This window comes from Anomaloglossus baeobatrachus, chromosome 2 (assembly GCF_048569485.1).
Source record: "Anomaloglossus baeobatrachus isolate aAnoBae1 chromosome 2, aAnoBae1.hap1, whole genome shotgun sequence".
NCBI lineage: Eukaryota > Metazoa > Chordata > Amphibia > Anura > Aromobatidae > Anomaloglossus > Anomaloglossus baeobatrachus.
The window spans coordinates 390,286,415-390,430,593 of NC_134354.1; positions in this window are offsets into that span (position 1 = coordinate 390,286,415).

Sequence of the window (144,179 nt, forward strand, 5' to 3'; positions counted from 1 at the left end):
ATGAGAGAGGAGATTTTGGGTGGTGCAGATGTGTAGAGAGCTTTGTGGGTGAGAGTGATAAGTAAGTTTATATTGGACTCTATAGCAGATGGGCATATAGTGCAATGATTGGCACAGGTACAGGCATTGGTGTAGCGGTTAGAGAGAAATTTGATCCTTGCTGCTGCATTCAGAAGGGGTTGGAGAGGGGTGGGTATAGTAAGAGGGAGGCCAATTAGTTAGTAGAGAGTTGAAATAATCCAGACGGGAATGAATAAGAACGACAGTAAAAGTTTGTGGAGTCAAAGGTAATAAAAGGTCGAATTTTAGAAATGTTTTTCAGGTAAACGTGACATGAGCAATTGATTGAATATAGGGACTGAAGGCTCCAGGCTTATTACTATTCATAAGTCGACAACAGTCTGGATGCTGCGCTCATTGCAGGACACGGAAGGAGATACTGCACAAGGAAGACAGCGCATGAGGGGAGACAACACACGGGAGGGGGGGAGACAGCGCATTGGGGGTGGGGATTGAGGCACTGCACTAAAAAGACACTCAGGGACACAGCAGTGACACCACCGGCTACTGATGACGGTTCGTTTCAGACAAAGGCAGAGACTGTGACAGTGACTGCAGCCTCTGCCCCTGATGATGCTTTGAATATCCCAGCATGCACTGGGATACTCAAACAAATCGTCATCAGATAATGTAGATACGGGAATGGTAGGGATTTTTTTTAATTCAAATTCTTAATTTAGAATGTTTCTTAATATTACAAGAATGAGATATCAATCAACAAACAAGCATAACCATGTGTTTTACAACTAAGGAAAAAAGAGGGGGGCACGGAAAGACATTATTAGGGAAAGTAAAGATAAGGGGGTAGGGGTGTAGGAAGGAGTTAGGAGTATGAAAAAGGGGAGGTTTCTACCTAGTACTTAAAGGAGTATCTGGTTACAAGGTTTTACAAAAACAGAAAATGTGGAATGGTCTCTTAAATGTGCATGAACAACATTGTTATTTTGCTTAATTATCTGTTCAGATTCGGAGCTAAGGTGATATCTTTGGATGGGGAAGGGTGTCATGAGACTTTTGCTGACTTTTGGTATTTGGCCCATTTGTCCCAAGATTCTAAAAGTTTTGCATTTTTTTCCAGAGTGATGCAATCAGGTTTTTTCTTGTATGTCTATAAGATTCGTTGCATTAAACCACTTGATCATACTTGGTGCGTCTCCATCTTTCCAGTGTCTGTCTATTAAGAGTTTCGCTGGATTTATAAGATAAGGCATTTTCAAGAGTTTGTTAAAATTTTTCTTATGTGAGTCTAGGTTGAGAATAATAAAGTTTGGGTTGAAATTGAGTTTGGTTTTGAGGGCGTTTTCTATGTGTATTTTAATAGATGCCTAATATTTTGCTATTTTTGGAAAGTGATACCAAATGTGCGAAGGGGTGCCAATCGATTGATTGCATCTCCAGCAATGTGGTGACAGGGAACTGTCAATTTTGTGAAGAATATCTGGGGTTTTATACCATTGTGAGATAATTTTATAGTTGAGTTCTTGGTACCTGGATGAAATTGAAAGGTTATGGGCATTGTTGAAGACCATTGGAATTTCACTAGGGTTTAAAGTGGTATTTAGTTCAATTTGCCATTTGTTGATGTAGGATGGTTTCTCTGTGGTGTTGTATAGATGCTTGTATATTTTTTAAATTAGTTTGCTCTTCCCCTGAGCATTTAGTAGAAATTCTTGTTGGGGGGGTGGGTTTGAAGAAGAGACATTAGGGATAATAATAATAATAATAATAATAATAATAATAATAATAATAATAATGATGAAGCTAAGTCTAGAATGATAACTAGGTCTTTATCTATTAAATCTATTGAGTTAAATCTGGATTTTAGCTCTTCTGTAGTTAATGGTTTATGATTATGTATTATATCTCCTAGTGTTATGTCGCAGAGATTTTTTGATGTCCTAATTTTATTTTTTAGGATCCTGAATTTGTGTGGGATTAAGTGTAAGATGGGAGTTGCTTTACAAATGTTTGGCATTAGATCAATTTTCTTGTTAAACTTATGCAAAAGCCTAAGTGTTAGTTTAGTAAAAGGGTTCAGTATGTTTTTGTATTTAAACTTGTTGTGTGGGGTCAGCCATAGAAAATGTGATAAGTTTCCTTTCAACTTACTAAGTTCTAGGGTAGTCCACAGCTTTCTGGGAGGATTTGTCTGCATCTCCATCAGTCTACAGTCATGGACAAAAGTTTTGAGAATTACACCAAAATTATATTTTCACATGATCTGTTGTCTTCTGGTTTTTAATTGTGTTTGTCTGATGTTTACATCACATACAGAAATATAATTGCAATCATATTATGAGTACCAAAAGGTTATATTGACATTTAGAATGAGTTAATGCAGCAAGTCACTATTTGCTGTGCTGACCCTTCTTCTTCAGGACCTCTGCAATTCTCCCTGGCATGCTCTCAATCAACTTCTGGATCAAATTCTGACTGATAGCTGTCCATTCTTGCATAAGCAATGCTTGCATTTTGCCAGAATTTGTTGGTTTTTTTTTGTCCACCCGTCTCTTCATGATTGCCCACAAGTTCTCAATGGGATTAAGATCTGGGGAGTTTCCAGGCCATGGACCCAAAATCTCTATGTTTTGTTCCATGAGCCATTTAGTGATCACCTTTGCTTTATGGCAAGGTGCTTCATCATGCTGGAAAAGGCATTGTTGGGCGCCAAACTGCTCTTGGACAGTTGGGAGAAGTTGCTCTTGGAGGACATTCTGGTACCATTCTTTATTCATGGCTGTGTTTTTAGGCAAGACTGTGAGTGAGCCGATTCCCTTGGCTGAGAAGAAACCCCACACATGAATCGTTTCAGGATGCTTAACAGTTGGCATGAGACAAGACTGGTGGTAGAGCTCACCTCTTCTTCTCCTAATAAGCTGTTTTCCAGATGTCCCAAACAATTGAAAAGGGGATTCATCTGAGAAAATAACTTTACCCCAGTCCTCAGCAGTCCACTCCCTGTACCTTTTGCAGAATATCAGTCGGTTCCTGATGTTTTTTCTGGAGAGAAGTGGCTTCTTTACTGCCCTCCTTGAAACCAGACCTTGCTCAAAGAGTCTCCGCCTCACAGTGCGTGCAGAAGCACTCACACCAGCCTGCTGCCATTGCTGAGCTAGCTCGGCACTGCTGGTAGTCCGATCCCGCAGCTGAAACAGTTTTAAGATATGGTCCTGGCGTTTGCTGGTCCTTCTTGGGCGCCCAGGAGCCTTTTTGGCAACAATGGAAGCTCTCTCCTTGAAGTTCTTGATGATGCGATAGATTGTTGACTGAGGTGCAATCTTTGTAGCTGCGATACTCTTCCCTGTTAGGCCAATTTTGTGCAGAGCAATGATGGCTGCACGTGTTTCTTTAGAGATAACCATGGTTAACTGAAGAGAAACAATGATACCAAGCACCAGCCTCCTTTTAAAGTGTCCAGTGGTGTCATTCTTTCTTAATCATGACTGATTGATCGCCAGCCTGGTCCTCATCAACACCCACACCTGTGTTAATGGAACAATCACTAAAACAATGTTAGCTGCTCCTTTTAAGGCAGGAATGCAATGATGTTGAAATGTGTTTCGGGGGTTAAAGTTCATTTTCTTATCCAATATTGACTTAGCAAGTAATTGCTGTTAAGCTGATCGCTCTTTATGACATTCTGGAGTATATGCAAATTGCCATTAGAAAAACTTAAGCAGTAGACTTTGTAAAAATTAATATTTGTAGCATTCTCAGAACTTTTAGCCATGACTGTAGCTATGTGTTTGGCTAGCCAGTAGCATTGAAAATCTGGGAGTCCTGTATCTCCTTTATTTTTAGGACAGGTCAGTATAGCATACTTGCATACTTTATTCTATGGCTCTTTTTTAGGCACACAAATTTTGAAATCATATTTTTCAATTTGCTGAAGAATTGTTGTGGAATCTCTGTAGGGATTAATTGTAAAAGATACAATATTTTAAGCAGGATAATCATTTTAATTAAATTGGTTCTCCCAAACCACGAGATTGGTAGAGTACTCCAGGCGGAGATGTCTGTTTCTATTTTCTATGTACATTTACCCATAGTGAATCTACTTTGTTGCAGTTCCCCCCAATGTCATCATTCAACACAGGTTTTAGGTTAGATTTGATAAATATACACACCCCACCACCTTTTTTGTCTTTCCTGTCCTTCCTGAATGTAGTATAACCTTCTTTTTCACCCAGTCATGGCTTTCATCCAGCCAGGTTTCCGAAATGCCCATCACATCATAATCCATGGTTGACATAAGAGGTTCCAATTCATTAATTTTGTTTGCAAGACTTCTTGCATTTGCCAGTAGACATTTAATACTATTAACACATTTATTACTCCTAGCCTCCCTACGCTCCTTGCATGTCCCATCCCTCCTAATCCTTCATTGACCGCTACCGTTTCACTGTCTCTATCTGATCTATCTATCCCCTTATTTGCTCCACTACCCTCCCCCCCAGATCCTAGTTTAAAAGCTCCTCCATCCGTCTGACCATTTTCTCCCCCTGCACAGCTGCACCCTCCCCATTGAGGTGCAGCCCGTCCCTACCATAGAGCCTGTAGTCGACTGAAAAGTCGGCCCAGTTCTTCATGAACCCGAACCCTTCCTTCCTGCACCAATTTCTAAGCCACATATTATCTCCCTAAGCTCCCGCTGTCTTTCTAGTGACGCTCATGGCACCGGTAGTATTTCTGAAAACACCGCCTTGGAGGTCCTGGACTTCAGCTTCTCTCCTAGTTCCCTGTAATCATTTTTAAGGACCTTCCACCTGCCTCTAACTTTGTCATTAGTACCAATATGCACCATGACCGCTGGGTTTTCCCCAGCCCCACACAGCAGCAATCTGTCTATCCAATACACAATATGCCAAACCCGAGCACCCGGCAGACAACACACTGTTCGGCATTCACGGTCTCGACGACAGATGACCCTGTCTGTCCGCCTAATTATATTGTGGTTGAGTTTATGGATGATTCTACTTCTTGGGTGGATAATGGATTAATTAGGTTTTGTGCTTGTTGAATTGTGAGTTTAGGTAGGTTCAAGTCTTTTAGAAAGGTTTTTATGAGTTTTGTTTTTTCCTCTTGGGAATCATGCGTTGATGTGAGGTTGTAAAGGGTAGAGTAGTATGAAGAGAATTATTGGCAATGTCTTCGGTTTTATGATGCATTTTATCATTAGCATTTTTTGTTTTTGGAATGTATGCTATATTTATTTGTTTTTTAATCATGCTTGCCAAGCTACGTCCACATTTGTTGGAATAGAGATAAGATCTAAACCTTGTGTAGTTAAGAAATTTTTCACTTTTTTGATTTAGAAGTTCTGTGAGTTCAGATCGTAGTCTATATAAGTCCTTCTCTATTCAAGGGCTTTGGTTTGTTTTGTGATGTCCTTCTAAATTTTTTTATTTGGTTTAAAAGAGAAACTGCTGCTTATTCTTTTTTTTGTTCTAGAACCAAGTTCTATCAAGATGCCGCATAAAACTGCTTTGAGAGCGTCCCAAGAATTAGAGTCACGTGTTATTGGAGCAATTCTCTCTAAAATAATTTTGAATGGATGCTTTTATATAGTCTTGAGAAGTTTTGCTTTTTATTAATCTATTGTTAAGTTTCCAGTTAAGTGGACATTTTTTGCCTCGTGAGCTCTTTATGTTTAAAAGTAAAAGGGCATGATCCGAAAGTAGTATTGTATTGTAATATATTTTTTGAACATTGCATAGAAGTTGATGAGGTATGAATATTTAATCTATTCTGGAATATTTTTTATGAACCTGTGAATAATAAAAATAATCTTTGGTTGACGGCTATGAGAATCTCCAAGTATCGACCAGGAGTAATTCTGAGAGAGATTTTTTAACGAAACGTACTGTTTTAATTAGAATCGTAGTGTGTCCGTCTGATGTGTCTGAGGGGGGGATGCATAGGGATTTTGAAGTCACCTCTAAATATTATGGTCCCTGCTGAAAAATTCTGCAGTGTGTTGAATATTTTTTTAAAGAAGGGAAGTTGGTTGGTGTTTGGGGTATAAATATTTGTAATTGTGTATAGAGAATTGTATAGTTGACATTTAAAAAAACTGAACCTGCCGTCTGGGTCATAGATGACTTCTTTGAGATTAAAAGGTATCTTTTTATGAATAATAATTGAGACACCTTTATTTTTCTTGTTTGGGGAATTGGCATTGAACCATCTGGTGTAAAATGTATTTTTAATTATTGGTGTATATGTCTTTTTGAAGTGTGTCTCTTGAAGAAGAGCGATATCTATTCGGTGTTTGTTTAGGTAGCTCAATATTTGTGATCTTTTTTGGGGTATGTTCATGCCTTTAACATTGAATGTTATAATCTTAAGATTACCCATAATTACAATGTAAGTGTTGAGGGTTTTTCTTCAAAATTTGGGTAGATATCTGGGAAGGATGGAGGGGGTTTGGCATAGGATAAGGTGTGTAATATTTGAGTCTCTTAGCCATAGCTTTAAGACGTTGTAGATTTCTCAGGTTCAGAAAAAAAAAGAAAAGGTTGCAGCTGGATGGGATAAGGTAAGCCAAGCCAATCCCATCCAGAGAAATCTTCAAAAGTGGAGCTTCAGGTCCATGGGGGCATGGACCTCAGAAGTAGTTCTTTTTAGAAAGTGTGTGAATTTGAAAGTGAACTAGGGGACATAATCTCCCAACATAATCTTAGCTATAGGTAATGTAAGAGAATGAAATAACAAATCAGTTATAGATAATAAACATTAACCAGTTAAAGCAAACTTATTCTATGTTTATGTAAGTACAACCAATGGTCTGCGATTTTGTAGCACGAACGTCGAGGGTAAGGCTCATATGGGTCCATAAGAGTTCTTTGTAAAGTTGTGAATTGGTTGAGTGATATACACAATTCACAAGCAAATAGAAGAAGGTGACATGTCAATTGTTTTTGCCATTTGGGTTTTGCCCTGCAAAGCAGAGTTTTTGCCCAAATTTCTGCCACAAAAAGGCTGCAGTTTGAACTGCATAGTGGGCACAAGAAACCCAAATTCCCATAGACTTTGCTTGAAAAGCAGAACACATCCATTTTGGCATTAAATGCTGCAGTTTAAAAAGCAGCAAAAAAGCAGGTAAAAAGCAGGTAAAAAGCAACGTGGACACATAGCCTAAGTGACACTTCAGGGAGCTGCAAATTGGGTGGTATTTCTTACCGTTAAGTGGAGACACCCGGGTCAGGTCTCACGATGGGGGAGGGGGGAATCGGCGTGTCTCAGTCACCTCTCTTCTGTTGGCCCGAGACACCTGCCTTCTCGCCTCTCGTTGGTATCGTCGCTGGAGTCAAGGAGAGGAGGTCTGACTGACCGCTGCAGTCTGGGGCCGGTTTCTTTCTTTCCCTCCAGGAGCGAGCAGGGGGCCTCAGGCTCCTTCACTGTCAGGTGTCGCTTATAATCCGGAGCTTGGAGTTGCGATGTTTCTGGTGTCCTACCGGCTGGAAACAGATCTAGAGTCGGTCTTGATGGCTTAACTTCTCTCTTCAGGTACCTGGCTTCTGAACAGCAGTGTTCCTTATCGCCACAGCAAGAGGTAGGTGGTATGGGCTACGGCTGCACCTCTCAAGTCCACCGAGGGTCCTTGGGCTTATGACTGATATAGTCACCCTGGATCTCAAGGAGCCGGCCCCGTTCTTCACCACGAGGTGCAAGCTTAGTCAGGCCGCGGGCCTGCCGTCACGCTGCTCAGTACCGCTGCACCTCCAGAGTCTCAGCGCTATATCATCCTCCCGATTCTCGCTCTGTCAGAGATCCGATATCCCCCCTCTCTCACTACCCTTTCATTTGGGGTCCCTTTCCTTTTAAATAAGGTCAGTTGTCAGCTCTTAATTTCCATGGGAGCTGGGAGCTCTCAGCACACATGTCTAGCTCGCTCCATTGCCAGGCCACACCCCCATGGTAGGGAATTTTTAAAGCAAATATATTAGAGAGTAGATTAGATTACACTGTGTGCAGAATTATTAGGCAAATGAGTATTTTGATCACATGACACTTTTTATACATGTTGTCCTACTCCAAGCTGTAAAGGCTTGAGAGCTAGCTACCAATTAAGTAAATCAGATGATGTGTATCTCTGTAATGAGGAGGGGTGTGGTGTAATGACATCAACACCCTATATAAGGTATGCTTAATTATTAGGCAACTTCCTTTCCTTTGGCAAAATGGGTAAGATGAGAGATTTGACGGGCTCTGAAAAGTCCAAAATTGTGAGATGTCTTGCAGAGGGATGCAGCAGTCTTGAAATTGTCAAACCTTTGAAGCATGATCACCGAACAATCAAATGTTTCATGGCAAATAGCCAACAGGGTCGCAAGAAGCGTATTGGGCAAAAAAGGCGCAAAATCACTGCCCATGAATTGAGGAAAATCAAGCGTGACGCGGCCAAGATGCCATTTGCCACCAATATTTCAGAGCTGCAGCATTACTGGAGTATCAAAAAGCACAAGGTGTGCCATACTCATGGACATGGCCAAGGTAAGGAAGGCTGAAAAACGACCACCTTTGAACAAGAAACATGAGATAAAACGTCAAGACTGGGCCAAGAAATATCTTAAGACTGATTTTTCAAAGGTTTTATGGACTGATGAAATGAAAGTGACTCTTGATGGGCCAGATGAATGGGCCAGAGGCTGGATCAGTAAAGGACAGAGAGCTCCACTCCGACTCAGACGCCAGCAAGGTGGAGGTGGGGTACTGGTATGGGCTGGTATCATCAAAGATGAACTTGTGGGACCTTTTCGGGTTGAGGATGAAGTGAAGCTCAACTCCCAGACCTACTGCCAGTTTCTGGAAGACAACTTCTTCAAGCAGTGGTACAGGAAAAAGTCAGTATCGTTCAAGAAAAACCTGATTTTCATGCAGGACAATGCTCCATCACATGCATCCAACTACTCCACAGCGTGGCTGGCCAGTAAAGGTCTAAAAGATGAAAAAATAATGACATGGCCCCCTTGTTCACTTGATCTGAACCCCATAGAGAACCTGTGGCCCCTCATAAAATGTAAGATCTACAGGGACGGAAAACAGTGCACCTCACGGAACAGTGTCTGGGAGGCTGTGGTGGCTGCTGCACGCAATGTTGATCGTAAACAGATGAAGCCACTGACAGAATCTATGGATGATAGGCTGTTGAATGTCATCATAAAAAAAGATGGCTATATTGGTCACTAATTTTTTGGGGTTTTGTTTTTGCATGTCAGAAATGTTTATTTCTAAATTTTGTACAGTTATATTGGTTTATTTTGGTGAAAATAAAAAAAGTGAGATGGGAATATATTTGGTTTTTATTAAGTTGCCTAATAATTCTGCACAGTAATAGTTACCTGCACAAACAGATATCCTCCTAAGATAGTCAAATCTAAAAAAAAAAAAAAACACTTCATCGTCCAAAAATATTAAGCTTTGATATTTATGAGTCTTTTGGGTTGATTGAGAACATAGTTGTTGATCAATAATAAAAAAATCCTCTAAAATACAACTTGCCTAATAATTCGGCACACGGTGTATTATGGGACTAAAATAGATAGGCAAAAATATTGTGATTTGTGTGATTTTTCCTGTCTTTTCTTTTACATATTTACTACAAAAATAGCAAAAAGAGATAAATAAAATAAAAAGATACTTTTAGACTGAAGCATTCCTAATGGAAATATGGATTTGGGCCAAAAATGAAAAAAAAAATCTCATTCTCCAGAGACAGTTCAGGATGAGAGAACCCTGGAATTTTGCAGTAAAGTCTTTTGTAGATAATAACTGTGTAATTTCAAACATCAGGTGACAGCATGGACAAAGAATGGGTCATAATCTGTTACTTGTCAACCCAAATCCTGTTCAGCTCGTATGTACATATGCCTAACGCTTTTTTACATAGTATATAAACTTGCACAAAGATAAAAAATTGACTAAAACTTAAAGAGGACATGTCAGCTTTCTTGTATTAAAAAATACTTGTATGTCCCATGATATACAATGCTATAGTGTGTCTTTTTAAAGGAAATCTGTCACCAGGTTTTTGCTACATCATGTGAGAGCAGCATAATGTAGGAAAACAGACCCTGATTCCAACATTGTATTAGTTAGTGTACTTAGTGCAGCAGTTGTGACACAATCAGAGTTCATAGACATAGTGTGAAGCAAAGCTCAGAAAGCTAACCCTACCCACACCAGGCTCTCTATGTACAATGTCTATTGACAGTAAGCTGCTTATCACAGAAGGGGGCGTGGCCAGACTGGGTCTCACATTCTGGTGTAGCTGATGTAGTCCAAGCAATGGTAATCTCCTGGTGCTAAAACAATTATTGCAAGTATGCAAAAGCATGTAGCCTGATGAGAGACACATGGCTGAAACCTGAGCTTTAACACCTAGAGTATGCTGTCCTCAGATTACATAGAAAAAACCTGCTGACAGATTCCCTTTAAGGCCCCCTTCACACGTCCGTGATACACGTGCGTGTTTGGTCCGTTTCCGTATATACCGGAGACACGGCCAAACGTGCACCAATGTTAATCTATGATTGTGGTCACACGTGCGTTATTTCATTATGTCCGTGTGTGCGTGTCCGTGATCCGTATGTGTTTGCGTTTTGCACGGATGCATGTCCGTTATCTGCACGGAGCACGCACACGTGGACACAATGAAAGTCTATGGGTATGTGCACACACGTTAGTAAACACGTATGCATCTACCTATAGTCCGTGTCCGTTTGGTGTTTTTATTTCTAGTGATGTCGGCTATTCTTTCTATTTCTGTGTATATCGGTCAATCTCCCTGAGTCCGTCGGTCGGTCTCTCTGTCTCTCTGTCGGTCTCTCTGTCTGTCTGTCCCTCTCTCACAGTCTGTCGGTCAGTTTCCCCCCCTCTCTCATACTTACCGTTCCCCGATCACCGTCGCGGCGCTGCACGGCAGTCACACTGCTGCGGCGGCTTTTACTATTTTGAAAAAGCCGGCCGCTCATTAAACAATCTCCTATTCCCTGCTTTCCCCGCCCACCGGCGCCTATGATTGGTTACAGTGAGACACGCCCCCACACTGAGTGACAGGTGCCTCACTGCACCCAATCACAGCAGCCGGTGGGCGTGTCTATACTGTGCAGTAAAATAAATAAATAAATAATTAAAAAAAAACGGCGTGCGGTCCCCCCCAATTTTAATGCCAGCCAGATAAAGCCATACGGCTGAAGGCTGGTATTCTCAGGATGGGGAGCTCCACGTTATGGGGAGCCCCCCACCCTAACAATATCAGTCAGCAGCTGCCCAGAATTGCCGCATACATTATATGCGACAGTTCTGGGGCTGTACCTGTTTTTTATTTCTAATAAAGGATTTTTTTCTGGTGTGTGTGTTTATTTACTGTAATTTACAGATTAATCATGAAAGGTATCTCGGGGAGACGCCTGACATGATTAATCTAGGATTTAGTGGCAGCTATGGGCTGCCATTAACTCCTTATTACCCCGATTTGCCAAAGCACCAGGGCAAATCGGGAAGAGCCGGGTACAGCCCCAGAACTGTCGCATATAATGTATGCGGCAATTCTGGGCGGCTGCTGACTGATATTGTTAGGGTGGGGGGCTCCCCATAACGTGGAGCTCCCCATCCTGAGAATACCAGCCTTCAGCCGTATGGCTTTATCTGGCTGGCATTAAAATTGAGGGGGACCGCACACCGTTTTTTTTTAATTATTTATTTATTTATTTTACTGCACAGTGTAGACACGCCCACCGGCTGCTGTGATTGGGTGCAGTGAGGCACCTGTCACTCAGTGTGGGGGCGTGTCTCACTGCAACCAATCATAGGCGCCGGTGGGCGGGGGAAAGCAGGGAATAGGAGATTGTTTAATGAGCGGCCGGCTTTTTCAAAATAGTAAAAGCCGCCGCAGCAGTGTGAATGCCGTGCAGCGCCGGGGATCGAGGAACGGTGAGTATGAGAGAGGGGGGGAAACTTCAGTCACTCGGGGGATTAGCGGTCACCGGTGAATCCTTCACAGGTGACCGCTAATCAGTACTCGACACAGACAGAGCCGCGGTATGAGGATAAAGTCGGGTGAAGTTCACCCGAGTTCATTCTCATCGCGCAACTCTGTCTGCTGTCAGCCGACATTTATAAACGACATTGTGCATCACACACGGACATTCCACACGGACATTCCACGTACACATACACGTTAATTCCACACGCACACACGGACGTTCTGCACACAAACACGGCTAGCATACGCAATTCACACAGGTGCCACACGGACCATAAAAACGGACACAAAAACGGGACACGGACCCGAAAAAACGGCCCGTAACACACGTGCGTGTTTTTCACGGACGTGTGAAGGGGGCCTAAAACTGTGTTTTGTGCAGTTCCTTTGTCATTCGTCTTGGAAATGTTCAAATAAACTGACAACTGAATGTTATCATACAACTTATTCATATAAGCCTCTGATGGAATAGTCTTTCACTACACAATCTGCGCTAACAATCTCAGATGAGTGATCCTATTAAAGGGAATCAATTCTGTCAGTAGAATAAACCCTCCTAAGCTATCTAAATGGCATACAGGGAGGGCCGGCCTTAGCCAGAATGGTGCTCTGTGCAAAACTGCCCTTTGGTGCCCCCGCCCTACTGATTTTTTTACCCAGTTGCCCTGGAAACAAACAAGGACAGCAGGCAATTTTTTGTATCCTAAGAAAATTGATCTCTACAAATGTACAATAAACTCCTCTACATTTGTGCTGGCGAATCTGCTCCTCAAATCCACATTAATTCCACCATGTCTGAGCTCATCGTTATAGGGGTCTTCTGATCTTGTCCATTTATGCTGTATCCCTGGATATATTATGGATAGTAGATGCGGATCTCCCCAATGGGGTCACCATGTATCTAGAGAATGAGGCGCTGATGCTTTTTGAGGAGAGATTATATAATTCCAGTACACCACTGCGCACCCAGCTCTGTCCTCACCTATCGTACCATCACCCATTCCCTGTAGACTGTGAGCCCTCGTGGGCAGGGTCCTCTCTCCCCCTATACCAGTCTGTTTTGTACTGTTAATGATTGTTGTACGTACACCCTCTTTCACTTGTAAAGCTCCATGGAATAAATGGCGCTATAATAATAAATAATAATAATAATTCCTGTACACTTGAATGGGAGTTCTGCCATCTCTGAGCTGAGAGCGGCGCACGTCTTGGCCCCATTGGTGGGATCAGCATCTACTATACAAATCCTGTGGATATGATATAAATGTACAGGATGAGAATACAAAATATTGCACGATGTAACCAGTGGCCTGTAGTGCTTTTAGTCAGGACCAAAAAGGCCCAAATACGGATGTTAAAGGGGATTGTACAAAATTAGAAAAAAATCTCTGCTTTCTCCATAATAATGTGTTCTGTGGTTATATTTAGTGCTGCTTCTCAGCTCTACTGACCTGAGCAGACTGAGGTGTAGTTCCACATACACAGCTCCCCCCTTCCTCATGTTGTGTATGTGTTGCTGCCTCTCAGCTTCACTGCCCTGAGCAGACTGAGGTGCAGCATCATATACACACCATGAGAACGGGGGGCACTGTGTATGTGCCGCTGCCTCTGAGCTCCAATGACCTAAACACACTCAGGTGCAGTACCAGATACACACCATGAGTACAGAGGGGACGCTGTGTATGGAAGAACTACAGCATATATAACATAACCTTTATTAACCAGTCTGGGCTCACCCCATTTGGCAATGCTGCAAGTAAATTTGATGGAAAATTTGTAAGACGAATCCATGCCGAATCATATGATATTCTGCAACACTTCATCATACCTGCCTCAGCTGCTGCAGAACCTCTTTATTGACACCTTAGCTGCTGCAGAGCCTCATCAAACACACCTCAGCTGCTGGAGAACCTTATCATACACACCTCAGCTGCTGCAGAACCTCACTATCCATACCTCAGCTGCTGCAGAACCTCATTATACATAACTCAGCTGCTGCAGAACCTCATAATACAAATCTCAGCTGCTGCAGAACCTCATAATACACCTCAGCTACTGACGATGCATTACATTAATAGAATGGCTTTTATACCCACAATAAACCATTGCACGTGATGTGCAGATGGCAGTGATGCCATGTAAAGTATGAGACACCAATGTTATTTAAGTTAAGGAACCTGACAGATGATTTCTCCTGCACAACCCCCGAGTGGAAGGAATCAGACATCGGCTCCATTATTGCAGTTGTGTATATTTTACTCTGATGCTGCCGCATTTCAAATAAAACATACATGTTTTATGTGGCCGGGAACGATGCCACCAGGATGAGGATCACAGGAGGCTGGTGCCCAACAGCTTCTCCCTGCTCTGCTGTCCTAGGCTGACAGCTGTCTCCTCTGAGTGTTTGGCATTCTGCGCATTAACCGGCCGAATCCCCACAGTGTATATAATATACGCTGTTAGGATATCACTTGCAGATTTGAGTGGTCGTCATCTGATCGCTCACATGTGATTTGCAGACTCAGGGTCATCTGCAAAATGACGTCTTCTCCTGCTTCTCTCATTATTATAATTTTCAGTTGAGAGAAACAGGAGGAGACGTCATTCGGCAGATGAAGACCACTCAAATTGGCAAGTGAAATCCTAACAGAGTGCATATTACACACCTTTAGGATATAGGAGGTCAATATTCAGAATTACAAACATGTAAATTACACCAATATAATATACAAATGCACATTGCACACTATACGTGACAGGTACAGGGCATATATAGGGGTTAAAATAAATAAATATATGTGTGTGTGTATCTATATATATAATTGCCTTATTCTGTCTGTCTGTCTGTCTGTCTGTCTGTCATGCTCCGAAATTGTGTCCTTACGGTGACACAAAGCTGATTGGCCGCTGGGCTCGCCATGGCCCCGCCCCCCCACACGGATTGGCCTCTCGCCCCGGCTCTCTGCAGGCCCCGCCCCCCTCACGCAATCCACGCTCGCTCTGGCCCAACTGACACGGAGCCCCGATTCCCAGGTGAGTACACACACACATCACATCACACTCACTCTCACACTCACTCTCACACACACCTCACACATCACAACATGCTGGGATATCGCTTGCTTCTACACCGGCTCCGTCAGGATCCCGGCAGCGCCACACATAACCTTGCGATGCTGGGATCTTCACGGAGGCCGTGAAAGCTGGTAACCATTATACACATCGGGTAACTAAGGTCCCTTAGTTACCCGATGTGTATCATAGTTACCAGTGTACACCGGCTCACACACACCTCACACACACATCACACACACATCACATCGCATCCACACATCAAGGTCCTGCAGCTGCGGAAAATACAGACACATAACAGCACACACACACACACATACACACACACACACATACACACACAAATCAGATCACACTCACACACACACCTCACACATCACATCGCATCCACATACTCACAACATCCTGGGATATCGCTTGCTTCTCGGCCTCGATACTGTGCTGTTGTGATCTTCCAGGACCTGCCGGAGGATCACATGGCCAGAAGCATGTGATATCCCCGGATGTTGTGAGTATAAGCGCGTATGTGCGATATCGTCAGTGTCTGTGTGTGTGAGTGTATGCGATCGGGTGTGTGTGAGTGGATGCGATCGGGTGTGTGTGAGTGGATGCGATCGGGTGTGTGTGAGTGGATGCGATCGGGTGTGTGTGAGTGGATGCGATCAGGTGTGTGTGAGTGGATGCGATCGGGTGTGTGTGAGTGGATGCGATCGGGTGTGTGAGTGTCGGCAGAGGAGCACGGCGTGCTGGAGGAGGCTGGGAGCAGAGAGGCTGATCATGGGGAAGGCTGGGAGGAGAGAGGCTGATGCTGGGGGAGGCTGGGAGGGGGAGGCTGGGACGAGGGAGGCTGATGCTGGTGGAGGCTGATGCTTGGGGAGGCTGATGCTGGGGGAGGCTGGAAGAAGAGAGGCTAATGCTGGTGGAGGCTGATGCTTGGGGAGGCTGATGCTGGGGGAGACTGGGAGGGGAAGGCTGATGCTGAGGGAGGCTGGGAGGAAGGAGGCTGGGAGGAGAGAGGCTGATCCTGGGGAAGGCTGGAAACGGGAGGCTGATGCTGAGGGAGGCTGATGCTGAGGGAGGCTGGGAGGGGAAAGCTGATGCTGGGGAAGGCTGGGAGGACGGAGGCTGGGAGGAGAGAGGCTGATCCTGGGGAAGGCTGGGAACGGGAGGCTGATGCTGGGGAAGGCTGATGCTGAGGGAGGCTGGGAGGGGAAAGCTGATGCTGGGGAAGGCTGGGAGGACGGAGGCTGGGAGGAGAGAGGCTGATCCTGGGGAAGGCTGGGAGAGGGAGGCTGATGCTGGAGGAGGCTGGAAGGAGAGAGGCTAATGCTGGTGGAGGCTGATGCTGAGGGAGGCTGATGCTGAGGGAGGCTGGGAGGGGAAAGCTGATGCTGGGGAAGGCTGGGAGGAAGGAGGCTGGGAGGAGAGAGGCTGATCCTGGGGAAGGCTGGGAACGGGAGGCTGATGCTGGGGAAGGCTGATGCTGAGGGAGGCTGGGAGGGGAAAGCTGATGCTGGGGAAGGCTGGGAGGACGGAGGCTGGGAGGAGAGAGGCTGATCCTGGGGAAGGCTGGGAGAGGGAGGCTGATGCTGGAGGAGGCTGGAAGGAGAGAGGCTGATGCTGGCGGAGGCTGATGCTGGGGAGGCTGGGAGAGGGAGGCTGATGCTGAGGGAGGCTGGGAGGAGGGAGGCTGGGAGAGGTAGGCTGAGAGAAGAGAGGCTGATGCACACACACACACACACACACACACACACACGCGCGCGCGCGCACTGCACAACACACCGACCACACACACACACACACACTGGGAACCACAAACAACTGCCCTACACAGACACCCACACACACAGACAACGCTGCACACACACAACACCCAACACACAAACACCGCGGCACACACAAATATACGCACATACCGCACAACACACACATTGCACAAAACATACCTCCCCCCAAAACACACCACACACACACAAACCGCGCAACACACACACAACGCTACAGACACACAGCGCTCCACAAACAACGCAACACACGCAACACACATACAACACCGCTCTCACCCCCCGTCACACCCAGACAACACCCAGAACATGTACAGCGCCCTACACAAACACTTGGTAACTACAGACAACAACATCTCTCTCTATATATATATATATATATATATATAAAACAAAAATCATACATGAACTACACAATACGTAAATTCTAGAATACCCGATGCGTAGAATCGGGCCACCTTCTAGTATATATATATATATATATATATATATATATATATATATACTAGAAGGTGGCCCGATTCTACGCATCGGATATAGATATAAATCCTACATATGCTCTGCACCCACTCTGGCCGTAGCTGCAGGGCACACTGGCATCATGTCACAGCCCCCCTGATGTAATTACACCTATCAGGGGCCCACAGCTGCAGAACAAGTGCTGAACAGGGAGCCAGTGGTCATCTGCTCCTCAATGGTGTTCAACTATGCATCCGACGTAATAGCACAATGGGTCCCATCACTCACAGGCCCAGTTGTTGTGCCCCTGCATTACACATAGATAGACGGTTGGACTGTGCTGTCTGGGGTCCACAGGAGGAGTTAACTCTAGGGGCCACACTAGATCTATATGCAAACACCGGCAGGAGGCCCCCACACAGCCCTCCACACACAGCAGGAAGCCCCCACACAGCCTCTTATGCAATGCAAGGGGTCCCCACACAGCCTCCTCTGTACAGCAGGAAACCACCATGTAGCCTCCTACGCACAGCAGGAGACTCCTACACAGCCTCCTATGCATGACAGGAGACCCCCCACACAGCTTCCTACGCACGGCACAAGACTCCCACACAGCCTCCTATGCACAGCAGGGTCCCCTACACAGCCTCCAACACACAGCAGGGTCCCCCACACAGCCTTCTACACACAGTAGGTGCCTCCACATAGCCTCCAACACACAGCAGGGGCCTCCACATAGCCTCCTACACACATCAGGGTGTCCCCACACAGCCTCCTACACACAGCAGGGGCCTCCACATAGCCTCTTACACATAGCAGGGTGTCCCCACTCAGCCTCCTATACACAGCAGGGGCCCCCACATAGCCGACTATACACAGCAGGGGCCCCCACATAGCCTTCTATATACAGCAGGGGCCCCCACATCGTGGTGTGTCACAAGCCTAGGCACGGGACTGCTGGCTGATGCAAGTAAATAAGGAATAGCAGTACATTATTGGATAAACTACTTTATGATCCAAGTATATATACCAAGTATAGTTAGGTCCAGAAATATTTGGACAGTGACACAATTTTCGCGAGTTGGGCTCTGCATGCCACCACATTGGATTTGAAATGAAATCTCTACAACAGAATTCAAGTGCAGATTGTAACGTTTAATTTGAAGGTTTGAACAAAAATATCTGATAGAAATTGTAGGAATTGTACACATTTCTTTACAAACACTCCACATTTTAGGAGGTCAAAAGTAATTGGACAAATAAACCAAACCCAAACAAAATATTTTTATTTTCAATATTTTGTTGCGAATCCTTTGGAGGCAATCACTGCCTTAAGTCTGGAACCCATGGACATCACCAAACGCTGGGTTTCCTCCTTCTTAATGCTTTGCCCGGCCTTTACAGCCGCAGCCTTCAGGTCTTGCTTGTTTGTGCGTCTTTCCGTCTTAAGTCTGGATTTGAGCAAGTGAAATGCATGCTCAATTGGGTTAAGATCTGGTGATTGACTTGGCCATTGCAGAATGTTCCACTTTTTTGCACTCATGAACTCCTGGGTAGCTTTGGCTGTATGCTTGGGGTCATTGTCCATCTGTACTATGAAGCGCAGTCCGATCAACTTTGCGGCATTTGGCTGAAACTGGGCTGAAAGTATATCCCGGTACACTTCAGAATTCATCCGGCTACTCTTGTCTGCTGTTATGTCATCAATAAACACAAGTGACCCAGTGCCATTGAAAGCCATGCATGCCCATGCCATCACGTTGCCTCCACCATGTTTTACAGAGGATGTGGTGTGCCTTGGATCATGTGCCATTCCCTTTCTTCTCCAAACTTTTTTCTTCCCATCATTCTGGTACAGGTTGATCTTTGTCTCATCTGTCCATACAATACTTTTCCAGAACTGAGCTGGCTTCATGAGGTGTTTTTCAGCAAATTTAACTCTGGCCTGTCTATTTTTGGAATTGATGAATGGTTTGCATCTAGATGTGAACCCTTTGTATTTACTTTCATGGAGTCTTCTCTTTACTGTTGACTTAGAGACAGATACACCTACTTCACTGAGAGTGTTCTGGACTTCAGTTGATGTTGTGAACGGGTTCTTCTTCACCAAAGAAAGTATGCGGCGATCATCCACCACTGTTGTCATCCGTGGACGCCCAGGCCTTTTTGAGTTCCCAAGCTCACCAGTCAATTCCTTTTTTCTCAGAATGTACCCGACTGTTGATTTTGCTCCTCCAAGCATGTCTGCTATCTCTCTGATGGATTTTTTCTTTTTTTTCAGCCTCAGGATGTTCTGCTTCACCTCAATTGAGAGTTCCTTAGACCGCATGTTGTCTGGTCACAGCAACAGCTTCCAAATGCAAAACCACACACCTGTAATCAACCCCAGACCTTTTAACTACTTCATTGATTACAGGTTAACGAGGGAGACGCCTTCAGAGTTAATTGCAGCCCTTAGAGTCCCTTGTCCAATTACTTTTGGTCCCTTGAAAAAGAGGAGGCTATGCATTACAGAGCTATGATTCCTAAACCCTTTCTCCGATTTGGATGTGAAAACTCTCATATTGCAGCTGGGAGTGTGCACTTTCAGCCCATATTATATATATAATTGTATTTCTGAACATGTTTTTGTAAACAGCTAAAATAACAAAACTTGTGTCACTGTCCAAATATTTCTGGCCCTGACTGTATATTTTATATATCCACATATAAAAGTGACCATGCGATCAAGGCCACACTGTCCGAAACGTCAAAATAATTGGTCGTTATTTCACCTGGTCCTATGTTTTTCTATTTAATCTATTAAAATGTCATCACAGTTTGGCAAAATAGAGTGTGCAGTGTTTTCCCACAGATTCCATAGACATTAAAAAATAAATAAAAACAAGATTATATTCACCTAATCCTGATTCCCAACACTGCAGCCTCTGTCTCCTCTTCTATGTCAGTCTGCAGAGGCAGCGCGATGAATTAATGTCACCGTGCTGCCCTTGTGGGCACACCAACGACTGCTAAGACACAGGCCTGTAGAGATCTGCGGCTTAGGAGATGGGCAGTGATAGAGCATGAACCTCTTGCTCTGTGTTCTGTCACAGGAATGAAACATGATGCCTACACAGTTCAATGTGCTGGTCACAGAAGATTTGAGGTTCCGGGCAAGAAGCTAAGGGCCGGAGCCCCGGATCTTTAATGCCAGCGACATACCCGGCAGGCGGGTCCCCTCTATGTCCGCATCAGGGCAATTGGGATGAGCCGGATAAAGTGCCAGGACTGTTGCATCTATGGATGCGGCAATTTCGGGTGGCTGCTGGCTGATATTTTTAGGCTGGGGGGCTCGCAATAATGTGGATCTCCCCAGCCTGAGAATACCAGCCCCCAGCTGTGAGGCTTTATCTTGGCTGGGTATCAGAATTAAGGGGGACCACACATCATTTTTTTTTATTATTTATTTATTTTACTATACAATATAGACCCGCCCACCGGCGGCTGTGATTAGTTGCAGTCAGACAGATGTCACTCAGCATGGGGGTGGATCTCATTGCAACCAATCACAGACGGTGGTCGAGAGAAGCAGTGAATATGTATGATCCTAATGAGCAGGTAGGGAAAAAGAATGAGAGGCAGCGGGAGCAGTGTGACAGCCCCACCGGTGATAGGTAAGTATGAAGTGCTTGGAGAGAGACACTGATAACGTAATTTGTGCAAAATGGCAGCTGAAGGGCTTTTATAGACCTTTTAACGCTGTGCCAGCCAATCACAGTAATGCCGTAACCATGATGGCTGCGGCATTACTGTGATTGGCTAAGAAGCCCAGAATGTTTAGTGGCTGCAAATCAAATCCGAATATAGCGAGGAAAATACACCATTGATCGCTATGTAACGAATAATCCGAATACTGCACTATTCTGCGAATAGCGACGAATACATTCGCTTATCACTATAGATAGATATAGTAATAGATAGATAGCTAGATAGATAGATAGATAGATAGGTGATAGATAGATAGATAGGTGATAGATAGCTATTGCACACTATACAGTGCACACAAACATGTTATCCAAAACACAAACAGACAGCACATAATACATTACAGATATGACACACAGCACATTATACTCACATACGGTACATACAGTAGAAGTCTTCTTCCTTCCCAGCCTCTAGGAGAGCAGTGGATCTGTAGTAGCAGCTTCTCAGGTGGGAGTAGAGCAGGCACCCCTTCCCCTCTCTCTCTGGTGAAGATGGGAGAAGACAAGATGAAAAACACCACTCGCACATAGGTAAAGCCGAGCATGCATACAGATCACAGAAAGTTGGAAAAAAAATGATAACTTGATATCTGCAATCCAATGTCTTATTCCAAAGAAATCCACATTTCGTAATATGTAAGTGAGCTGTTAAGACTTTTGGGCCGGACACAGATCTCCCTGAGAATTTGCCTCTAGATCTTATTTTAGATTAAAAGGGACATTACCACTGTGAGACATGTAATGATTGATAGTCTTCTCTCTTGATCTACATGTCTCACACTGGTACTGTAAGGAAGTGGAAGTGCTGCCCACACCCCCTTGAAGAACATGTGATGTTATACAGTGAAATATGCTGTTTTATAAGTGCTTTTATATGTTTGATGGTTGACATGTATTTGGACAGGCACATGTAGGTTAAATTACCCTTGCTATCAATTACTATATTGATTTACCATCACATATTGCGCTCTGGGTTATCCCTGTTTTTTGTGTGATTTAGTACATCTATACCCACTTACCATCACATATTGCTACCAGGGTTGCCCCTGTTACCTTTTTGATTTTTTGCTGATTATTCAATCAGGACTACTCCTGCCTAGGGGATTTTTTCTGTACTCATTAGAGTTATTTGTATATACCTCTTACCCCAGGATGCCCCTTGATTATCAGCCACACAGATTAATTCTCCACAGGGTCATGTTTTTCATTGTCTTTATTCCAACCATTTAGGGATTATTACTTGCTTGACCCCATTTTTTCTAGCATTCAGCTTAGTGTTCACTTTATGTCAGGTGACTTGGGGATTCATATGTAGAACATTCTTGCTGTCAGTCCACACCCGGCAACTGGTTTTTCATGTATACCATCTGTTTCCCATCCTCTTTTTCTATGTATAATTATTTATGTCTTACTGCATGCATGGCACTTTGAATATAACGTATTAATAAAAAATCTTTTGATACTGATTCAGCTTTTTGCTCCAGTTCTCTTTTTTATCATGTCTCACACTGGTACTGTAAGGAAGTGGAAGTGCTGCCCACACCCCCTTGAAGAAAATGTGATGTTATACAGTGAAATATACTGTTTTATAAGTGCTTTTATATGGTTTGATGGTTGACATGTATTTGGACAGCAAATCGCTGCCCGTGTTGCACAAAGTCGTGAAACCCCCATCACACGTACTTACCTGCTGAGCGACCTCGCTATGGGCGGCGAGCATCCACTTCCTGAAGGGGGAGGGACGTTCGGTGTCACAGCAACGTCAAACAGCCGCCGGCCAATAGAAGTGGAGGGGCGGAGATGAGCGGGACGTAAACATCCCGCCCACCTCCTTCCTTTCGCATAGCCGCCGGGAGCCGCGGGACGCAGGTAAGCTGTGTTCATTGTTCCCGGGGTGTCACATGGAGCGATGTGTGCTGCCCCGGGTACGATGAACAACCGGCGCCATTTTAATTAAACAATTTTTTAAAACTGAGCGACGAGTACACGACTCACGATTTGTGAGCGATGCTGCGTCGCTCGGAGGTGTCACACGAGACGACGTCGTGAATGATGCCGGATGTGTGTCACGAAAACCGTGACCCCGACGATGCATCGCACGATAGCTCGTCTCGTGTAAAGCCCGCATTACAGTTGGCAGATTGCATGCTACAGGGTGTGTGTGTGTGTGTGTGTGTGTGTGGTGTGTGGTGTGTGAAGAGGGAAAACATCAGATAATACATAGTAAGTACCAAGGAAGCGTAATTATACATTCAATAGACTGGAACTATTACCAATTAAATGGTATGGAACAAAATCAAGGGTCAATGTAAAGTGGGATTGAACAAGAAGAGATTGTATGAGCAGGGCATTAGTAACAATAGTAGTCCATATTGAAAGGAAGCTGTGGTTGACATAGTGGGACATACGTTCTCCTATGGAGAGTAGTACACTTTCAGAATTGTGTTGAGGAGTCATATCGCCGAGCCCTAAGTTTTGAATTGAGAGTAGCTCTTAGTGCCCATAATGTTATACCTTGACCCGTGCAGCCCTCACAGGGGAAAATAAAGTACTTGTTGACTGATTGTCATGATATGCAAGTGTGACGCCCTGGCTGGGCCAGGTAGTCACAGATAGGCCCCTGCACTACACCTTTCCGTTACAGGTGACATCAGCCAACCTCAAAACCCTAGTCACCCATCTCAGGGCTAGATGGACACACCAGGGGGCGGAACCAGGCGGTTGGAAGACACCCAGCGAGGAGTCTAGACAACCCGGGGCGGGAACACAGAGAGTCTACAGACAGTTCAGTTTAGAGTTGAAGGAGAGTGGAGGTCAGGCCTGTGTGTCAGGCCTGAAGTAAACTAATAGATACCAGGGTAGGAGCCCTGGTGCCTTTGGCTAGGAGGCAGACGGCGGTCTTCGTCTGCAGGAGCCAGGAAGACGGCTCGGTGGAACTGAGGTGGACTGGGACAGGGTAGTGGCCCGCCGGTACCGACCCGGGGAACCGACTTGGAAACCGAAGCACACAGGGGGTACTCGGACCCTGAAGCCGGGACCAGAAGCAACTGGAACCAGCTAATTAACCGACTGAGGCCAGGACTAGAGGTCCTGTCCCACCCAAAGTCCCGATTGAAGGCAACAGCCCACCGAGGGGGATAAAAGGCCACCGCCAGGGCTCAGAGATCCCACGGGCCAGCTTCTGCGGGCAAGGGCTCCTTAGGCCACATCCAGCCGGGAGCGTACTCCTGAAGTTGCAAGCACAGGCAGTCCAAGATTACACAAAAGTGCAGGAGAAAGACAGAGACCACCAGCTGGGTGGGGGACCAGAACGCAGCCGGTTGTGGACACCGACCACCATCACTTTGGTTTACCAGAGACTCGTGTGTTTCCTTCAATAGTGAGTACACCAGCACCCTGCGGTCGCCCACCTCCCTGCACCAAAACCCCAACGGGTCCCGGGGCCACTATCCCTGCCCATGGAGGGGTTAACAACTTGCTGCATAACATCTCCCCCGGGTGCCCCGTAGCTGCATCGGTGGTGTCCAACCTCACCACATACCGTGGGTGGCGTCACAAACCTAGTATGGCCCAGCCCATACATATACGTCCTACATCCACCACCCCCAAACCCTATTCATTCGGAGTGTCTGCGGGATCCCCCGGGTCCGGAGACCCTTGAGCCACCCACGGAAGGCCCGGACCCGAGCAGCGGCAGGCTGCTGGCACGGGAGAGGCACACCCCAAAACTTGGCGTCACGAACAAGATACTTACCCATCCACTTACCTTGTGGAAGTGCGCCTTGTATTGAAGTCAGCGGTGATCCGTTGCAAAATTTCCAGAAACCTCCATCTTTTGGAGCGAAGATTCCTGCCCAGAGTCTCCTTCCCCGAGAAAAGCCGAAGCCCCGCCCCCTGGGAACACGGCCGGAAAGCAAGGCCGGAAGTCGCAAAATTAAGCTTATCGGCCTGAAACAGGAGTGCCAGGAAAAGACCAAGGGGGTGAAGCGGGAAGATGTCCGTGCCTAACCCCGACGGCGGAGTGGCGCCGGCCGCTGGAGCGGTGGCACCTGCAGATGCGCCTGACGACGAGAATGTGGTGGCTCTCGCTCTGGTTGCAGGAATGGGGGAAGCTGTGGCCCCGACGGTCACCCAGGTAATGCCAATCTCCTTGCCCTACGTGCCCGGTGCTGCCTGGCTACCCCAGTATGATGGGAAGCCTGATGCCTTGCAGGTGTTCCGGAAGAAAATATGCACGATACACGATTTGTACGCCATGACTGGCAAGCAGCGTGCAGCGGTAGTGCTTGGGCAGCTGACCGGCGCCGCCAAGCAGGAGGTGGAGACTTGGGTAGACGTGGACCGGGTCTCGGTAACCGCCATTTTTAATAAGCTTCAGATTGCTTTTGAGACCCGCACGGAAGCGGAGTTACGAATGCAGTTCTATAACTGCCGACAGCGGCCGCGGGACAGTATCCGAGACTACGCCTTGTGGCTACAGACGGCCTTGCGTACGCTGAGGCGGGTGTCCCCATCAATGAGGTTGATAATAACAAAATGCTGGTAGAACAGTTCCTGCAGGGGCTGGGGTCCGCTGAAGACCATAAGCAACTACGGCTGTGGTCTCTGGAACATACAGGCACTACAGACGGCGGATGCTGGTGCTCCCGATCCACCATCATGGCCAGCTGACACCGCTCCGTCTCAGTAGCAGCCCCCCTGTTGGCCTTGCCAGGCCCTACAGCAACCCCCGGGGCTCTGAAAGATCTGTCGTCGCAAGTCCAGCGCCTGAGTGATGACGTCGCCAGGATCCTCACTGCCCTGCAGCTACCGACGAAAGTCAAGCCGGCGGAGAAGATACAGCTCGCCGACAACCAGGAAGATGTCCTGTGGATGCAACGGAGGAGGAACAATGACAACCGGTATGGACCACCTGTCTGCTACAAGTGCAACAAGACCGGTCATTACTCCCGTCAGTGTCCTTTAAACGAGCAACCCCTGAGGCCAAGGGCCAATCCTCAGGAATAGACCCTCAAGGCCCAGCTGATTGGCGGGATCGGTATGTAGGAGATCGCGCCATCATCTCCCTGGCTGTGGACGGTATCCCGACCTTAGCCCTTCTTGACACCGGATCGCAGGTAATGACTATACCCTATGTATTATACTAACGTTACTGGCCTGATAGTGAACTTGCCCCTCCAGATGACAGTTTGACCATCATTGTGGCCAATGGACTCCCTATGACCCAAGTGGGGTTCAAGGAAGTGACTTTGACAGTGGGGAGAGTGGAGTTGAAACGTCAGGGGATGATTGTGGTACAGAATGACTCCAGTGACCGTAACCCAAAAGTGGTCCTTGGGACCAACGTGATTGAGAACTGCATGGGGGAGGTACTACAGCTGTTGCAACAATTGTCTGCCACAGCGGGAGGGGGCCGGCAGATGGCTCTGTAGCGTGAAATCCGGGCTCTCCTGCAGCGGCAACAAGTGAGCATGACAGGTGGGGAGATCGGTGGTGTGCGAGTGATGGATGCGGCGCCTCTAGTGGTGCCCCCGCGGAGCGAAATGATGATTTGGTGCAGGGCAGCAGTAGGTCCCCAGGGACAGGATTACCCAGCAGTGGTCAAGCTTTTGCCTTCAGAACACTGGCCCACAGTAATGGCAGCCTGGGGGATGATTGATGTCAAGAAGGGGAGAGTGTGATGAACTGCGGAGAGGAAGAGGTTAGGTTGCCCCACTACGCCACCATTGCTAAACTGTTCTCTGTAGATGCAGACGCCATCCATGTAGCGACCTCCACCATCACAGCATCACGGTCAGATAGTGACTAGAGTTGAGCGTGGTTCGTGGTTCTCCAGTTCGCGGTTCGAGTGATTTTGGGGGGTGTTCTAGATCGAACTAGAACTCGAGCTTTTTGTTAAAAGTTCGTTAGCTCGAGTTATGTTCGATAACGGTTCTATCAGCAAAAAGCCAAGCTAATTACTAGCTGGCTTTTCGATGTAATAGTGAAAGTCACTCTGGGATTCACACTATTATGAAATTTCAGCGTATAGTGTGCGGGGACTGCGCGTTCAGATCACTGCTGCTGGGATAATGGCGATAGCCATTGTTTTTTTTTTCTTTTCTTCCTTCCCTAAGCGCGCGTGTAGTGGGGCGGGCCAGCATGTCAGCCAATCCCAGACACACACACAGCTAAGTGGACTTTTTGCCAGAGAAGCAAGGGCATGTGTCATAGGCTGTCCATGTCACATGTTCTTGCATTATAAAAACGGACATTTTGTTCCAGCACGGCATTATCTGCCTTCTGTGTCTGGGTGTCAGTCACCGCTGACGCAGCTCCTGCCGCCGATCCTGCTGTGTACGCTATACACACAGCGTTCTACAGATTAGGGATAGAAGTTTCTTTCAGCCCTTGTAAGGGCTAATTACAGCTGGCTCAGTGCCGTAGATGACAGTCAGGTCCGTGGAAACAGTTTTTAACAGCTACAGATAACAGTGTCTATGTAGCTAAGCTCAGGGACTTCCTTGCTGCATTTCACCATTAGGAGGGATAGAAAGTGAGGCTTCCTTTCCTCTACACTGACCCACAACCCAGCCACTGTACCCTCCTGCCCTTTTTAGCAAAGCCATTTTAATTGCAGAGTGCTGCCAGTTAGTGGCATCCTAAAAGTGGCTGCTGGACTTCATAAGTGTCCCACTGGTGCCAAGCTATTTCCAGCACCTCTGCATTGCACCCTCAAGCTCATTTTTACTAAGCCATTATAATAGCAAACACTGAGCAAACTTAGTGCCATCCTAAAACTGGCTGTTGGACATCATTAGTGTCCCACAAGTGCCAAGCTATTTCCAGCACCTCTGCATTGCACCCTCAAGCTCATTTTTACTAAGCCATTATAATAGCAAACACTGAGCAAACTTAGTGGCATCCTAAAAGTGGCTGTTGGACATCATTAGTGTCCCACTGGTGCCAAGCTATTTCCAGCACCTCTGCATTGCACCCTCAAGCTCATTTTTACTAAGCCATTATAATTGCAAACTGTGCTGCTAGTTTAAGGGCCATAGTTCCATTGTCAGGGATAGTCTGTGTTGCTTCTTCTGCTGCCAATAAAGCTAGACCACCTCTGCAATCTACACCACCTCTCAATTTTTACTACCACATTTTAAGTGGACAATCTTGTCGCAATCAAAATGAGTGGGAAAATGACAGATGCTGGTGGGAAGGGGAACAGGCGTGTTGGAAAAGGAAAAAAGTTTCTGTCCGTGGGGAAGGTGGCAAAGCTCCATTAACATCTGCTGAAGATAGGCCATCTTCCAGCAAAAGTAAGATGTCTACTACTTTCCGTGGACAATCAGATGTGCTCCCTTTTTTACGGAACAAAACAACTGGAACAAAGGTAGATGATGCCCAAAAAAAGAACATGCTTGAATGGATCCCAAGTGCTCCAACAAGTGCCCTCTCCTCCACCTCATCCAAAAAAAAACAGTCCTCTGAGTTGTGATCCCAATCACCTTTGCTTTCTCCCAGCTCTCAAGTCTCCACCCGCCCTGCACAGTATGGTGGAACAGAGATGGCTGAGTCTGCAGAGCTGTTCAGTCACACTATAGCCTGGGAATCAGAGGTCTGCTCCCAAGCTACAGTGAGTACAGACCAGGAAATGATGTGCAGTGATGCCCAGAACCTTTGTGACTCAGATTCTGGCCGTAATGACCAAGTTTCTGAGCATAATGTTGACCCTTATTCACAAACTGTAACACCTGTTGGTAGAGACAATGAGGAACATACTGATGACGATGAGACGCAGATACCAGATTGGGATGACAACTTAAATATTCGTAAAACAGTAGAGAGGGGTTTCACACCGCGCCAATGACCGACAACTCCTGAAATTTCAGATCAATGCTTCTTTATTTCACGCACAGGTCAAGTCAACGCGTTTCAAGAGTCTTAGCTCTCTTCATCAGGACAAGCTGGCAAAGAACATCAATGAGATTTGATGTTCTTTGCCAGCTTGTCCTGATGAAGAGAGCTAAGACTCTTGAAACGCGTTGACTTGACCTGTGCGTGAAATAAAGAAGCATTGATCTGAAATTTCAGGAGTTGTCGGTCATTGGCGCGGTGTGAAACCCCTCTCTACTGTTTTCCGTTATCTGCCAACCGGGGACTGCTGCCGTGACCTGGAGTTACATGCTTGCATAGGAGTTGTGACTTTCACAACCTGATCTGGTGAGTAGGATTACTTATCTTAAGACCCCTTATATACCGGGGTAAGACCCTATTGCGCTTCTTTTTCCACAGAAATTATTTTAACTTAAATATTCGGTCAGGGCAGGAAGAGGCTCGGTCTGAGGGTGAGGGTAGTGCAAATACAACGCTTGATGAGGAAGTTCTAGATCCCACCTACTGTCAACCCACAGTCAGGCACTCGAGGAGGTCAACAGAGGCGGTGGAGGAGGATGCAACTGACGACGAAGTTACTTTGCGCCTTCCTGGACAGAGGAGGAGTACTGGTAGCACGTCTACAACTGCATCCTCAGCCACCACTCTGCCTCTGAGCACAAGTCGGGGTGGCTCTGCAGCTCGCATGGCCTCTAAGCCTTGCCTAGCCTGGTCCTTTTTTGCCCTTGAAAAGGATCGCCCAAATCATGTAATCTGTAAAATTTGTCGGGAATCTGTTAGTAGATGAAAAAACCTCAGGAGTTTAACAACTTCTTCCATGAATCGTCACATGAATAAATATCATATGTCTCAGTGGGAAGCTCACCGTGCTGCAATGTGGCCTAGCGGAGCGGACCATCCACCGCCTGCCCCTTCCAGTGCATCCGCGCGCTCTTCATCTTCTAGGACTGTGGGGACAGCTGTCACACCTGGTTTTCCACGCACAACTTCCACCACTGTAACCGCAACAGGCAGTTTGCTTGATAGGTCGTCAGTTGGTTTGGAAGGGGAAACAAGTGCGTGTGTACAGCTCTCTCAGACATCGATAGCACCAACGTTGGATAAAGGCAACATTATGTCTACGCCTGCACTTTCCTCACAAACCTGCATTTTTCCAGGGACACCCTACTCACCACCGTCTACACACAGTAGCCAGATCTCTGTCCCTCAGATGTGGACAAATAAAAGGCCATTTCCTGCGACCCATGATGACAAAGCTAAGAGGTTGACTTTATCCCTCTGTAAGCTCTTGGCTACCGAAATGCTGCCTTTCCGCCTGGTGGACAAACAGGATTTTAGAGACCTTATGTCTGTCGCTGTGCCCCAGTACCAGATGCCCAGTCGCCACTACTTCTCTAAGAAAGGTGTGCCTGCGCTACACCCGCATATCGCACACAACATCACCGCTTCCTTGAGAAACTCTGTGTGTGAACGGGTGCATTTCACCACCGATACTAGGACCAGTAAGCATGGACAGGGACGTTACATGGACACTGTTTACATGCACCCGCTGGTGCAACAGTAAACAGAGTCCTTTTCAGAGCTTATTGAAATAGATTCTGTTCTCTAATAATACCACTCTTAAGGGTGCTTTACATGCTACGACATCGCTAGCGATAGCTAGCGATGTCGTGCGCGATAGCACCCGCCCCCTACGTTCGTGCGACATTTGGTGATTGCTGCCGTAGCGAACATTATCACTACGGCAGCGACACACGCACATACCTTTTCGGCGACGCCGCTGTGACCGCCGAATAATCCCTCCTTCAAGGGGGAGGTGCATTCGGCGACGTCACTGCGGCATCACTAAGTGGCCGCCCAATAGCAGAGGAGGGGTGGAGTTTAGCGGCCGGGACATGCCGCGCACCCTCTTCCTTCCTCATTGCCGGTGGACGGCAGGTAAAGAGATGTTCGTCGTTCGTGCGATGTCACACGTAGCGATGTGTGGTGCCGCAGGAACGACGAACAACCTCGCTACTGACCAGACAATGATTTTTGGTAAATGAACGACGTGTCACAGAGCAACGATTTTTAACTCTTTTGCGATCGTTTAAGGTCGCTCATAGGTGTAATATGCAACAACGTCGCTAACGACGCCGGATGTGCGTCACAAACACCGTGACCCCAACGATATATCGTTAGCGATGTTGCAGCATGTAAAGCACCCTTTAGTCTGCAAATAGTGAATGGTTAGCTTCTGGAGTGGTAGTTCTGGAGTAAGGAAACTGTATTAGAGGTATTTAGGCAGGGTTCTTTGCATTTCAGTCCTTGATGCTGTCTTGAACAATCAGCAGACTTTTTCAGAGCTAATTTAAATATATTCTTTTCTGTAATATTACCGCACCTAGTCTGCAATTACTGTATTTTTCGGACTATAAGACGCACTTTTTCCCCCCAAAATGTTGAGGGAAAGTGGGGGGTGCGTCTTATAGTCTGAATGTAGGGCATGGATACGGGGAATGAGGGTCCTGCGGTGGAGCGGGTCATCGGGGGCATGAGCAAGCTGCAGCAGCGCCTGCTGTGACCACGTGGGCCCGCTCATTTAATATGCACACCCATTCCCCCCCCATCTCTCAGCGCTGAAGCCGGCGCTGACAGGTGGGTGGGATGATGAGTGGGGGATGCGCGCATAATTAACAGCCGGCTGTGATCACCCCTGGCAACTACAGCCTGGAGTGATCACGTGCGGCTGTATTCACTGCCCCCACGCATCATCATCAGCACGGGGGACAGTGAATCAGTACACTCACCGACAACGATCCCTGCAGCACCGCGATGTCCACACAGCCACGGCCGGCACAGACAGGAGGAGATCGCGATGCTGCAGGGATCGTGGCCGACTCCGCACAAGTCACTGGCGCTGCTGCTGCCACAGACGGGAGGAGGAGCGATGCTGCAGGGAGCTAGGAAAGGTGAGTATGAACGTTTATTTATTTATTTTTGTGTGCCACAGGATGCGGCCATATAGCAGGATGGGGGTATATAGCAGGATGGGGGTATATAGGAGGATGATGTCATATACCAGGATGGGGGTATATAGGAGGATGGGGGTATATAGCAGTATGGGGGCACATACCAGAATGGGGGTATATAGCAGGATGCGGCCATATGCCAGGATTGGGTATATAGCAGGATGCGGCCATATGCCAGGATGGGGTATATAGCATGATGCGGCCATATGCCAGGATGGGGTATATAGAAGGATGCGGCCATATGCCAGGATGGGGGTATATAGCAGGATGCGGCCATATGCCAGGATGGGGTATATAGCAGGATAGCAGGATGGGAGCACATACCAGGATGGCAGTATATAGCAGGATGGGGCACATACCAGGATGGCAGTATATAGCAGCATGGGGGCTATACCAGGACAGGATGAGGGATATATATATATATATATATATATATACACACAAGGCAGGAGGATCATTACCAGGATGGGGTACCTTAGTAGAGAATTTGGGGACATTAACCCTATAACAGTGTCAGCAACAGATACTCGCCACATAACAGTTTGTCATGACCACATTTTTAGCTTAAAATTTTATTTTCCTATTTTCCTCCTCTAAAACCTGGGTGCGTCTTATGGTACGGTGGGTCTTATAGTCCGAAAAATACGGTAGTATAGGGCTAACTTCTGGAGTAGGGATAGTCTATTAGAGGCATTTAGGCAGGGTTCATTGTGATACAGTCTTGGTACTGCCATGTACAACCAACATTTCCTTTCAGAGCTAATTCAGGTAGATTCTATTGTATAATAATACTGCTCTTAGCTGCAATTGCAGTGTAGAGTTAGCAGCTAGAGTGGGGATAGCGTGTTAGAGGTATCTGTAGCGCCCTGGAAAAACAGGTAGTTGCACACGTAGGCCCCCGCATAACACCAATCCCACGAAGGGTTAAAACAGCCGACCTGAAACCCTTAGTCACCCCCTCAGAGAAGGACAGACACACAAGTGGGCGGGACCAGGTGGTAAGGAAACGCCCACCTAGGGGTCTGGGGAGCCCGGGGCGGGAAAACAGGCAGATGAGTTAAGGTGGAGTTCAAGTGAGAAGTGAAGTCTGGCAGGTGCCAGGGTCGGAGCCCTGACACCTTGGTTAGGTGGCAGACAGTAGCTGGAGTCTGCAGGAGACGGGAAGACGGCTGCCGGAGATCCAAGGTGGACCGAAACAGGATTGTAGCCCGCCGGTACCGACACCGGAGAACCGACCCGGAAACCGTGTGCACAGAGGGGGTACTTGGACTCTGAAGCCAGGACCGGCACCAACAGCCTAGCTAATTAACCAATTGAGGGTAGGATTATAGGTCCTGTCCCAACCTAAGTCCCGAAAAGTAGACAACCACCCACAGAGAGGGATAGGGCAACCGCTAGGGCCCGTAGATCCCAATGGTCAGCGTCAGACTGGCACGGCTCCCAAAGAAAGGACCGGGAGCGGACTCCCGTGTTTCACAGCAGGAAGTCCTTTCTACAAAACACTGAGTGCAGAAGAGAGAGACTTTAACTACTAACCCGGGTGTGGGATCATATATACCCGTCTGTGGCAGCCGGCCACCATCCCTTTGGTTTACCACAAGACTTGTGTGCTTTATTCGACCATGAGTAACATCCCCGGCCTGGCCGGGTGCCCCGGCCCCTACAATCACCATCCTCAGCATAGAGACACTGGTCCCAGGACATCCATCCCTGCCCACGGAGGAGTTAACATCCAGCTGCCAGCCCAACGTCCCTGGGAGCCCCGCAATGGCAGTGGTGGTGCTACATCTCACCACATACCATGGGCGGCATCACAGACATTCCACAACCAATCCCGTATAAATACGTCCCCTTTTATTCGGAGTGTCCGCGCGACCCCCGGGTCCGGAGAACCCCTCGAGTCGTACCGTAGATCCAGATCCAAGCAGCGCCTACTGCTGGCACGGGGGCGGCACACATCTAGTCAGGGATTATTGCTTTACAGTCCTCAAAAGTCCTTTCAGAGCCAATAAATTGTATTCTCTAATAATACCGCTCTTAGCTGTGTACATAGTTTAAAATGAACGAAGCATGTGGTAAGAGATCATGCCGCTAATGATGAGGCATGCAGAGGTCGTGGCAATTAGCAAGGGCAAACTGGGCATGCTGTGGGAGCACACCAAACACATGCATCATCTAGCATATCTCATAATACTTGGTACATACAGTCATGGCCAAAAGTTTTGAGAATGCTACAAATATTAATTTTTACAAAGTCTACTGCTTAAGTTTTTCTAATGGCAATTTGCATATACTCCAGAATGTCATAAAGAGTGATCAGCTTAACAGCAATTACTTGCAAAGTCAATATTGGCTAAGAAAATGAACTTCAACCCCCAAAACACATTTCAACATCATTGCATTCCTGCCTTAAAAGGAGCAGCTAACATTGTTTTAGTGATTGTTCCATTAACACAGGTGTGGGTGTTGATGAGGACAGGGCTGGCGATCAATCAGTCATGATTAAGTAAGAATGACACCACTGGACACTGGTGCTTGGTATCATTGTTTCTCTTCAGTTAACCATGGTTATCTCTAAAGAAACACGTGCAGCCATCATAGCTCTGCACAAAAATGGCCTAACAGGGAAGAGTATCGCAGCTACAAAGATTGCACCTCAGTCAACAATCTATTGCATCATCAAGAACTTCAAGGAGAGAGCTTCCATTGTTGCCAAAAAGGCTCCAGGGCGCCCAAGAAGGACCAGCAAACGCCAGGACCGTATCTTAAAACTGTTTCAGCTGCGGGATCGGACTGTCAGCAGTGCCGAGCTAGCTCAGCAATGGCAGCAGGCTGGTGTGAGTGCTTCTGCACGCACTGTGAGGTGGAGACTGCTTGAGCAAGGCCTGGTTTCAAGGAGGGCAGCAAAGAAGCCACTTCTCTCCAGAAAAAACATCAGGGACCGACTGATATTCTGCAAAAGGTACAGGGAGTGGACTGCTGAGGACTGGGGTAAAGTCATTTTCTCAGATGATGAATCCCCTTTTCGATTGTTTGGGACATCTGGAAAACAGCTTATTAAGAGAAGAAGAGGTGAGCGCTACCACCAGTCTTGTCTCATGCCAACTGTTAAGCATCCTGAAACGATTCATGTGTGGGGTTGCTTCTCAGCCAAGGGAATCGGCTCACTCACAGTCTTGCCTAAAAACACAGCCATGAATAAAGAATGGTACCAGAATGTCCTCCAAGAGCAACTTCTCCCAACTGTCCCAAAGCAGTTTGGTGCCCAACAATGCCTTTTCCAGCATGATGGAGCACCTTGCCATAAAGCAAAGGTGATCACTAAATGGCTCATGGAACAAAACATAGATATTTTGGGTCCATGGCCTGGAAACTCCCCAGATCTTAATCCCATTGAGAACTTGTGGACAATCATCAAGCGACGGGTGGACAAACAAAAAGCAACAAATTCTGGCAAAATGCAAGCATTGCTTATGCAAGAATGGACAGCTATCAGTCAGGATTTGGTCCAGAAGTTGATTGAGAGCATGCCAGGGAGAATTGCAGAGGTCCTGAAGAAGGGTCAACACTGCAAATATTGACTTGCTGCGTTAACTCATTGTAACTGTCAATATAACCTTTTGGTACTCATAATATGATTGCAATTATATTTCTGCATGTGATGTAAACATCAGACAAACACAATTAAAAAACAGAGGGCAACAGATCATGTGAAAATATAATTTTGGTGTCATTCTCAAAACTTTTGGCCATGACTGTACTCTTAATTGAAGCCTCTCTGAAGCCTAAAAACCTCCATGTGTACGGGCAAGTGGGAACCTGCTACTAGAGAATAAAATCACCTGTGGCTAAAGGGGGTGGGGTGCACAGTCACAAGGCATGACACCATTCTACATAAAAAGACTGATGGCACTCCCGAACATGCAGTGTCAACAGGTGCATAAATAAAACATGACATACAATACCCAGTATTACAAGATATGACTTGACAGGGCTACTGGGCAGTTATAGAAATGGCCATTTTTGTATGCTAAGTATCTCAATTTTTTCTTAGATTTCCTTTAGCAGTAATGCATATCTATATTCTTACAATCATGATTTGCATGCTTTAGCATTACAGAGTGCAACTGTCTTTTTTTGTCATTGTATGTCATATTCAGTTATGCACCTGTTCACACTGCATATATATGAGTGACGTCAGTCTTTTTGTGTAGAATACGGGGTCATGCCTTCTGAATGTGCACTCCTCCCCCATTAGTTACAGGTGATTTTATTCCCTAGTAGTAGGTTCCTACTTGCCTATACACATGGAGGTTTTTAAACCCAGAGGTAGGCTTCAGTTCTGAGTAGGTACCCAGAGCTGAAACTCAACATTGCAAATGTTGTCAAGGCTTTGAAAGCAGCAGAGGGCAGTAGTTGAATACATGCTACAAAATGCATCTTAGCCTCCGCACATAAGAACCGACAAGTGGCCATGGATGTCTGACATCTCTGTGGTTCTCCAAAACTTTGAGGACTCAACCAAGATGGTGAGCAGTGATAACTAGCGTAACCATCCCAATTCATACCTAGCCAATCCTCATCTTTTTTTCTCAGCTCAGTTTGAGTGATAATGAGGATGAGGAGGTTGAGAAGTAGGAGGAACAGCAGATGACTGCCTGGGCTACAAATGGTATACACCAGCTCCTCATCTGCTCAGTGTGGATGGCCTGAAGAAGAGAAGGAGTAGGAAGAGTAGAGGGAGGAGAAGGACGAGGAGACGTAGCATCATCCTTGCAGTTGGGACAGGGAAGTCTTGCTTGTCAGGAGTCTGGAACACATGGCGCACTTTTTGTCCCGCTGCCTTTCCATTATATGCATTTTGCTTCAACACAGATTTCTGGTTGTTCATCCTTCTCAACCCACAATAAAAAAAGAGAATTTTCCATCTCTCCTTCCTGTGGCGGAGAGAGCTACTAAAGTGGTACAATACCAGAAAGCCATAGTTGACGAATTGGTCAAAAAATTCCCATCTCACAGCACTGGCATAAGAGGTCACAGTTGTTTGGAAACCCAAACAGTAGAAAGAAAGCAGACAATCAGGACTTAAAGAAGCAGGTGAATACTATCATAGGTCTTGGACAGTTTCATTAGACTCTCCCAGTGCCCGGGCCCTAATGCGCTGGCTACTCTGATAAGGAGGGAAAAGTTTATGAAGATGGAGAAGGAGTACCTAGTTGCCCATACCACCATACTCTGTGTCATACAGTTATTGGGTATCCAACCTGGACATGTGGCATGAACTGTCCCTCTATGACTTAGAAGTGCTGCCCTGCCCTGTCACTAACGTTTTGTCAGAGTGAGTTTTTGGTGCCACAGAAGGCATAATAATTGATAGGCCTATCCATTTGTCAACTGAAAATGCTGACAGACTGACAGGCTCTTATCAAAATGAACAAAGCATGAATTAGCTCAGACTTTTCACCCCTCCGGATGACAGCAGTCAATTAGGTAAACCTAAAGTTAATGTTACTTTATTGTGGTGTATTCCAATACACCACATAGCACCCAAACAAGTGTATACAGTCCCTTTTTCTCTCCTTCTTTTTTGTATCCTCCTCCACCATACCAACAGGGTCATGATGCGACTATCTTAATTTGCATAGGAGTCACACTCCTTTCAAATGGTAAAAAAAAAATGTTTTCTGAAGCACTCCACTACGTCTTTTCCAGGTTGTAGTGCAATCCCTCCTTAGAATTGAAGTTAGGCTTTTCGCTCAGTGCATAGGCTGTACCAAAGTAGAGGCCGCTTTACACGCAACGAGTGTTGGGATCACGGAATTCGTGATGCACATCCGGCCTCGTTAGCGACATTGTTGCGTGTGACACGTACAAGCGACCGCTAACGAGCAAAAATACTCACCTTATCGTTGCTCGTTGAAATGCTGTCCAGTTCTCAAATATCGTTGCTGCTGCAGGTACGATGCTGTTCGTCGTTCCTGCGGCAGCACACATCACTATGTGTGACACCGCAGGAACGAGGAACCTCACCTTACCTGCGGTCGTCGGCAATGAGGAAGGAAGGAGGTGGGCGGGATGTTACGTCCCGCTCATCTCCGCCTCTCCGCTTCTACTGGGTGGCCGCTTAGTGACGTTGCTGGGATGCCGAATGAACCGCCCCCTTAGAAAGCGACGTTGCTAGGCAGGTAAGTAGTGTGATGGGTCCGAGCGATGTTGTGCGCCACGGGCAGCGATTTGCCCGTTACGCACAACCGATGGGGGCGGGCACGCACGCTAGCGGTCTCGCTAGCGAGATCGCAGCGTGTAAAGCGGCCTTAGGAGTCTGAATGTTTCCTACCCCTTCACCCCCCACAGCCTGTTTTCACCTTCATGACAAGACTAATTTTTTTCAGTTTTGACCAGTGGCATCTTATGAGATACCGTAATAACTCTGGAAAGCTTCAACAGATCCCAGTGATTCTAAGATTTTTTTTTTGTGACATATTGTACTTCATGTTTCAGGGAAATTAATCACAAACAAAGGGGAAAATTCGGACCTCATTATTTAGTTATTGGGTCACTCCCCAATAAACACTGAAAACCTTGAACGAAAACCTCTGGGAGTTTTTCAGACCCATAAATATACATAAAAATATTATCAAAAATGCTCAAACTGTTTTATAAATAAATTAATTTTATTATCACAGTAATACAAACAGTTTGTAACATTACAATTAATCCTGAGCAAAAATTCAACAAGACATATTAATGTATAATCCAAATGAGAAAAACAGGACAAGAAGTGTGGACACGAATAAAAAGCCCAAGAATGGGATGGGAAGCCGGACAGCAGAGCTTTCACTGACCCAATCAGTTAATGGGCAGAGAAATTCTACGTGTATAATGCCGTCTCTGGAGCGCAGGCTAAAGTGACTATGTGCATAAAGAGAAATTTTTTTTTACTGTCCTGTTTTTCTCTTTTGGATTATACATTAATATGTCTTGTTGAATTTTTGCTCAGGATTAATTGTAATGTTACAAACTGTTTGTATTACTGTGATAATAAAATTAATTTATTTTAGTTTATTAGTTTGAGCATTTTTGATAATATTTTTATGTATATTTATGGGTCTGAAAAACTCCCAGAGGTTTTCGTTCAAGGTTTTCAATGTTTCAGGGAAATGTAGGAAATTTGTTTTTCAAACTTTGATTTTTTTTTATGCCCTTAAATCAGTTATTTCACACAAAATAGTTAATAAATAACATTTACTACATGTGTACTTTACATCAACAATTTTTGAAGATTTTGTTTCTGTTGTTTGGACGTTAAAAAGGGTTAAAAGTGTATCAGCAATTTCTAATTTTTCTAATAAAATTTTACCAAACCCTTTTTTAGGGACCACATCACATTTGAAGTTACTTTCAGAGCCCTGTATGACAGAAAAACGGTGCCTCTCAAACATCTGAAAACCATATCTAAGAAGTTTATTGACCCATTAGGTGCTTTGAAAGAACTAAAACAATTTGGAAAGAAAAAATGAAAATTTTACTTTTTGCCATAAGAATCTTACCTTAGCCACGAACATTGCATTTTCACAATGCCAGCAAAAGAAAATACACTGTACAACTTCTTGTGAAATTTCTCCTGAGTACACTGACACATTATATGTGGTGTGATCTAAATCTACTGTTTGGGAACCCGGAAAAGAAGGCGCGCCATTTGAATTTTAGAGTGCAAAATTTTCTGGAATAGATAGCGGACACCATGTCATATTTGGAAAGACCCTGATGTACCTAAACAGTGTAAACCCCCACAAGTGACCCCATTTTGGAAACTAGAGCCCTCGAGGAATTTACCTAGATGTCTGGTGAGCACCTTGCACCCCCAGGTGCTTAACAGATTTTTGAAAAAATACATGTACGAGATGTTTTCAGTGATACCATTTTCATTTCCAGGTGCCATTTTGATTTCATTTTATTCCCATTTTTTCAGCTGCATGATGAAAAGACCCACTGAAGGGGTCAACTAGTGTAACAGTATATAGCGCGGATTGTAATATATTTTATCTGCTAGTGCTGCACTGACCAAGCCCCATGTGAGCATGCTCCTGGCATGATCTCAGAGGCTTTCCATAGCTAGGTGACCCAAAGATCGTCTTAGGTCACTATGGTAATGATTAGACCCTTGTGATGAGGTCGTGGGGCACCAATTGGATGGAATAGGGAACACACTCCCTTTCCCAGCAGCATTTAGGGGGTTAAACAGCCAGGAATGGTGTAGGGACCATCCCTGGTTGTGTCATGTAAGCCAAGCCCTGGTGTTATTTGAAAATAGCTGTACATTGGGCCCCTAGAGTACACTTGTGACGCCCCTGGACTATCGGGTCGTCACAGGGTATTGCACAACCTGCCCTCCCATGCAGTATCCATCTCCTTCTTGGTTTAGGGTCCCTAACTACATGGTGTTGCCTACATCAGCTAATCAAATCCTAGATACACCCTGCACCACACCCACCAAACACACCAGTGGACGGCTTGAGTAGAATAGAGTCTCCCACCTGGGGGGTCGGGGAGGGGAGGTCAGAGGTCTCAAGAGAGAGTCGAGTCTGAGATGTGAAAGGGAGAGGAGGTCGGTAGCGGGGCTCCTGGGAAGCAATCTAGGTGGCAGACGGTGGTCTGGGCCTAGAGGGGCGGGACTCCCAGTCACAGGGGATCGTGGCAAGGAGCACAGATATGTCGAGGAGGACAGCTGGGCTGGGACCAAGGCACGACATGGTACGTGGACCCTAGGTCGGGGAGTAGCTTCAGGCAACTCGATAATTTACCTGAAGAGAACGGAGCCTTCAAGATCAGTTCCCACCTGCTCCAAAATCGGGGTACTAGTGCAACGAGGGGGATAAGACTTTCCACTCAAAGCGGTCATGGAAAACCCAAGCGTGAACCCTGAGAGCAAGCTCCCACACTTAGCCTAGTGGGGAGAGGGACCCGGCAAGTTTCACACTACCGGGACAACCAAAGAAGTAAACTTAGTGCCAGGAGGCAGGTCACGGATCACCAGGCAGCACCATTGGGGACGGGACCCGAACTAAGCTCCCTTCAGCGGCAGCGGTGTCCAGAGACTTGTTTGACCAGTTGTCGGTGTCAGCTTAATAGACTGAGTGAGTACCACAGTGACCCCTTTGCATCCAATGACACTCCCCTTCAATCACCGAGTCCCGGGGTATCTCCTCTACCCGTGGAGGGTCACAACACCTGGCTGCCCCACTCCATCATCCCTGGGTATTCCCAACTGCAACTACTCCTAATTACCACACACCACGGGTGGCATCACAAACTTTAGAAAATCACTTGTAAATACCCCCCTTCATTTGAGTGGCCGCATGACCCCCAGGTCCGGAGACCCTCGAGCCACTGAGAACCCGGATCCGAGCAGCTCGGCTGCTGGCGCGGGGGAGGCACACCTCCCTCTTGTGGGCCCCCTCTAATAATGATGTGGATTTCTAAAATGTCAGTCAGTCAGGGAAAAACACACATAGAACACATATAAAAAACAATCATCTGAATAGGGAAAGTGCTTCAAATACTGTTCCAATTGTTTTTCAATGACAATTATACATTGATGTTTATGCAGTAAGTTTTTTATGATTTTTTTTTGGACTAGGTTTTGAAAACCCTGCTTCAGAATTTTTTTTTTGATTTGTCAGTTCTTTGATACAGATTCTTTGCAGAATCCACTCGACAGGTGACAATGTGATGTCAAAAGGGTACTTTACACGCTGCAATATCTGTACCGATATCGTTAGCGAGCATACCCGCCCCCATCGGTTGTGCGTTATGGGCAAATCGCTGCCCGTGGCGCACAACATCGCTTACACCCGTTACACGGACTTACCTTCCCTGCGACGTCGCTGTGACCCGCGAACTGCCTCCTTCCTAAGGGGGCGGTCCGTTCGGCGTCATAGCGACGTTCGTAAGCGGCCACCCAATAGCAGAGGAGGGGCGGAGATGAGCGGGCCAAACATCCCGCCCACCTCCGTCCTTCCTCATTGGCGGCGGGACGCAGGTACGGTGAGGTTCCTCGTTCCTGCGGTGTCACACACAGCGATGTGTGCTGCCGCAGGAACGACAAACAACCTCGCTACTCACTAGACAACGATATTTGGTGTTTGAACGACCTCTTCCAAACCAATGATATTTACCACTTTTGCGCTCGTTGAAGGTCGCTCGTACGTGTCACACGCTGCGATGTCGCTAACGATGCCAGATGTGCGTCACAAACACCGTGACCCCGACGATAAATCGTTAGCGATGTCGCAGCGTGTAAAGTACCCTAAAGACTGTAAATCAAGCTTTGGTAAGAGTCCCACAAAAGACTATTCAGAAACAAAAAAAATAAAATAAAATGCATTAGATATGAAAATCTCATTAAAACATACATGAATTCCTGATAATACTCTTAAAAACCATGTTGGATTTGTCCAACTAAAAATTGCTTTGTGTGAACATACCCTCTTAATTTCGTCTACTGACTCTTTTGTTTTTGTCAGAACTGATTGGTCCCCCTACAAGAAAACAAAAATCTTGAGCAAAAGAGATTACGACTTACGAGTGACCGTAAAGCTGAACTTCCATTGAGTTTATACTAAAAAGTGAATGACTTACTAAAGTATGCATGGCGTTTTACAATCAAGTCAGGGCTAGGCATTCCTATGCAGTCATGTGAGCTGAACATATGGCATCTGGTCAGACAGTCATGTGTCTGCTGAGGACATCTGCTGATTATACAATTATTCACATGTCAGCCATAAAAAATGTGTAAAACTATTTTAGCATTACAAAATGTAAAAAAAGAGTTGTAATCGCTAAGTAATACCCACATCTTTTATGTCTGTATCTATTATTGTTCCTGCTATCGCAGAAGTGCACTCAAAAAACCTGTACAGAATGATGCGGTATAAACAATACTAGGGCAGATAAGACAGTCTCAAAATGTGCAAGATTTAGCATTATGGTTCCTGCTGATTGATAAATCTGTCTACATTTAAGACTGGGAAGTCTAAAGGGTACTTTACACACAACGATATCGCTAATGATATATCGTCAGGGTCACGGTGTTCATGACGCACATCCGGCGCCGTTAGCAATATTGTTGTGTGTGACTAAAAGGATCAACGAACCAAAAATATAGGGAAGCCTGTTTTTTTAATTATTTCACTTATTTCATGAAATAATTAGAAAACAAATGACGCAGGCTTCGCCCCATTTTTGTGTCCAGCCAGGTACAACTAGGCAGCTGGGGATTGGAATCCGCAGCACAGGTTGGCCTGAGCTTTCTGGGCCCCACTGCTGCGAATTGCAGTCTGCAGCCGCCTCAGAAAATGGCACTTTCATAGAAGCGCCATCTCCTGGCGCTGTATCCAACTCTTCCAGCACCTGCCTGCTATACCTGGCTAGCATACAAAAATATGGCGAAGCTCAAGTTTTTTGGCAAAAAAAATAAAAAATGCTTCCCTGGATTTTCCATTGCCAGTGAAGGTAACACCAAGCAGTGGGGGTTAGCAGCCAGTAGCTGCTTGGATTACCCTTAGCTAGCAATACAAAAAATGCAGCGGGAGCCCATATATATTTTTTTTAATTATTTATTTAAATAACTAAAAACAAAATGGGCTTCCCTGTATTTTGATTGCCTGACATGACAGTGCTGTAAAAAAAAATCTTTAAAGAAAATGACGTAGCGCTCCGCGGTATTTTTGATTCTCAGTGCAGATAAAGCAGACAGCTATGGGTTGCCACCCACATCTGCCTGGCGTTACCTTGGTTGGCAATCAAAATACAGGGAAGCCCATTAATTTTTTCTATTTAAAAAATAGTTAAAAAAAAAATGACGTTGGGTCCCCCCATTTTTGATAGCCAGCTAGGGTAAAGCAGACGGCTGTAGCCTGAAAACCACAGCTGGCAGCTTTACCGTGGTTGGGGATCCAATGTGGAAGTCCCCCCAGGCTCTTTTTTTATAATTATTTTATAAATATTAATAATTACACAAAAAAGTAGGGTCCCCCCCAAATTGGATAGCCAGCCAAGGTAAAGCGGACAGCTGTGGTCTGATATTCTCAGGGTGGGAAGGTCCATAGTTATTGGGCCTTCACAGCCTAAAAATAGCAGGCCGCAGGCACCCCAGACGTGGCGCATCCACTAGATGCGCTGTTGTGAATGTTAGTTATGTCTTGGCTGCTGGGAGGCTCCCTCTGGTGGCCAGGAAGGGCTTGGATAGAGACCAGGTGTGTTGTGCAGTGGGTGTTTCCTTTACTAACTCTCTGCCTATTTAAGTCCTGGTCTGATTGCAGGCTGTTGCCGGATGTCAGTGTTTCTTTGTATCTCTAGCCTGCTTAATCCTGCTCTACACCACATCTTCCCCAGATAAGTGCTTGCTCTTTATTTATTGTCTGGTTCTTTGCTTATCTGGGTTTGTCATTTGTTGTGGTTGGTTTCAGTTTATTTCCTTCCAGGGATTTTCCTCCTCAGTAGATTGTTGAGGAACTCCCTGCAGTTCTGTGTGGAGTATAGCTCCTTTTTGGGTCCATGTTTGTGGCTTGTTGAATTTGTTATAATTCTTGTTTTCTGTTCATTGGTATGACAAGGGTACCTGGTATAGGACGGAGTTCAGATCGAGCGATCTGAGGGCCTTTTTGTACTATCAGGAAGTTGGTATTTTGTAGGGTTTTTCTCTGGCAACCATCAGTCCCTTTCCTGTCCTTTCCTATTTTAGTCAGCAGGGGCCTCACCTTTTTGCTAATCCTGTCATCTACCTGTGTATTGTGTTTTTCCTATATCACCGCAGTCTTTGAATGTGGGGGGCTTGCTATTCTTGTCTATTTTCTGAGGCAGAGAGTTATTCATCTTTCCTACCTTTAGGATAGTTAGTTCTCCGGCTGGGTTCGCGGTGCACAGGATGTTAGTTCACCCCTCGGCTACTTCTAGTTGTGTTGGTTAGTAAGGGCAGGGGTGGGGAACCTTTTTAATGCCGAGGGCCATTTGGAATTTTCTACCAACCTTCGGGGGCCGCACAAAACTATCAACTTAAAATTACCCTGCTATACTTAGTCAAACAATTAACTCATCGTGGCGGCTGAAGCTTCTTGTTTTTGGTGCGGCTATATTATTCAATATTGATCTTATTGCTTCTCACAACTGTTTTTCCACGTTTGTGTCAGCTGGGACTGCTGTAAATACATCACAGGAGATGCTGAGGGCATATACATCACAGGAGATGCTGAGGGCATATACATCACAGGAGATGCTGAGGGCATATACATCACAGGAGATGCTGAGGGCATATACATCACAGGAGATGCTGAGGGCATATACATCACTGGGTAGGGCTGGAAGGAATATACATTGCTGGGAGAACTAGACATCACTGGGGAGGGCTGGGAGGACTAGACATCACTGGGGAGGGCTGGGAGGACTAGACATCACTGGGGAGGGCTGGGAGGACTAGACATCACTGGGGAGGGCTGGGAGGACTAGACATCACTGGGGAGGGCTGGGAGGACTAGACATCACTGGGGAGGGCTGGGAGGACTAGACATCACTGGGGAGGGCTGGGAGGACTAGACATCACTGGGGAGGGCTGGGAGGACTAGACATCACTGGGGAGGGCTGGGAGGACTAGACATCACTGGGGAGGGCTGGGAGGACTAGACATCACTGGGGAGGGCTGGGAGGACTAGACATCACTGGGGAGGGCTGGGAGGACTTGACATCACTGGGGAGGGCTGGGAGGACTTGACATCACTGGGGAGGGCTGGGAGGACTAGACATCACTGGGGAGGGCTGGGAGGACTAGACATCACTGGGGAGGGCTGGGAGGACTAGACATCACTGGGGAGGGCTGGGAGGACTAGACATCACTGGGGAGGGCTTGGAGGACTAGACATCACTGGGGAGGGCTGGGAGGACTAGACATCACTGGGGAGGGCTGGGAGGACTTGACATCACTGGGGAGGGCTTGGAGGACTAGACATCACTGGGGAGGGCTGGGAGGACTAGACATCACTAGGGAGGATTATATATCACTTGGGAGGGCTGGGAGAAATTTAAGGACATTGCTAGGGGTTCTGACATACCAGGGGGGCACAGGCAGCAGTGTGAAGGCCGCAGGGGCATAGGCAGCAGTGTGGAGGCCACAGGGGCACAGGCTGCCGTGGGGAGGCCACAGGGGCACAGGCTGCCGTGGGGAGGCCACAGGGGCACAGGCTGCCGTGGGGAGGCCACAGGGGCACAGGCTGCCGTGGGGAGGCCACAGGGTCACAGGCTGCCGTGGGGAGGCCACAGGGGCACAGACTGCCGTGGGGAGGCCACAGGGGCACAGGCTGCCGTGGGGGAGAGTGAGGAGCACAGGCTGCCGTGGGGGAGAGTGAGGAGCACAGACTGCCGTGGGGGAGAGTGAGGAGCACAGGCTGCCGTGGGGGAGAGTGAGGAGCACAGGCTGCCGTGGGGGAGAGTGAGGAGCACAGGCTGCCGTGGGAATGCACGAGGAGGACGGGACACTGCACGGAGAACAGGCTGCAGTGGGAATGCGCAAGGTGGATGGGACGCTGCACGGAGCACAGGCTGCAGTGGGGATGTGCAGGGGCACACACAGGCATGGGAGCACAAACACACCTGTCGGACGCTGAGGTAGTAGCTTCTCTTCTGTGGAAAAAGAGCGAGTTGAGCACTAACTCCACCCACAAAGTACGTCCTCACGCTAGCATGAGGACGTAAGCCATACAGGGTTTAAAGGGCCAGCAGCAAGCAAGACGCTGCTGCCTCCCGAGCTCTGTGGACTGTGCAATGTGCCCGGGGGCCGCAGAAAAGGTCATGGCGGGCCGCATACGGCCCGCGGGCCGGAGGTTCCCCACCCCTGAGTAAGGGGATGGCGGCCAGATTAGTTGCCAATGCTCTTGTCACCTTTTTGCCAATGATTTGTGATGGTCTTCCATGGTTCCGGATCATAACAGTACATCCGGCCTAACAAATTTAAAGGGTACTCTTAAGAAGGGAAAAAAAAAAAAAAGCTGCTGAGATTTTTTTTTTTTGGGGTGTTTTTCCTCTTCTTCTTTGGGTTCTGTGGAAGATTCCTTTTGTCTAGCATGGATGAATTGGGTGAGCGTGTTGCTCATCTTGATGCTAAGGTTCGTCATATAGAGTCTTATCTTGCACAGACTCCCCTTGCAGAGCCTAAGATTCCCGTTCCTGAATTTTTTTCGGGAGATAGGTCGAGATTTTTGAGCTTCAAAAATAATTGTTAATTTTTTTTTTGACCTGCACCCTAAGTCCTCAGGGAATCCCGTACAGCAGGTTAAGATTGTCATCTCCTTGCTACGTGGTGACCCTCAGGACTGGGCCTTCTCTTTAGCGTCTGATGATCCGATTCTCAATGATGTGGGTTCCTTTTTTCAGGCCTTGGGATTATTATACAGTATGACGAACCCAATATTGTGGACCAAGCAGAAAAGGTCTTGTTGTCCTTAACTCAGGGTTTGGATTCTGCAGAAACGTTTTGTCAGAAATTTCGTAAGTGGGCGGTCCTTACCAAATGGAATGATGATGCGCTTGCGGCTCTTTTTCGCAAGGGTATGGTGGATGCTGTGAAGGATGTAATGGTAGGATTTCCCGTCCCTTCTGGTCTTGATGCCTCTATGACCTTGGCCATTCAGATTGATAGGCGTTTACGTGAGCGCAGGAAGATACCTGCTGGTTTTGTGCCTGTGGAACAGCCTTTGGAGCCTATGGAGTGTGATAGGGTCCTTTCTAATGCTAGTCGGCAGGGGTTCAGACGGAAGAATAGACTGTGCTTCTATTGTGGAGACGCTTCTCATAACATCTCTGTCTGCCCTAAACGTGAAAGGAGATTGGCTACTTCTGTTACTGTGGGTTCTTTGCAACCAAAGTTTCTTTTGTCTGTCACATTGATTTGCTCATTGTCTTCCTTTTCTGCATTTGCCTTTGTGGACTCAGGGGCAGCGCTCAATTTGATGGATTTTGGGTTTGCTAGGGATTGTGGTTTTACCATGGTTCCTTTGCAAACTCCTATTCCTTTAAGAGGCATTGATGCTACCCCTTTGGCAGAACATAAACCCCAATTTTGGACCCAGGTGCCTATGAGAGTTGCACCAGCGCATCAGGAAACGTGTACCTTTTTAGTATTGCATAATCTACAGGACACTTTGGTACTGGGATTTCCATGGTTGCAAACCCATAATCCGGTTCTTGACTGGAGATCCTTGTTGGTAACTAGTTGGGGTTGTCAAGGTTTGCATCAGGACCTTTCCGTGTCGTCCACGTCTGCTCAGGCAGTTGATGTTCCGGCTTTCTTGTCTGATTTCCGTGATGTATTTAATGACCAGGAATCTGATTCTCTGCCCCCACACCAGGACTGTGACTGTGCCATTGAGTTGGTGCCCGGTTGTAAATTTCCCAAGGGGCGAATTTTCAACTTGTCTGTGCCCGAACATGATGCCATGCGGTCATACATCAGAGAATCATTGGAGAAGGGGCACATTCGGCCCTCCTCTTCTCCTTTGGGTGCTGGCTTCTTCTTTGTTGCTAAGAAAGATGGTTCGTTGAGGCCTTGTATTGATTACTGTCTTCTTAATAAAATTACGGTCAAATATCAGTACCCTTTGCCTCTGATGTCTGATCTTTTCTCTAGAGTGCAGAGTGCCAAATGGTTTACGAAACTGGATCTCAAGGGTGCATATAATCTCATCCGTATTAAGGAGGGTGATGAATGGAAGACGGCTTTTAATACTCCTGAGGGGCATTTTGAGTACCTAGTGATGCCTTTTGGGCTCACTAATGCACCCTCCGTCTTCCAGGCCTTCATGAATGATATTTTTCGGGACCTTATTGGTAAATTTTTGATTGTGTATTTGGATGACATCTTGATTTTTTTCTGATGATTGGGACTCTCATGTGGGGCAAGTACGGGATGTTTTTCAGATACTTAAGGATAATGCACTGTACATTAAGGGGTCAAAGTGCCTCTTTGGGGTGCACAGGATTTCCTTTTTGGGCTTCATCCTGTCTCCCTCCGCTATTGAAATGGACCCGGTTAAGGTTCAGGCTATTTACGACTGGGTGCAACCGACTTCTCTAAAATCCCTGCAGCGGTTTTTGGGGTTTGCTAATTTTTACCGTAAATTTATAGCCAATTTTTCTGCCATTGCCAAACCTCTGACAGATTTGACAAAGAAGGGAGCTGATGCTGAGCATTGGACCCCTGAGGCTATTGTGGCCTTCCAGGAGCTTAAAAGGCGATTCACTTCTGCCCCAGTTCTGCAGCAACCTGATGTGTCTCGCCCATTTCAAGTTGAGATTGATGCCTCAGAGATCGGAGCAGGTGCTGTTCTGTATCAACGAGACGCTACTTCGGGTAAACTTAAGCCCTGTGCCTTTTTCTCTCGGAAATTTGCTCCTTCTGAACGGAATTATGATGTGGGGAACCAGGAATTATTGGCTATGAAGTGGGCATTTGAAGAGTGGAGGCATTGGTTGGAGGGGGCTAGGCATCAAGTTGTGGTGCTTACGGACCACAAGAATCTCATCTATCTGGAATCGGCCAAGAGGTTGAATCCTCGGCAGGCCAGGTGGGCTTTGTTTTTTACCCGGTTTAATTTTGTGGTCTCTTTTTTGCCGGGCACCAAGAATGTTAAGGCCAATGCCCTTTCCAGGAGTTTCTGCACTGACTCTTTGGAGGTTGTCGAACCGTCTACTATCCTGAATGATAGTGTAGTTTTCTCGGCTATTTCGCCTGATCTGCGGTTGGCACTGGCGGAATTTCAGGAGGATAAACCTGAGAGATGTCCTACAGGGAAACTGTTTGTCCCAGACCAATGGAGAGACCGAGTTGTCTCTGAGGTTCATTGCTCTGTTTTGGCGGGTCATCCTGGCATTTTTGGTACTCGGGATCTTGTGAGACGCTCTTTTTGGTGGCCTTCCCTGTCCCGAGATGTCCGTCGTTTTGTGCAGTCGTGTGGAGTTTGTTCTAGGTCCAAGCCCTGTTGTTCACGTTCTAGTGGGCTATTATTGCCTTTGCCTGTACCTAAGAAACCTTGGACGCACATCTCTATGGATTTTATTTTAGAGCTTCCCGTCTCTCAGAAAATGACTGTGATTTGGGTGATCTGTGACAGATTCTCCAAGATGGTCCACTTGGTTCCCCTATCTAAGTTGCCGTCTTCATCAGAGTTGGTGCCTTTGTTTTTGCAACATGTTGTCCGTTTGCATGGTATTCCCGAAAACATTGTTTCTGACAGAGGGGTGCAGTTTGTATCCAGGTTTTGGAGGATTTTTTGCTCCAAATTGGGTGTTCAGCTGTCTTTCTCCTCGGTGTTTCATCCTCAGACCAACGGTCAGACTGAAAGGGCTAACCAGACCCTAGAGACCTATTTACGGTGTTTTGTTTCTGCGGATCAGGGTGACTGGGTTTCGTTTTTGCCTTTGGCTGAATTTGCCCTTAACAATAGAGCTAGCTCTACCACGTTGGTGTCCCCCTTTTTCTGCAATTTTGGGTATCACCCTAGGTTCCTCTCAGGGCAGCTTGAGGCGTCTGACTGTCCGGGGGTGGATTCGGTGGTCAACAGAATGCAGCAGATTTGGGGGCAGGTAGTGGATAAATTGTTTCAGTCCCAAGAAACTGCCCAGACGTTTGCCAACCGGCGTCGGACTGTTGGTCCCCGGTTTAAAGTAGGGGACATGGTGTGGTTGTCCTCTAAAAAAATTCCTATGAGAGTTCCGTCTCCTAAATTTAAGCCCAGATTTATTGGACCTTATAAGATTTCGGAGATTATTAATCCTGTATCTTTCCGTTTGACTCTGCCTGTGTCATTTAAGATTCACAATGTCTTCCATAAGTCCTTGTTGAAGAAACATGTGGAGCCGGCAGTTCCTGTAGCAGCGCCTCCTGACCCTGTTTTGGTACAAGGGGATCTGGAGTATGAGGTTGAAAAGATTCTGGATTCCCGTCGCAGTAGGCGTCAGCTTCAGTACCTTGTAAAATGGAAGGGTTATGGGCAGGAGGATAACTCTTGGGTTGTGGCTTCTGACATTCATGTGGACAGGTTGGTTCGCGCCTTCCATCATGCTCATCCCGAGCGACCCGGTGGCGTGGGTGAGGGTTCGGTGACCCCTCCTCAAGGGGGGGTACTGTTGTGAATGTTAGTTATGTCTTGGCTGCTGGGAAGCTCCCTCTGGTGGCCAGGAAGGGTTTGGATAGAGACCAGGTGTGTTGTGCAGTGGGCGTTTCCTTTCCTAACTCTCTGCCTATTTAAGTCCTGGTCTGATTGCAGGCTGTTGCCGGATGTCAGTGTTTCTTTGTATCTCTAGCCTGCTTAATCCTGCTCTACACCACATCTTCCCCAGATAAGTGCTTGCTCTTTATTTATTGTCTGGTTCTTTGCTTATCTGGTTTTGTCATTTGTTGTGGTTGGTTTCAGTTTATTTCCTTCCAGGGATTTTCCCCCTCAGTAGATTGTTGAGGAACTCCCTGAAGTTCTTTGTGGAGTATAGCTCCTTTTTGGGTCCATGTGTTTGTGGCTTGTTGAATTTGTTATAATTCTTGTTTTCTGTTCATTGGTATGACAAGGGCACCTGGTATAGGACGGAGTTCAGATCGAGCGATCTGAGGGCCTTTTTGTACTATCAGGAAGTTGGTATTTTGTAGGGTTTTTATCTGGCAACAATCAGTCCCTTTCCTGTCCTTTCCTATTTTAGTCAGCGGGGGCCTCACCTTTTGCTAATCCTGTCATCTACCTGTGTATTGTGTTTTTCCTATATCACCGCAGTCTTTGAATGTGGGGGGCTTGCTATTCTTGTCTATTTTCTGAGGCAGAGAGTTATTCATCTTTCCTACCTTTAGGATAGTTAGTTCTCCGGCTGGGTTCGCGGTGCACAGGATGTTAGTTCACCCCTCGGCTACTTCTAGTTGTGTTGGTTAGTAAGGGGATGGCGGCCAGATTAGTTGCCAATGCTCTTGTCACCTTTTTGCCAATGATTTGTGATGGTCTTCCATGGTTCCGGATCATAACAATGCGCCAATCCTGGCGCTTCACCCCAGCTCATTCCGTGCCCTGTTGCAGTGGCAAACGGGGTAATAAATAGGGTTGATACTAGATGTAAAGTCACCTGAGATCAAGCCCTGCAGTTTGTGATGTCATGGCGTCTATTAGATACCCAACATCATAAACTGTCAGTACTAACAAAAAAAATCGACAAAAGAAATTTATTTGAAAAAAACAGTCCCCAAAACATTCCCTCTTTCACCAATTTATTGTAAAAAAAAAATAAAGGGGTCCCACGACGACTCTGGAGCGTCTAGAATATGGGGGGAGACACTCAGGGAACGTATCCCCCATTTTCTAGGAGTGCAGACCCTTCATGTGAGGAGTGTGGGTGCAATGAATCTGCACTCACTCTCCCCGGGTCCACAGCAGCAGAGTCCATGTCGTAATGGTTGCTACCAAAGCTGCAATGCCCTGCTCATGAGGTAAGGGCATGCCTAATCAGGAGAACTATTCTACATTTCCAAATATTGGTATTTGCTGATATTATTGCTATTCCACCTACTATATATTGGGGATAGGATCTTGGAGATGGAATACCCCTTTAAGTCCAGTTATCCAGCTGAATGAATACTTAACAACAGAGCTCGCTATTTATTTGTGTTTTCTTGTGGCGTATAACGGACTCTCATGTTTGGTAGTCATTCAGCAGGGAAACTATAAAAGCAAATCCCTCCATTTGGAAATGTAGTATATAGCTCTCCTGATCAATTATGTTCCTTACCTCTTGAGCAGGGCATTGCAGTAATAATAATAATTTATTCATTTATGTAGCGTTATTAATTCCATAGCGCTGTATGTCTTTGGAGTGTGGGAGGAAACTGGAGTACCCAGAGGAAACCCACGCAAACACGGGGAGAACATACAAACTCCTTGCAGATGGTGTCCTTGGTGGGAATTGAACCCAGGATCTCAGCGCTGCAAGACTGCAGTGCTAACCACTGAGCCACCGTGCCGCCCATTTATCTTACAGATGCATAACCACCACCACTCACTGTGTCTGAACACAGGAACTTGAGCTGACAGCCGCTCTGTGCATGCGGCAGCGTCTATTGTGAAGGAGAGGGCCGCGGGGGATCAACGCTGCACAGGTACCGTGGGACACCGGGGAACACCGGTGGGGTTATAGGGGGTGACCTGGCAGGGCCTGGGGAGGAGTTTTCTGACGCATGTGTCATGGCACATGCGACAGAAATCAGAAGAGTAGGGTGAATGCGGCTGGCGCGCTGCTGTGCGCGCGGCCATCTTGGATTTCTGGGAGGGCATCAGGGGGGGGCACTTTGGCGACTCCGGGGTACCGGAGGGGACCAGGTAGGAGATTTATCATGTTTGTTTATGCCAGATGGGAGATAAATAATTTTTTACCGACACTGTCATTTACTGCAACGTGATCATCGGTGTACGGTGTATACCGGTGATCACGTGAGCGGGGACCGGAAAAACCATCCTGAATCATGATCTCCAGGGTCTCAGCTAGCCCTGAAACCCCGGAGATTTTCTGACGCTGGGGGGCGCTATTCACTTATTTCTGCCTGCTGTTTATAAACGGCAGATCAGAATAAGGCTACATTAACACGACCGATCCATTTTTGCGGTCTGCAAAAAAACAGTCCGTTTTTTTTCACGGGTGCATCCGTGTGGCATCCGTTTCCATTCCGTAGACGGTCTGTATGTCATCTGTTTGTCATCTGCGTGCCTTCTGTTTTTTTTGCGTACTGCAAAAAAACTGAAGGAGGGAAAATACATAAATTTACCCAGGATACATAGCTTCAACCTACATGAGACGGTCACATGTTCACTCCAGTGCCATTTTCTACTGCTTTTCACAGCATAGAGCGCTCTGGTGATTTTCTTGTGCTTGTACACTTCATATCAGTCTTTTCTGTCATTATAATAGCAGAAAGACACATAATGTCCCACTCTCCTGCATTTTGTAATTTTGCACCCTTTGTTGCCTTTCATGTGGCACTAAGGGGTGCTTAGCTTTGTATTTAGCCAAAAAATGAAAAAAAAAAATGACGTAGGGTTCCCCCTATTTTTGTAGCCAGCTAGGGTAAAGCAGGCGGCTGCAGCCTGCAGACCACAGCTGGCAGCTTCACCTTGGCTGGTAATCCAAAACTGAGGGCACCCCACGCTGTTATTTTAAATTAAATAAATAATTTAAAAAAAAACAAAACACGTAGGGGTCCCCCCAAAATTGGATCACCAGCCAAGGTAAAGCAGACAGCTGGGGTCTGATATTCTCAGACTAGGAAGGTCCATGGTTATTGGACTCTCCCCAGCCTAAAAATAGCAGGCCGCAGCCGCCCCAGAAGTCACGCATCCATTAGATGCGCCAATCCTGGTGCTTCGCCCCAGCTCATTCCGTGCCCTGGTGCGGTGGCAAATGGGGTAATATATGGGGTTAATACCAGATGTGTAATGTCACCTGGCACCAAGCCCTGGGGTTGGTGAGGTCAGGCGTCTATCAGATACCCGACATCACCAACCCAGTCAGTAATAAAAAAAAATAGACGACAAACACATTTTTATTTGAAAAAACACTCCCCAATACATTCCCTGTTTAACCAATTTATTAGAAAGAAAAACAAATCCAGGTCTGGTGTAATCCAAGGGATTCCCATGACGATCCACACTGTCCCAGTCAATGAAGAGCAGGATGTTCCCCATTGGCTGGGAGAGCAGTGCAGTGACCTGAGCTAACATCAATGGGTCAGCCCAGGTCACTGCAGGGCATGACAAGTGCTGCTGTCAGTGAGGTACATTACCTGCACTGATCTCCTGCACACTGACTTCAATCATCTTCACAGCCAAGTATCGCGAGCGGCCCGTGACGTCACTGCTAGTCAGTCTCGGGTCGGAAGCGAGAGAAGGTGATGTGACAAGCGGCGGCCATGGAGGACAGTGACAGCGCTGAGGTCGGGACTTCATGACCGCAGGTAAGCCTAGTGGGACGATGTGTGCAGAGTGCCAGATGGGCGGAGCCTAGCGGGGTAATGTGTGCAAAGTGACAGGTGAGTGGAGCCTAGCGGAACGATGTGTGCAGAGTGCCAGGGGGGCGGAGCCTAGCGGGCAATGTGTGCAGAGTGCCAGGTGGGCAGAGCCTAGCGGGACCATGTGTGCAGAGTGACAGGTGGGTGGAGCCTAGCGGGATGATGTGTGCAGAGTGCCAGGTGGGCGGAGCCTAGCGGGACCATGTGTGCAGAGTTCCAGGTGGGCGGAGCCTAGCGGGGTAATGTGTGCAGAGTGCCAGGTGGGCGGAGCCTAGTGGGGCAATGTGTGCAGAGTGCCAGGTGGGCGGAGCCTAGCGGGACCATGTGTGCAGAGTGACAGGTGGGCGGAGCCTAGCGGGACCATGTGTGCAGAGTGCCAGGTGGGCCTAGCATAGCGGGGTAATGTGTGCAGAGTTCCAGGTGGGCGGAGCCTAGTGGGGCAATGTGTGCAGAGTGCCAGGTGGGCGGAGCCTAGCGGGACCATGTGTGCAGAGTGACAGGTGGGCGGAGCCTAGCGGGACCATGTGTGCAGAGTGCCAGGTGGGTGGAGCCATGTGTGCTGGCGGCGGAGTGCGACGTGGGTGGAGCCTAGCAGGGTCATGTGGCGCTGAGGACGTCAGTTGAGTGTGAGTGTGTGTGTGTGTGTGTGTGTACATGCCGCGTGCAGGAGGGGGTGGAGTGAGCTGAGCGGGGAAGTGTGGGCTTCCTGCACGTAACTAGGATAAATATCGGGTTACTAACCAAAGCGCTTTGCTTGGATACCCGATGTTTATCTTGGTTACCAGCTTCTGGCAGGCTGCCAGCAATGGCTCCTGCACACTGTAGCTGTAAAAAGCCCTGCTTTTTGCTGCTAGAACTGTTCTCGAACGTAACTAGAACTATCGAACTTTAGCAAAAAGCTCGAGTTCTAGTTCGATCTAGAACACCCCCCAAAATCACTCGAACCGCGAACTGGAGAAACTCGAACCGCGAACCACTCTACCCACCACCCAAGGGGACAGACTGAGATGGAGATCCCCCAAACTCCACCAACAAAAACCAACAGACAGGGGGTAACTATGAGTACAACACTCAGGCACCCATAAACCAACAACTTGGGAAACACATGGGGGTAAACTGAAACAGACAGAGGGAAGGTGAAATTAACAACACCAGAGATTACTTTCACTAAACCAAACACCAGATAACTGCAGCAGGAATGCATCTGTTCACCTCTGGGCCAAGTTCCAGAATGATGCTGAATAATCGACACCCTTCCGGGCACCCTGTATTGAACATTGGGCTGCTCAGGTATGCTCATTACTCAATAAAGTATTGCAGGTGCTCAAGCAAAGGCTTGAGTCCCTGCCCCGCATGTTTGTCAACCAATAAACATGCGGGATTGCCTGCCATACACAATAATGTCATAGCCATGTTGGATATTGGCATTACTGTGATTGGCCTGTGGCATCGCATCTTATATGAGACTTGGGTGCACGATACTGTGCATATTATTCTCTAGAAACAGTACATGGAGAGTTGATCTAGGAGGGGGAGCTTAGATGAGATGAGGGTTTGTACACTTGCACCCTTTAGTGCCTTTCACGTGGCACTAAAGGTTTTTTAGCCTAGTTTAACTTAATATATAAATAAATAATTAAAAAAATAGCATGTTGCCCTCCCGATTTTTGATAACCATCCAAGGTATTTCCAGCCTAGGAAAGTCCATGGTTATTTGGTCCTTCCAAGCATAACAATAGCAGCCCACAGTCACCACAGAATTGGCCCATCACATTAAATGGGCCAATTCTGGCGTTTCACCCCTTTTCTTTCTGGATGCCCTGATGCGTTGGTAATTAGGGTAATATTGTTTGGAGTTTGTCAGCTGTATAATGTCAGCTGGCATAAAGCCCCGGTGTTAGTACTGGATAAGGATTTATCAGACACACCTATTACTAACCCAGTAGGTGTAAAATAAAAAAAAAAAACACGGGGAAAAAAGTTTATTTGAAAAAAACATTTCCCCACACTATCCCTCGTTCACCAATTTATTAAAAAAAAAAAGACATGAAGAATCCGTACTCCAACCTATGGAGCCTTGTTTAGATGGATGGATTATGTCGGATCTTCTTCTGGTTGTTTTTTTTTATAAATTGGCGAATCAGGGATAGTGTGGGAGAGTCTTTATTCAAATAAATTATTTTTCCCTGTTTGTGTGAGTGTGTGCTTTTTTAACTGTATACTTACTGGGGTTGTAATGGAGGTGTCTCATAGACCTCTTTCCTTTACTAACCCCTAGGCTTGATGTCAGCTGATATTATACAGCTGACATCAACCCCCCAAGAATATTACCTTAATTGCCAACACACCAAGGCAATTGGAAAGAGCCAGAATTGGCGCAACGAACAGATGCTTGAATTCTGGGGTGGCTGCAGGCCTAACTTTTGGCTTGGATTGGATCAATAACTATGGACCTTCCAAGCCTGATAATACCAGCCATCTGCTTTATTTTACAGGTTATCAAAAATTTGGGGGACTCCATGCTGTTTTTAAAAAATATTTGTTAAGTTAAACCAGCCTAAAAACACCCTATAGTGCCACATGAAAGGCACGAGAGGGTGCAAGTGTAAAACCCTGCCTATATATCTGCTCTAATCTAAGCCGCCCTTCCTACATCAACTCTCCCTGAACTGCACTGTGCCAAGCATTGAATCCCCGGGTCTCTTAAGACCCAATGATGCAATGTAGCTGGCCAATCACAGTAATGCCATCAGCTAACATGGCTAAAATATTACTGTTATTGACAGGCAATACCCATATGTTTAGTGGCAGAAAAACAGCCGCAAAATTCAGCTGAGTATAAAGCATGCCCAAACACCCTGATGCTCGATCGAGTATTAAGCAGTGCCAAACATGCTCACGCATCAGTTTACATCTAAACTTTTTTTAATCTTTTGATGGTAGGAAAAAGGGTTTATGAATCATATCCAACTAAAGCCAACTCCCACATGTGAACACATTTCCATTGCAAAGCCCATATTTTATATGACTAGTCATGGGCTTAAGTTTACAGGACAGCCTATATTGTGTTATCGAAATCGCAGGTCTGTCACTGGACTGTGAGCTAATAAGGACATAGCTCCCAACCATCCCGGATTCAGTGGGACTGTCCCGATTTGAGAGCTCAGTCCTGTTGCCCCTGGAGTCAGGGCTATTGTACCAACTTCCTTTCACCTCCCGATCGATGGCAGGGTCAACATTTCTCTCAGTGCATAAATTAAATCAACAATTCTCCTCTCCTTTTCCTATCTCTACTGGCTAACACGGTACAAAGATATATTTCTCTTTTTCTCAGGAATTCAATTTACAGCATTCACATTCCTCTATGACCACAGGCAGAAGCTCTACCAAAAAGCTACCACCTAAACTGAAACACTTAGGAGGATTTGGTGATCTTCACCTGTACTGTAAGCAGGGAAATTCATGAGCAGATTATACAGGTAGATAGAAATAACTCTGTTCATAGAAGTGTATCTCTATATCCCTGTATTTTGGAGGTAAAGAGAAAAAGTTACATTTTTTTGTTCTATAAGGCACTGTGCGCACACTGCGGTTTTTTTACCGCAGTTTTGCTGCATGTTTTGCTGCAGAAAATGTTCATAACCTTGCTGCAGTCCTTCCCCAACAAAACCTATGGTAAAAAAAAAATGCTGTGCGCACACTGATTTTTTTTCACCCACAGGTTTTGCTGCAGGTTTTCTGCAGCAAAAAGAATGTGCATGTCACTTCTTTTCTGCAGGTACCTGTGTTTTTTGCCATAGATAATGGTAAAAAAAACCGCAGGGAACAACCTGCAGAAAATTCTCGGCAAAACTGCGGTAAAACCGTGGCACATCGCTGCAAAACTGCAGTAAAACCGCTACAATCCGCCACAATTCACGGTAAAACCGCATGCGGTTTTAGTGTGCGTTTTGCTGCGTTTTTTTACCACAGGTACAGTAATATTTCAGAGGGTGCGGAATTTTCTTAAGAAAATTCCATTTTCTAGTGCGTACAGGTCCTAAGGCCTATTTCACACGTCAGTGAAAAACACAGATGTTTTTCACTGACGTGTTAAAAATGCCTATGTCCCTTCATGTGCCGTGATTCACGGCGTACTCCATGATTCACAGTACTCTGTGATTGCACATGGATGTATACTCACCTGTTCCCGCTCCTGCTGTCCGAGGGGCTGAACTCTGCGGCTCTCCTGCAACCGGTCGCCACTGTGTCACCTCTGCAGTTACTTCCGGGTCGGCTGTGGCTTCATACATGAATAGGCATGCAGTAATGAGGTGGCCAGGAAGAAGCACAGAGCAGCTGTCGAACACAGCGTCGCAGGAGATGGGTGAGTTGAAAATGTTTTTCTTTTCAATGCACATTTTTTTCTGGTACGTGTTTCACAGACCACACAATAGTGTGGTCCGTGGAACATCAGTGATGCCAGAAAAAAACGGACATGTCTCCGTGTGGCAATCACGGACATGCGTGTACGCTGCATGGAGACACGGTCAGTGAAAAATCACTGATGTGTGAGCAGACTTTAATGGGTCTGCGTATGTCCATGTTTATGGTACGTATAAAAATTAGCATATACGTATTAGAATCACTGACGTGTGAAAGAGGCATAAAGCTGCTAAAAATAATGAGAAACATTTGCAAAATTGTCTTTTTTTAAATTCTCCCACTCCCAGGACTCAAACCAACAGTGCAAGCAAGGAACTAAACATTTCAGCCACAGGCTCTGGTGACAGCACTGGGAGAATTTCCTATACTTGAAGCTGCAGTGCAGCTTCTGACTCCACAGACAGATTATACTGGACATAGTGCTCCATTGTACAGAAAAGTGTATTTCTATTTCCTGTATAGAAATGAGCAATGTTCGAGGTTCGCCAATTTCATGTTCGAGTGATTTTGGGGGGTGTTCGAGTCGTTTGACGAACTCGAACGATTTGCTAAAAGTTCGGCAGTTTGAGTTACGTTTGAGAACGGTTCGATCACCAAAGGCGTGGCTTTTTACAGCTACGTGTGCAGGGAGCCATCGCTGGCAGCCTGCGGTAAGCTGGTAACCAGGGTAAATATCAGGTATCCAAGCAAAGCGCATTGCTTAGTAACCTGATGTGTACCCTGGCTATGTGTGCAAAAATCCGCGAAAGCCACACAGAAGCACTTCCCTGTGACTTCCGTTGGATGCCGCTGCAGTCTGTGTCCCGCTCTAGCCCCGCGGCTGCCCGCTCAGCAGTGTCCGCAGCTGCCCGCACTGTACGGTGTCCGCAGCTGCCCACATTGCAGTGTCAGCATATGCCCGCACTGTAGTGTGTCCACAGCTGCCCACCCTGCAGTGTCCGCAGCTGCCCGCACTGCAGTGTCAGCATAGGCCCGCACTGTACGGTGTCCGTAGCTGCCCACACTGCAGTATCCGCAGCTGCCCGCACTGTACGGTGTCCGCAGCTGCCCACACTGCATGGTGTCCGCAGCTGCCCACACTGCAGTGTCCGCAGCTGCCCGCACTGCAGTGTCAGCATAGGCCCGCATTGTACGGTGTCCGCAGCTGCCCACACTGCAGTATCCGCAGCTGCCCACACTGCAGTCACAGCAGCCACGGGGATGACAAGCGCTGCCGTCAGGAGGTTAGTGAAGTTCCTTACCTGCGGTGATGAAGTCCTGCCCTCCCGACGTCAGCGCTGTCTCTGTCTTCCATGGCCGCCGCTTGTCACCTCTCCTCTCGCTGCTGAACCGAGACTGTCACTAGCGGTGACGTCACAGGCACCCGCGATACTTGGTTGTGAAGGCGGCGGTAAGTGAACTCAGTGACAGCTCTGGTATCAGGAGTGCAGCGATCACCGCAGGTAATGTACCTGCTATCCTGACAGCAGCGCTTGTCATGCCCTGCAGTGACCTGGACTGACCTATTGATGTTAGCTCAGGTCACTGCATTGCTCTCCCAGCCAATATGGAACATTCTGTTCTTCATTGATAGGGACATTGACATTGGTATGGATCTCATGGGACCCCCTTGGATTACACCAGACCTGGATTTGTTTTTTTTTCTAATAAATTGGTGAAAGAGGGAATGTTTTGGGCAGTGTTTTTTCAAATAAAAATGTGTTTGTCGTCTATATTTTTTTATTACTGACTGGGTTGGTGATGTCGGGTATCTGATAGACGCCTGACATCACGAACCCCAGGGCATGATGCCAGGTGACGTTACACATCTGATATTAACCCCATATATTACCCCGTTTGCCATCGCACCAGGGCAACGGGATGAGCTGGAGCGAAGAACCAGGATTGGCGCATCTAATGGATGCGTGACTTCTGGGGCGGCTGCGGCCTGCTATTTTTAGGCTGGGGAGAGTCCAATAACCATGGACCTTCCTAGTCTGAGAATATCAGACCCCAGCTGTCTGCTTTACCTTGGCTGGTGATCCAATTTTGGGGCGACCTCACGTGTTTTGTTTTTTTAATTATTTATTTAATTTAAAATAACAGTGTGGGGTGCTCTCAGTTTTGGATTACCAGCCAAGGTGAAGCTGCCAGCTGTGGTCTGCAGGGTGCAGCCGTCTGCTTTATCCTAGCTGGCTATCAAAAATAGGGGGAACCCCACGTCATTTTTTTTTTAAATTTATTTATTTTTTTGGCTAAATACAAGGCTAAGCACCCCTTAGTGCAACATGAAAGGCACCAAAGGGTGCAAAATTACAAAATGCAGGAGAGTGGGACATTATGTGTCTTTCTGCTATTATAAATGACAGAAAATACTGATATGAAGTGTACAAGCATAAGAAAATCACCAGAGCACTCTACGCTGTGAGAAGCAGTTGAAAATGGCACTGGAGTGAACATGTGACCGCCTCATGTATGTTGAAGCTATGAATCCTGGGTAAATTTATGTATTTTCCCTCCTTCAGTTTTTTTGCAGTACGCAAAAAAACGGAAGGCACACGGATGACAAACGGATGACATACGGACCGTATATGGAGCGGAAACGAATGCCACACAGATGCATCCGTGAAAAAAACTGACCATTTTTTTGTGGACCACAAAAACGGATCGGTCGTGTGAATGTAGCCTTATTCTGATCTGCCGTTTATAAACAGCAGGCAGAAATAAATGAATAGCGCCCCCCAGCGTCAGAAAATCTCCGTGGTTTCAGGGGGTAGCTGAGACCCTGGAGATCATGATTCAGGCCGGTTTTTCCGGTCCCCGCTCACGTGATCACCGGTATACACCGTATACGGATGATCACGTTACAGTAAATGACAGCGCCGGTAAAAATTATTTATCTCCCATATGGCATGAACAAACATGTCAGATGGGAGATAAATCTCCTCCCTGGTCCCCTCCGGTCCCCCGGTGTCGCCAAAGTGCCCCCCCGACCCCCTCCCGGAAATCCAAGATGGCCGCACGCACAGCAGCGCGCCGGCCGCATTCACCCTACTCCTCTGATTTCTGTCGCATGTGCCATGACACATGCAACAGAAAACTCCTCCCCAGGCCCTGCCAGGTCACCCGCTATATACCCACTGGTGTTCGCCGGTGTCCCATGGTACCTGTGCAGCGTTGATCCCCCGTGGCCCCCTCCTTCACAATAGACACTGCCGCATGCACAGAGCGGCTGTCAGCTCAGCTTCCTGTGTTCAGACACAGTGAGTGGTGGTAACCATGCATCTGTAAGCTACTGCAGTGACCTGCTCATGAGGTAAGGAACATAGTTGATCAGGAGAGCTATACTACATTTCCAAATGGAGGTATTTAATTTTATAGTTGCCCTGCTGAACGACTACAAAACATGAGAGTCCGTTATACGACACAAGAAAACATGTCTAAATAGCGAGCTCTGTTGTTTAGTAGTCATTCAGCTGAATAACTGGACTTAAAGGGGTATTCCATCTCCAAGATCCTATCCCCAATATATAGTAGGTGGAATAGTAATAATATTAGGACATACCTTTATTAACAAATTTAGCATAGTTCTCCTGGTTAGGCATGCCCTTACCTCATGAACAGGGCATTGCAGCTTTGGTAGCAACAGTTACGACATGGACTCTGCTGCTGTGGACCCGGGGAGAGTGGGTGCAGATTCATTGCACCCACACTCCTCACATGGAGGGTCTGCACTCCTAGAAAATGGGGGATACGTTCCCTGAGCGTGTCCTTCCATATTCTAGACGATCCAGAGTCGTCGTAGGAACCCCCTTATTTTTTTTTCCTTACAATAAATTGGTGAAAGAGGGAATGTTTTGGGGAGTGTTTTTTCAAATAAATTTTTTTTTGTCTATTTTTTTTGTTAGTACTTACAGTTTGTGACGTCGGGTATCTGATAGATGCCATGACATCACAAACTGCTGGGCTTGATGTCAGATGACCCTACAGCTAGTATCAACTCCATTTATTACCCCGTTTGCCACTGCACCAGGGCACGGGATGAGCTGGGGTGAAGCGCCAGGATTGGCGCATCTAGTGGATGCGCCACTTCTGGGGCGCCTGCAGCCCTGCTATTTTTAGGCTGTGAAGGGCCAAAAACTATGGACCTTCCCACCCTGAGAATACCAGACCACAGCTGTCCGCTTTACCTTGGCTGGTGATCCAATTTGCGGGGGACCTTACTTTTTTTTTGTAATTATTATTATTTATAAAATAATTATAAAAAAGAGCCTGGGGTGACCTCCACATTGGATCACCAACCACGGTAAAGCTGCCAGCTGTGGTTTTCAGGCTACAGCCGTCTGCTTTACCCTAGCTGGCTATAAAAAATGGGGGGACCCCACGTCATTTTTTTTAACTATTTTTGTAAATAAAAAAAAATTAATGGGCTTCCCTGTATTTTGATTGCCAGCCAAGGTAATGCTAGGCAGATGGGGGTGGCAAACCGTAGCTGTCTGCTTTATCTGCGCTGAGAATCAAAAATACCGCGGAGCGCTGCGTCATTTATTTTAATGATTTATTTTTACAGTACTGTGATGTCAGGCAATCAAAATACAGGGACGCCCACTTTTTTTTTAGTTATTTAAATAAATAATTAAAAAAAATATATATGGGCTCCCACTGCATTTTTTGTATTGCTAGCTAAGGGTAATCCAAGCAGCTACTAGCTGCTAACCCCCATTGCTTGGTGTTACCTTCACTGGCAATGGAAAATCCAGGGAAGCATTTTTTATTTTTTTTGCCAAAAAACTAAAAAAAAAATGACAAGGGCTTCACCATATTTTTGTATGCTAGCCAGGTAAAGCAGGCAGGTACAGCTTCCCCCAACCCCCAGTTGCCTATTTGTACCCGGCTGGGAACTAAAAATATAGGAAAGCCCTTTTTTTAATTATTTCATGAATTTCATGAAATAATTAAAAAAAATAAACGACGTGGGCTTCGCCCAATTTTTGTGTCCAGCCGGGTACAACTAGGCAGCTGGGGGTTGAAAGCCGCAGCCAGGTTAGCCCGAGGTTTCTGGGTCCCTCTGCTGCGAATTGCAGTTTGCAGCCGCCCCAGAAAATGGCGCTTTCATAGAAGCGCCATCATCTGGTGCTGTATCCAACTCTTCCAGCAGCCCTGAAGCCGGGTGGCTTGCTGGGTAATAATGAGTTAATACTAGCTTTGCTTTACTAGCTAGTATTAAGCCAGAGATTCTTATTGTCAGGCAAGTTTGGCCCGGCCCGGACATTAAGAATCTCCAATAAAGGGTTAAAAAAAAGACACCACACAGAGAAAAAATACTTTAATCGTAATAAATACACAGACACACTTAGAGACTCCATGTTTATTACTCCCTGTCAACCCTCCACGATTCTGGTCTTCTGTCTTCTTTCTCCTTCAACCCATGCAGCTCTGCTACAGCACACAGCACTGCATGGGAGGAAGACGCTGTTGCTTCCTGTGCAGTCTAATCACTCAGTGAGTGAGCAGAAGCTGCGTGCTGTAAGCGGTGACATCACCGCTGACAGGCGGGTTACCATAGCAACGGAGTTCCGATCACGTGATTCCCGGTGCCGCTATTTACCGGCTGTGGCATCTAGTCCCTGCATGTGGGCTGACTCTGTAAAGAGCGCCCACATGCAGGAATGGGAAAGCCGACCATGTGCCAGAGCAACTCGCCGGTAAAAGGACATGCTCAAACGAGCACCGCTTACCGGAGAGATGCACTGACAGGACCCAGCATGACGTCTAGCCATGTGACCAGTCTGTACCAATGAGATAATAGACACGTTACTGGTCACATGCTATTTTGACGTGACGATAGGTCCTATCATCAGTGCTGGTTACCAGGAGGACGCAGCGATTATCGGAAGGAAAAGCGGCGGGAGACTATGGGAGTGCTATGGCAATGTTTATTAACTGTATGTGTACATGTATAATGTGTTTTTATGTGTTTGTGTTTGCCTCCCATTGTTTTCAATGGGGTTCGAGAGGTTTGTCGAACGGTTCGTCAAACGTTCGTCGAACTGAGCTTCTGTTCAATGAACCGAAACAAACTCGAACGCCAGGGGGGTGGCTCATCTCTAGTCCTGTATTCTAGGGTGAGATTAAAAAAGATTTTTTTTTTCTTCCTATAAATTTAATTTAAAATAATAAAAAACTAAAAGACATTTTAATGCATTTAACAATAAATAAATTAATAAACATCATAAATCAGCAAATAACATGGACATATTTGGTGCACCTGTAATCACAACACAGCGATCAGATTATATATGATGATCAGTAAATGGCATAAAAAATATGGCATATTTGATTATTTTTCTCTATTAAACCCATAAAAAATGTAATAAAGTAAAGGCCGCTTTACACGCAGCGACATCGCTAACGCGATGCCGTTGGGGGTCACAGAATTCGTAACGCACATCCAGCCTCGTTAGCAACGTCGTTCCGTGTGAAACGTCCGAGCGACCGCTAATGGTAATGAGCAAAAATACTCACCTTATCGTTGCTCGTTGACACGGTCCTCCATTCCCAACTATCGTTCCTGTTGCAGGACGCAGGTTGTTCGTTGTTCCTGCGGCAGCACACATCACTATGTGTGACACCGCAGGAACGAGGAACCTCACCTTACCTGCGGCCGCCGGTCACAGCGACGTCGCTAGGCAGGTAAGTAGTGTGACTGGTCCGAGCGATGTTGTGCGCCACGGGCAGCGATTTGCCCGTGATGCACAACCGACGGTGGCGGGTACGCTCGCTAGCGATATCGGTACCAATATCACAGCGTGTAAAGCGGCCTTAACCCTGAGACCATGTAGCATAAGGCCCTGTGTGCACACTGCATTTTTACCCGCGTTTTTTTGCATTATTGCTGCAAAAATTTCTTGAGAAAATGGTTGTAACCTTTCTGTAGACATTGCCCAGCAAAACCTATGGAAAAAAAATTAGCTGTGCGCACATTGCGTTATTTCACTCCATTGACTGTAATGTAATCATGAAATAGCGCAGGGAATAACGCGGGTAGCAAATTATGTGCGTTTCATTGCGTTTTTTTGCAATATTCCCACAGTATTTTGCGCTTTTCGGGACATAGTGATCATCACTGCTCTGCGTTTTCCAGGGAAGTGATGTCATTATGAATAAGAGAGGAAGTTGAGCAGAGAGTAAACACACACAGATCACACTCACACACAGACACCGACACATAGAATGCACATAGAAATCAAACGTACATATTGAAAATAAAAAAACGAAAAAAAAAAACGTGGGCTCCGTTGTGTTTTTACCATCCAGTCAAGGTAAACACACAGCGGTATGCTCAGGCTGGGGAAGGCGAGAGCCATGGTTATTGCCCCCTCCTACTGCACCCAACTATAACAGCCCGCCGCGGCCCCGAGAATGTCGCATCCATTATGCGACAGTCCAGGCGTGTTACTGGCTCTTCCCTATTGCCGTGATGCGGTGGCAATCGGGGTAATTATATCTATCTAACTATATTGCATCTATCTATCCATTATCTATTTATCTATCTATCTCTCTATCTATCTATCCGTCTATCAGTCTATCTATCTATCTGTCTGTCTATCTATCTATCTATCCATCCATCTATCTATTCATCTATCCATCTTTCTATCTATCCATTATCTATCGATCTATCTATCTATCTATATATCCATCTATCTATCCATTATCTATCTATCTATCCATTATCTATCTATCTGTCTATCCATCTACCGATTATCTATCTATTATCTATATTATTTATTGCTGTTAAAGCATTAAAAAACGCAGGGACCAACCTGCAGAAAAACGCACCAAAAATGAACAAAAAACGCACCAAGACGCAGTAAAAACACATGCGTTTTTGGGTGCGTTATTGGTGCGCTTTTTTTAACACAAAAAGAAAAAGGTTTTGGTACCGTGTTAGCCAGTTGAAAAATGATTGCTCTCAGTGAGAGAAACAAAATTAAAATTTTGTAGTTGTGATACCTTTTAATGGCTAACTAAAATAAAATATGATGTTATAAAGCAAGCTTTCGAGACATCTCAGGTCTCTTCCTACCATGCCTGAGGAAGAGACCTGAGATGTCTCGAAAGCTTGCTTTATAACATCATATTTTATTTTAGTTAGCCATTAAAAGGTATCACAACTACAAAATTTTAATTTTGTTTCTCTCGCTGAGAGCAATCATTTTTTAACGCAGGTGCGCTAATCCTTCACTCTCAAGAAATTTCTTAAGAAATTTCTTGAGAAAAATCCTTTTTCTAGTGCACACATAGCCTAATTCTGCTGTTTTGTTTGAGCAGAAATTCTGCTGTGATTTCATGAAAATTGTTCCTACTGTGCATCTAAAGACGCCACTGAACCATGCGCTTTTGGTGTTTTATTTCTAGAGGCTTCTATGTGGAAACTAAAAAAAAGTGTGGAAAAAAATGCAGTTACTTTTAAGTGCTGCAGAATCAAAGCTTTTCTGTACTATAAAAACCACACTGAAATATGGCTTAAATTCTGCACCAAAAACGCATCGCCATGCCTGGTTTTGGCTTAGAAATACTGAGATGAAAAACTCACCAAATACTCAATGTGTGAGCATGACTGACATACAGGCACAAAAAGACATTTGTCTTATAGTGAAGCTAATGCAACATCCTGAGGTAAGAAGTACCACAGAGGACCGCATTACCCCGGGTTCCTGGAAGACCAATGGTGGCAACCGCACTACATGCATTTAAATTGCCCGCTTCCCAGGCTGAGCAACAGGCTAGCAATGGGTTTAGAGGGATAGCTGCCCATTGGCTGGGACCTGCCTAATACGGTAGCCAGGTGCACAGAGATGGTAGTGGTCAGTTAGTCAGTTGGTAGAGAGAGTCTGAGGGAGTCGTAAGTGAGATAAGAGTGTGTGTGGTCCGGAGGGGTCCTCGGTAAATGAAAGAGAAGACCGGTCGCCTGAAGGGGAACAGAGCCAGTACCCTAAAGGACCGAGCATGACGGGGCACAGGACCCTAGTCTGGCCGGAAGTTTCAAGCCCACCCAGTAATCCTGCAGGTGATCGGGGACTATCAGGGTCCGTCACCACTGAAGGTACGCGACACAGTAACAAAGAGGGAACCTGGGCACTGAGGCAGAAAGAAAGGTCTGCCCAAGAAAGGTTCAAGTTACCTGTTATACGTACCCAGTAGGACAAAAGGGAGAACAGAGAGGGACCCCAAGTTGCTCCAGGCTTTGGGGACCCTAATACCAAAAAATTGCAACAAGGAGTTTTTAGCGGGTCACCACTCCAGCACTGTGACAAAGGGAACCCAGGACCCCAAAACCAGCAAGAAGCAGGCTGTGGCTACCAGGACATAGTGAGTAAAACACAGTTAAACAGCAGAACCCATGTCGTCTGAATCATTGCTATACCTTCCTCAGCACCAACTGCTATGACTAACATTGATCCCCTGGGGCCTAACCCTACTTGCGGAGGGTTCAACATCTATGCTGCACCACACCAACAGCCCCAGCAGAGGACATTAAGCAGTGGCGGCTTTCCTCTAAATGGACGCGCACAGCAAGTGGCGTCACAGACATTTTGTACATTCTCCCTTGTAAATATCCCTTCTATGTCAAGCTACCCCTGGGGTCACGGAACCAGGCACCGGCCACCTGAGTGACATTGTCCCCCTGTATCCAACGCCCAGAACCGAGTACCCTAGGCCCTGGGGCGCGTCACTTACATCAAGATGAGAAAGTTTTGGCTGCGAAAAATATGAATAAATGAACAAAAAAAATAAATCCACTGGTCCCAACTAGAGATAAGCATGATTCACAGATGACGTCACACCATCCCTGGATAATCAATAGCCATGCCGGGGACGACAAAAGGTAAAAGATGTGCACCCTTCCAGCCAGCCACCAGGTACCACTGACCTGGATACTGGACCAGAGTCCCATGAATTGATCCACACATCACCAGTCTCATCTATCCTGTATGCAGGTGGGACAGTCCCGGATTTGGGTGTACGCCCTGCAGTCTTGGGTGTCTGATGAATGTTTCTCACTGCTAAATGGGTGTGGCTTGGGGTGTGGCCAAAATTTGCCATTTATTTGTCCCTCTTTCTGTTCTTCAAAAGTTGGGAGGTATGATAAGGGTGAGCGTGGCGCCCCTGAGGCTTTAGGCACCACAGGGTACTTATTACGTCACCGCCGGAGTCTGCTCCAGCGACTTCTGCTCCGATCGCCAGGCGACGCCGTGTTCCTGCCGTAGATGGTGCTGGTGATGGGAGAGAAGTCGATGCCAGCAGCACCGGTGGGCGCAGGCTCCGATCATCCACTGGGCTGGGTTAGCTTGGGATCTGCAGTACCACTGGCTGACTGTGGGTGGCGTGTGTCTTCCAGCTGAAGTTGCCAGCGTTCAGCTACAGCCAATGGGAAGACACCACACCCTTCTTATTTCCCCTCCTGTCACATGGTTACTGCCAGATATAGTTCTGATTTTCCTGGCTCCTGTTACATCCTATTCTGTTGGTGATTCCTGTGTGTTGACTTCTGCATATTTTTGACTACCCTCCTGCCTACTGTTTTTGTACCTTGCTGCCCGACCCGGATCTGACCTCTGCTACGTTTGCTGACTACGTCACTGCCTGCCGATTCTGTCCCTGTTCCGCTATTCCTGGTTTGACCCTGCCTGACGACTACTCTCATCGGACTGCAGCTTTCCACAGGTAGTGATCTCCAGTTCCCTGTGTAATTCCAAATCCCTGTATAGGGGTTAAAGGGTTTCAGGGTTCTGGGGGTCCTACTTGGTGAGTGGCTTCCCTCTAGCCTCCCCGTTACAGCCCATCTGAGTCTGTGGATCCAGGCAGGCGTTACAGTACTGCACCTTACCGACGTGCAGTGCTCATCTCGGATTCGGAGGAAGTAGTCACCGGTAGCGTGTACTGCATATTTAATACCAAGTTTCTTCAACCTCCCCCCTCTCTTTAGCAAATAGGAGATGTCCAGCTTGGCCACAAATCCATGTGCCCAAGCTTTGAAGCTCGGGCTTATCAGGCCGCTGTGTCAGGAATAACACTCTCTGTAGGCCCAGTGATACTCCCATTCAGTCTGAATTCCTTTAATAAGAGTACATAGATGTCATAGCCCTTTACTATCAATCATGAAGATGGCAAACAATCTAATGTTATTTAACTGATATTACAATTTCCCTTATGGTGAGATTATACAGAGCTCTGCATTTAGAGAATTGCTACACCTGTAGCCGATAAACAGGGAATTACCGTAATCATAACTACAGCAAGCAGCCCCTTTAAGTGACACATTGTTGGAATCAGGGACCCCGCCGCTATATCATGCTGCTCTCAGATGAGGCAGCAAAATCCTGCTGACAGATTCCCTTTAAATAGAGTTTAGGTTCGTAATGTTCTGTTCCTAGAACATAGATCTATTTGTCACTGGCAGAAAATACCTAAGATGCTTTCATAATGATGAAAAATGAAATGCAATGAAACTAAGGTTTTGGCTTCCTTTTTAAACCCATCATTTAAATTCCAGTGTGATTACTAGGACGTACTGGAAAAGGCGAGATTTTTTTTTTTTTTTTTTTTAAAGCCCAACCTTTTAGCATTTCCCTTATGTTACATAATATCATATTCAAGATTAAAGTAAAGCTGCTAGAAATGTAATATTATATACCTTTTATATGAAAAAAGTATATGATAATTGCATATCACTGTCTTGTCATGTAAACAATACATATACTATTACTATTTATTTATTACAGGGTATATGCTAATATGCGGCACGGTGGCTCTGTGGTTAGCACTGCAGTCTTGCAGCGCTGGGGTCCTGGGTTCAATTCCCACCAAGGACACTATCTGCAAGGAGTTTGTATGTTCTCCCTGTGTTTGCATGGGTTTCCTCCCACACTCCCAAGACATGCAGATAGGGACTCTAGATTGTGAGCCCCACTGGGGACAGTGTTGCCAATGTATGTAAAGTGCTATGGAACTAATAGTGCTATATAAATAAATTATTATTATTTTGCTTTGTTTCTCTTGGGTTTTATCTGTGAAATGGCCACAGCGTGAACTGGACCAAACTGAGACAAAAAAGCACACAAATCTCACTATAACACCCACCACTAGAGTTGAGCGCGGTTCGTGGTTCGTGGTTCTCCAGTTCGCGGCTCGAGTGATTTTTGGGCTGTTCGAGATCGAACTAGAACTCGAGCTTTTTGCTAAAAGCTCGATAGTTCTAGATACGTTCGAGAACGGTTCTAGCAGCAAAAAGCAGGGCTTTTTACAGCTACAGTGAGCAGGAGCCATCGCTGGCAGCCTGCCACAAGCTGGTAACCAAGATAAACATCGGGTATCCAAGCAAAGCGCTTTGGTTAGTAACCCGATGTTTATCTTAGTTACGTGCAGGAAGCCCACACTTTCCCGCTCAGCTCGCTCCACCCCCTCCTGCCCGCGGCATGTACACATACATACACATACACAAACACACACACACACACACATCCACCCCCCCCCCCGCCCGCCCGCCCGCCCGCCCGCCCGCTCGCTCGCTCGCTCGCTCGGCTTACCTGCGGTGATGAAGTCCCGCCATCCCGACCTCAGCGCTGTCACTGTCCTCCATGGCCGCCGCTTGTCACATCACCTCTCGCTTCCGACCCGAGACTGACACTGGCGGTGACGTCACGGACCTCTCGCGATACTTGATGTGAAGGCGCCGGTCATTGACCTCAGTGACAGGGGCTGTCAGTGTGCTGGAGATCAGCGCAGGTAATGTACCTCACTGACAGCAGCACTTCTCATGCCCTGCAGTGACCTGGGCTGACCCATTGATGTTAGCTCAGGTCACTGCACTGCTCTCCCAGCCAATGGGGAACATCCTGCTCTTCATTGACTGGGACAGTGTGCATCGTCATGGCAACCCCTTGGATTACACCAGACCTGGATTTGTTTTTCAATCTAATAAATTGGTTAAAGAGGGAATGTTTTGGGGAGTGTTTTTTCAAATAAAAATGTGTTTGTCGTGTATTTTTTTTTATTACTGACTGGGTTGGTGATGTCGGGTATCTGATAGACGCCTGACCTCACCAACCCCAGGGCTTGATGCCAGGTGACATTACACATCTGGTATTAACCCCAAATATTACCCCGTTTGCCACCGCACCAGGGCGCGGGATGAGCTGGGGCGAAGCACCAGGATTGGCGCATCTAATGGATGCGCCACTTCTGGGGCGGCTGCGGCCTGCTATTTTTAGGCTGGGGAGATTCCAATAACCATGGACCTCCCTAGTCTGAGAATATCAGGCCCCAGCTGTCTGCTTTACCTTGGCTGGTGATCCAATTTTGGGGGACCCCTACGTGGTTTTTTTTTTTAATTATTTATTTAATTTAAAATAACAGCGTGGGGTGCCCTCAGTTTTGGATTACCAGCCAAGGTGAGGTTGCCAGCTGTGGTCTGCAGGCTGCAGCCGTCTGCTTTACCCTAGCTGGCTACAAAACTAGGGGGAACCCTATGTCATTTTTTTTTTCATTTTTTTGGCTAAATACAAAGCTAAGCACCCCTTAGTGCCACATGAAAGGTACCAAAGGGTGTTCCACTTTTTCTCCATTTTTTTCTCCACTTTCTCTCCACTTTTTCTCCACTTTTTCTCCATTTTTTTCTCCACTTATTCTCCACTTTTTCTCCTCTTATTCTCCACTTTTTCTCCACTTTTTCTCCACTTTTTCTCCTCTTATTCTCCACTTTTTCTCCACTTTTTCTCCACTTTTTCTCCATTTTTTTCTCCACTTTCTCCACTTTTTCTCCACTTTTTTCTCCACTTTTTCTCCTCTTATGCTCCACTTTTTCTCCTCTTAATCTCCACTTTTTCTCCACTTTTTCTCCACTTTTTCTCCACTTTTTTCTCCACTTTTTCTCCTCTTATGCTCCACTTTTTCTCCACTTTTTCTCCACTTTTTCTCCACTTTTTCTCCACTTTTTCTCCACTTTTTCTCCACTTTTTCTCCTCTTAATCTCCACTTTTTCTCCTCTTATGCTCCACTTTTTCTCCACTTTTTCTCCACTTTTTCTCCACGTTTTCTCCACTTTTTTCTCCACTTTTTCTCCTCTTATGCTCCACTTTTTCTCCACTTTTTCTCCACTTTTTCTCCACTTTTTCTCCACGTTTTCTCCACGTTTTCTCCACTTTTTTCTCCACTTTTTCTCCTCTTATGCTCCACTTTTTCTCCACTTTTTCTCCACTTTTTCTCCACTTTTTCTCCACGTTTTCTCCACGTTTTCTCCACTTTTTTCTCCACTTTTTCTCCTCTTATGCTCCACTTTTTCTCCACTTTTTCTCCACTTTTTCTCCTCTTAATCTCCACTTTTTCTCCACTTTTTCTCCACTTTTTTCTCCACTTTTTCTCCTCTTATGCTCCACTTTTTCTCCTCTTAATCTCCACTTTTTCTCCACTTTTTCTCCACTTTTTCTCCACTTTTTTCTCCACTTTTTCTCCTCTTATGCTCCACTTTTTCTCCACTTTTTCTCCACTTTTTCTCCACTTTTTCTCCTCTTAATCTCCACTTTTTCTCCTCTTATGCTCCACTTTTTCTCCACTTTTTCTCCACTTTTTCTCCTCTTATGCTCCACTTTTTCTCCACTTTTTCTCCTCTTAATCTCCACTTTTTCTCCTCTTATGCTCCACTTTTTCTCCACTTTTTCTCCACTTTTTCTCCTCTTATGCTCCACTTTTTCTCCACTTTTTCTCCACTTTTTCTCCTCTTATGCTCCACTTTTTCTCCACTTTTTCTCCACTTTTTTCTCCACTTTTTCTCCTCTTATGCTCCACTTTTTCTCCACTTTTTCTCCACTTATGCTCCACTTTTTCTCCACTTTTTTCTCCACTTTTTCTCCTCTTAATCTCCACTTTTTCTCCACTTTTTCTCCACTTTTTCTCCACTTTTTCTCCACTTTTTCTCCACTTTTTTCTCCACTTTTTCTCCACTTTTTCTCCTCTTATGTTCCACTTATTCTCCACTTTTTCTCCACTTTTTCTCTACTTTTTCTATGGTCGGTCTACCCATTAGCTCTGCCATGCATAGTGTAGCTCTACACCTACTGCACATGTTACTTTATGATTGACATCTCTTTCGTACCAGAGCTGTCTAAGTCTACTCTGACCCCATATTTGTCATTACTATATTGTCCTTGTACTGTATTATGACATTTGTATCATGTGTTTCATTTCTTGCTGTGTTGCAATTTTTTTGCTGCATCCCAATTGTACCTCTACATTGTTCGAGTTTATGTTATTGTTCTCTCACTCTTATGTGATACTGATTATTGTCATTTTTCATGATTACATGCAGATAAGTCCAATCTGACGAAGGCTCAGGCCGAAACGTCATTTGTAACTTGTTTTGGACAAAAACATATATGCTTATGAAAAAAAAATTTTCTTAATACGGACCAATAAAGAGTGATTTTGCATTACTATCCGTTGTGACTTACTGACTTAGTCTGGGAGATATAGAGTGCCGAGGTTACTCACTAATTTTATCTATTATTACCTCTGAGCACCTATATACCAGTGAGCAGAGCTTCCTCTACAGTAGTTCTCCTGATTAGGCATGCCCTTACCTCATGAGCAGGGCATTGCAGCTTTGGTAGCAACCATTACGACATGGACTCTGCTGCTGTGGACCCGGGGAGAGTGAGTGCAGATTCATTGCACCCACACTCCTCACATGAAGGGTCCGCACTCCTAGAAAATGGGGGATACGTTCCCTGAGTGTCTCCCCCCCCATATTCTAGACGGTCCAGAGTCGTCGTGGGACCCCTTTATTTTTTTTCTTACAATAAATTGGTGAAAGAGGAAATGTTTTGGGGACTGTTTTTTCAAATAAATTTCTTTTGTCGATTTTTTGTTTTTGTTAGTACTGACAGTTTATGATGTTGGGTATCTAATAGACGCCATGACATCACAAACTGCTGGGCTTGATCTCAGGTGACTTTACAGCTAGTATCAACCCGATTTATTACCCCGTTTGCCACTGCACCAGGGCACGGGATGAGCTGGGGTGAAGCGCCAGGATTGGCGCATCTAGTGGATGCGCCACGTCTGGGGTGCCTGCGGCCTGCTATTTTTAGGCTGTGAAGGCCCAATAACTATGGACCTTCCCACCCTGAGAATACCAGACCACAGCTGTCCGCTTTACCTTGGCTGGTGATCCAATTTGGGGGGTCCCCTACTTTTATTGTGTAATTATTAATATTTATAAAATAATTATAAAAAAGAGCCTGAGGGGACCTCCACATTGGATCCCCAACCACGGTAAAGCTGCCAGCTGTGGTTTTCAGGCTACAGCCGTCTGCTTTACCCTAGCTGGCTATCAAAAATGGGGGGACCCAACGTAATTTTTTTTTTTTAACTATTTTTTAAATAGAAAAAATTAATGGGCTTCCCTGTATTTTGATTGCCAACCAAGGTAACGGCAGGCAGATGGGGGTGGCAACCCATAGCTGTCTGCTTTATCTGCGCTGAGAATCAAAAATACCGCGGAGCGCTACGTCATTTTTTTAAAGATTTATTTTTACAGCACTGTGATGTCCAGCAATCAAAATACAGGGAAGCCCATTTTATTTTTAGTTATTTAAATAAATAATTAAAAAAAATATATGTTAGCTCCCACTGCATTTTTTGTATTGCTAGCTAAGGGTAATCCAAGCAGCTACTGGCTGCTAACCCCCACTGCTTGGTGTTACCTTCACTGGCAATGGAAAATCCAGGGAAGCATTTTTTTTTTTTTTTGCCAAAAAGCTACAAAAAAAGGACGTGAGCTTCGCCATATTTTTGTATGCTAGCCAGGTATAGCAGGCAGGTGCTGGAAGAGTTGGATACAGCGCCAGAAGATGGCGCTTCTATGAAAATGCCATTTTCTGAGGCGGCTGCAGACTGCAAATCGCAGCAGTGGGGCCCAGAAAGCTCAGGCCAACCTGTGCTGCGGATTCCAATCCCCAGCTGCCTAGTTGTACCTGGCTGGACACAAAAATGGGGCAAAGCCTACGTCATTTGTTTTCTAATTATTTCATGAAATTCATGAAATAATAAAAAAAGGGCTTCCCTTTATTTTTGGTTCCCAGCCGGGTACAAATAGGCAACTGGGGGTTGGGGGCAGCCGTACCTGCCTGCTGTACCTGGCTAGCATACAAAAATATGGCGAAGCCACATAATTTTTTCAGGGGGCAAAAAACTTCTGCATACAGTCCTGGATGGAGTATGCTGAGCCTTCTAGTTCTGCAGCTGCTGTCTGTCTGTATGGAGAAGAGCAGACAGCAGCTGCAGAACTACAAGGCTCAGCATACTCCATCCAGGACTGCATGCAGAAGTTTTTTGCCCACCAAAAAAATGACGTGGGCTTCGCCATATTTTTGTATGCTAGCCAGGTACAGCTGGCAGCCACGGGCTGCCTCCAACCCCCAGTTGCCTATTTGTACCCGGCTGGGAACCAAAAATATAGGGAAGCCCGTTTTTTTTAATTATTTCACTTATTTCATGAAATAATTAAAAAACAAATGACGTGGGCTTCGCCCTATTTTTGTGTCCAGCCGGGTACAACTAGGCAGCTGGGGATTGGAATCCGCAGCACAGGTTAGCCCGAGGTTTGTGGGCGCCTCTGCTGCGGATTTCAGTCCGCAGCCGTCCCAGAAAATGGCGCTCTCATAGAAGCGCCATCATCTGGCGCTGTATCCAACTCTTCCAACAGCCCTGGAGCCGGGTGGCTTGTTGGGTAATCATGAGTTAATACTGGCTTTGTTTTACCAGCCAGTATTAAGCCAGAGATTCTTAATGTCAGGCACGTTTGACCCGGCCATTAAGAATCTCCAATAAAGGGTTAAAAAAAGACACCACACAGAGAAAAAATACTTTAATAGAAATAAATACACAGACACATTAGAGACTCCATCTTTATTACCCCTGTCAGCCCTCCACGATCCTGCTCTTCTGTCTTCTTTCTTTCTAGTGTAGTAGTAGTGACGATTGTAGTGAGGGGCATCACTTGGGGCTGGGGAACCTCCATCCTAACTACAATGCTCACTACAATCGGGAAGCAGCGTGCAGCCTTCACTCCGTGAGTGATCACTGCTGGCTGCTAGCGGTAACAGCGGTAACGCTGACAGACGCGTTACCATAGCAACGGTGCTCCCGGAGCCGCGGTTAGCGGTGACGTCACCGCTAACTGCGTTGCTATGGCAACGGTGATCTCCGTTAATGACCGGCTGTGTCAGCCGGTCCCTAACGGAACGGGGAGTCGACCGTGTGCTAGAGCATGTCGCCGGTACACGGCGATACACATATGTGCACCGTGTACCGGAGAGATGCACTCGCAGGTCCTACATGACGTGTCATAGTCATGTGACCAGTCTGTAGCCAATGAGATAATAGCCACGTGACTGGTCACATGGCTATTTTGACGTCACGATAGGTCCTGCTTCTCTGCTGGCAGTGCAGGTCACCGGGAGGATTCAGCGATCATCGGATGGAATAGCGGCAGGAGACAGAGTGCAGAAGGGATCGCGAGGACCGGTAAGTGTTATGGCAATGTTTATTAACTGTTTGTGTACATTTATAATGCATTTTTATGTGTTTGTGATTGCCTCCCATTATAGCCTATTGGTTCTAGTTCGGTTCGTCGAACGTTCGACGAACCGAACTCGAACGGGACCCCCGTTCGGCGAACCGGCCTCGAGCCGAACCGGGACCGGTTCGCTCATCTCTACCCACCACCCCCAATCAGTACATTTTTCTTCTACTTTGTCATGTCCCTCATATCTCTCTTAAAGGAGTTATTTAACCCCTTAAGGACCATGCCATTCTTCATTTTTGCTCTTTAGTTTTTTTTCTCCCCTTATTCCAAGAGCCATAACTTTTTTTTATTTTTCGGTTGATATAACCGGGTAAGGGCTTGTTTCTTTGCTACATACCGTAAGTTGTAATTTGAATGATACCATTCATTTGATCATATGAAGTAATGATAAACAGGAAAAAAAAATTCCAAGTGTGGTGAAGTAGCAAAAAAAGTGAAATTCTGCAGTAGTTTTTTCTTTTTCTTTTTACCTCCAGTGTTCATTTTACCATAAAACTGACCTGACAGAATGATTCTCCAGGTCAGCACGACTTAGTAGATAACAAGCATGTGTACTTTTTGTTTTCTTTAAGTGGTGAAAAAAATTCAGAAATTTTGAAAAAAAAAATCTTGCTTGTCTCACGATTTCTGAGAACTGAAAAAATGTTCTTGTTATTTGTACCTCGAGCTGATGTGATTTATGTGATTTTTGGGTACATAGGATCTATTAAGCGCCTGTTATTACATTTTTTTCTGTTGCTGCAGCAGAAAAAGTGCAATTCTGGCTTTTTTTCTCATGACACTGTATACCAGTCGGATTAATTTATTTTATATCTTCATAGATTGGACTTTTATGAACACATTGATACCAAATATGTATATTTTTTATTTATTTTTTTTATTTTAAATTTTGAATGTGGTAAAAGGGAGACGATTTGAACGTTTATTAAAAAAAAAAATCAGTTTTTTTAAAACATTTTTTTCTACTGTATTTAATAGGGGACTTGAACCTACAACATATATATATGTAAGACCTGTCTCAACTATTAGAAAAGTGGGTGCCAGGAAGCAAAAATAGTACTAGAAAATGGAATAGCTTTGGCACACCAATAATGATAAAGAAAATAGTCTGTGATCGGCAACTCTCTTTATTTATTGGTCAGGTATATATGACAAAGAAGAATGTCCAGCGTATCGACCCTTCAGGGGTCTTTCTCAAGGACAATCAGTCTATAGAGGTACGTGTACAATTATATTCTCCAGAGGAGGTAAGTGTTAAACCCTGATTATATACCTAAGGCCCCCAACACACATCCGTTAAAAACGTGCGTGTTTTGTCCGTTTCCGTATATACTGGAGACCCGGACAAACGTGCACCAATGTTAATCTATGTTTGTGGTCAAACTTGCGTTTTTCATCATGTCTGTGTTTCCGTGTCCATGATCCGTATGTGTTTCCATTTTGCGCGGCAGCATGTCCGTTTCCTGCACGGAACACGCACACACGGACACCATGAAAGTCAATGGTTTGGTGTGCACAAGTACATGACATGGATGCATCTCTGTATGCTCCGTGTACGTTTTGTGCTTTTTTGTAGTGATGTCGGCTATTCTTTATTTTTCTGTCTATGTCGGTCAATCTCCCTCAGTCCGTCGGTCGGTCTATCTCTGTCGGTCGGTCCCTCTCTCTGTCTTGTCTGTCCCTCTCTCTGTCTGTTGGTCAGTCTCCCCCCCTCTCTCATACTTACCGATCCCCGATCACCGGCGCGGTGCTGCACGGCGTTCACACTGCTCCGGCGGCTTTTACTATTTTGAAAAAGCCGGCCGCTCATTAATCATTCTCGTATTCCCTGCTTTCCACGCCCACCGGCGCCTATGATTAGTTGCAGTGAGACACGCCCCCCACGTTGAGTGACAGCTGTCTCACTGCAACCAATCACAGCTGCCGGTGGGTGGGTCTATTCTGTGCAGTAAAATAAATAAATAATAAAAAAAAAATGACGTGCGGTTCCCCCCCATTTTGATGCCAGCCAGGGTAAAGTCACACGGCTGAAGGCTGGTATTCTCAGGATGGGGAGCTCCAGGTTATGGGGAGCCCCCCAGCCTAACAATATCAGCCAGCAGCCGCCCAGAAATGCCGCATCCATTAGATGCGACAGTTCTGGGACTCTACCCGGCTCTTCCCGAATTGCCCTGGTGCGGTGGCAATCGGGGTAATAAGGAGTTAATGGCAGCCCATAGCTGCCACTAAGTCCAAGATTAATCATGTCCAGCGTCTCCCCGAGATACCTTCCATGATTAATCTGTAAGTTACAGTACATAAACACACACAACGAAAAATCCTTTATTTTCAATAAAAAACAATAACAAATAGCCTCATTCACCAATTTATTAAGCCCCAAATACCCATCTGTGACGCCCTGGGCAAGCCAGGGGTCACAGGTCATCACACCACCACACCCTACACCCCAGTTAGGAACACCTAAGCTACCAAAATCCTTATTGCATTCCTCCAGGGGCTGATGTTCACACCAGGTGGTGGGCCAGGCGGTTGGCTCCGCCCACCGAGGAGTTCACAGCCCTGGAGGCGGGAAGAACCAGGCAGATGAGTCTAGGAGGAGGAAGTAGAAGGAGTAAACAGTGGAGTTAAGCTAGGGAAGTGAAGTAGTAGTGGAGCAAAGGAGAAAAGCTGAAGTGACAGAAAAAGTGAGAGTAGGAAAGCCTGAAGTTGGTTCGGCTGTGTGCCCCGACAGTGTCAGCAAGGTCAGCAAACGGCGGTGACAGTCTGGAGGGGGACTGCTCGGAGGTTGCTGGAAGGACCGCGGACGGGTAGTGACCCGGCGGTCTGGAGCAGTATACGAAGAACAGTCAGCACCAGGGCAGGGGCCTCTCGGACCCTGGCAAGGCTAGGAGTCGCCGTAAATTTGCCAAATCCGTCAGTGAAGGGGACGTCTGTCTCCAAACAACCAAGTCCCGATTGAAGGCAACAGTCCAACCATTGAGGAGAGACACCGCCACCGCCAGGGCACCAGTTTCTCAGGGCCAGCGCCTGCGGGCAAAGTAGGGCTCCTCCGGCCCATATCCAAGCCGGGGAGCGGGTTACCGGTGGGAACCCATCGCAACCATTATCAATTTAGGTGCAGGACAGAGGGACCGTCACCGTCACCTACTGGGGAAAACAAGTGCAGCCGTCTGTGGGAACCGTCTTTCCAGCCGTGTGTTTTACCGAGAACTGTGTCATCGTCTCAGGCTGAGTGAGTACCACAGTGCCGCAAGGCACAGCGCTGCCCCCGCGTCCCTGCGCCCACCAAGCCCTGCATCTCCCCACTCATCACTGGGCCCCGGGATCACAAACCCCTACCCACGGAGGGGCAACACAACAACTGGCTGCTCCATACCATCCTTCCCGGGATCCCCATACAGAGCAGCGGTGGTGCCAACAAATCACCACAACCGTGGGTGGCGTCACGGACAATAAACAATTCCCACACCCAAAAACCCCCTTTCACTCACGGGCGAGGAGCGCCGCTCGAGTCCCCGAGATCCGGCCCATCGCTCGAGCCACCGAGCATCGGCAGCAGCAGGCCGCAGTGCCCGCCGGACCCGAGCAGAGGGAGAGCGCGGCGTCCCCTCCTCCGCCCGCGACACATCCATGCCCGGTGTAATCCACAGAGGTCCCGCGTCGCTTCCAGCTCTGCTACATAAAGGTGACAGGAGCGGCAGGAAAACACCGCCACTCCTGGCAGCTCCATGCAGCAACTGATGTAAGTATCACGATCAGCTGAACTGTCACTCAGTTTACTCGCGGTCACCGCTGGATCCTCCACCGGTGAAAGCAAGTCGCCCGAGTGACAGCGATGAAGTCACAGGTGAGTTGCGGTCACGGGGGGCGGATCCAGCTAACCACAGGTAGCCTGAGTGACGGCAGCGCTAATCGTGCTGCTCACTGCAGTCACTCAGGGGATTAGCGGTCACCAGTGAGTCCTTCACAGGTGACCGCTAATCAGTATGCGACACAGACAGGGCCACGGTATGAGGATGAAGTTGGGTGAAGTTCACCCGAGTTCATTCTCAGCGCACGTCGCTGTCTGCTGTCTGCGGGTATGCATCAACAACGACATTAATGGCTGTGTGTTGAGTAATTTAGAGGTATATGTACAAAAAAAGGGGAGAATTTTTGTAATTATTTATTTTGTTCCCAGCAGCATCCAGGCATCTTCTCTATGCCTAAACCTTGTTGATTGACTGCACTGCAGCCTTTCAACAAACTTTATTCAGCATTCAAATGCTGAACTCAGACACAGTCTTCCATGAGCAGTCTGTGTTAGACCTGTTTCACACGTCAGTTAAAAACGCAGACGTTTTTCACTGATGTGTAAAAAACGCATATGGTTCACGGCACACGTATGTTCTCCATGTGCAATCCGTGATACGTGATCCATACTCCGTGATTCACATGGATGTATACTCACCTGTCCCGTTCCTGCTGTCCATGGTGCTGAACTCTCCAGCTCTGCAGCATCGCGCCACCGCTGTCTCTCACTTCTGCACCTACTTCTGGGTCGGCACTGGCTGTAAAAATGAATATGCATGCCATAATGAGCCGGCCAGGAAGCTGCAGAGAGCAGAGGCTGCACAGAGCGTCGCTGGGGAAGGTGAGTTGAAAATGTTTTTTATTTTTAATGTACGTTTTTTTTGGTACGTGTTTCACGGATCACACCATAGTGTGGTCCATGGGACATCAGTGATGCCAGAAAAAAAATTGACTTGTCTCTCTGCGGCAATTGTTGCAGGCAGGGGCTGCTGCTGCTTCTCCCTCTCTCGGGGGGGCCTGCTCAGATCCGGGTTGCTACTACGGCTTGAGTGGTGACCGGACCCAGGCTCGCACGGCCGCCCGTTCTCACAACCGTCGGAAAAGGGGATATTGGCACCGCCGCTGCCGGTTGATGGGTCGCCCAGGGCTGATGGAGCAGGGGGGCAGCAAGATGGGATCCCCTCCATGGGTAGGGGAGGTGTAGTCCCAGGGCCCGAGGATTGAACACGGGAGTGATGGCTGCTGGAGGTGGTGCGCCGGACCGGACCGGGAGACAGTGGTGTACTCCAGTTCAATAACTTCACACAAGTCGGTGGTGCGCCGGACCGGACTGGGAGACAGTGGTGTACTCCAGTTCAATAACTTCACACAAGTCCAGTAGTAAACCAAGTTGCCAGTGGCCAGCTGCCCTTGGAGGGTGCATTCGTGTCCCGCACCCAGATTGATGAACAGATATCCCTTCCTCCTGCACTTTGTGTTTCCTTCTCTTTTGGACGACTTCACATTGAATGGAGAAGTCCACTCCCGCGGTTCTATTTGTGTTAGGAGCTGTGGCCTGCGAAAGCTGACTCTTGGGGATTTCAGTGGGTTCTTGGCGGACACCCTATCCCCCGAGTATGGGCTTCCGTTTCACTCTATTTGGGCAGTAAATTTGGACAACGTCTGGAACCTTGTTCCTGTCTGGTCAATTGGAGCGGGGCTTGCAACCTTCCTCGCCCTAGGGTCCAGGCACCCCGACTGTGCACGGCCTTCGGACCGGATTCCCGCTGTCGGTACTGGCGGGCTACAACCCTGCCCTGGTCCACTTTAGGTCTCCCGCGACCGGATCTCCGTCGTCTGTGGCTCTGCTCACCGTCTGCCACCTAGCCAAGTAGTCCAAGGGCCACTACCCCTGACTACCACAGCACAGTTTACACCTCCAACTCTCCACTTCAACTGTCAACTTAAAAACTCCACTCAGAATTCTCAACTGAACTGAACTCTACTCTCGACTTAACTAAACTGACGTGTTCCCGCCTCTGACACCTCAGGACCCCTAGGTGGGCGTTCTCATCCGCCTGATCCCGCCCACTGGTGTGTCCCTAGTTATCATGAGGGGGTGGCTAGGATTTAATGGCTGTGTGTTATGTCTAAGTGCGTGTTTTTGATGGTAACAAGAAGAAGGTACACATCTGTGACTACCTGGTTTTGCCAGGGTGTCACACAATCACGGACACACATGTACGCTGCACGGAGACACAGTCAGTGAAAACTCACTGATGTGTGAGAAGACCCATTGATTATAATGGGTCTGCGTATGTCCGTGATTCTGGAACGTATAAAAAAAAAAGCACATACGTACCAGAATCACTGACGTCTGAAATAGGCCTTACAGTTCGAGTCCTGGACACTAGGTGTCTGGTACGAACTCCAAACTTTACAGTTCACTCATCACTAGTTTTTACATTATAATTCTGTCTTTTTCTTATGCTAATCGGTATGATATACTGAGGGTAAGGCTAGCTAAGGCTATGTGCGCACAGTGCGTTTTTCGCGGCGTTTTTGCGCGTTTTTCGGGTGCGTTTTTGGCCTCAAAACTGCAGGACTTTGCTTCCCCAGCAAAGTCTATGAGTTTTCATTTTTGCTGTCCGCACACATCTGTTTTTTTTACCTGCGTTTTTGAGTTAAAAAAAAAAATGGGCATGTCAGTTCTTTCCTGCGTTTTTCTGCGTTTTCCCCCCATGCAATGCATTGGAAAAACGCAGCAAAACGCAGAGATCAAAAACGCCGCAAAACGCAGCCAAAAACGCACCAAATCGCGGCAAAAACGCATACGTTTTTTCGACGCAGGTGCGTTTTTGTGCGTTTTTAGCGGCCAAAAACGCACAAAAACGCAGCGTCAAAAAGACACAGTGTGCGAACCTAGCCTAAGACTGGTTGCCCACAATGAGTTTTTGGATAGTTTTCTGTGCTGTCTATTGTTGCTGCATCACAAATGTAGCATCTTACAGTTCCAGCAAAGTGGATGTGATTTATAGAATTCTCCTGTCCACTGTGTTTCTTTTTCACTCACTGTAAGCTGACCTGTGGTGCATGTTTCCAATCTGTAACAAGTAAATTTTTCTTGCAAGTACCTAGAGTTTTGTATGCAAATTTTCACCATAGACTTTCATTATATGATGAAAATCTGCAGCTAAAAATCGCATAAGCGTTTTTAGTGCGTTTCCAAAGACTGTCTAAATAAAATTTTGACAAAGACAAATACCAGAAAATATCAAAAACAAAACAGCTTTATTTAAAGCATGACATACCAAAAAAAGACAAAAACCGCAGCATCAAAATTGCCATAAAAACGCATGTAAAAAGCAATGTAATGAAAAACACAAGTAACATAATTTGTACAATAGGTGCAGAAATTCTGTAACATCCAAAACTTACCAAATACTCATTATGGGAACATTCCCTAATACCAGTCAGGCATTCGTCTACTATGTTGTCTTGGCAGTTTTCATTACAATAGGACAGGAGTAGTCCTACTGTAATGAATAGATATTTGTACTGTAGAAGCAATATCAACTGATGAGGAAGCAAGCAGGATGTAGCAACACGGCCTCAAAATCAAGCAACAGCCATTGCTTATAGGGTATGGTTGCCAAATTGGATTATTCAAACAAGTAACTGTGAAGCCCCACAGGTGTAGTATCGGTGCATACCTTCAGGGACTCCACGTAGCTGGTGCTGGTCACAGGTAGGAAATCTTCAGTTTTGATCGTGACGCCACTCTCAGTATTGCGGTCAGTGTGGACCGCCACTGCAGGTTAGGGGACGCCTGGGGCTGATGGTGTGTGCAGTTAGTTGGAATAGCCTCCTGAGAGTGAGGCAAGCCCCAGGGCCCGGTGTAGGTTTGTAGTACCACAAGGCGCAGAATAACTCCACACAGGCAGAATTGTCTTTCAAGGGCTTTACTCACATTTGATGGCAGGGTGAGTAGCCCGGGCGTAGCTGGGATGAACCAGATGGGAACCAGGTATCCTTCAGGCTGACTTTATGAGGGTGACTACTGACTCGCCTTCCTTAGCCCTTGGTGGTTTGGGGTGACCCCGACTTTGAGTCCCTATGGGGGTCGCCCAGGGAAGATGCTGCAGCCTCTCTCCCCCTTTTGTTTGCCGTTTGCTTGTTCCCCGGACCAGGCCACTCCAGCTTCTTGCCTCCTGTGACCTATGGGCCCTCACTGCGGTTACGTGGCTGCGGCTTTTGTGGTGTTGTGGTGTGGGCTTTGAGAGCCCCACACCGGCAGGTTTAGCAGAAGAAAGCTGGATCTATCTTCGCTTCGGGATCTGCCGCCCGGTTGGGCCTGGTGCTCTCTAGCAGTCTCCTTACTTCCCACTCCGTGCTTTCTCTCTAGCTGAAGCTGGCTTTCAGGCAGCACTCCTAGTTGACCGTTCTCCCCCGTCAGTAGCCACTGCGCGGGCGCTGTTAGACAGCATCAACCCCACAGGTCTGCTCCTCACTCCTCCACACTCTGCTGCAGACTCTTTACTCCTCCTTCTCTTTTCCCTTTTGTGCCTGCCTACGCCACCTAGCAACCAGATTCTCTTACCACACCCCTTGAGAGGAGATGGAGGCTTTTGGCCCCCTCCACTATTCCAGTGGAGGTGAAGGCTTTTCCCCCTCCTGGGTTCCCCAGGGGTCCTCTCATAGGTACATGTGTGAGACCTGATCACTATGCGCCTGTGTAGTCACACCTCGGTCAGCCTTCTGGATTACCTGTATTGTACTGTCCCCAGCATGGGTGCAGTACTCAGTGGTGCCTGACCAGGTCAGGGGCGCCACATAACCCCCATTGTTAAAAAAGAGCAATGTACGTAACCCTAGAATACTACTTTACTAAGTAGGTAGACAAAAGTAATTTGTGGAAACAACCAGCAGTAATGTTCTAGTGAGTACAATTATAAATTCACAATCTAAACCCTTTAAACAAAAATGCAATGCAACCCAAAATACCACTTTGCAAAGTAGCTATACATATATTCAACAGAAATTCGAAAATAAAAATGTGTCCATTATATAAAAGATTTAAAAAAAAAAAGATTTACACTTTCAGTAGTTTCCAAAAATGAATGGTAGAAGAAAAGCTTGTTATTTTCATGTCTAAAAAGTGAGCACCAGCAAAAGGATGCGGTACAATGATGGAGTATGTAAGTCTAAGGCTGCTTTCACACTATGTTTTTTTAACATCGGTCATGAACGTTTTTTTAACGCAAAAGCGGATCCAGTGCAAATGCGTTTTCATTTCAATGCATTTGCAATGGACTCGCGTCTACATGCGTTCACATGCGTTTGCGTGCGTTATAGTGAGGATCCAGTGACTTGCAGTTTTTTAACATTGTTCAAAAACGCTACTTGTAGCGTTTTTGAGCTGCGTCCAAATACTGCAAATTGCTGGATCCTGACTAAACAGCATGCAAACGCATGTGAACGCTGCATGCTGATAAACAGGATCCTGCTTGCTCTACTGAGCATGCACAGAAACCAGTCTCGTGTGATCAGTCCCTCTCTCTCCTCCCTCTCTCCCCCTCCCTCTCCTCTCTCTCTCCCCCGCCTGAGAGCTGCGGACACTCGTAACCAAGGTAAATATCGGGTAACCACTTCTCTTAGTTGCCCAATGTTTACGTTGGTTACGTGTACAGACGCTCGAAACCAAGATAAATATCGGGTATCCAAGCAAGTTACCCGATGTTTACCTTGGATACGAGCCTCCGCAGTTGTAAGAAGCCGGCTCCCAGTCTGGCACGTTTAGTTCCCCTCACTCCCGATCACATGACTCCAATGCCCGCCCCTAAACATCCAGTGACAGGATCCTGCAAAATAACACATGCGTTAGCATGCGTTTTTTGCTGTAAAAGCAGGATCCGCTTTTACAGCAAAAAAACGTTCATGACGCATGTTAAAAAAACATAGTGTGAAAGTGTAACGGGGGCAGGGGGCGCCTCAGGGGGTGTAGTCGGGTCCCCTCGCCTTGTGGGCCGCAGGCTGAACCCCGGCCCGGCCGTTACTTGCAAAACAGGTGTGTGGTTGGGGCAGAGTGTGGATGCATGGGGCCCATTCATGACAGCGTTCTTTCTGTGCTCTCCAGCTCCTTCTTCACTTTCAGGAAAGAGACAATTGCAGGCAGCGGGTAAACCAAACACCGTTTTATTAAACAAAGCTTCTATCTTTTTGTTTGCAGCAGTCTTACTTTAGTACGTTACAAGTTACAAGTCCTTTTCTACAAAACGGTTTCCTTTTTCTCTATGGGCACTTTCCTTTGCCTGCAGGTGCCAATTGTTATCCCCCTAGCAGTGGTACTCCTATTCCGATTTTAGTCCAGCCCTTTCCCAGGGATTTGTATTGAACTAGGGGACGGCTCCAGTACTCACTACCGGCTCCGGATTAGCTCCAACTTCTCCGCTCCACTGCCACAGCACCCACTCCTGCACTCTGCCCCGGCACTTCTCCTCAGCTTTCTCTCCTGTTACATTCCCAGCACACTGCCCTGCCCCTTCCTTCCCTGTCACTGTTACCAGGGGAACCACTCACTACACTGGCACCTAGGGGGGGAGAACCGTACATAGCACACAACATTGTACAATGTGCCACCATACTCCTGTGGCGTCTTCAGGGGGGGAAAAACGTCTTCTCCACACTAGGGGTCCGTCCACCCCTTACAAAAGCAGCCTTATATTGAATTTCTATAAGTATGCAAAAAATGTATAAGAATATACTCTCTTTGTGAGATAGACAGTTTATTGTAAGTTTCTGTATTCTGTAGATTTCTAAACAAAAATGGCTTCTCTGACACGTCAACCGAGATTTCAGGGTCCTTTCAGGGTCCTTATTTATGGACAATATTAGAGCACAGAGTATCAACCTGTTAGTAATTGCAGTGTGTGAAGAAGATAAAAAGGCTCTAATTAAGGAGCCATTCCTGCAGTAAATCCCTGATCAAAGAGTTCACAGACACATAACTGTGCAGGTACAGGACCTCCCTATTTTACTTTAATTTTTGGATTATTATTTACAGACCAGCGCTCCCATTTTCATTTTGCTTCACTATTACACCATAATCTAATTTGGGCCTTTTTGTGTCATTGTGTGGAATGAGCTGTGCGCTCTAACCTCCTATCCTTAAACTATAAATGCATAAAAAAGACGCTGCGTGCCCAGCCCTTATCTTTTATACTGGCTGTAAAGCAATGTGCACATGTGGCAATTTTTTTGTGTCTTTTTATGCATTTTTAGTTGCTTATTTTAACCCCTTAAGGACGAAGCCAGTTTTGTACTGAATGACCAGGCCATGTTTTGCAATTCTGACCAGTGTCCCTTTATGAGGTTATAACTCTAGAACGCTTTAACGGATACCAGTGATTCTGAAATAGTTTTTCGTGACATATTGTACTTCATGATAGTTATAAATTTAGAACGATATTTTTTGCTTTTATTTGTGAAAAAATTTTGAAAATGTTGCAATTTTCAAACTTTTATTTTTATGCCCTTAAACCAGAGAGATACATCACACAAAATAGTTATTAAATGACATTTCCCACATGTCTACTTTACATTAGCATAATTTCTGAAACAAATTTTTTTGGGGTTAGGAAGTTAGAAGGGTTCAAAGTTCATCAGCAATTTCATATTTTTTTCAACTAAATTCACAAAACCATTTTTTTAGGGACCACATCAAATTTGAAGTGACTTTGAGAGGCCGAAGTGACAGAAAATACCCAAAAGTGACACCATTCTAAAAACTGCATCCCTCAAAGTACTCAAAAGCACATTCAAGAAGTTTATTAACCCTTCATTTGCTTCACCAGAACAAAAGCAATGTGGAATGAAAAAAAATAAATATATTTTACCTAAAAATGTTGCTCTTGCACCAATTTATACACTTTTTGAAGAAGTAACGCAACAAAATGGAACTCAAAATTTGTTACCCAATTTCTTGTGAGCGCGCTGATACCCCACATGTGGTCAGAAACCTCTGTTTGGACAAATGGGAGGGCTCAGAACAGAAGGAGTAATATTTGATTTTTGGAAAGCAAATTTGGCTGAAAAAGATTGCAGGCACCATGTTGAATTTGTAGGGCCCCTAAGGTACCTAAACAGCAGAAACCCCTCACAAGTGACCACATTTTGTAAACTAGACCCCTCAAGGAATTTATCTAGATGTTTGGTGAGAACTTTGAACCCCCGGGGGCTTCACAGAAATTTATAACGTTGAGCTGTGAAAATGAAAAAAATACAGTTTTACCACAAGATTGTTACTTCAATCAAGTAGCTTTTTTTTTTTACAAGGGTATCAGGAAAAAGTGCACCAAAAATGTATTGTGCAAATTCTCCTGAGTATGCCAGTACCTTATATGTGCTGGAAATCAAATGTTTGGGTGCACAGCAGGGCTCGGATGGGAAGGAGCGCCATTTGACTGGAAAATTGGTTGGAATCATTAGTGGGCACCATGTCGCATTTGGAGAGCTCCTGAGGTGCCTAAATAGGGGAGCTCCCCCACAAGTGACCCCTCAAGGATTTTATCCAGTGGTATAGTGAGCATTTTAAACCCACAGGTACTTCACAGATTTTGATAACCTTAGGCCGTCATATTGAAAATTTTCATTTATTTTTACAAAAAACTTGCTTTAGCACCAAATTTATCACTTTTTCAAGAGGAAACACCAAAAAGTGGACCCCACAGTTTGTTATCCAATTTCTTATGAGCGTAGGGATACCCCACATGTGGACAAAATCCTCTGTTTGGACAAACAGGAGGCCTTGGAATGGACGGAGCACCATTTGAATTTTGGTAAAGCTGAAATAGATTGTGGGCAACATGTTGCATTTTCAGGGCCCCTAGGGTACCTATACAGCAGAAACCCTCCACAAGTGACCCCAATTTGGAAACTAGATCCCTCAAGGGTTTTATTCAGGGATATGGTGAGCATTTTGATCCCCCAGGTGCAAGACAAAAATGTTGCTCTAACAGCAAATTTCTCACTTTTAGGCTATGTGCCCACGATCCGGCGACACTGAGTCTGTGGAGATGTGAGTGATGCCCACGGCCATGGTCCAGGTTCAGGCTGCTGCTGACTTTAGCTCTATTCGCTTCGCATAGAACTCTCGTCTCCGCAGCATAAATTGACATGGTGCAGCACCATATGTCAGTTTATGTAGTGGAGAAAATAAGCATCGTGAGCAGGAGATTTCTAAAAATCCTCCCACTGCACTTCTACTGTACAACGCAGCGTTATGGATGCAGCAAAAACTCATTGTTCAAAGCTATTGAAACCCTAATCATGGACACGAAGCCTAAAAAGCTAGGATGGATGGATGGACAGACAGATGTCAAACACATTATATAATGTCCCACCTCCCTACATATTCTAAGCTGGCACCCTTTAGTGACTTTCATGTGGCACTAAAGGGTGACAAGACTTGTATTTAGCTAATAAATTAATAATTTAAAAAAAACTGTGGGGTCCCCCTATTTTTGATAGCCAGCTCGGGTAAAGCAGATGGCTGCACCCTGCAAACCACAGCTGGCAGCTTCACTTTGGTTGCTGATCCAATTTGGAGGGTCCCCAGGCTCTTTTTGGAGGGTCCCCCAAATTGGATCAATAGCTAAGGTAAAGTGGACAGCTGTGGTCTGGTATTCTCAGGGTGGGATGGTCCATAGTTATTGGCCCTTCCCAGCCTAAAAATAGCAGGCCGCAGCCGCCCCAGAAGTGGCGCATCCACTAGATGTACCAATCCTGGTGCTTTTTCCCAGCTCATCCCGTTGCCCTGGTGCAGTGGCAAACGGGGTGATATATGGGGTTGATACCAGCTGTGTAATGTCACCTGGCATCAAGCCCTGGGTTTAGAGATGTCACGGCGTCTATCAGACATCACACACCCAGTCAATAATAAAAAAAACAACAACAAAAAATTTATTTGAAAAAATACTCCCCAACACATTCCCTCTTTCACCAATTTATTTAAAAAAAAAAAATCTGGTCCGCCATAATCAATTTTGGCGGCCCCACGACGACTCTGTGTTCCAGGATATGGGGATATGCTCAGGGAACGTATCCACCATTTTCTGGAAGTGCAGGCACTCCATGTGAGGAGTGTGAGTGCAGTGATACTGCATTCACGCTCCCCAGCATGCTCCCCGGGTGCACAGCACAGCACTGTGAACCTGCAGCAAGCTGTGTCCCTGTGTGCAAAGAGTCCGCTGACAGGCACTCTGCGCATGCGACAAGCATTTCGCTGAAGACAAGGAGAATGAGGGGCATGGGGCTCCGATGCTGCAGGAGGTAACGAGGGAGACCGGTGTGACAGCCTGACAGGGGGTGACCTGGGAGGATCTTTCTGTGCCATCTGTCGTGTCAGATGGCACAGAAATCAAAGAAGTAGTATGAATGAGGCGGGACACGACTCGTGCCGCGGTGGCCATTTTAGATCGTTGGAAGGGGGACGGGGACAAGGGACGGTGACTGGGGGGGTGAGGAGATTTTGGCCACACCGGGGACCAGGGGAGGACATTCATCTCCCATCTGACATGTTTTATCATGGGAGAAGAATCATATTATTACTGGTGTGGCATTAACTTAAACGTGGTCGCTGTTACACAGTTTGTAATGACGATAAAGTGAATGGGGACCGGAAAAAACGACTGTGATCGTGATCTCCAGGCTCTCAGCTACCCCAGGTAGCTGAAATCCCGGAGAATTTCTGACTCTGGGAGGCGTTATACCCTTTTTCCCGACCGCCGTTAAAAAGTGGCGGATCGAAAGAAGTACCCTTAATTACCGCTGTTAAAAGGCGTATTGGCGGTCATTAAGGGGTTAATGAATAAAAGCAAGGAAAACGCATCCCGGCAAAGTCTATGAGAATCGTGACTTGCTGTGCACACTCTGCTTCTTTTTTCCTTGCAGATTTAGTTGCTGAAAAAAGAAGCAGCATATAGCATGTTCTGTGAGGCGATCTGTAGCTCAGTAACCCGGGATCGTAATGTGACGACCCAAGATTACCATGGCAGTGATTAGGTCCCTGTGATCACATTACAGGGACCTTATTGCCAGGGAGAGGGAAGCGATTCCTCTCCCTGCTTCCTGAATCCTGCAATCACACTGATTGTAGCATTTAGGGGGTTAAGCTGCCAGGAGCGGTGCGGGCACCACTTCAAGTAGTGAGAGCTGGGTTCCGGCTGTAATATCTGCTTGAGACCCAGTGGCAATCACAGGGTTACAGTGCCTGAACCCCCACGATCGCCATAACTAAACAAAAAGGAACAGGAAAAACGCATATGACAAAATGCACAAATGCAGTAAAAGATGCACGTTTTTTTTTCAGCTGTGCTTTTCTAGCCAAAACATGCTTGTTTCTTTTTTTTTTATAAAAAGCAAGGTTGATACATGGCCTAATGGTCCACCCCTGATTGGCTGTGGAGATGTGATGTGTTTACTGCAGGGCATTATGAGGAAGCGAACCTGGCCATCCCTATCATTAGTCCACTCTGTGATTCTTCAACAGTATGTGAAATGATGCCAGACACTTTTTTTTTTTTTTCTTTTAAATTTAACATTTTTATTGATTTTCATAACATAGAGAAGGAAAGAGTGAAGAAGGAGGGGAGAGAACTTTTTTTTTATTGCTGATCTACGAACAGAGTGGGCTGCAATTACCATCAGGGCACTTTTACCATAAGGGCACTATTTAGATGGAGAGTTAATGTGTAATAATAAGGGGAGTGCTGGAGCCGAAGGCAGCCGGATGAAGAAATTTCACCAGATCTGGCGGATGCCGCATGCCACGCAAGGCCCTCCGGCACAATCCGGAGCTAATACAAGTCAATGGGGAACAAAATGGATCCGGCGCCGGCATTTCGCAGGATTGTGCCTGACGGCAAAAAACGGATGTGTGAAAGCAGCCCAAGTCTGGAAACACAAGACAAGACAGCTGTGGTCAGAAGGACAAGATAAGGGAAAGCCATTTCTGTGAGTCACTGGATGTAAAAAGCTTTTATTGATTTATTTATCATGCTTGCTTATATAGATCAAATCACAACACTTTCAGACATTTTTCTTCACTGTCCCCATGGGGGCTCACAATTTTAATATCTTATTAGTATGACTGTAGAGTGTCAGAGGAAATGCACGTAAATGCAGGAAGAATACACGAAAATGCCTTGTTGTCAGTTGTACCCAAAACACAGTGCTAAGCAATAGGTGACTATGCTTCCCAGACTATCAATAAAAAGCAGAGGACATTGATGAGCATGGAGAGGAGCACAGGAGTCGCAACCAAGGACGCCCATTGGACTGGACCCAAGGATTACCATATGGTGAAGGAGATTTTCAAAAGTATTTGTGGGATGTACAGGGTGATTCAGGGGATAACATGCACCTTTATAGAATGCAGCACAGGCATGTCTTAAGGTGCTAGTTTTAGTTTATAATTAAATAAAAAAGGTAACAAGTTCCCTTTAAAGTTATGCTTTATGCCTCTACCTTATCATAAAGTCTTGAGCGATCTTCATCTTCACTTTCCATCCTGACTTAGCTCCAACATCCTTCCATGCATGATTTAGCTTCATCTTCTTCATCCTCAATATTTATGTCATATACAAGTGCATCTCAATAAATTAGAATATCAAAAAGTTAATTTATTTCAATAATTCAATACAACAAGGGAAGCATACATATTATATAGAGTCATTACACACAGAGTGATCTGTTTCAAGTGTTTATTTCCGTTCATGTTGCTGATTATGGCTTACAGCCAATGAAAACCCAAAAGTCATTATCTCACAAAATTAGAATAATTACCACAAAACACCTGCGAAGGCTTCCTAAGCGTATACAATGGTCCCTTAGTCTGATTACACAATCCTGAAGGGAAGACTGCTGACTTTACAAATGTCCAGAAGGCAGTCATTGACATACTCCACAAGGAGGGAAAGCAACAAAAGGTTATTGCTAAAGAAGCTGGCTGTTCACAGTGCTGTATCCAATCATATTAATGGGAAGTTGAGTGGAAGGAAAAAGTGTGGTGGAAAAAGGTGCACAAGCAACCGGGATAACCGCAGCTATAAGGGGGCTTTATACACAACAACATCGCTAACGAGATGTCGTTGGGGTCACGGAATTCGTGACGCACATCCGGCCTCGTTAGCGATGTTGTTGCATGTGAAACGCACAAACAATCGCTAACTATCAAAATTACTCATATCGTTGATCGTTGAAACGTCGCTCTAATCTTAAATATCGTTGCTGTTGCAGGACGCAGGTTGTTTGTGGTTCCTGCGGCAGCACACATCGCTATGTGTGACATCGCAGGAACGAGGAACAACATCGTACTTGCAGCCGCTGGCAATGAGGAAGGAAGGAGGTGGGCGCCCCTCCGCTTCTATTGGGCGGCCAGTCAGTGACGCCGCTGTGACACCGAACGAACCTGCCCCTTAGAAAGGAGGCGGTTCGCCGGCCACAGCGATGTCGCTAGGCAGGTAAGTATGTATAACGGTAACTGACGATGTTGTGCGCCACGGGCAGCGATTTGCCCGTGATGCACAACCGACGGGTGCGGGTGCTTTCACCAGCATGTCGCTGTATGTAAAGTGACCTTTAGGGCTAATGCGCACGTAACTGCTAAATATTCTGCAGTGATTTGACAGCACATGTTCGTTTCAAATCGCTGCAGAAACACTGCATAACGGATGCAGTTTTTTTTGTAGAAGAAAAACGATTTTGTGCACTATGGCTGCTGCTCCCACCATAGACAGAGTGGGAGCTGCATCCATAGTGCACGGAATAATTGACATGCTCATTTTATGAACGCATGGATTTGGGTCAAAATTTTAGCATCCAAATCGCTGCGTTCTTAAAAGCATCGTGCGCACGTCTCTTGCACAATCTACATAGATTGTGCAAGGGACGCAGGACGCATGCATTTACGCTGCAGTGCAATATGCAGCGTAAATGCATGCAATTACTCAAACGTGCGCATAAGCCCTTAATAGGATTGTTAAGAAAAGGCCATTCAAAACTTTTGGGGAGATTCACAAGGAGTGGACTGCTGCTGGAGTCAGTGCTTCAAGAGCCACCACACACAGATGTATCCAGGACATTGGTTACAACTGTCGCGTTCCTTATGTCAAGCCACTCATGATCAATAGACACAATGCCAAAAGCGTCTTACCTGGGCCAAGACGAAAAAGAACTGGACTGTTGCTCAGTGGTCCAAGGTGTTCTTTTCAGATGAAAGTAAATTTTGCATTTCATTTGGAAATCAAGGTCCCAGAGTCTGGAGGAAGCGTGGAGAGGCCACAATCCAAGCTGCTTGAAGTTTCCACAATAAGTGATGGTTTGGGGAGCCATGTCATCTGCTGGTGTAGGTCCACTGTGTTTTATCAAGACCAAAGTCAGCGCAGCCGTCTACCAGGACATTTTAGAGCACTTCATGCTTCCCTCTGCCAAGTTTTTTGGAGATGGAAATGTCATTTTCCAGCAGGACTGGGCACCTGTCCACACTGCCAAAAGTACCAATACCTGGTTTAATAACCACAGTATCACTGTGCTTGATTAGCCAGCAAACTTGCCTGACCCAAACCCCATAAAGAATCTATGGGGTATTTCCAAGAGGAAGATGAGAGACCCCAGACCCAACAATGCAGACGAGCTGAAGGCTGCTATCAAAGCAACCTGGGATTCCATAACACCTCAGCAGTGCCACAGGCTGATCGCCTCCATGCCACGCCACATTGATGTTGTAATTCATGCAAAAGGAGCCCCGACCAAGTATTGAGAGCATTTATTGTACATAATTTTCAGTAGGCGCCAACATTTCTGAGTTTAAAATCATTTCAGTTGGTCTTATATAATATTCTAATTTTCTGAGATGACTTTTGGGTTTTCATTGGCTGTAAGCCATATTCATCAAGATTAACATAAATATACACATGAATAGGTCCCTCTGTGTGTAATGACTATATAATATATGTGTTTCCCTTTTTGTACGGAATTACTGAAATAAATTAACTCGTTGATGATATTCTAATTTAGTCAGATACACCTGTAAATATTACTTGAATTAGTTTTCAAATGGTCAAAGTCCCTTCCACCAGCTCATATAGTATAGTTTTATTATGCAGGCTGATATTTCTATTCTGATCTTTTCTCATGGGCAAAGTATGGGGTTCCAACTTCCATGTATCCCAACTGTACTGATTTAGGCATTATATTATTTGCTCTATGGCTTACAGTACCAGTTTATACCAACTATGAACCAGTTCTTGGATCAAATGTCAAAGACAATAGAGCCATTGTTAGATGACGAGTGTTCTATTTGCTCTTTTCTTTTGTGGTTTCACTGACTGGAGATCGTTTTAGTTATAACAAAATATGCAATAATCTTGTGATTGCCAAGCACATATATTTTCTGGCAGAAAGGAAAACATTGTAGGATGCAGGAATTGTAAATGAGTAACAAGTTTGGGCTTTGATTCAATAAGAAAAAGAAACAAAAATTGCAATGATGTTGTGACTATAAATCTGTGATGTATTTATGCTGCCAGTAATACATATTGACATATTGCATATTGCCAGTAATACGTCTGCTGCACATTTTAAGGACAGTCTTGATAACCTGAAGAGTGAGTGCCACATGTTCACATCTATTTAAGCACAAAAGCACCAAATCAATTCTGGCATAAAACATCAAATGTCACAACATTTTTTCACAACACAAGGTTGTGACTCTTGGCGTTTTTATACCTGTTTTGATCCACTCTTCCAAAATGTGTTGCTCTTTACTAGAGATGAGCGAACCGGTCGCGGTTCGGCTCGAGGTTGGTTCGCCGAACGGACCTCCCGTTCGAGTTCGGTTCGTCGAACGTTCGACGAACCGAACTCGAACTGCATAGGAAACAATGGCAGGCAATCACAAACACAGAAAAACACCTAGAAAACACCCTCAAAGGTGTCCAAAAGGTCACAAACAACTCACAACACATGGGAAAGTGACAAGGACATATACTCATGCGAAAACAAAAGAGCTGGACAAGGAAAAAGAGGAGGACACACAGATATATGAGTATATGCAAGGAAACATCGATTCCATTAATGTGCAACTTGAGCCCTGCTCATTCTTGGCTTCCAATCTTGATAAATTGCCTGAGCTCGCCACGTACGTCTTGGGGATCTTGTCGTGTCCTGCAGCCAGCGTTCTCTCGGAACCTGTCTTCAGTGCTGCTGTGGGTCTGCTGGCAGATAAGCACACGTGTCTGTCCACTGACAATGTGGACATGGCTCTCAGAGGACTTTTCTTCCCCTGGGTCAGCCAGGGGACGGGAAAGGCACGCGTATTTTTGAGAGTGCTTCATGCAAAGCATCTTTTTCTTTTTCAAAAGGGAGCTCAACCGATGCCAGTCAAGTGGGGTGTGTGTGGCCCAGTGAGTGGCAACCAGGGAGACTGTGGTTGGAGTCCCCTCGCTGTGTCTCTAAAAGAACCAAGATGAACAAGTCATGGCTCTCAGAGGACTTTTCTTCCCCTGGGTCAGCCAGGGGACGGGAAAGGCACGCGTATTTTTGAGAGTGCTTCATGCAAAGCATCTTTTTCTTTTTCAAAAGGGGGCTCAACCGATGCCAGTCAAGTGGGGTGTGTGTGGCCCAGTTAGTGGAAACGAGGGAGACTGTGGTTGGAGTCCCCTCGCTGTGTCTCTAAAAGAACCAAGATGAACAAGTCATGGCTCTCAGAGGACTTTTCTTCCCCTGGGTCAGCCAGGGGACGGGAAAGGCACGCGTATTTTTGAGAGTGCTTCATGCAAAGCATCTTTTTCTTTTTCAAAAGGGAGCTCAACCGATGCCAGTCAAGTGGGGTGTGTGTGGCCCAGTGAGTGGAAACGAGGGAGACTGTGGTTGGAGTCCCCTCGCTGTGTCTCTAAAAGAACCAAGATGAACAAGTCATGGCTCTCAGAGGACTTTTCTTCCCCTGGGTCAGCCAGGGGACGGGAAAGGCACGCGTATTTTTGAGAGTGCTTCATGCAAAGCATCTTTTTCTTTTTCAAAAGGGAGCTCAACCGATGCCAGTCAAGTGGGGTGTGTGTGGCCCAGTGAGTGGCAACCAGGGAAACTGTGGTTGGAGTCCCCTCGCTGTGTCTCTAAAAGAACCAAGATGAACAAGTCATGGCTCTCAGAGGACTTTTCTTCCCCTGGGTCAGCCAGGGGACGGGAAAGGCACGCGTATTTTTGAGAGTGCTTCATGCAAAGCATCTTTTTCTTTTTCAAAAGAGAGCTCAACCGATGCCAGTCAAGTGGGGTGTGTGTGGCCCAGTGAGTGGCAACCAGGGAGACTGTGGTTGGAGTCCCCTCGCTGTGTCTCTAAAAGAACCAAGATGAACAAGTCATGGCTCTCAGAGGACTTTTCTTCCCCTGGGTCAGCCAGGGGACGGGAAAGGCACGCGTATTTTTGAGAGTGCTTCATGCAAAGCATCTTTTTCTTTTTCAAAAGGGGGCTCAACCGATGCCAGTCAAGTGGGGTGTGTGTGGCCCAGTTAGTGGAAACGAGGGAGACTGTGGTTGGAGTCCCCTCGCTGTGTCTCTAAAAGAACCAAGATGAACAAGTCATGGCTCTCAGAGGACTTTTCTTCCCCTGGGTCAGCCAGGGGACGGGAAAGGCACGCGTATTTTTGAGAGTGCTTCATGCAAAGCATCTTTTTCTTTTTCAAAAGGGAGCTCAACCGATGCCAGTCAAGTGGGGTGTGTGTGGCCCAGTGAGTGGAAACGAGGGAGACTGTGGTTGGAGTCCCCTCGCTGTGTCTCTAAAAGAACCAAGATGAACAAGTCATGGCTCTCAGAGGACTTTTCTTCCCCTGGGTCAGCCAGGGGACGGGAAAGGCACGCGTATTTTTGAGAGTGCTTCATGCAAAGCATCTTTTTCTTTTTCAAAAGGGAGCTCAACCGATGCCAGTCAAGTGGGGTGTGTGTGGCCCAGTGAGTGGAAACGAGGGAGACTGTGGTTGGAGTCCCCTCGCTGTGTCTCTAAAAGAACCAAGATGAACAAGTCATGGCTCTCAGAGGACTTTTCTTCCCCTGGGTCAGCCAGGGGACGGGAAAGGCACGCGTATTTTTGAGAGTGCTTCATGCAAAGCATCTTTTTCTTTTTCAAAAGGGAGCTCAACCGATGCCAGTCAAGTGGGGTGTGTGTGGCCCAGTGAGTGGCAACCAGGGAGACTGTGGTTGGAGTCCCCTCGCTGTGTCTCTAAAAGAACCAAGATGAACAAGTCATGGCTCTCAGAGGACTTTTCTTCCCCTGGGTCAGCCAGGGGACGGGAAAGGCACGCGTATTTTTGAGAGTGCTTCATGCAAAGCATCTTTTTCTTTTTCAAAAGGGGGCTCAACCGATGCCAGTCAAGTGGGGTGTGTGTGGCCCAGTTAGTGGAAACGAGGGAGACTGTGGTTGGAGTCCCCTCGCTGTGTCTCTAAAAGAACCAAGATGAACAAGTCATGGCTCTCAGAGGACTTTTCTTCCCCTGGGTCAGCCAGGGGACGGGAAAGGCACGCGTATTTTTGAGAGTGCTTCATGCAAAGCATCTTTTTCTTTTTCAAAAGGGAGCTCAACCGATGCCAGTCAAGTGGGGTGTGTGTGGCCCAGTGAGTGGAAACGAGGGAGACTGTGGTTGGAGTCCCCTCGCTGTGTCTCTAAAAGAACCAAGATGAACAAGTCATGGCTCTTAGAGGACTTTTCTTCCCCTGGGTCAGCCAGGGGACGGGAAAGGCACGCGTATTTTTGAGAGTGCTTCATGCAAAGCATCTTTTTCTTTTTCAAAAGGGAGCTCAACCGATGCCAGTCAAGTGGGGTGTGTGTGGCCCAGTGAGTGGAAACGAGGGAGACTGTGGTTGGAGTCCCCTCGCTGTGTCTCTAAAAGAACCAAGGTGAACAAGTCATGGCTCTCAGAGGACTTTTCTTCCCCTGGGTCAGCCAGGGGACGGGAAAGGCACGCGTATTTTTGAGAGTGCTTCATGCAAAGCATCTTTTTCTTTTTCAAAAGGGAGCTCAACCGATGCCAGTCAAGTGGGGTGTGTGTGGCCCAGTGAGTGGCAACCAGGGAGACTGTGGTTGGAGTCCCCTCGCTGTGTCTCTAAAAGAACCAAGATGAACAAGTCATGGCTCTCAGAGGACTTTTCTTCCCCTGGGTCAGCCAGGGGACGGGAAAGGCACGCGTATTTTTGAGAGTGCTTCATGCAAAGCATCTTTTTCTTTTTCAAAAGGGAGCTCAACCGATGCCAGTCAAGTGGGGTGTGTGTGGCCCAGTGAGTGGAAACGAGGGAGACTGTGGTTGGAGTCCCCTCGCTGTGTCTCTAAAAGAACCAAGATGAACAAGTCATGGCTCTCAGAGGACTTTTCTTCCCCTGGGTCAGCCAGGGGACGGGAAAGGCACGCGTATTTTTGAGAGTGCTTCATGCAAAGCATCTTTTTCTTTTTCAAAAGGGAGCTCAACCGATGCCAGTCAAGTGGGGTGTGTGTGGCCCAGTGAGTGGCAACCAGGGAGACTGTGGTTGGAGTCCCCTCGCTGTGTCTCTAAAAGAACCAAGATGAACAAGTCATGGCTCTCAGAGGACTTTTCTTCCCCTGGGTCAGCCAGGGGACGGGAAAGGCACGCGTATTTTTGAGAGTGCTTCATGCAAAGCATCTTTTTCTTTTTCAAAAGGGGGCTCAACCGATGCCAGTCAAGTGGGGTGTGTGTGGCCCAGTTAGTGGAAACGAGGGAGACTGTGGTTGGAGTCCCCTCGCTGTGTCTCTAAAAGAACCAAGATGAACAAGTCATGGCTCTCAGAGGACTTTTCTTCCCCTGGGTCAGCCAGGGGACGGGAAAGGCACGCGTATTTTTGAGAGTGCTTCATGCAAAGCATCTTTTTCTTTTTCAAAAGGGAGCTCAACCGATGCCAGTCAAGTGGGGTGTGTGTGGCCCAGTGAGTGGAAACGAGGGAGACTGTGGTTGGAGTCCCCTCGCTGTGTCTCTAAAAGAACCAAGATGAACAAGTCATGGCTCTTAGAGGACTTTTCTTCCCCTGGGTCAGCCAGGGGACGGGAAAGGCACGCGTATTTTTGAGAGTGCTTCATGCAAAGCATCTTTTTCTTTTTCAAAAGGGAGCTCAACCGATGCCAGTCAAGTGGGGTGTGTGTGGCCCAGTGAGTGGAAACGAGGGAGACTGTGGTTGGAGTCCCCTCGCTGTGTCTCTAAAAGAACCAAGGTGAACAAGTCATGGCTCTCAGAGGACTTTTCTTCCCCTGGGTCAGCCAGGGGACGGGAAAGGCACGCGTATTTTTGAGAGTGCTTCATGCAAAGCATCTTTTTCTTTTTCAAAAGGGAGCTCAACCGATGCCAGTCAAGTGGGGTGTGTGTGGCCCAGTGAGTGGCAACCAGGGAGACTGTGGTTGGAGTCCCCTCGCTGTGTCTCTAAAAGAACCAAGATGAACAAGTCATGGCTCTCAGAGGACTTTTCTTCCCCTGGGTCAGCCAGGGGACGGGAAAGGCACGCGTATTTTTGAGAGTGCTTCATGCAAAGCATCTTTTTCTTTTTCAAAAGGGAGCTCAACCGATGCCAGTCAAGTGGGGTGTGTGTGGCCCAGTGAGTGGCAACGAAGGAGACTGTGGTTGGAGTCCCCTCACTGTGTTTCTAAAAGACCCAAAATGAACAAATCATGGCTCTCAGAGGACTTTTCTTCCCCTGGGTCAGCCAGGGGACGGGAAAGGCACGCGTATTTTTGAGAGTGCTTCATGCAAAGCATCTTTTTCTTTTTCAAAAGGGGGCTCAACCGATGCCAGTCAAGTGGGGTGTGTGTAGCCCAGTTAGTGGAAACGAGGGAGACTGTGGTTGGAGTCCCCTCGCTGTGTCTCTAAAAGAACCAAGATGAACAAGTCATGGCTCTCAGAGGACTTTTCTTCCCCTGGGTCAGCCAGGGGACGGGAAAGGCACGCGTATTTTTGAGAGTGCTTCATGCAAAGCATCTTTTTCTTTTTCAAAAGGGAGCTCAACCGATGCCAGTCAAGTGGGGTGTGTGTGGCCCAGTGAGTGGAAATGAGGGAGACTGTGGTTGGAGTCCCCTCGCTGTGTCTCTAAAAGAACCAAGATGAACAAGTCATGGCTCTCAGAGGACTTTTCTTCCCCTGGGTCAGCCAGGGGACGGGAAAGGCACGCGTATTTTTGAGAGTGCTTCATGCAAAGCATCTTTTTCTTTTTCAAAAGGGAGCTCAACCGATGCCAGTCAAGTGGGGTGTGTGTGGCCCAGTGAGTGGCAACGAGGGAGACTGTGGTTGGAGTCCCCTCGCTGTGTCTCTAAAAGAACCAAGATGAACAAGTCATGGCTCTCAGAGGACTTTTCTTCCCCTGGGTCAGCCAGGGGACGGGAAAGGCACGCGTATTTTTGAGAGTGCTTCATGCAAAGCATCTTTTTCTTTTTCAAAAGGGAGCTCAACCGATGCCAGTCAAGTGGGGTGTGTGTGGCCCAGTGAGTGGAAACGAGGGAGACTGTGGTTGGAGTCCCCTCGCTGTGTCTCTAAAAGAACCAAGATGAACAAGTCATGGCTCTCAGAGGACTTTTCTTCCCCTGGGTCAGACAGGGGACGGGAAAGGCACGCGTATTTTTGAGAGTGCTTCATGCAAAGCATCTTTTTCTTTTTCAAAAGGGAGCTCAACCGATGCCAGTCAAGTGGGGTGTGTGTGGCCCAGTGAGTGGAAACGAGGGAGACTGTGGTTGGAGTCCCCTCGCTGTGTCTCTAAAAGAACCAAGATGAACAAGTCATGGCTCTCAGAGGACTTTTCTTCCCCTGGGTCAGCCAGGGGACGGGAAAGGCACGCGTATTTTTGAGAGTGCTTCATGCAAAGCATCTTTTTCTTTTTCAAAAGGGAGCTCAACCGATGCCAGTCAAGTGGGGTGTGTGTGGCCCAGTGAGTGGCAACGAGGGAGACTGTGGTTGGAGTCCCCTCGCTGTGTCTCTAAAAGAACCAAGATGAACAAGTCATGGCTCTCAGAGGACTTTTCTTCCCCTGGGTCAGCCAGGGGACGGGAAAGGCACGCGTATTTTTGAGAGTGCTTCATGCAAAGCATCTTTTTCTTTTTCAAAAGGGAGCTCAACCGATGCCAGTCAAGTGGGGTGTGTGTGGCCCAGTGAGTGGCAACCAGGGAAACTGTGGTTGGAGTCCCCTCGCTGTGTCTCTAAAAGAACCAAGATGAACAAGTCATGGCTCTCAGAGGACTTTTCTTCCCCTGGGTCAGCCAGGGGACGGGAAAGGCACGCGTATTTTTGAGAGTGCTTCATGCAAAGCATCTTTTTCTTTTTCAAAAGAGAGCTCAACCGATGCCAGTCAAGTGGGGTGTGTGTGGCCCAGTGAGTGGCAACCAGGGAGACTGTGGTTGGAGTCCCCTCGCTGTGTCTCTAAAAGAACCAAGATGAACAAGTCATGGCTCTCAGAGGACTTTTCTTCCCCTGGGTCAGCCAGGGGACGGGAAAGGCACGCGTATTTTTGAGAGTGCTTCATGCAAAGCATCTTTTTCTTTTTCAAAAGGGGGCTCAACCGATGCCAGTCAAGTGGGGTGTGTGTGGCCCAGTTAGTGGAAACGAGGGAGACTGTGGTTGGAGTCCCCTCGCTGTGTCTCTAAAAGAACCAAGATGAACAAGTCATGGCTCTCAGAGGACTTTTCTTCCCCTGGGTCAGCCAGGGGACGGGAAAGGCACGCGTATTTTTGAGAGTGCTTCATGCAAAGCATCTTTTTCTTTTTCAAAAGGGAGCTCAACCGATGCCAGTCAAGTGGGGTGTGTGTGGCCCAGTGAGTGGAAACGAGGGAGACTGTGGTTGGAGTCCCCTCGCTGTGTCTCTAAAAGAACCAAGATGAACAAGTCATGGCTCTCAGAGGACTTTTCTTCCCCTGGGTCAGCCAGGGGACGGGAAAGGCACGCGTATTTTTGAGAGTGCTTCATGCAAAGCATCTTTTTCTTTTTCAAAAGGGAGCTCAACCGATGCCAGTCAAGTGGGGTGTGTGTGGCCCAGTGAGTGGAAACGAGGGAGACTGTGGTTGGAGTCCCCTCGCTGTGTCTCTAAAAGAACCAAGATGAACAAGTCATGGCTCTCAGAGGACTTTTCTTCCCCTGGGTCAGCCAGGGGACGGGAAAGGCACGCGTATTTTTGAGAGTGCTTCATGCAAAGCATCTTTTTCTTTTTCAAAAGGGAGCTCAACCGATGCCAGTCAAGTGGGGTGTGTGTGGCCCAGTGAGTGGCAACCAGGGAGACTGTGGTTGGAGTCCCCTCGCTGTGTCTCTAAAAGAACCAAGATGAACAAGTCATGGCTCTCAGAGGACTTTTCTTCCCCTGGGTCAGCCAGGGGACGGGAAAGGCACGCGTATTTTTGAGAGTGCTTCATGCAAAGCATCTTTTTCTTTTTCAAAAGGGGGCTCAACCGATGCCAGTCAAGTGGGGTGTGTGTGGCCCAGTTAGTGGAAACGAGGGAGACTGTGGTTGGAGTCCCCTCGCTGTGTCTCTAAAAGAACCAAGATGAACAAGTCATGGCTCTCAGAGGACTTTTCTTCCCCTGGGTCAGCCAGGGGACGGGAAAGGCACGCGTATTTTTGAGAGTGCTTCATGCAAAGCATCTTTTTCTTTTTCAAAAGGGAGCTCAACCGATGCCAGTCAAGTGGGGTGTGTGTGGCCCAGTGAGTGGAAACGAGGGAGACTGTGGTTGGAGTCCCCTCGCTGTGTCTCTAAAAGAACCAAGATGAACAAGTCATGGCTCTTAGAGGACTTTTCTTCCCCTGGGTCAGCCAGGGGACGGGAAAGGCACGCGTATTTTTGAGAGTGCTTCATGCAAAGCATCTTTTTCTTTTTCAAAAGGGAGCTCAACCGATGCCAGTCAAGTGGGGTGTGTGTGGCCCAGTGAGTGGAAACGAGGGAGACTGTGGTTGGAGTCCCCTCGCTGTGTCTCTAAAAGAACCAAGGTGAACAAGTCATGGCTCTCAGAGGACTTTTCTTCCCCTGGGTCAGCCAGGGGACGGGAAAGGCACGCGTATTTTTGAGAGTGCTTCATGCAAAGCATCTTTTTCTTTTTCAAAAGGGAGCTCAACCGATGCCAGTCAAGTGGGGTGTGTGTGGCCCAGTGAGTGGCAACCAGGGAGACTGTGGTTGGAGTCCCCTCGCTGTGTCTCTAAAAGAACCAAGATGAACAAGTCATGGCTCTCAGAGGACTTTTCTTCCCCTGGGTCAGCCAGGGGACGGGAAAGGCACGCGTATTTTTGAGAGTGCTTCATGCAAAGCATCTTTTTCTTTTTCAAAAGGGAGCTCAACCGATGCCAGTCAAGTGGGGTGTGTGTGGCCCAGTGAGTGGAAACGAGGGAGACTGTGGTTGGAGTCCCCTCGCTGTGTCTCTAAAAGAACCAAGATGAACAAGTCATGGCTCTCAGAGGACTTTTCTTCCCCTGGGTCAGCCAGGGGACGGGAAAGGCACGCGTATTTTTGAGAGTGCTTCATGCAAAGCATCTTTTTCTTTTTCAAAAGGGAGCTCAACCGATGCCAGTCAAGTGGGGTGTGTGTGGCCCAGTGAGTGGCAACCAGGGAGACTGTGGTTGGAGTCCCCTCGCTGTGTCTCTAAAAGAACCAAGATGAACAAGTCATGGCTCTCAGAGGACTTTTCTTCCCCTGGGTCAGCCAGGGGACGGGAAAGGCACGCGTATTTTTGAGAGTGCTTCATGCAAAGCATCTTTTTCTTTTTCAAAAGGGGGCTCAACCGATGCCAGTCAAGTGGGGTGTGTGTGGCCCAGTTAGTGGAAACGAGGGAGACTGTGGTTGGAGTCCCCTCGCTGTGTCTCTAAAAGAACCAAGATGAACAAGTCATGGCTCTCAGAGGACTTTTCTTCCCCTGGGTCAGCCAGGGGACGGGAAAGGCACGCGTATTTTTGAGAGTGCTTCATGCAAAGCATCTTTTTCTTTTTCAAAAGGGAGCTCAACCGATGCCAGTCAAGTGGGGTGTGTGTGGCCCAGTGAGTGGAAACGAGGGAGACTGTGGTTGGAGTCCCCTCGCTGTGTCTCTAAAAGAACCAAGATGAACAAGTCATGGCTCTTAGAGGACTTTTCTTCCCCTGGGTCAGCCAGGGGACGGGAAAGGCACGCGTATTTTTGAGAGTGCTTCATGCAAAGCATCTTTTTCTTTTTCAAAAGGGAGCTCAACCGATGCCAGTCAAGTGGGGTGTGTGTGGCCCAGTGAGTGGAAACGAGGGAGACTGTGGTTGGAGTCCCCTCGCTGTGTCTCTAAAAGAACCAAGGTGAACAAGTCATGGCTCTCAGAGGACTTTTCTTCCCCTGGGTCAGCCAGGGGACGGGAAAGGCACGCGTATTTTTGAGAGTGCTTCATGCAAAGCATCTTTTTCTTTTTCAAAAGGGAGCTCAACCGATGCCAGTCAAGTGGGGTGTGTGTGGCCCAGTGAGTGGCAACCAGGGAGACTGTGGTTGGAGTCCCCTCGCTGTGTCTCTAAAAGAACCAAGATGAACAAGTCATGGCTCTCAGAGGACTTTTCTTCCCCTGGGTCAGCCAGGGGACGGGAAAGGCACGCGTATTTTTGAGAGTGCTTCATGCAAAGCATCTTTTTCTTTTTCAAAAGGGAGCTCAACCGATGCCAGTCAAGTGGGGTGTGTGTGGCCCAGTGAGTGGCAACGAAGGAGACTGTGGTTGGAGTCCCCTCACTGTGTTTCTAAAAGACCCAAAATGAACAAATCATGGCTCTCAGAGGACTTTTCTTCCCCTGGGTCAGCCAGGGGACGGGAAAGGCACGCGTATTTTTGAGAGTGCTTCATGCAAAGCATCTTTTTCTTTTTCAAAAGGGGGCTCAACCGATGCCAGTCAAGTGGGGTGTGTGTAGCCCAGTTAGTGGAAACGAGGGAGACTGTGGTTGGAGTCCCCTCGCTGTGTCTCTAAAAGAACCAAGATGAACAAGTCATGGCTCTCAGAGGACTTTTCTTCCCCTGGGTCAGCCAGGGGACGGGAAAGGCACGCGTATTTTTGAGAGTGCTTCATGCAAAGCATCTTTTTCTTTTTCAAAAGGGAGCTCAACCGATGCCAGTCAAGTGGGGTGTGTGTGGCCCAGTGAGTGGAAATGAGGGAGACTGTGGTTGGAGTCCCCTCGCTGTGTCTCTAAAAGAACCAAGATGAACAAGTCATGGCTCTCAGAGGACTTTTCTTCCCCTGGGTCAGCCAGGGGACGGGAAAGGCACGCGTATTTTTGAGAGTGCTTCATGCAAAGCATCTTTTTCTTTTTCAAAAGGGAGCTCAACCGATGCCAGTCAAGTGGGGTGTGTGTGGCCCAGTGAGTGGCAACGAGGGAGACTGTGGTTGGAGTCCCCTCGCTGTGTCTCTAAAAGAACCAAGATGAACAAGTCATGGCTCTCAGAGGACTTTTCTTCCCCTGGGTCAGCCAGGGGACGGGAAAGGCACGCGTATTTTTGAGAGTGCTTCATGCAAAGCATCTTTTTCTTTTTCAAAAGGGAGCTCAACCGATGCCAGTCAAGTGGGGTGTGTGTGGCCCAGTGAGTGGAAACGAGGGAGACTGTGGTTGGAGTCCCCTCGCTGTGTCTCTAAAAGAACCAAGATGAACAAGTCATGGCTCTCAGAGGACTTTTCTTCCCCTGGGTCAGCCAGGGGACGGGAAAGGCACGCGTATTTTTGAGAGTGCTTCATGCAAAGCATCTTTTTCTTTTTCAAAAGGGAGCTCAACCGATGCCAGTCAAGTGGGGTGTGTGTGGCCCAGTGAGTGGCAACCAGGGAGACTGTGGTTGGAGTCCCCTCGCTGTGTCTCTAAAAGAACCAAGATGAACAAGTCATGGCTCTCAGAGGACTTTTCTTCCCCTGGGTCAGCCAGGGGACGGGAAAGGCACGCGTATTTTTGAGAGTGCTTCATGCAAAGCATCTTTTTCTTTTTCAAAAGGGGGCTCAACCGATGCCAGTCAAGTGGGGTGTGTGTGGCCCAGTTAGTGGAAACGAGGGAGACTGTGGTTGGAGTCCCCTCGCTGTGTCTCTAAAAGAACCAAGATGAACAAGTCATGGCTCTCAGAGGACTTTTCTTCCCCTGGGTCAGCCAGGGGACGGGAAAGGCACGCGTATTTTTGAGAGTGCTTCATGCAAAGCATCTTTTTCTTTTTCAAAAGGGAGCTCAACCGATGCCAGTCAAGTGGGGTGTGTGTGGCCCAGTGAGTGGAAACGAGGGAGACTGTGGTTGGAGTCCCCTCGCTGTGTCTCTAAAAGAACCAAGATGAACAAGTCATGGCTCTTAGAGGACTTTTCTTCCCCTGGGTCAGCCAGGGGACGGGAAAGGCACGCGTATTTTTGAGAGTGCTTCATGCAAAGCATCTTTTTCTTTTTCAAAAGGGAGCTCAACCGATGCCAGTCAAGTGGGGTGTGTGTGGCCCAGTGAGTGGAAACGAGGGAGACTGTGGTTGGAGTCCCCTCGCTGTGTCTCTAAAAGAACCAAGGTGAACAAGTCATGGCTCTCAGAGGACTTTTCTTCCCCTGGGTCAGCCAGGGGACGGGAAAGGCACGCGTATTTTTGAGAGTGCTTCATGCAAAGCATCTTTTTCTTTTTCAAAAGGGAGCTCAACCGATGCCAGTCAAGTGGGGTGTGTGTGGCCCAGTGAGTGGCAACCAGGGAGACTGTGGTTGGAGTCCCCTCGCTGTGTCTCTAAAAGAACCAAGATGAACAAGTCATGGCTCTCAGAGGACTTTTCTTCCCCTGGGTCAGCCAGGGGACGGGAAAGGCACGCGTATTTTTGAGAGTGCTTCATGCAAAGCATCTTTTTCTTTTTCAAAAGGGAGCTCAACCGATGCCAGTCAAGTGGGGTGTGTGTGGCCCAGTGAGTGGCAACGAAGGAGACTGTGGTTGGAGTCCCCTCACTGTGTTTCTAAAAGACCCAAAATGAACAAATCATGGCTCTCAGAGGACTTTTCTTCCCCTGGGTCAGCCAGGGGACGGGAAAGGCACGCGTATTTTTGAGAGTGCTTCATGCAAAGCATCTTTTTCTTTTTCAAAAGGGGGCTCAACCGATGCCAGTCAAGTGGGGTGTGTGTAGCCCAGTTAGTGGAAACGAGGGAGACTGTGGTTGGAGTCCCCTCGCTGTGTCTCTAAAAGAACCAAGATGAACAAGTCATGGCTCTCAGAGGACTTTTCTTCCCCTGGGTCAGCCAGGGGACGGGAAAGGCACGCGTATTTTTGAGAGTGCTTCATGCAAAGCATCTTTTTCTTTTTCAAAAGGGAGCTCAACCGATGCCAGTCAAGTGGGGTGTGTGTGGCCCAGTGAGTGGAAATGAGGGAGACTGTGGTTGGAGTCCCCTCGCTGTGTCTCTAAAAGAACCAAGATGAACAAGTCATGGCTCTCAGAGGACTTTTCTTCCCCTGGGTCAGCCAGGGGACGGGAAAGGCACGCGTATTTTTGAGAGTGCTTCATGCAAAGCATCTTTTTCTTTTTCAAAAGGGAGCTCAACCGATGCCAGTCAAGTGGGGTGTGTGTGGCCCAGTGAGTGGCAACGAGGGAGACTGTGGTTGGAGTCCCCTCGCTGTGTCTCTAAAAGAACCAAGATGAACAAGTCATGGCTCTCAGAGGACTTTTCTTCCCCTGGGTCAGCCAGGGGACGGGAAAGGCACGCGTATTTTTGAGAGTGCTTCATGCAAAGCATCTTTTTCTTTTTCAAAAGGGAGCTCAACCGATGCCAGTCAAGTGGGGTGTGTGTGGCCCAGTGAGTGGAAACGAGGGAGACTGTGGTTGGAGTCCCCTCGCTGTGTCTCTAAAAGAACCAAGATGAACAAGTCATGGCTCTCAGAGGACTTTTCTTCCCCTGGGTCAGACAGGGGACGGGAAAGGCACGCGTATTTTTGAGAGTGCTTCATGCAAAGCATCTTTTTCTTTTTCAAAAGGGAGCTCAACCGATGCCAGTCAAGTGGGGTGTGTGTGGCCCAGTGAGTGGAAACGAGGGAGACTGTGGTTGGAGTCCCCTCGCTGTGTCTCTAAAAGAACCAAGATGAACAAGTCATGGCTCTCAGAGGACTTTTCTTCCCCTGGGTCAGCCAGGGGACGGGAAAGGCACGCGTATTTTTGAGAGTGCTTCATGCAAAGCATCTTTTTCTTTTTCAAAAGGGAGCTCAACCGATGCCAGTCAAGTGGGGTGTGTGTGGCCCAGTGAGTGGCAACGAGGGAGACTGTGGTTGGAGTCCCCTCGCTGTGTCTCTAAAAGAACCAAGATGAACAAGTCATGGCTCTCAGAGGACTTTTCTTCCCCTGGGTCAGCCAGGGGACGGGAAAGGCACGCGTATTTTTGAGAGTGCTTCATGCAAAGCATCTTTTTCTTTTTCAAAAGGGAGCTCAACCGATGCCAGTCAAGTGGGGTGTGTGTGGCCCAGTGAGTGGCAACCAGGGAGACTGTGGTTGGAGTCCCCTCGCTGTGTCTCTAAAAGAACCAAGATGAACAAGTCATGGCTCTCAGAGGACTTTTCTTCCCCTGGGTCAGCCAGGGGACGGGAAAGGCACGCGTATTTTTGAGAGTGCTTCATGCAAAGCATCTTTTTCTTTTTCAAAAGGGAGCTCAACCGATGCCAGTCAAGTGGGGTGTGTGTGGCCCAGTGAGTGGCAACGAAGGAGACTGTGGTTGGAGTCCCCTCGCTGTGTTTCTAAAAGACCCAAAATGAACAAATCATGGCTCTCAGAGGACTTTTCTTCCCCTGGGTCAGCCAGGGGACGGGAAAGGCACGCGTATTTTTGAGAGTGCTTCATGCAAAGCATCTTTTTCTTTTTCAAAAGGGGGCTCAACCGATGCCAGTCAAGTGGGGTGTGTGTGGCCCAGTTAGTGGAAACGAGGGAGACTGTGGTTAGAGTCCCCTCGCTGTGTCTCTAAAAGAACCAAGATGAACAAGTCATGGCTCTCAGAGGACTTTTCTTCCCCTGGGTAAGCCAGGGGACGGGAAAGGCACGCGTATTTTTGAGAGTGCTTCATGCAAAGCATCTTTTTCTTTTTCAAAAGGGAGCTCAACCGATGCCAGTCAAGTGGGGTGTGTGTGGCCCAGTGAGTGGAAACGAGGGAGACTGTGGTTGGAGTCCCCTCGCTGTGTCTCTAAAAGAACCAAGATGAACAAGTCATGGCTCTCAGAGGACTTTTCTTCCCCTGGGTCAGACAGGGGACGGGAAAGGCACGCGTATTTTTGAGAGTGCTTCATGCAAAGCATCTTTTTCTTTTTCAAAAGGGAGCTCAACCGATGCCAGTCAAGTGGGGTGTGTGTGGCCCAGTGAGTGGCAACGAAGGAGACTGTGGTTGGAGTCCCCTCGCTGTGTTTCTAAAAGACCCAAAATGAACAAATCATGGCTCTCAGAGGACTTTTCTTCCCCTGGGTCAGCCAGGGGACGGGAAAGGCACGCGTATTTTTGAGAGTGCTTCATGCAAAGCATCTTTTTCTTTTTCAAAAGGGGGCTCAACCGATGCCAGTCAAGTGGGGTGTGTGTGGCCCAGTTAGTGGAAACGAGGGAGACTGTGGTTGGAGTCCCCTCGCTGTGTCTCTAAAAGAACCAAGATGAACAAGTCATGGCTCTCAGAGGACTTTTCTTCCCCTGGGTCAGCCAGGGGACGGGAAAGGCACGCGTATTTTTGAGAGTGCTTCATGCAAAGCATCTTTTTCTTTTTCAAAAGGGAGCTCAACCGATGCCAGTCAAGTGGGGTGTGTGTGGCCCAGTGAGTGGCAACCAGGGAGACTGTGGTTGGAGTCCCCTCGCTGTGTCTCTAAAAGAACCAAGATGAACAAGTCATGGCTCTCAGAGGACTTTTCTTCCCCTGGGTCAGCCAGGGGACGGGAAATGCACGCGTATTTTTGAGAGTGCTTCATGCAAAGCATCTTTTTCTTTTTCAAAAGGGAGCTCAACCGATGCCAGTCAAGTGGGGTGTGTGTGGCCCAGTGAGTGGCAACGAAGGAGACTGTGGTTGGAGTCCCCTCGCTGTGTCTCTAAAAGAACCAAGATGAACAAGTCATGGCTCTCAGAGGACTTTTCTTCCCCTGGGTCAGCCAGGGGACGGGAAAGGCACGCGTATTTTTGAGAGTGCTTCATGCAAAGCATCTTTTTCTTTTTCAAAAGGGGGCTCAACCGATGCCAGTCAAGTGGGGTGTGTGTGGCCCAGTTAGTGGAAACGAGGGAGACTGTGGTTGGAGTCCCCTCGCTGTGTCTCTAAAAGAACCAAGATGAACAAGTCATGGCTCTCAGAGGACTTTTCTTCCCCTGAGTCAGCCAGGGGACGGGAAAGGCACGCGTATTTTTGAGAGTGCTTCATGCAAAGCATCTTTTTCTTTTTCAAAAGGGAGCTCAACCGATGCCAGTCAAGTGGGGTGTGTGTGGCCCAGTGAGTGGAAACGAGGGAGACTGTGGTTGGAGTCCCCTCGCTGTGTCTCTAAAAGAACCAAGATGAACAAGTCATGGCTCTCAGAGGACTTTTCTTCCCCTGGGTCAGCCAGGGGATGGGAAAGGCACGCGTATTTTTGAGAGTGCTTCATGCAAAGCATCTTTTTCTTTTTCAAAAGGGAGCTCAACCGATGCCAGTCAAGTGGGGTGTGTGTGGCCCAGTGAGTGGCAACGAGGGAGACTGTGGTTGGAGTCCCCTCGCTGTGTCTCTAAAAGAACCAAGATGAACAAGTCATGGCTCTCAGAGGACTTTTCTTCCCCTGGGTCAGCCAGGGGACGGGAAAGGCACGCGTATTTTTGAGAGTGCTTCATGCAAAGCATCTTTTTCTTTTTCAAAAGGGAGCTCAACCGATGCCAGTCAAGTGGGGTGTGTGTGGCCCAGTGAGTGGAAACGAGGGAGACTGTGGTTGGAGTCCCCTCGCTGTGTCTCTAAAAGAACCAAGATGAACAAGTCATGGCTCTCAGAGGACTTTTCTTCCCCTGGGTCAGACAGGGGACGGGAAAGGCACGCGTATTTTTGAGAGTGCTTCATGCAAAGCATCTTTTTCTTTTTCAAAAGGGAGCTCAACCGATGCCAGTCAAGTGGGGTGTGTGTGGCCCAGTGAGTGGAAACGAGGGAGACTGTGGTTGGAGTCCCCTCGCTGTGTCTCTAAAAGAACCAAGATGAACAAGTCATGGCTCTCAGAGGACTTTTCTTCCCCTGGGTCAGCCAGGGGACGGGAAAGGCACGCGTATTTTTGAGAGTGCTTCATGCAAAGCATCTTTTTCTTTTTCAAAAGGGAGCTCAACCGATGCCAGTCAAGTGGGGTGTGTGTGGCCCAGTGAGTGGCAACGAGGGAGACTGTGGTTGGAGTCCCCTCGCTGTGTCTCTAAAAGAACCAAGATGAACAAGTCATGGCTCTCAGAGGACTTTTCTTCCCCTGGGTCAGCCAGGGGACGGGAAAGGCACGCGTATTTTTGAGAGTGCTTCATGCAAAGCATCTTTTTCTTTTTCAAAAGGGAGCTCAACCGATGCCAGTCAAGTGGGGTGTGTGTGGCCCAGTGAGTGGCAACCAGGGAGACTGTGGTTGGAGTCCCCTCGCTGTGTCTCTAAAAGAACCAAGATGAACAAGTCATGGCTCTCAGAGGACTTTTCTTCCCCTGGGTCAGCCAGGGGACGGGAAAGGCACGCATATTTTTGAGAGTGCTTCATGCAAAGCATCTTTTTCTTTTTCAAAAGGGAGCTCAACCGATGCCAGTCAAGTGGGGTGTGTGTGGCCCAGTGAGTGGCAACGAAGGAGACTGTGGTTGGAGTCCCCTCGCTGTGTTTCTAAAAGACCCAAAATGAACAAATCATGGCTCTCAGAGGACTTTTCTTCCCCTGGGTCAGCCAGGGGACGGGAAAGGCACGCGTATTTTTGAGAGTGCTTCATGCAAAGCATCTTTTTCTTTTTCAAAAGGGGGCTCAACCGATGCCAGTCAAGTGGGGTGTGTGTGGCCCAGTTAGTGGAAACGAGGGAGACTGTGGTTGGAGTCCCCTCGCTGTGTCTCTAAAAGAACCAAGATGAACAAGTCATGGCTCTCAGAGGACTTTTCTTCCCCTGGGTCAGCCAGGGGACGGGAAAGGCACGCGTATTTTTGAGAGTGCTTCATGCAAAGCATCTTTTTCTTTTTCAAAAGGGAGCTCAACCGATGCCAGTCAAGTGGGGTGTGTGTGGCCCAGTGAGTGGAAACGAGGGAGACTGTGGTTGGAGTCCCCTCGCTGTGTTATACATGCTTTTAGAAGGGCATGACATGGCTTGGAGGTTGACTTTCATAAAATGCAAACTGTTGGCTACCAAAATGCTGCCTTTCCAACAACTGTGGTTATAGGCAATGAGGAACATACTGATGAAGATGAGACGCAGATACCCGATTGGGATGACAACTTAAATATTCGGTCAGGGCAAGAAGAGGCTCGGTCTGAGGGGGAGGGGAGTGCAAACACAACAATTGATGATGAAGTTCTAGATCCCACCTACTGTCAACCCCCAGTCAGGCACTCGAGGAGGTCAACAGAGGCGGTGGAGGAGGATGCAACCGACGACGAAATTACCTTGCGCCTTCCTGGACAGAGTCGGAGCACTGGTAGCACGTCTACAACTGCATCCTCAGCCACCACTCTGCCTATGAGCATTATTCGGGGTGCATCAACAGGTCGCATGGCCTCTAAGCCTTGCCTAGCCTGTTCCTTTTTTGACATAGAAAAAGATCGCCCAAATCATGTGATATGTAAAATTTGTCATGATTCTCTTAGTAGAGGTCAAAACCTCAGCAGTTTGACAACTTCTTCCATGAATCGTCACATGAATAAATATCATAGGTCCCGGTGGGAAGCTCACTGTGCTGCAATGCGGCCTAGCGGAGCGAACCATCCACCGCCCGCCCCTTCCAGTGCATCCGCGCGCTCTTCATCTTCTAGGACTGTGGGGACAGCTGTCACACCTGTTTTTCCACGCAAAACTTCCACCACTGTAACCGCAACAGGCAGTTTGCTTGGTAGGTCGTCAGTTGGTTTGGAAGGGGAAACAAGTGAGTGTGTACAGCTCTCTCAGACATCGATAGCACCTACGTTGGATGAAGGCAACATCATGTCTCCGCCTGCACTTTCCTCACAAACCTGCATTTTTCCAGGGACACCCTACTCAACACCGTCTACACACAGCAGCCAGATCTCTGTCCCTCAGATGTGGTCAAATAAAAGGCCACTTCCTCCGACCCATGACAAAGCTAAGAGGTTGACTCTATCCCTCTGTAAGCTGTTGGCTACCGAAATGCTGCCTTTCCGCCTAGTGGACACACAGGATTTTAGAGACCTTATGTCTGTCGCTGTGCCCCAGTACCAGATGCCTAGTCGCCACTACTTCTCTAAGAAAGGTGTGCCCGCGCTACACCAGCATGTCGCACACAACATCACCGCTTCCTTGAGAAACTCTGTGTGTGAACGGGTGCATTTCACCACCGATACTTGGACCAGTAAGCATGGACAGGGACGTTACATGTCGCTGACTGGGCACTGGGTAACTATGTTGATAGATGGTGAAGGGTCTGCTGCACAAGTCTTGCCGTCCCCACGACTTGTGTGTCAATCCTCTGTCTGTCCAAGTTCCGCCACTGCTTCTGCATCCTCCACCTCATCTGGGTCCTCCACCTCCGCCCCAAGCCTGCCTGGTCAGGCCACCAGCGTTCTCACTGCGCAGAAGGAATCACGCACCCCTCATTACTATGCTGGCAGCAGAGCGCAACGGCATCAGGCGGTCTTTAGCTTGACATGTCTTGGGAATAAGAGTCACACAGCTGAGGAGTTGTGGTCAGCTCTGCGGTCCGAGTTTAATAAATGGTTGTCTCCACTCAACCTGCAGCCTGGTAAGGCCGTGTGCGACAATGCTGCAAACCTGGGTGCGGCCCTTCGCCTGGGCAAGGTGACACACGTGCCTTGTATGGCTCACGTGTTGAACCTTGTTGTCCAGCAATTTTTAACACACTATCCCGGCCTAGATGGCCTTCTGACCAGGGCACGTAAACTGTCTGCAGTGCTCACTTCCGCCGTTCAACCGCCGCAGCTGAGCGACTTGCATCGCTCCAGAAGTCTTTCGGCCTGCCGGTTCATCGCCTGAAATGCGATGTGGCGACACGCTGGAATTCAACTCTCCACATGTTACAGCGACTGTGGCAGCACCGGCGAGCCCTGGTGCAATACGTCATGATGTATAGCCTGGGCCAACGAGATGCAGAAGTGGGGCAGATCACCCTGATGGAGTGATCTCAGATCAAGGACCTATGCACCGTTCTGCACAGTTTCGACATGGCGACGAATATGTTTAGCGCTGACAATGCCATTATCAGCATGACGATTACAGTCATTTACATGCTGGAGCACACGCTAAACACTATTCGGAGTCAGGGAGTGGGACAACAGGAAGGGGAGGAACTACAGGAGGATTCATATGCGCAAGACACAACAACATCACCAAGGTCCAGACGTTCATCATCACCAACGCGGCAGGCATGGGACCATGGGGGACAGGGATCAACAAGGGCGCATGGTAGCAGGCGAGATGTTGAGGAAGGTGCAGGAGGACATGAAGATATGGAGGACGAACTGTCCATGGACATGGAAGACTCAGCGGATGAGGGAGACCTTGGTCAAAATTCAGTTGAAAGAGGTTGGGGGGAGATGTCAGAGGAAGAAAGAACGGTTAGCACCTCTATGCCACAAACACAGCGTGGACTTGGTCCGCATGGCTGCGCAAGACACATGAGTGCCTTCTTGTTGCACTACCTCCAACATGACCCTCGGATTGTCAAAATTAGAAGTGATGATGACTACTGGCTTGCCACACTATTAGATCCCCGGGACAAGTCCAAATTTTGTGACATAATTCCACCCATAGAAAGGGACGCACGTATGCTGGAGTATCAGCATAAGCTGTTACTCGATCTTAGCTCGGCTTTTACACCAAACAACCGTGCAGGTGAAGGGAGTGATTCTCCCAGTTGTAACTTGACAAACATGGGACGGCATCGTCATCTTCAACAGTCTACCCGTACCAGTAGGACCGTATCTGGTGCTGGTAACAGCAATTTTATGGAATATTTTCATAATTTTTTTAGACCCTCCTTTGCAAGGCCACCAGAGACAACAAGTCTGACACATAGTCAACGGATGGAGAGGATGATACAGGAGTATCTCCAAATGAACATCGATGCAATGACTTTGCAAATGGAGCCTTGCTCCTTTTGGGCTTCAAATCTAGAAAAATTGACAGAGCTCTCCAGTTACGCCTTGGAGATTTTGTCGTGTGCAGCTGCCAGCGTTGTCTCTGAACGTGTCTTCTTCAGTGCTGCTGGGTGTGTGCTGACAGATAAGCGCACGCGTCTGTCCAGTGACAATGTGGACACACTGACGTTCATCAAAATGAACAAGTCATGGATCCAGAAGGAATTTACTACCCCTGTGTCAGCCTGGGGAGAGTAAATGCTTGTGGATTTGGAATGTGCTTGATGCAAATCAAAACATCCTGTTTGCAACTAGGGCACAAGTGCTGCCACTGATGGGGTGTCTGTGTGCCCAATGTTGGGAAAAAAGGTAGACTCCGCTTGGAGTAACCCTTGCTTGATGTGTTTTTTAAAAATGATACAAGATGAACAGATCTGAAGGCAAGATGAAGGCAACATCATGTCTCCGCCTGCACTTTTCTCACAAACCTGCATTTTTCCAGGGACACCCTACTCAACACCGTCTACAGACAGCAGCCAGATCTCTTTCCCTCAGATGTGGTCAAATAAAAGGCCACTTACTGCGACCCATGACAAAGCTAAGTGGTTGACTCTATCCCTCTGTAAGCTGTTGGCTACCGAAATGCTGCCTTTACGCGTAGTGGACACACAGGATTTTACAGACCTTATGTCTATCGCTGTGCCCCAGTACCACATGCCCAATCACCACTGCTTCTCCAAGAAAAGCATGCCCGCGCTACACCAGCATGTCGCACACAACATCACCACTTCCTTGAGAAAATCTGTGTGCGACAGGGTGCATTTCAACACAGATACTTGGACCAGTAAGCATAGACAGGGTCATTACATGTCACTGACTGGGCACTGGCAAACTATGGTGAGAGATGGAGAAGGGTCTGCTGTACAAGTCTTGCCGTCCCCACGAGTTGTTTCAATCCTTGTTCTGTATGTAGAAGTTAATACACTGCTTCTGCCTCTTCAACCTCGTGTGGGTCCTCTACCTTGGCGCAAACCCTGTGTGGTCAGGCCACCCTTCCTTGCAACTGCGCACAAGGACTACCACACACCTCCTTACTATGCTGGCAGCAGAGCTCAATGCCATCAGGCGGTCAAAGCTTTACTTTGAAATGTATGGGAAATGTGAGTCACACCGCTATTACAGAGAATAGTAGTCAGGCAGGGTCAAAACATTAATTGAGGAACAGGAACAGAATGGGACGGCCAGGAAAGAATCAGAAAACAAGCAGAGTTGAAATGCGTATCGGCCAACAAGGTACATAAACAGCAAGCAGGAAAAGTAGTCAGGTAACAAGCACACAAAATCATAAAACTGAACTGGGGGTAAAATTAACCAGAGGTTCATAGCTATGTCTGGCAGTGGTCTGCAGACAGGATGGGCATAAAAAAGGGTGTGGTGTCTTCCCATTGGTTGTAGCTGAATGATGGTATTTCATCTGTGAGATACCCACCAGCTACATTCAGCCAGAGATTCTGCATCTGTCAAGGTAATGCAGCCCAGTGGGTGAGCATAACCTGCGTCCACCTGCGCCGCTGGCATCGACTACTCTCACATCATCAGCACTATTCATGAAAGGAACACGTTGTCACCTGGCAACCGGAGTACAAATTGACGGAGCGGACTACGTTGGTGACTTAACAGCCGTGTGCGGCAATGATGCAAACCTGGCTGCGGGCCATCCTCAGGGCAATGTGACACACGTGCCTTTTAGGGCTCACGTGTTGAACCGAATTCGCCAGCAATTTTTAAAACACCATCACGGCCTACATGGCCTTGTGCAGTGGGCACGCTCGCTATGTGCTCACTTCCATCGTGCGCACACAGCAGCTCAACAACTTTCATCACTCCGGAAGTCTTAGGGTCTGGCAGTTAAACGCCGTAAATGCGATGTTTCGACACGCAGGAATTGGAATCTGCACATGTTGCAGCGTGTGTGGCAGCACCGCAGAGCCCTGCTGAAATACGGTAAGACATATAGCCTGGGATAACTTGATCCAGAGGTGGTGCAGATCACGCTGCTGGAGTGGTGTCAGATCAAGGACCTATGCACCCTGCTACACAGTTTTGAAATGTCGACGAAGATGTTTAGCACTGGCAATGTCATTCTCAGCGTGACAATTCTGGTCATCTACATGATGGAGCACACTGTAATTATTATTCTGAGTCAGGTGTTGGGACAAGAGGAAGGGGAGGAAGTACAGGAGGAGTCATATGCGGAAGGGATAACAAGATCTACGAGGTCCAGATGGTCAGCGGCACCTATGCGGCATTCATGGTGAGGGAGAGGGATTAACAAGGGCGCATAGTATCAGCAAAAAGTGTTGATGAAAGTGCAGGAGCCCATGAAGAAATGGAGGACGAACTGGCGATGGGCATGGAAGACTCAGCAGATGAGTGAGAGCTTGCTCACATTTCGGTTGTGCGAGGTTATGGGTAGAGGGCAGAGGAAGGATGCACGATTCTCACCTCTCTGCCACCAACACACCAAGGACTTGGTCCTCCTGGATGCACAAGACACATGAGCGCCTTCTTGCTGCACTACCTACATGACCCTCGGATTGTATGAATTTGAACTAATCCTGAATACTGGGTTGCCACACTGTTAGATCCCCGGTACAAGACAAAATTTGGCGAACTAATTCCTGCCATAGAAATAGACGCACGTATACAGGAGTATCTGCAGAATGTGGTACGCAATCTTAGATCTACTTGTCCACTAAACACCAGTGCTGCACAGAGTGAATCTCAACGCTTTGTCATGGATAGGAGGAAATGGTCTTTTACTTGTCCACATCGGAGGGACCGAGGGATGGCTGCTGTGCTGAGATGGCGTTGAGTACGGTGTCCCTGCACAGTTGCACTTTTGGTCATATCCCAAAATGAGTTGAAAAAGGACAGATGCTGTTGGAAAGGGGAACAGGTGTGTTGGAAAGGGGAAAAAAGTTTTGGTCCGTGGATTTGGTGGTTAAGCAACTGTAACATTTGCTGAAGAAACAACATCTGTTACAGTGGGACTGGCAGATTTGGATAAAGTGGTATATAATCTGTGACCGCTATATAACGAAAATTAATAAGAAAAGAAAGAGAAAGGTATATATCCCCATCAGCAGTCAGTGTCCACCGTGCTCCCAGTTGGAAAAGGAGAGGTTGGCAACTTGAAGGTTTGGTGGAGGATACAGAGCTGTGTGGCTATGAAACTAATAGTAGCCTGAACCGAGTTAGACGCCATTCGGATCTGGAGACTGTGAGCCCTGTTAGCGTCACAGGGTCCACATGCCCACCCAGCCCAGGAACTCCCTGTTAACAACACAGGGGCCATTGAGTACGCTGACCGTGTGCGTAGGGGCCACACCTGTGGACAGCAGGCGCATCAGCAGCAGCAGGCCTGTTAATGCCACTGGGCTGCACAAGCAGGACTGTTAGGACAGGAGCTGGTCTTAACCGTTCTGCGTTACCAACTGTGGTGGTGGCCTGCATCCACCACCCGATCCCTGCCTACCTCTGGCCTAAAGCTGCAATGGGTTCAACACATGGAGGTGTGCTCTTTCGGAGCATAATAGAAGACTGCGCACCTCCTTGTTGGCTCCAGCCCCTTTTATAACCTGGGTCCGCCCCAAACCAGGGTGAACCACAATGCACCTCCTGGAGACAAAAGTAGAGTGACACGTCATGAGTGGCATAACTAGCGTCCTATTTGGAAACGCAACTTCAATGATGACCTCATGGCTGCCATGACCCAAACACCTCACCAGTCATCGTCTGAGCATCAATAATGCGGTGACAAGTCATAGGTGTGGGCCTCTGCAAGCCATTTGGGAGGACACCTGATGCCCTGTGGTCTATATGGGACCCCCACATCAGGGCCAGGGCCAAAGAGTTCATTACCGGACCTAGTCTCTGATGCAGGAAGTGCCTGAGCATGCTCAGTAGCATGAAATACAGTCTCTGAAAAAAGACTATCAGCTTTAGCATGGTGTCTATGCCCAAAACAGGACTTAGACCCGGCACGGAATGCAAGCACCTGTGCAAAGAGGCTTTTCACACTTAGTGTGGGAGCATGCGCTGTATCCCGAAATGAAAACTTAGCGTCAGGAATGGCACAGTCAGGCTGAGCATACTCACTAGGCGAAACACTGTAATTATGCTGCAGCTGGGGTACATCGGCACACGCATGCGCACTAGCTGCCTCTCCACACTTAGACGTGGAGGGGAAATTTGTCTTGGAGATGCTGTCTATGAACAGAAGGAAAAGCTAAAGGAAGCCTGACTTTCTATCCCTCCGAATTATGAAATGCAGCAATGAATTCCATGAGTTTGCTATAACATTAGCGTAGCAAAATGTGCATGAGGGTGTGATGTAGAGGTGCTAGAAATAGCTTGTCACCAGTGGGGCACTAATGGAATACAACAGCCAGTTCTATGATGCCACAAAATGGCAGTATTTTGTGCTATCATTATAGCTTATTAAAAACAGAGCACGAGGTTGTCATGCAGAGGTGCTGCACATAGATTTGCAGTAGTGTGAATTGACAAAAGTACAATAGCCACGTTTAGGATACAACTAGGTACAGTGAGTGTTTGCTAGTATAATGGCTGAGTTTAAAAAAGTTAGAGTGTGCAATGCAGGCAGACGTGCTGCAAATAACGTTCCAATACTGTGAATTGACAAAAGTACAATAGCCACGTTTAGGATACAACTAGGTACAGTGAGTGTTTGCTAGTATAATGGCTGAGTTTAAAAAAGTTAGAGTGTGCAATGCAGGCAGACGTGCTGCAAATAACGTTCCAATACTGTGAATTGACAAAAGTACAATAGCCACGTTTAGGATGCCACTAGGTACACTGACTGTTTGCTAGTATAATGGCTGAGTTTAAAAAACTTGGAGTGTGCAATGCAGGCAGATGTGCTCTGCAAATGTCTTAGCACTAGTGGGACTATAGCAAAGTCCAATAGCCACGTATAGGATGCCACTAGGTACACTGAGTGTGTGCTAGTATAATGGCTTCGTTATAATTAGTTGGAGTGTGCAACGCAGGCAGATGCGCTCTGCAAATGTCTTGGCACTAGTGGGACTATAGCAAAGTCCAATAGCCACGTATAGGATGCCACTAGGTACACTGAGTGTTTGCTAGTATAATGGCTTCGTTATAATTAGTTGGAGTGTGCAACGCAGGCAGATGCGCTCTGCAAATGTCTTGGCCCTAGTGGGACTATAGCAAAGTCCAATAGCCACGTATAGGATGCCACTAGGTACACTGAGTGTTTGCTAGTATAATGGCTTAGTTATAATGAGTTGGAGTGTGCAACGCAGGCAGATGCGCTCTGCAAATGTCTTGGCACTAGTGGGACTATAGCAAAGTCCAATAGCCACGTATAGGATGCCACTAGGTACACTGAGTGTTTGCTAGTATAATGGCTTCGTTATAATTTGTTGGAGTGTGCAACGCAGGCAGATGCGCTCTGCAAATGTCTTGGCACTAGTGGGACTATAGCAAAGTCCAATAGCCACGTAAAGGATGCCACTAGGTACACTGAGTGTTTGCTAGTATAATGGCTTCGTTATAATTAGTTGGAGTGTGCAACGCAGGCAGATGCGCTCTGCAAATGTCTTGGCACTAGTGGGACTATAGCAAAGTCCAATAGCCACGTATAGGATGCCACTAGGTACACTGAGTGTTTGCTAGTATAATGGCTTCGTTATAATTAGTTGGAGTGTGCAACGCAGGCAGATGCGCTCTTCAAATGTCTTGGCACTAGTGGGACTATAGCAAAGTCCAATAGCCACGTATAGGATGCCACTAGGTACACTGAGTGTTTGCTAGTATAATGGCTTCGTTATAATTTGTTGGAGTGTGCAACGCAGGCAGATGCGCTCTGCAAATGTCTTGGCACTAGTGGGACTATAGCAAAGTCCAATAGCCACGTATAGGATGCCACTAGGTACACTGAGTGTTTGCTAGTATAATGGCTTCGTTATAATTAGTTGGAGTGTGCAACGCAGGCAGATGCGCTCTGCAAATGTCTTGGCACTAGTGGGACTATAGCAAAGTCCAATAGCCACGTATAGGATGCCACTAGGTACACTGAGTGTTTGCTAGTATAATGGCTGAGTTTAAAAAACTTGGAGTGTGCAATGCAGGCAGATGTGCTCTGCTAATGTCTTTGCACTAGTGGGACTATAGCAAAGTCCAATAGCCACGTATAGGATGCCACTAGGTACACTGAGTGTGTGCTAGTATAATGGCTTAGTTATAATTCGTTGGAGTGTGCAACGCAGGCAGACGTGCTGCAAATGTCTTGGCACTAGTGGGACTAAAGCAAAGTCCAATAGCCACGTATAGGATGCCACTAGGTACACTGAGTGTTTGCTAGTATAATGGCTTCGTTATAATTTGTTGGAGTGTGCAACGCAGGCAGATGCGCTCTGCAAATGTCTTGGCCCTAGTGGGACTATAGCAAAGTCCAATAGCCACGTATAGGATGCCACTAGGTACACTGAGTGTTTGCTAGTATAATGGCTTAGTTATAATGAGTTGGAGTGTGCAGAGGACAAGAGGGTACAGTGGCAGGATTGTGGTGCTCTGGGTAGAGGAATGGAAGCCTGCCTTTCTATTCCCTCCTAATGGTGAAATGCAGGGAGGAAATCCCTGACCTGGGCTACACAGACGCTGTTGCTGTTTGCAGGACCTGTCACCTATGGCTCTCTGACCCTGCCGGTACGAGCCCTTAAAAGGACTGCTAGAATGTGCTCTCCCTAAGCTGTCTAACGCTGTGTATGCAGCGCATACAGCTGTATCGGCGATAGGACAAAGGACGGAACTGCGACAGTGATGTCTGACACCAAAGACGCAGAAGGCAGATAATGGCGATCGTGAAGAAAATGTCCGGTTTTATAATGCAGGGACATGTGACATGCAGATCCTATCACACATGCCGTTGCTTCTCTGCCTCAAAGTCCACTTAGGTGTGTGTGTGTCTGTGATTGGCTGACATGCTGGCCCGCCCCACAAGACGCGCGCGCTTAGGGAAGGAAGACAAGAAAAAAAAAAAAAAAATGGCGATCGCCATTATAGAAACAGCAGTGATCTGAAGGCGCTGTTCACGCACACTATACACTGAAATGTGATAATAGTTTGATTCACAGAGTGACTTACACTATTACAGCAGAAACCAAGCTAGGATTTAGCTGTTTTTTGGCTGCTAGAACCGTTCTCGAACGTTTCTAGAACTATCGAGCTTTTGCAAAAAGCTCGAGTTCTAGTTCGATCTAGAACATGCCCCAAAATCACTCGAGCCTAGAACTGGAGAACCACGAACCACGAACCGCGCTCAACTCTACTCTTTACTGTAGAGGAGTGTGGGCAGGACGGGACCACCCAACAACACATTCATTAATAGTTGCAATGCTTCTTATGCCAGGAATGTTACTAACTGGAGTAACATTACTGCCGAATGCCGATGTGCATGAAGACACACTGCCAGATGTGCCAAACTCATATCTCAATCCTGCATGGGCGTCATTAAGACTGGCATACGAAACGCCATTAGACAGGTCTGCAAGGGTAAAATAGTTTGAAAAGTAAGAGGTGATTTTTATATCCATTTAATCTCAGAACTCAGTAAAAATAACAAAAAAGAAATTCCACAACATATAGTTTTTTTCACAAACTCAATGGGCGTCCAAAACGATAGAATTCCATAGGTTCCAAAAGGAATTCTTTCCATACTTATCTGAAAACAGTGCCCCCCCCCCAATGTATGATGGCATCCTTAGTAGCCCTCACTATGTATGAGGGCCATCTTATCAGCCCCCACGCTGTATGAAGGACGCCCACACTGGATCATAGCCCTGTTAGTATAGACACTGCTCAAAAGAATAATGGGAACACTTAAACAAGGATTTTGTATCTTGGTGTTCCCCTTATTTTTTTGAGCAGTATATAAATGTACAAGAGCAAGTTTCCACAAAAATAATACAGATAATTTAAGAATTCATGGGAAGAACATGAAAAACCAAAGACATTTACAGTATATATATATATATATATATATATATATATATATACATATATATATATATATATATAGTCACGCTCCCCGGGTCCCGGCGCCGCCTGTCACTCACCACCCCGGTCCCCGATTCCCCTGCCCGCGACTCTGCGTCCTGCTCTTCCTCCTGTGCGTCCTCCGTGCCTCCCGCTCGCCGGCCCCGGCGTGCTGCTGCGTCCCGGATCTCTCTGCCTGGCTCCCCTGTATCTCCTTCACTGCTTCCTGCACTGGTCTCCGGCACCCAGGCCTCGCGCATGCGCATTAGGGCGCTCGCACACTCACTCACCTCTTCTTAAAGGGCCAGCATCCCGGAAACAGGATATGGGTGAATTCAGGTACAGGTTATATAAGACTTCCTTTTTCATATGGCCGGTGCCTGATCAACGAGTTCCCCAAGCTAGGTGCTCAGGTCCCCTTGTGGTTTATATCTCCGTTAACCCTGTCTCATCCACAGACTCTGTCCGCTGGTCCTGACTACCGGTTCTCCAGGAAGTGTCCAGGTGACCGTCTGCTGACGATTATGTCATCTTCCGTCAGCCCATTCCCGTCACTGATCCCCGGCTCCACCTGATACATCCACCTGCACGGCTCACTGGACCCGGACCCCGTCTGCTGTTCCTGCTCGGCACCTGAACCTGGTTCCCACCATCCATCCTGCCCACGGTGCCTTTGGACCCAGAGCCATTTCCTGAAAATCCCTGAAGGACTCATATCCCTAGTGTTCCGGCTGCCGTGCATCTAGGCCCTCTGGTGGGGTAATCGGACAATCCCTGCATAGGGGTTAGCTCCGGGTTGCCTCACTGGGGGAGTCCGGTGCACGGTCTAGTGAATCCACCACCAGGACATTACATACATATATACATATAAAAACAATTGATGGCAGAAAGAAAATCATACAATACACAATACAAGTAAATATTCGGTGAACCAAAATGGTAATCTCATAATGATAAAATAAGAATATGTGGCTCCTGTGTGCTGCCTTGAAGAAGCAGAGTCAGGGATCCAAATAAAATTGAATGGTTTATTTCTACATGTTTCAAGGCAATGCTGCCTTTTCCTCAGGATACCAATTGTGGTTTTATCCTGAGGAAGAGGCAGCATTGCCTTGAAACGTGTAGAAATAAACCATTCAATTTTATATGAACTCCTGACTGCCTCTTTACGGCAGCGCACAGGAACCACATGTTCTCTTTTTGTCTTCTACCTGGTGCTGGACACCCATAGATCTGCTGCAACTTGCTTCATACAAGTCAGTGGCTGTGTCACACACAACCACCTCAGTTGAGGAGGCACCCCCGTTTTCGCTCACCCTTTGTTTCCTGTAAAAACCCTATGTACGCTTTCTTTCCACCTTTTTGACCAATCTCATGATAGAAGAAAAAAAAGAGTGCCCCCCAATAGTTTGTGTCTGAATAATAAAGGTCACATATAAAAGTGAGTGACAAGGTCGTAAGTGGGTATTGGTACTCAGTTAACCCCTTCACGACTGGCCGATTTTGCGTTTTTTTTGTAATTTTTGTGTCAGTATAACCATGTGAGGGCTTGTTTTTGCAGAACAAGTTGTAATTTTAAATGAAACCATGAGTTTTACCATATAGTGTACTGGAAAAAGGCAAAAAAATTCCAAATGTGGAAAAATTGCACAATTGGTTTTGAGATATTTTATTCACTGTGTTCACTATATAGTAAAACTGATGTGTTGGTGTGATGCCTCAGGTCGGTGCAAGTTCATAAGCACCAAACATGTATGGGTTTACTGTTATCTAAGGGGTTAAGAAAAATCAGAAGTTTGTCCAAAAAAAGTGGCTCACATTTTGCGCCATTTTCTACGACCATTAGCGTTCTCATTTTTTGGGATGTATAGCTCAGTGATAGATTATTTTTTGCACATGAGCTGATGTTTTTAATACTACCATTTTTGCGCAGATGCTACGTTTTGATCGCCTGTTATTGGCTTTTACGCAAAATTTGCAGCTATCAAAAAACTTAATTTTGGCATTTAGTATTGTTTTGACACTACACCGTGTACTGATTGGATTAATTGATTTTATATTTTGATAGATTGGGCGTTTCTGAACGCGGCGATACCAAATGTGTGTATATTTTATTTTTTTTAACCCTTTAATTTTCAATGGGGCGAAAGGGGGGTGATTTGAACTATTTTTTTTTTTTTTTTTAATTTTTGAAAACTTTTTTTTAACTTAACTTTTTTTTATTTTACTAGTCCCAATAGGGAGCAATAAGGATCAGCAGTCTGATCGCTCATTCGTTTCTCCCGTTCAGAGCAGCACCGCTCAGATTGGGAGAAATGCTCATCTCTTGTAACCTGCAGTACTCGGCAGCTGGTTACAGGACATGAGTCATGTGAGCTACTGGAGTCATCACATGACTCTGTGCTACCATGACAACCATTGGATCCACGTGATCATGTCACGTGACTTCTGGTGGTTTGTGGTGAGTTAACCGTTACCACGATCGCCATTTAAATGGCACTGTAACATTTTGACAGCTCCCTGCGAACGGTTCTCCGACTCCTCCGGTCCCATCTCCAACTCCCTCCAGCTCCTCACTCTTTGAGGGCTACCACTCAACTTCAGGGAGCTTACTCCTAGCTCATCTCACTCTGGGAGCTCTCACTGTTCTGACTCGGCCCCTCCCACCAGCCTGCCTGACCCCTAGACGGCTGGCCCTGTTCCAGCTAGACCACCCACTGGTGTGACTGACAGGGTGTGATGCGAGGTGTGGCAAGGATTTGAATGTTGATAGATCAATACCAAAGGTTAGGATCCCAGAACCATGGGGGGTTGATCTCTGCACCAAAAGGGAAAGGAGTGTAGTACCCTGTGATACCCTGACTAGTTCAGTGGCATCACACCTGTAAGGCACACATGTCAGCTGTACAAATCAGCTGACATGTGCACGGATCCCCCCCCCCCTGCTGCCCGTAGGAGCTGGTGAGATTAACGCTATGACCGCTGGGAAGTAATATTACTGCACAAGGGGATAATAGTAATCAGTACTCAAGAAGATGGCAAAATAGAAGGAAATATAGGGTCAGAGAAGTACAATAAGACAAGTAAGCCAATGTGATACTCTTAAGCCCTAGAAATAGGACTGCAATAAAGGTGTATACCTTGATCCATATTATGGCTAAGTGGGTCAGTGGGGACACTCAGAGTGGGGTGCGCTAGTAACTCCCACTATTTATGAGGGCCATCTCATTAGTCCCACTCTGTATGAGGCATCCACACTGTATCATGTCCCACTTAGTAGCCCCCACTATGTATCCCTCACCTTTATATATGTAGCCCCCACCTTTATTAACATTAATATGTAGCCCCTACCTTTATTAACCCCCACACACAATGACCCTCACACATTATTACAATTTATCTTTAAAAAATCAATCTTATATACTCACCTAACCCCATTGACTCTAGGGGCAGACAGGTCCCAAGCAGAGCAATATGGTGATGTTATCGCTCCCGCACTCTGATATCCTGTGCATGTCGCAGGACCTTAGGCCTACAGAATAGAGATTGGCAATGCAGGGAGATCAGATATCCCTGCCCTGCTGCATAGTTTATCTGTATCGGCTTGGTGCGCATGTAGACACAGTTAATGGTAGTGGTTGTGCCGCGTGGGCCCATCCAAGTCAAGGGCCCCCTGTGCCCCACCCCCCGTAGCTATTTTACTGGCTGGCTTGAAGCTGACATTTTGACCAGAAGGAAACAAAGGAAAAAAAATTTCAAATGAGATGTTAGCAATAAGTTACTGGATGTAAATATTTATTTTATATCTATACTTTATGACTTGCAGAGAGCTGATGATAGTTTTCTCTTGTTTGCAAAATGACCTCCCAGAACACTACCATACCAGCTGATTAGATAGAAAGTCTCATATATTTGCAGAATATAGCTCCCATCATCTCTGTATAACTGACTTATGTGCCATCTGGCTGCAGAGACTGCACAAACAGGATGTGAAATATTTCTTAAACTGCTGTCCAGCAGACACTTTGTTCCCTTTTCCATGGCAAGATATAAGAAGAATTTATGAGTCACAAGTGCAGAAAAATTAATTTGTGGGTTTGAAATAAGGACATTATTGCATTTGCTGAGCATTATGCTGGCCATGCACGTTAGACTGCTGTTAATCGAACTATTGCTCAACTGATAGCTATCTCTCCTGACCACCAATTACACAAAAACATTCGGCTTGGCCAAGCGTTCTTATGTTCTCTATGAGAGAGCCACTGCTAGAATATCTGGCAGCAGCTTATCTCACCAACAAAAGAATCAAACCCCATCCTTATGACTCAAAAAATGGGTCAAGACCATCATTTTGAGAAGAGTAATTTTATAAGACAGCTTTATAGTCATCTGACCTCTGCTTTCAGATGGAGAGATCCTGCTTCCTTTTGCACAATACAATTACAAAATAAAATTCTGAATATCTGCAGTCACCACTAGGGGGTGCTATTTTCCCATAGAGTTACGTAGCTTCAATTGAACACTAAGGTGCTCTAGCAGAGGAAGGCATTAACAATTAGCATTCAAATTGATAAAATGACAGAATGCTTGTATAAACAACGTTGAAATTTTACTACTATTAAAACTCCTCTGAATTTTCCAGAAAGGAGAGATTTTTAATTGTATAGTTTACTGCTCCTTGCCTAGATTACCAGTAGTGTTATGTTTGTCAGAATGGAGTGCTGAAACGCTAAACATAAAAAACTAACCAATGGGTTTTTCACATATATATAGTAAAGGCAATGCCATACTGGAGCTTGGATGGTGAATTAAATCATACCTTTAGTTTAGAGATTGGATCTTGGATTGCAGAAAAAACATTCTCAAAGGTCCATAAAGGGACTATGTGAGTCAGGTCTTCACTAATGATTCCTCCCCTGGCTGCCTACTTCCCTACTGTTTAAATTTCTCCCCTCTGCCACCGCTATAAGGCTATGTGCGCACGTTGCGTAAATACATGCAGTTACGCTGCGCTTTGTAGCGCAGCGTAACTGCATGCGTCCTGCGTCCCCTGCACAGTCTATGGAGATTGTGCAGGGGCCGTGCGCACGTGGCGTCTGAGAGCGCAGTGCTTCGGCTGCTGCCCAAAGCGCTGCGTTCTAAGAAGTGACATGTCACTTCTTCCGTGCGCTTTGCCGGCAGCTCCTGCTCTGTCTATGGCAGGAGCTGCAGGCAGAGCGCATGGAATCGGCTTTTTTTTTTTTTTTCTCTACGGACATTTTCTGCAGCGATTTGAAGCGCACGTGTGCTCTTCAGATCGCTGCAGAAATTTCTGCAGGGCTAGTACGCAACGTGCGCACATAGCCTTAACACTATGGCCGGCTCGTGTATTACGTTCAAATGTTTCTCTAATATTCAATAAAATGGTGCCAGAATCAGCACATGCTCCCACCACAATCTCTGACACAAATTTATTGAAGACACTGTAAAGACAAATATAAGCGACAGTGCATTCGCAGGCTGATTTTTCCTTTTTGTTCTCAGCACAGTTGCCGTTCATGGTCATTCCTCACCCTGTCCTCAGTAAAATTGCACCAGAGCTTGATGTGAGAGCATGCGCTGATTCCGTTTTGAGTTTGAGAAAAACACGGACCATAGTATTAATCATGGCGGTAGAGGGAAGAAATTTAAACAGAATGGAAGTAGACAGCCAGGGGAGGAATCATTACCGAAGACTGATCCATAAAGTCCCGCCCAGATGCACATACCATTCAAGCAATGCACTCATTTCTGGACCTTTGATAACATTTTTTCTGCTATCAAAGATCCAATGTCTAAACTGAATGTATGTTTTGACTCACCATCCTAGCGCCAGTATGGCACTGCCTGATGGTTGGTTGCCTTTAACAAAAATTGGCAATAGTGAGAGGTTGTATTTATGGAGATAATTTATGACCCTACCTGGGGGCACTCCTCTTGGGATGATGTCTGGCTGCGGGTGTTGGAGCACCTGCGATGATAATCCGATTTAAAGCATAGGATACATTTATACTGTTTCATATGAGAGGAGACAGATAATGAATGCACCTTTATCAAAAACATATTCAATAGGGACCACATCGATAAAGTGCAAAATATCACCTACAACAGCTTAATTTAATGAAATGACTTAAATAGGGGGGAAACAGATCTGTTTCTGTTCAGCAGCTTTTGAAATGATCCGTCAGTCATATGGCGAGGACAGAACTGAGCACAGTGAGAGAACAGGCAGACACAGAAGACATAGGCCTACAGCATCTCGTAAATTTATTTCACTTCAGTGCTGGATTCACAGCTACACAACTCCACTGCTTTATACTTTTGCATTTTTGTCCTACAGAAAACAAAGAACATGAATCCACTTTTCTGTATGTACCGTGTATAGGAGACATCATTCCAGCCAGTTTCCACCTACTAACTCATACAGAACCGAAATTGGAGTTAAAGCCTGCAAAGGAAACAACTGCTGAAATACAGAATGCAAGTCAAATAATATAAAGAAACTGAGTTATTCTCCATATACACACAAGACAGCTTATTTTGAAAAGCCATCTGAAATTACATGAACATGACATTATAAAGTTATGTTTTCAGGAAAATGATAAGCATGTTTTTCTAGTGGTAATATCCAGATTATCAAAAGTTGATTTCTTAGTAATTACTTTCAGCAAGTACTGATTTTCTTTGAAAATGTCATGTATCTGGTTTTGAATCCTTGAGTTTGCTCTCTGTGGTTGACTTCTCCATCCGCCAGACCATAGCAGACACACCTTTTCTTCAGGTATTTAGTTTCTATTAACCTTGCTTCAGTTCTATTAGGGTAACAGATGTATTCATTTACTCATTTGCTTGCCCAATCACCTTTCGGGTGCAGCTTTAAATTCCTTCTATCTCCTTGAGTTTCCTGCTAGTGATATTCTCCACCTATCTTATGTCTGTTGTCAGTAACTAGGCAGCATATTCTTTAGCTATATTCATCCTCTCTGATATTTTGTTCTTTGTCTTACTTATTCTGGGATCACTTTCTACTTCAGCACTCCTACCCTTTTAAATGTAATTTGACTCTGCTCTGCCCCCCTGGTTCCTTAGGAGGAGCATGAAGTGCTCGATGGCTCATCAGTCAGCATAGGCCTGAGTTTACAGATCTTAGTCTGTGGTCAGGGCTATTCTAACTCCTGCAGAAAGCACTAAGGACTCCAGGGATTGATCTTTAGTCTGTACAGGAACCAACAGGGTCAGTTGCAGTTTTATAGTGTGTTACCTTTACCCCTTGTGAGTTGTTGTACGAACATAACAGAAAAAAAACACCTCCTATGTAGTGTTGAGCGAGTATGCTTGTCACTACTCGGTACTCGCACGAGTATCACTGTACTCGGGCTACTCGGCGGGGACCGAGTAATCTCGCGATACTCGTGCTGTACTCGTGGTCTTCATCCCTGCATGTTGGCGCTGTTTTGAGAGCCAGCCCTCATGCAGGGATTGGCTGGCAGACCACTGCAATGCCACAGCCCTGTTAGTTGTGGAATTGCAGTGATTGGCCGGCCTGCACAGCGTGACCGAGCCTTTATACCGGCGGGCGCGCTGTGCTCTGCACACAGCCATCCAGACAGTCAGTGCAGGGAGAGTGTTGCTGCTTCAGGGAAAGGTTTGCGGCCCTTTATAGTTATTTCCGTAGCAGGGCTGCAAACAGTGTGACCAGAAGTCCTTCTCAGGACTATTGTAGTTGTATACAGGCAGGGTATAGCCAGGTCGGAGTACAGGAGCAGAGTCCTTCTCAGGACTATTGTTGCTGTATACAGGCAGGGCAGGCAGGGTATAGCCAGGTTGGAATACAGGCTAGTGACCAGAAGAGTCCTTCTCAGGACTATTGTAGCTGTATACAGGCAGGCAGGCAGGGTATATAGCCATTCCTAGTGGTGACCGTATACCAGCCTTCATCACCATATCTGGGGCTGGTGTACACAGTCTAAAACAGTCCTGATAGTGTCAGACTTCTCAGTAATTGTCGCTCCTAAAAACCTGTTAGGTTCTTAGTGCGTCCGTGCTTGCATTTAAAAACCGCACGTGTGTGCCTGTCGGTGGCAGCTTACAGGTGCACTTGTGTGCGTTTTGCACAAACTAGGATATAACGCACAAGTCTAGTGAATAATACACGTCAGTCAGCAGTGTCTGATAGTGTCAGACTTCTCAGTAATTGTCGCTCCTAAAAACCTGTTAGGTTCTTAGTGCGTCCGTGCTTGCATTTAAAAACCGCACGTGTGTGCCTGTCGGTGGCAGCGTACAGGTGCACGTTTTGCACAAACTATTATATAACGCACAAGTCTAGTGAATAGTACACGTCAGTCAGCAGTGTCTGATAGTGTCAAACTTCTCAGTAATTGTCGCTCCTAAAAACCTGTTAGGTTCTTAGTGCGTCTGTGCTTGTATTTAAAAACCGCACGTGTGTGCCTGTCGGTGGCAGCGTACAGGTGCACTTGTGTGCGTTTTGCACAAACTTGGATATAACGCACAAGTCTAGTGAATAATACACGTCAGTCAGCAGTGTCTGATAGTGTCAAACTTCTCAGTAATTGTCGCTCCTAAAAACCTGTTAGGTTCTTAGTGCGTCCGTGCTTGCATTTAAAAACCGCACGTGTGTGCCTGTCGGTGGCAGCGTACAGGTGCACTTGTGTGCGTTTTGCACAAACTTGGATATAACGCACAAGTCTAGTGAATAATACACGTCAGTCAGCAGTGTCTGATAGTGTCAAACTTCTCAGTAATTGTCGCTCCTAAAAACCTGTTAGGTTCTTAGTGCGTCCGTGCTTGCATTTAAAAACCGCACGTGTGTGCCTGTCGGTGGCAGCGTACAGGTGCACTTGTGTGCGTTTTGCACAAACTTGGATATAACGCACAAGTCTAGTGAATACACGTCAGCACAGCATTGCAAAATGCGCAAGGGCGTTGGCAACGAACAAGGAAGTGGACGTGATGGTGGTGCAGGCAGAGGCCGAGGTCGTGGGCAAGCTCTAATTTCCCCACAACAAAGGGCCACATCTACTCGCTCGCACATCATGTCCCAAATTCTTGGGGCCCGCAGCAGTACACCGCTCTTGAACCAAGACCAGTGTCAACAGGTTGTTAGTTGGATAGCGGATAATGCTTCCAGTCAGATTGGCACCACCACAAACACTCTGTCTTCCACACGGTCTAGTATCATGCATAATAGGAGAAAAAAGGAGATCAGGCCACAATGTACATGTAAAAAATATTAGTTTTATTAGATAAAAACCGCATAGGTCAATAAGTACAAAAATCACACGTAATGGGAACAAGTCAAGCAAAAAAATGTGGGAATGTAGGGAAGATGGAGAAAAAGTGTGGGCAAAGTAATGCCACACAACCTGCCCAAGTACAACACAATTGAATGTATATGAGGCCGTCACATTACAATGTTATGCAGCTAGGTGCCCCCGTGACAAGGTGACAGCCCCACGGAGAGAAGACATACATGCACCAACGTATTATATATCAATATCAAGTTTGAAGGCAAGTGTCAAAATATCCCCTCTCCATGAAGGTACACCATGGCAAGGATAGCACCACGCCACGTGACCACCCAGGCTGGGATCACAGGAGAAAACCGTGTCTCAACATAAGTATGTACGATAGGTAAATCCCAGCATGGGTGGCCCAGCGTGCAGAAAGGCAGGGCAAGTAGACGATACCTGTGTGGTGTAGCAGGGCAGGTTGTAGAGGCAGGAAGCCTCCTTGACAGCTGTTTCGCCTATGGCTTTATCAAAAGGAGGTGTGGATACTCCATGTCTGCACTGTTTTTATTTTGGGGCCAGCAACTGTTTGCAATCAACCAGACTGCGATGTATGCACTGCGCGTGCGCCGGCGCCGGAGTACGGAGGGCGGCAGGGAACAACAGCCTGCTGTGTACGGCGCACGCGCGGGACCACAGGACGCGTCACTATGGTACCCGGGCGCGCGCACCAGTCAGGCTCGTCCCCAGCAGCCGCCCGCAGTCAGAACGCCGGAGGACGCGCAACATCACAGTCCTGTGACCGCAGAACACATATGCTGGTAATAACACAATATGTAAATATTACAATGGGTGAGATAAGGCGGGAATTACAGTTTGCAAAACCACGAAAAACACAATAAGGCCAGTGTATAGTAGGAAGTATTCTTGTCCTATGAAAGGAAGGATAAAAAGGACCTAAAAGAAACAAAAATAAAAAGGAAATAATATGAGTGACAGATAAGAGCAAACACGATTAAAAATAAGGGAGCCCACTTTACACCACTTCTAAAAATTATATATATATCCTGTGTCACACTTTGTGCGGCACAGGGGACCCGAAAAAACAGATCATTTACTAAGACAGCAGAATGTGAAAAATGACAACTCCACTCTGCAGTCTATCCAAAGGAACATGCAAAAATAGACATAAGAAAGAGAAGCGTCATAAGAATGGAGCATAACTGACCACTTCATTTAAACCAAAGGGCACGAGGGTGTTCAGGGAGACAATCCACCTCGACTCCCGCTGGGCGAGAATCTTACGTAGATTGCCGCCCCGAACACCCCCATGGATGACATCAATGCCCCTAATCTGTAAGGATTTGGGGCTACAGTTATGGACAGCTCTAAAATGACGTGGCAATGTTTTCAGCAGAGTAGTATCCTCCACTGAGGCAGCGGCAAGGATGTCTCTCACGTGCTCCCTGACCCTAATGCGGAGCTCACGGGACGTGAGCCCAACATAGATCAGGGAGCACGAGCATGTGGCGTAGTAAACCACGTGTGTGGTACTGCATGTGATATAATCCTTAATGGAGAACACCTTTTTGCCATCCGAAGAGGAAAAAGTGGGTGCCCTGATGATATTACCACATGCGGCACAATGGCCGCATGGGAAGCAGCCCCGGAGGGGACCCCTAGACCCAAAAGGATTTTGTCTGGGGGGAATGTAATGGCTCCTGACGAGAAGATCCCCCAGGTTCTTCGCCCGTCTAGCCGTCATGAGGGGTCTCCTAGGAAGCACTCCGGCCAAGGTGGGCTCGGTAAACAAAACCGGCCAGTGCCTCTCAAGGATTCCCCTCATCGTGTCCCATTCATGATTAAATGTCCCAATAAACCGGATCTCACTGTCCATGGCTGGCCGACGTTGTTTGTATTGGAGGAGATGTTCTCTGGGGGTATTTTTTGCACGTAGATAGCCTTTTTTAATGCATCTATTGCTATACCCCCTCGCTCTAAACCTGCACCGGAGATCGGACGACTGGGTTTCGAAGGTGGATTGAGTAGAGCAGATCCGCTTCATCCTCAAAAACTGTCCGGTCGGGATGGCGCGTATGGTTGACATGGTATGACTCGAGGATGCGTGTAAGAGGGCATTCACCGACGTGTCCTTGCGGAAGACGTCGGTTTGAATGCCCCCCAACGCATCCACATAGATGTTAATATCCAGAAAATCTAACTGTGTTTTACTGGATCTATATGTTAATTTGCTCAACCAGTTCATGGATGACCTCAATTCGAATTCTCTCAACATCAAATTAACATATAGATCCAGTAAAACACAGTTAGATTTTCTGGATATTAACATCTATGTGGATGCGTTGGGGGGCATTCAAACCGACGTCTTCCGCAAGGACACGTCGGTGAATGCCCTCTTACACGCATCCTCGAGTCATACCATGTCAACCATACGCGCCATCCCGACCGGACAGTTTTTGAGGATGAAGCGGATCTGCTCTACTCAATCCACCTTCGAAACCCAGTCGTCCGATCTCCGGTGCAGGTTTAGAGCGAGGGGGTATAGCAATAGATGCATTAAAAAAGGCTATCTACGTGCAAAAAATACCCCCAGAGAACATCTCCTCCAATACAAACAACGTCGGCCAGCCATGGACAGTGAGATCCGGTTTATTGGGACATTTAATCATGAATGGGACACGATGAGGGGAATCCTTGAGAGGCACTGGCCGGTTTTGTTTACCGAGCCCACCTTGGCCGGAGTGCTTCCTAGGAGACCCCTCATGACGGCTAGACGGGCGAAGAACCTGGGGGATCTTCTCGTCAGGAGCCATTACATTCCCCCCAGACAAAATCCTTTTGGGTCTAGGGGTCCCCTCCGGGGCTGCTTCCCATGCGGCCATTGTGCCGCATGTGGTAATATCATCAGGGCACCCACTTTTTCCTCTTCGGATGGCAAAAAGGTGTTCTCCATTAAGGATTATATCACATGCAGTACCACACACGTGGTTTACTACGCCACATGCTCGTGCTCCCTGATCTATGTTGGGCTCACGTCCCGTGAGCTCCGCATTAGGGTCAGGGAGCACGTGAGAGACATCCTTGCCGCTGCCTCAGTGGAGGATACTACTCTGCTGAAAACATTGCCACGTCATTTTAGAGCTGTCCATAACTGTAGCCCCAAATCCTTACAGATTAGGGGCATTGATGTCATCCATGGGGGTGTTCGGGGCGGCAATCTACGTAAGATTCTCGCCCAGCGGGAGTCGAGGTGGATTGTCTCCCTGAACACCCTCGTGCCCTTTGGTTTAAATGAAGTGGTCAGTTATGCTCCATTCTTATGACGCTTCTCTTTCTTATGTCTATTTTTGCATGTTCCTTTGGATAGACTGCAGAGTGGAGTTGTCATTTTTCACATTCTGCTGTCTTAGTAAATGATCTGTTTTTTCGGGTCCCCTGTGCCGCACAAAGTGTGACACAGGATATATATATAATTTTTAGAAGTGGTGTAAAGTGGGCTCCCTTATTTTTAATCGTGTTTGCTCTTATCTGTCACTCATATTATTTCCTTTTTATTTTTGTTTCTTTTAGGTCCTTTTTATCCTTCCTTTCATAGGACAAGAATACTTCCTACTATACACTGGCCTTATTGTGTTTTTCGTGGTTTTGCAAACTGTAATTCCCGCCTTATCTCACCCATTGTAATATTTACATATTGTGTTATTACCAGCATATGTGTTCTGCGGTCACAGGACTGTGATGTTGCGCGTCCTCCGGCGTTCTGACTGCGGGCGGCTGCTGGGGACGAGCCTGACTGGTGCGCGCGCCCGGGTACCATAGTGACGCGTCCTGTGGTCCCGCGCGTGCGCCGTACACAGCAGGCTGTTGTTCCCTGCCGCCCTCCGTACTCCGGCGCCGGCGCACGCGCAGTGCATACATCGCAGTCTGGTTGATTGCAAACAGTTGCTGGCCCCAAAATAAAAACAGTGCAGACATGGAGTATCCACACCTCCTTTTGATAAAGCCATAGGCGAAACAGCTGTCAAGGAGGCTTCCTGCCTCTACAACCTGCCCTGCTACACCACACAGGTATCGTCTACTTGCCCTGCCTTTCTGCACGCTGGGCCACCCATGCTGGGATTTACCTATCGTACATACTTATGTTGAGACACGGTTTTCTCCTGTGATCCCAGCCTGGGTGGTCACGTGGCGTGGTGCTATCCTTGCCATGGTGTACCTTCATGGAGAGGGGATATTTTGACACTTGCCTTCAAACTTGATATTGATATATAATACGTTGGTGCATGTATGTCTTCTCTCCGTGGGGCTGTCACCTTGTCACGGGGGCACCTAGCCGCATAACATTGTAATGTGACGGCCTCATATACATTCAATTGTGTTGTACTTGGGCAGGTTGTGTGGCATTACTTTGCCCACACTTTTTCTCCATCTTCCCTACATTCCCACATTTTTTTGCTTGACTTGTTCCCATTACGTGTGATTTTTGTACTTATTGACCTATGCGGTTTTTATCTAATAAAACTAATATTTTTTACATGTACATTGTGGCCTGATCTCCTTTTTTCTCCTATTATGCATGTTCTCTGGAGTAGGTTCTTACCCTAGGGGGTCCCTATTAGTGGCCTCCCCGGTGTTTATAAGTATTATGGCGAAATTGTCATATTTAACGGTCTAGTATCAGTAGCCGTGATACTGCACCGCACATTTCAGAACCTGATCCTCCTTCCTACCACAAGGCTGAGTACACGTCCACGGACATTACTGATAACATACTTGGACACTCGGAAGTGCTGTTCACGTTTCCATTCGCACATTCTGGCCTCTCGCCAGCTCCTGTTGAAGTGGGTCATGAGGAGATCGTATGTACAGATGCCCAAATATTTGAGCAGCCACGTTCTCACGAAGTTGGCAATGAGTCTCAACAAGGGGTGGACGATGATGAGACACAATTGTCAGGAAGTCAGGAGGAGGAGCAGGGTGCGGAAGAGGAAGACGACGTGGTGGATGATCCAGTAACTGACCCAACCTGGCAGGAGGATATGCAGAGTGAGGACAGCAGTGCACAGGGGGAGGGAGGCGTAGCATCCCAACAGGCAGTAAGAAGCAGGGTTGTGGCCCCAGGCAGAAGTCAGGCAACCGTTCCCCGGAACAACAACACGACACAAGGTGCCTGTACAAATGTTAGGTCTTCCCGAGTCTGGCAGTTTTTTAAGTTGGCTCCATATGATTCTAAAAAGGCCATTTGCAACACCTGCCGTGCCAGCATCAGCAGGGGTACCAAAACTAGCAGCCTGACCACCACCAGCATGATCAGGCACATGTCAGCCAAGCACCCGACTTTGTGGGAGGTACAACAGAGTCGAGGAGCAGTGCTTGCTGATGTCACTGCTACGTCTTCGCTTGTTGTGCATGCGAGCCAATCCCCTGTCCATGCTGCCTGCGAACAAGTCTCCTCCGGCCCTGCACCTGCAGTTGCCTATGCAGAAATAACACCATCATCAAGCACATCCTTGTCCCAGCGTAGCGTTCAGTTATCCATTCAGCAAACCTTTGAACGCAGGCGCAAATACACTGCCAACGCCCCACATGCCACAGTTCTAAATGCTAACATTTCGCGACTGCTTGCGCTGGAAATGTTGCCTTTTAGGCTGGTGGAGACAGAAGCATTCCGCGACCTGATGGCGGCAGCTGTCCCACGTTACTCGGTCCCCAGCCGCCACTATTTCTCCCGGTGTGCCGTCCCCGCATTGCATAACCACGTGTCACAAAACATCACACGTGCCCTGAACAACGCTGTTTCAGCCAAAGTCCACCTAACGACAGACACGTGGACAAGTGCTTGTGGGCAAGGCCGCTACATCTCGTTGACGGCACACTGGGTTAATATTGTGGAAGCTGGGACCCAGTCTGAGCGAGGCACGGAACACGTCCTTCCCACACCAAGGTTTGCAGGCCATCCTCAGTCAGGGTTTCACCCACACTCTACAGCTCCGGAATGTCATGCTCCTCAGCCTCATCCTCCTCCTGCGCATCCTCATCCACTTTACCCTCCACACCAGTCCCAAGCTGGAAGCACTGCAGCACTGCCTCGGCGAAGCGGCAACAGGCTGTGCTGAAGCTAATCTGCATAGGTGACAAACCCCACAATGCAGAAGAGGTGTGGACAGCTCTGAAACAGCAGGCAGATCACTGGCTCACACCTCTGAAACTAAAGCCAGGAAAGGTCGTGTGTGACAATGGCCGGAACCTGGTGGCGGCTTTGAGGCGAGGCCAGCTGACACATGTTCCATGCGTGGCCCATGTGCTCAACCTCGTGGTTCAGCGGTTTCTAAAGTCATATCCAGAGCTGTCTGATCTGCTGGTAAAAGTTCGCCGCCTGTCTGCACATTTTCGAAAGTCACCTACTGCTTCAGCCGGCCTTGCCGGCTTTCAGCGCCGTTTGCATCTTCCGGCTCACAGACTGGTGTGTGATGTCCCCACGCGTTGGAATTCAACTCTTCACATGTTGGTCAGGATATGTGAGCAGAAGAGGGCAGTTGTTGAGTACCTGCATCACCTAAGTTGTCGGGAAATGGGTCAAACTCCACACATAACACCTGAGGAGTGGAGATGGATGTCCGACCTATGTACCATTCTCCAAAACTTTGAGGACTCCACCAAGATGGTGAGTGGGGATGATGCCATTATTAGCGTCACCATACCGCTTCTCTGCCTTCTAAAATGGTCTCTGCTCAAAAACAAACATGCTGCATTGCAGGCGGAGCGCGATGAGTTGGAGCAAGAAACAGTAGTGGGTGTGGGTGATAACACACAGCCGAGCCTCGTCTCATCACAACGTGCAGTGGAGGACTATGACGAGGAGGAGGATGAAGACATGGAGCAACTCTCCGGCCAAATTGAGGATATGACATGCACACCAGTCATATCCTCGGTTCAGCGTGGCTGGCCAGAGGACAGGGTAGATGAGGAGGAGGAGGAGGAGGAGGACAGCATGTTCAGTCATCGTGTTGGTCAGGATACTGAAGTACTGGCTGTTAAGAGTCTGGCGCACATGGCTGACTTTATGGTAAGCTGCCTGTCTCGTGACCCTCGCGTTAAGAACATCTTGTCCGACAATCATTACTGGTTGGTAACACTGTTAGACCCACGCTACAAGGAGAACTTTATGTCTCTAATTCCCGAGGCGGAGAGGTCAGCCAAAATGCAGCAGTTCCGGAAGGCCATAGTCACGGAAGTAGGCAAAGCATTCCCCTCACAAAACGCTAGCAGCATAGGTCAGGAATCAGTGGACAACCAAGGCGTACAGCCGAGAGGGGCACAAGTCCAATCCGCCAGAGGTAGGGGAACAGTCTTTAAGATGTGGGACAGTTTTCTCAGCCCCTCACGTACCACAGTCCCTGAGGTGCGGGGTAGTGCCACAAGAAATCCTAAGTTTGCCCAGATGCTCAAGGAGTACCTTGCAGATCGAACAACTGTACTCCGACATTCCTCTGTGCCTTACAATTATTGGGTATCCAAGCTGGACACGTGGCATGAATTGGCTCTCTACGCCTTGGAAGTCCTGGCCTGCCCTGCCGCTAGCGTTTTGTCAGAGCGTGTTTTTAGTGCCGCAGGTGGAATCATTACAGATAAACGAACCCGCCTGTCAAAAGAAAATGCTGACAGGCTGACTCTGATCAAGATGAACAAGGGTTGGATTGGGCCAGACTTCACCACACCACCAGCAAATGGGAGCGGAATTTAACGTTTCTAACGGGAATTTGCCATGTACCTACACTCACCCATGGGTACACACTTCTAGACTTTGGATAATCGCTGGACTGCTCCTCCTTCTCCTCATGCGCCACCATGATGACCGTTACAATAGTTAGGCCGTTGTTTCAGGTTTCAGTGGTAAATTTTTTCGCCCATTCTTTCAGAATGGACATTACAACGACAGGAGACCCGCTCCTTTGCAATGGGAACAATGTTTTGAGGCCCTCATGCACGTCTCTATCCAGGGACAATGTGGAGCCTCCCAATTTTTGGCTGCCCTGCCTAAGGGCTATACTACAATAGACCCACTTTCTTACAATGGGCACTTCAGGTTTACAGGCCCTCATGCACGTCTCTATCCAGGGACAATGTGGAGCCTCCCAATTTTTGGCTGCCCTGCCAAAGGGCTATACTACAAAAGACCCACTTCCTTACAATGGGCACTTCTGGTTTACAGGCCATCATGCACGTCCCTATCCAGGGACAATGTGGAGCCTCCCAATTTTTGGCTGCCCTGCCAAAGGGCTATACTACAATAGACCCACTTTCTTACAATGGGCACTTCAGGTTTACAGGCCCTCATTCACGTCCCTATCCAGGGACAATGTGGAGCCTCTCAATTTTTGGCTGCCCTGCCAAAGGGCTATACTACAATAGACCCACTTTCTTACAATGGGCACTTCAGGTTTACAGGCCCTCATGCACGTCTCTATCCAGGGACAATGTGGAGCCTCCCAATTTTTGGCTGCCCTGCCAAAGGGCTATACTACAAAAGACCCACTTCCTTACAATGGGCACTTCTGGATTACAGGCCATCATGCACGTCCCTATCCAGGGACAATGTGGAGCCTCCCAATTTGTGGCTGCCCTGCTTAAGGGCTATACTACAATAGACCCACTTTCTTACAATGGGCACTTCAGGTTTACAGGCCCTC